Below are 144,179 nucleotides of genomic sequence, written 5' to 3'. Positions count from 1 at the left end.
CAGATAGAGTCTCACTAGGAGTGGGAAAATTAAAATAGACTAAACAAATTGCAGGATCTGCATTGTGGAAAAGAATCTGGAGTGGGAGAGAAAGAAAGAAATTGGTTAGTAAGTAAAGTTGAAATTAGGTGGACTCAGGTTGCTGAAAAGATGCAGGTTCCAAAATAACTCAAGATCACTGAAGAACTATCAGCGTAGGGGTTCCTGAAATAAGGAGAATGCAAGGGATGTATTTTGCCTGGGCCAATACCCAGAGGAAGAATGAATCTGAAGACACAAAAAAGAGCCAGATTTACAGGTACTTTTGGGGAAGAAATGGTGAACTGAAAATGGCTCTGCTAAGGAGAGGACTTAAGATCACCCAAAAGTGCTCCATACAGCTGCTGATCTCCAGATCACCAGACAGTGGTCTCCAGTGGGTTTAGAGCTCTAGGAAATGAGGGAATAGCCACCTTGCTCAACCCACAGCCAGTGCCTTTAAGGACCCTGGGTTCACATCCTTCCTTTCCTAATCACTTTTGGAAATTGCTTGTTTACTGCTTTTCAGATATCTTTTTAAATAATACTTTTATTAAACACTGCATTTAAAAAGATAAAAACTAATCCAAACAAAAGAAAAGAAAAAAAAAGAAAAAATAGAAATTGCAGAAAAGAAAAAAAGAGAAAGAAACAGAAAAGAAAGAAAAAATAAGAATATAGTAAAGAAATATATATATATATATATATTCTATATATATATGACTTCCCCCTTCATCGCAACAAGTATAAACAATTTTATTAACTTATTACCCTCTTTTAAAATACAACAAATTATCTCTTCTTCCCATATCTCATCTCTTATCTATAAACAAATCCTTAAAGCCTTGTTGTTCAGTCCTGGTCAGCCAAAGTCCATTAAGGGTTACCAGAGATAACAACATACCTATTGTAACCTTGATGAAATATAGCAAACTTATATTCCCCCCTTTTTCTTTTAACAATCTTGATCTTTAATCCCTTCAAGTAATGTCCTAGAACTTGATTTCTTTTCATTTTTTCTTTGCCCCTTCTCACAAAATCCTTCAAAACTTTAACAAGCCTCTTTTGTAAATCCAATATAGGGAAGTCATTCAAGTCACTCTTTTGGTTTGTTGTTTGTATATCCCTTTTAATTATTAAGACATCAGCCAGTTTCTTTTGTATGTTCAGTGCAGCACCTTTTTCTATATCATTCTTTTAGCCTGTCATTTTTAAATCTACTTTCAAATCAGCCTCAGTCTTGTCTGATAAAACTTGTTCCTCTTCCAAAGCTTCTTGTTAAAGCTTTGAAGAATTTTGTGAGAAGAGACAAAGAAAAAATGAAAAGAAATTCAAGGGCTGTGACTCCTAAGCTGGAAGAGTGGCTCCAACAGATCCTAGGAACAGGATCAGAGCTCTCCATCTGGAAGAGTGCAGTGCTAGGAACAGCTAAAATACTGTGCAGAACCCTCAAACTCCCACGCCTCTAGTAGAGGACCCAAGACTGAGGAAGACACATACCACCCATAGGGGTGAGAGGGGCTTTATGAGTGTGTGTGTGTGTGTGTGTGTGTGTATTTGTGTGTATATACATACATATATACATATATATGCATACACATACACTCATATATAGATACAGTTACGTATAGTGATTAAATTTAATATGATTATATCAAATAATATTTCATCAAACATCCTTCAATATTTCTAATGAATCAGAAATGGTATTGACCAAATTAGAAAGGATATTGTTTTTGTTTTGGTGTCTGTGATAATCTTTTGGCAAAAAAAAGAAAAATTAAAAAAGGAGAAAAGCTCAACTGAGATTTTCAGTCTTTGAATGAAAAGAAAGCAAACGCCTATAGCTAAGGTATGAGACTCTTGACAGTTAAAGAATCTATGCTTACCAAGTGACGTATTTTATAGGCCAAAATCAATCCTCTGTATCTCTATGATGCATAAATCTCTTCATCCCAAAGGTCACCCATTTTTTAAGCAGTTGAAAAGTATTATATTAGAAGAAGATGAATATTATCTCAATGGTCTTTTTTTCCTCAATACCTATAAGAATATTCTGCTCTTCACTGAGAAGAGTAATCCATTCCACTCAGTTGTTTTTTTTTTGGTATGCTACAGCCTAGTTAATAAAGTCCTCAGGTATCTTCAAGATTAATATCTTTATTGGGCAAAGGCAACATAAGCAACATTTCTCTCATGGAATGGGAAAGTTTTGATCCTCCTAATATGGTGAAACTCCTTGTGTAGCTATAGTTCAGCAATATCTGGAATATTAGTTTCCTTCACTGTACTTCATTAGATGAATGAAAATCCATTAGAAATTTTGCACTGAATAATGCAAGTTCTTACCTACAGAAACCTAGTGCCACAACATTCTTAATGTCTTTATTTCATCATTTAATAAAACTCCCAGCCTGTACTTTTGAAGAGTGGAACATCCTTACCTGTGTACTCTTTAGTTTCTTTTCAATGTTACTTGTATAGCCAAAGTTTTTGAAGGCCATGCAACCAATACCGTTCAACTGAGAAATCCCACTGCAGTCAAAGAAACTGCTTCCTTGATTATTGACCAATAATGAATAAAACAAATCAATAAGAAGAACTGTATACTTGCAAATGTTGTGCAAGGAGAACTTAGTGTTGTATTCTGAAACAGAAGCAGAAATTCAGTTCATTGCCAAGGGCGTTGTGGATATAAAGTTTCATTTTGTTTTGTTTTTGTTTTGTTTTGTTTTTAATTTGGGCTAATACCAAGCTGAGATCTGGCACTTTGTCCCACAATAACTCTTTCACCTTTATCCAAAATCAGTGGCTTCTTATTATGAAGGAATGTGTTCAAGAAATATAGAGTTATTGTCATATAAACAGAGTTGCATTATGGCCATCATAGGTGAATTAACTTCATTATAGTCATTGATGGTTATGGCAGCAGTGTGTTGTTGAGTTGTTTTAAATACTTACCACCATAAATAAATAGGGAAGAATGTTCTTTCCAATGACTAGGCTCAGAAAGGGTTAACTACTAAAAGTTTTCTCTGGGTATCTCACTGTAAAAGAGTTAGTTGGCATCTATCATCTTCTCATGGAAAATAACAAAACATGTTAACATTTGTAATGTGCATGGTCATATTAAACACAGCCTGCATCTAAATCTGACATGAGACTACTCTGAAATTGATGGGCCAATAAGAAATAGATGTAGCCATTAAATTAAATGGCAACTGTATTGTAGTAAGGGCAAACTACCAATAAGCAACTGTTAATATTCCCAGTATTATTCAGCTGATCATTTCCACAACTTATTGCTCACATATGTTAAAGAAAAGTTTTTGCAATAATCGGAAAGGGAAGGGAAGGGAAGGGAAGGGAAGGGAAGGGAAGGAAAGGAAAGGAAAGGAAAGGAAAGGAAAGGAAAGGAAAGGAAAGGAAAGGAAAGGAAAGGAAAGGAAAGGAAAGGAAAGGAAAGGAGGATAGGTGCAAAGAATGGCAAGAAAGAACGTGTTTTATTCCAAAAGGTATACATGTGCATCTTTTGAACTGTAACTAATTTACTTCAAGTCATACAAAGTATATTTTTATTGTCTTCTTGAGCTATTCATTTTTTCCCTGAAATCCTGCATTCACCCTCCCTGCTTTCATGAACAATGGTAAATGGCCTTTGAGACATAACAGAAGTTTGAAATGCTTGCAGTTTTGCAAATCAATCATGTTCACATTAGGCTATCCTGAACCAATGTTGCTCCTTGATGGGAAGATGACACTGCTAAGCATGATCAAGAGTGCATTTTTATAAAGTAAGGATGCTCAACCAAGTTTAAGAGATGCAGCATGCTACGTCTGGCTAGTATTATCTCTGGTTAGTTCTCTATCACTTAGTGTACCATGCAAAACTTGTTTGTTGGGTTAACTCAGTGTATTTTGTGAACCCGGAAGACAGTTTTATTCAATAATCCAACCAACTGTGTCATTTGATAAAGCTGTGCACAATTTGAAAAGGATTCAGAAGAATGCTTCAGTCCTCATAGGAGCCCAGCTCCACTATTCAATCAGCACAATTTTTTCCCCAAGCTTCTGATTGAGCCTGAAAAAAAAATAAAAATATTTTGATGCTTGAAAAATCGCACAGGGTCAAGCAGGAGTATATTTTTTCCAGGCTTGTGTAGAGGCTAAACAAAGGCTATGTGTTTTAATGAATAGCAGAGAAGTGCTGTGCTTACACTTGTGTGAGGACCAAAACATTTATGAACCATGCACAGTCTAATTGTGCGATTAAAGCTACAATGGGCCAGTTTCAGCTGTTCCAGAAGGGTAAGATCTTGCCACTCTAATACCTTTGTAGGCTATCGTTTGGCTTTACAATCAGAATTCTGCCACAGAATGCCCTTGAAGACATAACACAACTTGCATAGTACTAATGTTGCTGATTGCTTCTTTATGGGGATGATCATAATGTCTTATTAAGCCTATTTTAAATAAGCAAAATGGATGCTTCCAAATGTGTTAGAAAGAGTAATGCTCCATATAGCGTGGGGAATAAATCTATAACTCTATCATCTCCAACTCCACCTCTGTCTCCATCTGTCTTTTTAACAGCATTGTAGGAAATGTTGCTGAGAGTACCACGTCCCAGGAAATATTCGTAGGAAGCAGTGTATGGATTAAGACACCACAAATCTGTTGCTTTTGCAGCAAAAGAATAACATGGCCATCTTTGGAAAGAGAAAGACTTATTGTAGGGTAGTGGTTACTGTGTTGGATTAGGAACAAAGACACCCAGTCATGGAAGCTCATTGGAGAAGCTACTTTCACTTGTCTCTTCCAAACAGGGTTTTTTTTTGGGGGGGGGGGAAGGAAGAGGGAACATCATGTATACTGCCTTGAATTTCTGTTACAAAAGGTAGAGTATAAATTTAAGAAGTGTATTGCATTCTTATACTTTTATTTTGCCTTTTTTTTTTCTTGCAAGGAAATGGAACACTGTTAGGGTTTCTTCACTCTGCTTTTTGTTTCTGATGTTACAAAGTGATAAAGGTCAAAAGGAATATTACATCTGTGTTATGAATTTTTCAAATGTTGGTAAAAAGGAAAAGAGTCATGGATCTGGATAATTTAATCTCAAATCAAACCAATTTACTATGAAATAGGCATCAATTAATTGGAAATTCCTTGCTCTGAAAAAGCAAGGACAGTATTAGATAGTGAAAGTCAGCAAATGAATGTGTGGGCTTAATCAGTCCCCTTGTTCTCCATTAGATTGCTTGCACAGATACTGAAAACTACCTAGAAGCTAATTATAGATTGCAACTGCTTACGTAGATCTTTTACATTCTGTGATTCCATTAAAGAATTTGCCTCAATTACACTAAGTAAATACTTTAGGAAGAAGCTTATCATGGCATATTGTAATGCTTCCATTACTTTATGCATCTGAAATCTATAATGTAAAAAGTCAATCAAATTACTGCATATCCCAAATTATGTCATTATGGCACAATATCTTTGAAAGGAAACTAAAGCACATTAATGTTTGTTGAAAGATGTCCACACATTCTTTTTCCAAAGGTGGCCATGTTACTCTTTTGCTGAAAAAGCAACAGATTTGTAGTGTCTTAAATATTAACAGAGTTATTACAGCATAGGATAGGCACTGTGTGGAGTAGTTCATAAACTCAACAGAATTCATGGTCAACCTTGTGTATGTGTATCCACTCTCCCAGATGAATAAGGGGTAGTCATATGAACATTGCACAGTATATTCACTGTTTTTGTTAGGATGGAATGGGTAAATGGAGAGGTGAGATATGAGAAATACCTATAGTTATCATAAATAAAGTGTTTGAATGTCACAAATATTCTTGCCCTGTGTAGCTAGCTAACATATGTAGATTAAGAAAACTTGATTTATGTTCAGTCATTTGTAAATTGTGTTGCAACTTCTAATGAATTCTAACTCTGTTGCTTTTGTTGCAGTTGGCCCTTGTAATTCCTTTCTCAAAGATAGCTATATTAAGGTCAGTGGCACAGTGTCCCAGCAAACAGAAATGGCATCCCATTGATTTTGGAATATTATCATTTCTGATTGCATCTATTGTAAGTGAAACTTTTTCCCAAGTAATATGTGTCATGGAAACAGAAGCACTTTGTTAGATTGGTCTTGCTATTGGATCTTAACATACTGCATATATTATCATCATATTATATAAGCATAGAAGGGGTTCTTTTTGTTCTTGATAAGGCACATAATTGGAGGCAATCTTGGGAATCGTCAATGTTTCCATTTGTTTGAGAGCATTCATTTTCAGCAGTCTATGCCTAGAGTCCAATAACAAGATATAATAAAATACATCATTCAAAGGACATGAAAAATGGAACAGGGTTTAACATCATTTGCATCTATATTTGAACCTAGTAAACAGAGCCTTATCCTCTGCTGAAATGGCTAACAGGGCAATCCTACCTATGTTACCACTGTGATATTGTTGTTGTTACTGCTACTTCACTTATTACTTATTTGTTACTGCACATTCCACCCATATTTAATTCAGAGGGAGTCCTACTGATTTCAATGAAACTAATAACCAGACAGGTTATAAGAAAAAAAGGATATTGAGATAATATGTCCTGATCTCTGCAAGGAAGGGGCTTCCTGTCTTAGCTCTTAAACAGACTTGGGTTTCTTCCCTAGTCCTATTACATTGCTCATTCAAACCACCTACACATACACAGATATGATACTTACAATATCATATCTGCCCAGGATCTCATAAACACTGAGAAGAATTATTTTTAAGCAAATGTGCATTGATTATTTACCTAGCTACCTCTAATTGTATCACAACCTTATAAGTTTTGTAAAGTTTGATTATTTGTTTGTTTACTTATTTACTAGATTTAGAAGCCACCTGATTCCAGAAAGACTCAGGGTGGCTTACACTTCAAATAGGAAAACAATAAAAAAACAACAGAAAAAACTTAAGCATCTGGATAAACTACACAACCAACCACCCAGGGTTCCATGAACATCCTACCCTAAGGCTACTCTGTCTGGGAATAAGTTTTTTAAAGACTTACAGAACATCATCAGGTTGGGAGCTAAGTCAATCTCTGAGGATCAGTTTATGAAGGTAGTTTCCTATAGCCTTACATTCCTACATTTCAAAATTCTGAATACCTTATATCTTTTCATTCTCTGCTTCTTTGAATATGTTCTATCTTTATAGTGTGATGCATTTTTGGTAAAATATTATTCACATTGTTACTTTTACCACTATAACTAGAAGACTTTAACCTTTTGTTTTGCTGTTTTGAAATATTTCCTTTACAAATCTTGGCTTGCCATTCTTAACTGTTGATTGTATGGGGTAAATTATGCAATCATTTACTGATCTAACATATTTCTATATCACATACCTATTTTAAAACAACTCTAACTGTTATACAAGGAAGACAATTAAAGTAAAAGAAGAATTAAAATGCACCCAAATCAAATTATGTCTCCCACACATATTTTAGAAAAATAGTAAGAAGGAATGGGAAAAAATAAGCCTTACTTTACATAGGAAGGGGATGGGTTTTCAATGAAGACTTAAAGAATTTATTTATTTATTTATTTATTTATTTATTATTAAAGCAATTTATATGGCTGCTCAACTCACTCAGGGTGGCTCTGGGCATCTTACAGAAATAAAAACCCCAAGTACAAAACATTACCCCCTCCCACACCCCTGGTGACAACAACACATTCAGACTAGCCATTTGATGGGCTCTATATCAACCTGGGATTCCCAGGCCCACTGGCAAAAACCATGTCTTCAGGGCCTTGCAGAAAAGTATCAAGGTGGGGGCCAGTATTATCTCAGTGGGGAAGATGTTCCACAGGGAGGGAGCTACCGCAGAGAAGGCCTTTTTCTCAGACCCACTAGATGGACCTTCTTAATGGGGGGAGGACTTGTAATATACCCTCTCTTCCTGATCTGTTGGTTGGGCAGATGAAATTGGGAAAAGGCTGTCCTTCAAATAATCTGGTCCCATGCCCTGTAGGGGTTTAAAGGTGATAACTAGTACCTCGAATTGGACCCAGAAGCAAATCAGCAGCCAATGCAGCTCCCACAAAGGAGGTGACACATGTGCAAATCTAGGCTTGCACAAAACCATGCAGGCCACCACATTCTGAACCAACTGAAGCTTCCAGATACTTTTTAAGGGCAGCCCCATGTAGAGCACATTACAGTAATCATGACAGGAGGTGACTAGGGCATGGCTGACTGTGAGCAGGACTTGCTGGTCCAGAAAAGGGTGTAACTGGCGCACAACCTGCAGCTGCACAAAGAGCTTCCTGGCCACAGCTGCCACCTGCTGATCAAGCAGGAATTGTGAGTCCAGGACAACCCCCAGATAATGCACTAGGTCTCTCTGGGGTAGTGCAACCCCTTTCAAGACCAAAGATGGCAATCTTCCATGGACCAAAGAACCCCAAATCCAGAGCCATTCTATCTTGCTAGGTTCAGTTTCAACCCATTGTTCCCCATCCAGACCTTGACAGGCTCCAGGCACTGTGAGAGAGAGGTCATGGCATCACTTAACTCACCATCGGCTGAGATATACAGCTGAGTATCATCAGCATACTGATGATGATATCTCACTCCATGGTGACATCACAGGACTTGGGAATAATATTCTTGAAAATGTGTTTCCAGAGAAGGCACATTTAAACATAACTGCAGATGGCAATCTGCAAATTGAAGCACAAGAAACAGGAGCTCTCTAAGGACCAAAGCAATTGTCCAGATCTGTATCAGGGAGGAAGACTGACCAGAAACTCAAAACTCAAGTTGTTCAGAACTAAATCATTATCCTGTTTCTGCTGCTGATAGGAAGCTAATGCAATTGCTTTGATGATGTTCTAATGTGTACTTGGCCAAGTGTTCCATTCCTTAACCAGATGCAGCTTCTAGATAAGTACAAGGGTATCCCGTATAAGTGTTATAGTAATTCAAATATAACAGTATCAGAACATGAACAAAGCAGTCAGGGTAACAGGCATTCCTGGTTATAGAGGATGACTACAACTCTATCCAGTAGTGATAGAATTCACAGTTCCTACACTCAGGAGCACCAGCCTACATGATTGTGGGCCTTTGTATTTGAGGGCTGAAAGGTGGCCAACTTCAATTTTTAAGAATGACTCATGGGATCATATAATCCAGAAAATTATAGGCTTGTCAGCTTAATTTCTGTTCCAGGGAAAATAGTGGAAATTGCTATTAAGATAGAATTACCAAACATTTAGAGATACAGTCCTTGCTTAAGGATACTCAACATGGCTTCACTAAGGGAAGTTCCTGTCTAGTTATCTACTAAAGTTTTTTGAGGGCATTAATAACTATGTGGATAACAATGAACCAATGGACATCATCTATTTAGATTTTCAAAAAGCCTTTGATAAACTTTCTCATTGAAGACTTTTTTTTATAAGAATTTTATTATATTATATTAAGAATACAATTAAAAACAAAAAAGAGAATACAATAAAGATAGAAAATAGAACTAAAAGAAAAAAGACAAAAACTAAAATAGTGAAGATAGATAGAACGGAAAGTGACTTCCGACTATCTCCCATACAGATATAAATACAAATCTCTTACCACTAGTTAATCCAAATTCACATTATTTCTATCAACACAAACCACCTAATTATTAAAACCCACAATCAACACTTTCATTCCCCCCACAAGCATGTAATCTAAGAAGGGTTGCCATAAGGAGACAAATTTAAAAAACAATATTATCTCTTATTAATACCATTAATTTTGCCATTTAAACCAAGTCCATTAGATAATCCATTCTTCTGCTGTAGGTATTTGTGGGACCTTCCATCTTTCTTGGCTTGTTCGTCTTCCAGATTCATCTATAAAACATCTTATACATTTTAACAATAACATATTCATCATTTATATAAAAACACTTAAACAGTTGCATATAAGTAAATGAATAAGATATAAAGCCTTCTAACTCTATTCTTTTATTTTAAAATTTAATTCACCCTATCTCTTCTTATTTTTCCCAACAAAAGAGGATTTTATCCTTTTTCAAAGTATCTATCAAAACAGCATAATCCTTTCCCTTCCTCGAAATCCTTACTGATATTTCTTTAGGCATAGTTATATCCACGTTTGCAGTATTAAATTTAAAATCAAAGTGTACTTGAAAGACTAACACATCTCTTGATTTAACATATACAATTGCATACTTAGAGTTTATACAAAGAATTTTCTCTATTTCATCCATCATATTTATTAAATTTTCTCTTTTAATCTCAAAATTTTCCCCGTTTAAAGGTTAAAGAACCTTACACAAAGTTCTTTATCTCAGTTCCAGTGGTACAACTTTATCCAACTCTTTTTCCTCTCACTTTCCAACAAGTTAACAAGTGTCATTAACTTTTTTATTTCCTTCTTCCAATTCCTTTTCGATTTTGTCCAGTTTTAGGTCAAGCTTTTTGTTAAGATCAGGAAATCTTAAATCAAATATTTGGTTTAAGTAATGAGTAATGGTTTGTGTGATTTTGAGAGTATATTCTTCAAACATGCCTTTCATCTGGTCAAGTTTACCAAATCCATGCCTTATATACTTTTTGGTGGTCATTATTTCTGTTTCTTGTTCTTTCCACCCTTAGTTAAAAATTAAAGAAAGGAAAAAAGGAATGCTGTTTCTTCCTTTCAATAGTGTCCAATTTAATATTTTTGCTCCCTCTTGTGGCCAAAGGTGATAATTCCCAAATGCAAACGTAACTGGATAGCCACAATAAACAGCAAGATGGGGGAGGGGCAAATCAGCAGCCAATCCCAGCTTAGAAAAATTGACAGATTTTGCTTTCTCACAAACTAGCAACAAGACAAAAGAGGGTTGAATCTGCAGCCAATCATAACTTGTGAAAATCGCCAAACCAAAACTTTCCCACAGCATTTAAGAGTAAATCTCTCTCAATTCCACAAAGAAAAAAAGAAAGAAAAAACTGATATAAAATTCTTCCTTTTTAAAAGCAAAAGTAAAATATAGATAAAAATAGTCCCCTAAAAGCATAGAAAACTTCTTTAAAAACATTAAAACTTCCAGATTGTATGCTCTTATTTCAATCCTTCAAATCCAGTACAACACACTTTAAAAGTCCCAGAAAATAATGAAAGTCCAACCAAGAGAAGAAATATTTCTGTAGTGGAGATTTTTTAAATAACTTTCAAGAAAAGTGATTTTAGAGGCAGGGTGGTCAAAAGTAGTGTCTCTTTAAGATGCTTTAAATGCTGATCCGCCAGCTTCCCAGCTGATTGCTCACCGTTCGTTCGTGATCCGCATTTGATCAATAAGCTGTTGGTGTCTGGAAGACACATGACACGATTCAATAGCTTCCCCTTGCCCGGAGAATGCTTTGTGTCTAGGAAAAAATTCCTGAGACACTGAATTAACCATGTTTAATGCTCCAGCTTCAGAGCATTAAGCCCTCAGCCAGAGGGACCTTCTGCCGTTTTGTCCTCCACCGGAAGTCCCCTCATCAAAGACTTTTCAGTATATTTAACAGTCATGGAATAAAAAGGCAGGTCCTCTTCTGGCTGAGCAACCAGCTAAAAAATAGAAAAAAAGAATAGAAGTAAATGGACATTTCTGATGATGAAGTGATGTAACCAACCCTAACCCTAAAAAGGCCAACATCATGTTAGGGATAATAAAGAAATAGAATTGAAAATAGAGATGCCCATATTATAGTGCCCTTACTGTATATACAGTGGTGCAACCACATCTGGAATATTGTGTGTGGTTCTGGTCACCACACCTTCAAAGGGATATTGTGGAGCTAGAGAAGGTTCAGAGGAAAGCAACTAAGATAATCAACTAAGACAGAGAAGGTTCCCTCGACAAAAGGTTGTAACATTTGGGGCTTTTTAGTCCAGAAAGGATTGAATGAGTTCCTTAAATGATTGAGCTGTATAAAATTATGCATGGTACAGATAAGGTAGACAAGGAGAGGTTATTTTCCCCTTCCCAAAATTCTGGAGCCAGAGATTGCCCAATGAAACTGAATCCTGGAAGAGTCAGGGCAGACCAAAGGAATTTTTTTTACACAGTGCATAATTAAATTTTGGAATTTACTACCACAAGAAGTGGTGCAGGCCACCAGCTTGGCTAGCTTCAAAAAAGGCTTTGACCAATTGGTGGAAGTCATGGGGATCTGAAGGACATCTGCTAGGAGACTAGTAGTCTTCCTTGTGCAGTTGGTTTGCCACTATGAGAACAGAACTGCTGGACTAGCTGAGCCAGGGGTTTGATCCTGAAGGAGACTGCTTCTGTTTGCATGTTTTGATGTAAGGTCTTAATCTTGTACTTTATCCAACTCATGCACAGCTTCCTGGTTTCATATGTTATAGAAATAGATTTTAAGGTTATCAGCATGTTATCTTCACTTTTGTTGACTGGTCATAGCTTCACTGGGGCAAATAGTGACTTGTGATACACCCCAGCATAGCTGCAAGAGTTCCAAGATAGTTACCCATCCCGCTGTCCAAGATTGTTTGGGAGCATAGTGTGATGGAATGGACTTATGAAGGCCATGCTCAGGGAGATAAGCGTGTTCTTAGCCCCCAACAGGAGCATGGGAAGTTCAAGAAGATGAGGCTGGCATCTCCCTAAGGAATTCATGGTGTTGTGGCTGGTTGGCTTGGGAACTAGGATTCAGTCTGGGGAGATTTCTGTCTGGAGGTGGAAACTAATAAACGCAACAGAACTGTATTTGCATTGTCTCATGGAGTTCTTTGGGCTGAACCTGACACATAGAACTACTCTGATATGGTGTCCTTGCCTACCCACTCACACAGATGATGCAGGAGATGACCATAGTTCTACTTCTTCTGTATCTTTCCCACAGAAGGTGACCTATCACACCAACTAAAATGGCTCTGGCCGAAAGTCAACTCTGTACTCAGACTGTTTAGGCTCAGCCATTTCTAACCACATTCCTGACATCAAGAAAGCCTTTATTTATAATCTATGTATAGTGTATGCCTATATGAACATTACAATAGGCATAAATGTTTAGGGCATTTGTCTAGGATACTTAATAGCTAGTAGTGCAATCCCTATTTAACAACCAATATCATAGTTATGATAGATTTTTAGGCTTTTATTCATTCATTTTCCTGTACTGAGGCCAGATCAGAATTGTAATTTATTTGCATTCTGGGAATAAAAGCAGCATGTCATAGAGAAGTGGTCTGAAAAATTGCTAGTCCTATAATCTATATTCCTATATTTATGTCCCTTAGGTAGTTTCACAGCAAAGTATTAGCATTCATGAGAGAGGGAGAGAGAAAAAGAAAAATTCCAGGAAAAAAAAAATCCTTTTTCTTCTTTTCAGTACCCCCAACAGGCAGAAGCACTTGTATGTGTGACACTTCCATATTTTTATTTAAATTGTTGAAAATTTGTAGGAAAAGGATTATAGGAGCTCATATCTTATTATCCATATAGCGTTTTAAGGGCTAAATTAATATAATGTCATATATCTAGACTCTCAATTTTTATTCCGTTTGTTTTATATGCAAAAATTCAATAACCCATGATTAGCATGCTTCATAAATACTGAAGGCAGAATCTTTTAGAATCAAAATTTAAAATATATACACTCTTCCACCACCTAGTGCTTTTCATATGTGCAGGATTACAGCTTTGTAGCCAGCAGATCAATGGCTGTCCTTGTAGGGAATTCTTTAAGTTATAGCTCTAGGACATCTAAGGTAGGAAGATAAAGAAAACATGTTATGAATTCTCTTCAGACCAGATGCATCTGATTGTCTTGAAGAGAGTATCATAGTTGCATGGATGCTAGAATTATATATATAAAAAAAAGAAAGTGTCCTTCTGAAAAGTGGGTACAAAAACTATTAGCAGCCATTTCACATGAGCATCTGTGTAAAATTAGGGGAAAACACATTGTGGAAATTGTGAATATCAATATGTGTCTAGCCCTTGAGGGAGCCTAAAAGAGAGAAGGTTGTTTTTTTTTTTTTAAAGGTTGAAAGAATTCAGATTCAGATTTATAGGACTGAAAGGGGATATTACCTTATATCAGGCTGTATTCCCTATTCTTTCTTTTTGTGAATGTATTTAATGAAATAACCACTCATGCTCCAGAAACTATATGAGAGTTCTCTTCTTCTAACTGGTGTTTCATAGAATGATCACCTGGTTGTGCAACATTGCATAATATTTTAAGTAGGAAGAAGATGAGACTTCTTCCTACTTAAGATGAAGAGTGAACTCTTGCTTAAATCTAAATACTTGCAATGCTGGCATTGAGAACAGACCCAGCTGGCCACTGAAAATGTAAAGTGACACTCCTTTTCCCAAAATTTGTTTGAAATTTGAGGGCCTAACTCCTTTAGGATCATGCTGCTCACGCTCCTTCTCCATAAACGGGAACAAAGTCATAACACTATTTTATATGTTTAAGTTTCATTATAATTCCAAGGAATAGGAGCACAATATCCTGCTACCACAGACTTCCAATAAGTTATATACCAGCTTGAAGAAGATGAGCTCATCAAAAAGACAATGGTTAACATGATATATAGCACCCAGAGGAATATGAAATAGATACATCCTTAATGAAGCCGTAGAAGAAAAGAGGATTGCATGTTCTCTCCTCCCAGTATAAATGTCTTTACTTACAAAAAAAAAAAAAAAAAGAGTTGGATATCTTAAACAGCTGTTGAATGTGGTTGAGAGTACAATGAGACATTTTACAAGGTGATATTATTCAAATAAGAGGTTTTAGCAAATACCAGAATGATTAAAAGAGCTTTCTAGGATAAAAAAAGAACAGGTGAACGCACACTGATTTGGGTATGGACACTTTTGTATCTGTATCAAAATGTGCTAGTGTTCATAGTACAAAGACTAATAAATAAACCTAAATCCAAATTCTGCAATGCACAACACTTTCTTGTTAATCCAACTTTAATATTAGAAGTCTGTCTGCCCCCGCCCCCCTTTTAAATTTTTAATTGCAGTATTTTTTTTTTATTTTTTTTTTTGGTAACCAATCTTACTCAAGTAAAATGTATCTTTGGTGCTGGTTCCAAAATTAATTCTGACTTGACATATTTCTCAGGGTAGTAAGAAGGACACTAGGAAGTATATCCATTGACAGGCTTAATCAATATCTAATTACCAGCAGCATATTACAACAATTCAGCATAGATGAGAACCCGCAGCATTGTTTCTAAGGAAATTCCAAGGGTAAATTCAATAACAGCATGAAGATTACTTTTGCTTCTCATTTGCATGCTAACCCTTTAAGAGTCTTCCTTTTTCCAAATGTTTAAAGCCATAGAAATGTACTATAGAGCCAATCGTTTTAGCAAAGAACTTTTATTTATATGTTGTGTTTGTCTTTTTTTTTTTTTAACCTCATCTCTTTCCAAAATTAATATCGAGGTTTGAAGAGTCCACAAATAAAAGGCTTGGATGGTACATCAGGCTGTTAATTACAAATAAAATATAAAATAAAGTAAAATAAATCTAACACCCAATGGACAGCCAAGAAACAAGGGTCAAGATATTCACCATTCACACACACACACACACACACAAACACTCAGTGATCCAAAATTAAAGTTTGAGATGCTAGAAGCTGTTTAGGGAGCATATTCAAGATGATTCACATTTAGGATCATTCTTCTCTCAAATGTTTTGCTCAAAGTCTTCAAATGGGCTTTTCTAGCAGCCAGATAAACCAATTTTTAACACTTACTTCATAATTTCTCTCCTGTTCAAATTCAGTTTTCCCACTCATTTTCCAAATTTCCTTTTCCATTCTAATCCATTTAACAATTTAGCTGCATATAATGCATGTCAAACATTCATTGTCGGAAAAAAAAAAAACCCTCTTTCCAACCAGACTTAACTTAGTCAGTACCTAGCACTGATTCCCACATATGTTATTGTATGTTAGTCATTTTTTTCCTAGGAGGTACCTCTAGTGTTTACATGCAAATTGTCCACCATACAATATACAACTTAGAAAAATAACATCCTGTTCATATAAGTCTGAAATTTTATTCCTAAGAAGGAACAAGTTTGCTTGCAAATGACATCTAATTCTGTGAAAACAAAGCCAAAGTTTGAAACACATTCTTTCTCAGAAGAATACACATTGAAATCTTTGTACTTATTTCAGTGGTATTTGAAAGGTTTCACTCTCTCAAAAAAGTCACTGAGGCACAATTTTCATTAAACTGTATTAAAAAGAAAAAGGTCACAGGCTTTTGTGGACTTTTAAGATAGTTGATGGGAGATACTACGCTTTGACTTATTGAATCTCCTTTCAGAGTTGACCCTAAGTCAAATCATATGGTCTCTGAAATGGTCTGAATCAAAATCAATCTCATTTCTAAATCACCATACAGAGGTCCAATCCAAATTGGGATCAATGCACACCCTAATTTTTAGGAGTCATATATTTGATCTGTGGATAGAATCATACCTTTAAATTAATAAAGTAGATACCTGCACTCTGCAAAAAAATTATGCTAGCTTGAATATTCCATAGTTCTTGTTATTGTCCTGAAGTATGAAAATAATTATTACATTTTCATAACTATATTCACAGCAACTTCAGCAGTGGCAATGATAACCTTACTATACATGTCCAAAATGTCATTCATTCAATGCACTGGTTTTTCTTTATTTTCATATTAATTAAAGTGTTAAAAGCAGAAAAATAAAGGATGAATTAATGTTGAAGAAGATAGGCAAAAATCCTATAATGATTGTAGTCATAATATTTAAATGTTTATGTATGTTTTTACTTTGTTGTTTTTTGGTTGTTGAAGTCCTAATCTTTATTTATTTCTGAAATGTTTTTCCCTAACTCAGATTTTATTTCTGATTAGCATCTTGAGCTATTCACTTGAACATACATGAACATTTGACATAGTTTAAAAGTATGGTTTTGGGACTGGAAAGCCAGATTCTGTTTTTGTTACCCTAAGGCAGTGTTGTCCAAACTTGGCCACTTTAAGATGAGTGGACTTCAACTCCCAGAATTCCCCAGCCAGCCAACTCCATTCTGGGAGTTGAAGTCCACTCATCTTAAAGTGGCCAAGTTTGGACAACACTGCCCTAAGGGGATTAAATTGTGACATTGATGCAACTAAGTATCAAGTCTTTCCTTTGTCTAATGAGTTCCTGAAATGTTGTCTAATACTGACAATTATTGTTTTATTTCTAACTATACTCAGTGGGTGAGATTCAGATTCAGGCCACAACATAAGCCATCATAAGATAAAGTGGTTTTCTGAAACACTGAACTATTTTCTGGAATTTGAGAATGCAACATATGTCTATGTGCATTCTTAGGGTATACCCGAGGCAGCCAGTTAAACATTTTTGAGATTGTTTGAGTAACTGATTTTTTTTTTTTCTTATAGTCTACGATAGAAATTGTGAGAAGATCCTGTTTGCATACTACATTGAAAAATAGATTTGAATAGCTCCCCCTTTCTCTGACACTTTCAACCCTAATAACCATACACCCCTTCATGATTTCTGGGAGTTGATGACTATTACTCTCAGAACATAAACTCCATGCCTGAGTGAGAGCAGGAATAAACTACTCAAATTAGCCTGTGAATGATAATGAGTTGATAGATGATAAGATTCTGCAAAACTTCCAAATAGTGGTTTGTTTCAGCGGAGCCTTCGGTAAAGCATCTCTTCAAAACTCTTCATGAAGCAAATACCTCCACACTTCTCAAAGTAAAGCAGATGCATTGCTCTGCTTCACAGGGCTCTGAGCTCCTTGTCCAGCACTTCAAGTAGCTGGAAGTGGCTTCTGCACACGTGCAGAGCATACATATAAGTCTCTTCCAGCTCTTTCAGCAGCTATTAAAGTGCTGGATGAGAGACTTGAGATGACGTGAAAAGTCTTGATGAGGAAAATCATTTGCTTCTGCAGCACAGAGTACAGCTGCCTCACACAGGCCTAGTAATTGGTGAGCTGATCTTTGGGGAACTGATTATGCTTCAAGCCTGACTGTTCACTCGCATCCATTATAAATATATAATTTGTGAATACATACATCTTGGAAAAATAATATTGTGAATATATACAGCTTGGAATAATAACTATCGTTAGTCTTTAGTGCCCTCTGTCCTCTAAAGAAAATTGTCCTTGCAGAAAGTCTTTTCTTTTCCAGTTCTTTTTACTGTTTGGGGATGTAAAGAATGACAATGCTGATCCAGACATCTCACTAAATATATTTTTGAATGGAACTTCAGAAAGTATTAGGAATATAGTTTAAGGCCCTAAAGCAGTGTTCCTCAACCTTGGCCACTTGAAGATGTGTGGACTTCAACTCCCAGTCACACAATTTCAAGTGGCCAAGGTTGAGAAACATTGCCCTAAAGCATGAACACTAGAACAAAGGAACAGAGTTATAAACCAGTTCATGACCACTGCATTTCTATTCTTCTTCAGTTTTCTAAAAGAAAAAAGAGACATTTAGTTCACTCTGCATAACATACTATATTGTTTTAACAAGAGATCTAAAATTAATTATGTTTGATCTATCAGCATATAGAAAAATTCTATATAGCTATTTTTATGTGTGCTTCCCTCCCAATCTTCCTCTCTCTCTTTTAAAACCAAAAAAGTCATTTTTACATTCAGCTTGCATGTTTAGTTATAATGCTGTTCTAGATCACAACAATTTATGGGAAATTGAAAAAGCAATTTTCTTGGGATAGCTAGCTATTCTCCCTAATTTTCACCTGCCAGAGCCACTGGTATGAATGTTGACTCAATCAGATAAAATGCAGGCTTTAAAGATGTTTGATTAGCTGCCTGGTTTACATTTAGCTATCCACTTAGCATGTAAACAGCCTATTTTAAACACTTCTCTTCCCGTTTCACTGACAAAGTATAGTAGACACAGTAAGTTAAATCCTACCCTTATATTATTGTATTTCTGCTGTATAGCAGAGAACAAAGTTGACATATTCTGCATCTCTAAACAATTTTCATTTATGAGTTTCAGATGGTTTAATCCTGTTATATTGAAATAAATGGATACTGGCAATAAAAAGAATTCAGTGAGTAGATATAGATAGATATAGATACAATACAGATACAGATACAGATACAGATGATATAGATATAGATATATATTTGCAGAAACATAGCAATGTATTACCATACATTTATTTGGGCAGTGTGCTTCTATACAAGGGATTATATTATGGAATGAGATTAACATATGGAAAAGCAATTTGAATGCAACCTAGATGGCAGTCAGGATCAGTTGAGAGAGCATTAATGTCATGCACAGAGAGATAAAAGGGGAACAACTTGAGGAAAGTGTCTCTACAGAAATATACATACAGAAGACCAACAAACAAAAAAGTATGGGGAACAAGGGAAAAAGGAAAGGAAAAATTATGGAGGAGGCAGATCTTAATCATGCTAGAGGTTTTGGCTAAAGGCAAAAGAGTTGTTACCGAAGCAAGTTTAATGGAAGTCAACTGCTACTTCCAAATATGTGGTGGCATCATAATTATTTAATCCAAAAGTGGAGAGGATCATAATTGGGTGGAAAGTTACAGAAAACTATTGACTTGGTTATTTTTGTCCATACATTCTAGAGTTTCACAACTTTTTCTTGGCTGAGAACTGTACTTGATCTTTGAATTGCATGATAGGGACATCACTCCAAAAAATAAGACTGTAAACAAACAAACAAACAAAAATAGAATTCATTTCAGTTAAAACAAAATACAATTTAACTATAAATATATTATAAGAGAAAGCATAGTTTACGTTTCAGTAATATATTTAATCTCTGCCTCTGCTGACACATTTTATATATACAGTACATTAGAATTTGGAGGGGAAAAAAAAACCTTTGGAAAAGGGCAGAGAATAAAAGCTTCCAGAGGCCAAATATGGGTTTGGGGCCTCTGATCACATTACTCTGATTTTCAAATTTAGTTGAATACGATTTTTAGTGGGGAAAAATTACAGGATATGCATGGAGACAATAGCAGAGATAAATATGAAACCAGATTGTAAATAGGACTTGAAAAAGCACTTCACAAAGCATGCTGGCATGAGCAAAGTGTTACAAACACATTTTCAGAAGGTTAAGTCAGCTTCTTTAAAGGTTATTTCCTTGTTGTCTCCACATGCGTGTATATTGACTTTCCTACCATGGTAGTCCCAATGATGATGTTGGCTGTTCTCAAACCTATATTAAACAGATCATTTTATGAAGGGGTTGTACATCTATCTCCCAAGCATAGTTTAATTGACTTTCCTGCATGTTACAAGTTGTTGGACTAGATGTTCCTTGTGGTACCTCCCAACTCCACGATTCCATGATTTTATGATTCTATGCTATCCAACTACTGCCCAAGGCTGCTTCTTGTTTTTTTTTTTTTTTAGTAATAATTTTATTAAAGGTTATAATTACAACAGTAAAAACGAATACAAACTTTAAAAAAAAAGGATTAAAAAAATACTAGGTGCAGAAAAGAAGGGGAAAAGGGAAAAAGAGAAAGAAAAAAAGACAGAAAAATAAGAATATAGTAAAGAAAAAGAAAAGAAATACCACCTTCATCACAAGTATAAACAATATTAGTAACTTATCACGTTTTCTTAAAATACAACAAATTATCTCTTCATCCCATATCCCATCTCTTATCTATAAAAAAAGTCATAAAGCTTCATCATTTCAGTACTGGTGTCAGCAAAGGTCCACTAAAGGTTATCAGATATAACAATATATCTATTTTAACCTTAATCAGATAAACCAACTTTATACTCCTTCCTTTTACTTCTAAAAATCTTGATCCTTGGTCACTTCCAATAATGTCCTATAAGTTTATTTCTTTTCATTTCTTCTTTGTCCCTTCTCACAAAATTCATCAAAACTTTAACAAGCCTCTTCTGTAAATCCAATATAGGAAAATTATCCAGATCACTCTCTTGGTTTATTGTCTGTATATCCTTTTTAATTATTAAGATATCAGCTGGTTTCTTTTGTGTGTCTACTGTAACATCTTTTTCCTTGTCATTCTTATAGCCTGCAATTTTTAAATCTGCTTTCAGATCAGTCTCAGTCTTGTCTGGTAAAACTTGTTCCTCTTCCATAACATCTTTTAAAAACAGTCTATATATAGAGGCAGACACTCTTAAAATGGGTCCATTGTTCAAAAATATCCATCAATACATCCAGTGTTAAAATATTTTACCTTATTCTGTAATTGTAAGTTAAGTTTGAGTGTTCTTTTCCATTATAATGTTTAGTTCCCTCTAGTTCCCTCTAGTATCCAATTTTTAGAGTCTTTTTTTTTTTTTTTTTAAGAAATTCAAAACAGAAGCATGTTCCCACTGGAAGGATTTTTTCTAATTAATTCCAAAATGTTATTTCAAATTTATCTGGATCCTTAGTCCATTTGTAACTTTCTAAAATCAAAGTTGTAATCACCCTTTTGATGTTTATTCCATTTTTTAAAAAATTCTTAAACTTGTAGTTAAAACTCCTTTCACTAAGGATTGAAGGGATACTCACCTCATACTTGTCAATCCAAAGGTTCTGAATAGCTGAAAAGCAGTTAACAAGCAATTTCCAAAAGTGATTAGAAAAGGAAGTATGCAAGCTTAGTGTTCTTTCAAAAGGGCCGACCGTGGTTTGAGCAAGATGGTTATTCCTTTTTCTCCCAGAGCTCTAAACCTGCCAGAGACCACTGTCTTGCAGTCTTCTCACAAGGAGCAACTGTCTGGAGCACTTGTGGGTGATCGCAAGTCTTCTCCTTTTTCCAGAAAGGAATTATCAAACAGCCAGTCTACTTGCTGGCTCTTCATTCTGCTGCAGTCATCAGCTTGGCTTTTCATGGAGCCATCTTCAGTCCACCATTTCTTCCCCAGAAGTATTCCAAGGCTGCCTCTTTTTAAAGATGCCTATTAATAGTTCTATTACTATTTGCACTGAAAGTGATTTCAACTTTTTTTTTTAAATAACCAGGATGCATTTTAGCCTTAAAAAAAGAGTTAATGGGGTCAACTAAATATTGCATAGTTATTAAAATAATCCTTTCCATAAATCTGGGCTTTCTCTTTTTGAATAACATAATAAGTTCTTTTGTGTCCAATATATGAATTACATGTCATAGGCTTATATTTCATTTCCTTGAGGCTTTAAATAATTACCTCATTATTGCAATGCAAAAGAAGAAATAATTAGAAATAAAATATAATTACTAATGCATTTTCTTTTGTATCCTTTATGTACTTCCAGTATTTCATGGATATCCTCCTGAAAAATAAGAGACTCTGAGATTTTTAAGAAGCAATACACACCTCTTCATACTCTAGGGTAATTTTTCAATTTGATGTGCAGGAATTTAACCTCACAAGCCCTCATTAATGTTAATTGGAGTCAGTGAACTAAACCCCCATGAACTGTTCTGAATATTCACCTTCCTGTCTAATAAACAGAAAATGGCTGCTGTGATACTAGCATTAATGCGTCTTCTCGTTAAAGGATAGACAGGTTTCTGAAATGTATAAAACTTACCTTGTAAGCTATGCACTGGAGAAAAAAATAGCTGAAACAAAACTGTCATTTCAAAATCCTAAATAAAGAGCAGGATTTTTTAAAAATGTGGCAAGGTAAACTAAACAGTAAGAAATGGTATTATGGAAAGGTCATAGGGAAGCAGACAATGGCAAACCACTTCTGAAATCTTGCCAAGGAAACTTCAGGGACTTGTTCAGGCAGTTGCCAGGAGTCAACACTGACTCAAAGGTACAAACCAAACCAAACCAAACCAAACCAGCAAACCAACATATACAGTACCTTAAATTACAGCATTTAGGGATTCCATGGTTTCTAATACTAGGGAGTTAGAGATTGCTTACTCTTCACCTTAAACTTCACCTTAAACTTAAACTCTCATATCCATTAGCTTGTCTTTGTGCTCAAAATATATTATTTACCAATGTACAATGCTTTCTGGTTGTGGAAGAAAGGAAGCAGTTTATGGTAAGATCAATAAATAGTTCTAAATAAAGTTACTAGTGCGTTGGCCCATTGAACCTAATAATTGACAGTGCCTTGCTTACATGGTAAATCAGGCAAAGCAGTTAAAACCATTCATAAGCCCTGGTCTGGATCCAAAGGTTGCCAAATGTAAGGCTTTCCGAAGTGTCATGACAACCCCTAAACAGATTGTAGTTATGGGGTGCAAATTATGATGATAGTAGAAAAACCATTTTTTCTTTTTCTTTTAAATCATTCCCACTATGGTCCACCTCATTCAGGAAGTTTCCCCACTGTATTGCCAACTGTCAAGGCAGTGATCAGGTGCCCAGGCAACTGGTTCTTTTAGTTCTCTTAGATCCAGAGACAGTGAACACTCCAGCTGGTGAGGAGATTTTAAGCTTTATTGTTAAATCTAGCAAACAGATTTAAACAGGAATATAAGAATATACAAAATTAGCAGATAGAATTAAACAGAAGTACAAAAGCATAGTATAAATGCATAACATACTGTCCCAAGCAAGATGATAAAACTCTTTCCCTACTGTTGGGAGTTACCATAAGCTGATAGCGGAGAGACCCCAAGATTGTTTAGATCAGGTTCCTCAACCTTGCTGGCTGGGGAATTCTGGGAGTTGAAGTCCACCTGTCTTAAACTTGCCAAGGTTGAGGAACCCTGGCTTAGATAATACAGCTCCTGGTGCCAAGGCCTGTGTCCATGCTCCAAAACTCAATGGGCAATGCCAGGGTTTTTATCAAAGTGGCATTGCAATCTCATACTCTGTTTCCATGGTACTGAGAAGACCTGGCCTTGACTAGATGTTGCACCTGCTCATCATGTGAATCAAGAGCCTGGAAACTGTATAGATAAGCTAGTGGTCAATCTAAACAATCCTGAGAGTTTTCTCTTCTCCCCCCCCCCCCACTTCTAATTAAACTGAAAAACAAGACAGCTAAACATTAGTATGACTCAGAATGAACTTTCTTAAGATGTGCAGGAGAAGTCAAAATATGTCACCTGAACTCCTCGAAATAACAGTGGTCTTCTGCATTACCACTACACCCACCAACTATAATCCAAGGATAATTTCACAACCCCTCCCCCCAAAAATTCACAGAGACTAATTTCTTTCTCCTTTCTTGCCCCCCCCTCCTCCTCCTCCTCCTCCTCCTCCTCCTCCTCCTCCTCCTCCTCCTCCTTCTTCTTCTTCTTCTTCTTCTTCTTCTTCTTCTTCTTCTTCTTCTTCTTCTTCTTCTTCTTCTTCTTCTTCTTCTTCTTCTTCTTCTTCTTCTTCTTCTTCTTCTTCTTCTTGTAGGGGGTGTTTAAAGGGATGGTAGGAGGAGAATAGTGTTGATCAAGATTTGCACATGCCTGCATTTACTGGTAATACATTTCTCTCTCTCTCTCTCTCTCTCTCTCACACACACACACACACACACACACACATCATTTTTTTCTAAATTCATTTTATTGCAGTACATTATTAATTCTTACATTTTCATATCAGAAAAAAAATAAGTACAATGAATGCCCACAATCCACTAGAATAAAATTAGTATACAAGTTTGTACAAGCTTGCAGAACACAAGAAGAGATGGAGCTGAACATACCCTCCAGGTGAAGTGTGTTCCAAAACATGGAGGCTATCATAGAAAAGGTCTGTCACATACCCCAGGTATCTCTGAAAGTGAGGAGATCCTTAACATTCCCTCTCTAAAGTTGGTTAGGATTGCATGTTGTTATGGACTTTGTTTCACCTATTTTCAAGAGGATGCCTTATTTCAGATATTTCAAAACTATCTCTAGCCGATGCACAATCTTAAAAGCTAAAGTCCCTGGGGAATCTGAAGTGTTTCTTTATATTAATATAAATACATTAATATATTATATTCAATCTATTTCCCCACAGAAATCTGTTATAATGCCTTAATCTCTTAGGTTAGTTCCTTTGAAACAAGCCAGTGATGCTTGTTCAAATGATGCCCGATGCTTAGCAGAGCAAAAATGTCTACCCTTCATGGAGTGTTAATGTCTAATACACAGGAGCAGAATGTAATACTAATCATTTATATCACTTCTAGAGCAGCTGTACTCAGGGGACAAGCAAGTTGCAGCCACAGATATTCCTGGCTCTCTTTCCTGCTTGCTTATTTACTTCAGTAAATGGAAGGATGATTTACAGCTCATCAATGGGCATAAAATTGCTGTATAATAAGGTTATACAAACATATTATTGGTCTACTCTTAGTGTGAAGGTGAAAACAAAGAGACCTTTCTATCTGTGCAAAGGGCAAAAACATACTTGCCAATTTATGAATGGCACATGCACTGAATAAACATGTTTGTTTTTGACATTAGCTCCCATAGAACATGTTAACTCAATAATAACTGTCCATCACAGTCACATTTACTAAAGCTTAGCAGTGTTATTCTCTTTTCCATAAGCTGCCAATTAAGATGAATGACAGTTGGTTCCTCAGTATTTTGTTTTGTTTTATTATCGCATTTTATTCTTTGCTTTAAATATACAGAAAGATGCCAAAAAAAGGGGGGGGGACCAAGATTTTCATCTATAAAAACAGTATGAATCTTTGATAAATGCTTTTACTGTCTTTGCTTTTTTGTTGTTGTTAATATGTCTTACAGTACGTACCATACAAGAAGGTCAAATAAATAGAATAAAAGCCACCCTTCTTCTCTCATAATCCCCCCCAAAAAATAAGTAAAAATGCAGCACAATCAGCCAGCTATAGTTTAAGAACTTGTTAATGAATTGCAAATGACACCTAAAGAAGCTCTGAGTAAGAAAAGGAAAAAAAATGCAAATAGTTAAAGGGGCGCATGGATGTATCCATTAAAATGGAGAAATACATCTGCCCCAGGCCTTAGAACCATCAATTTTCCAAGTCAGATTTCATAAACACCATATATTTCATACTAAATAATTGGTACCAGAGACACAATTCATTCATGTTCTGAAAACGTCTCCCCACAGAAACTCAAACACAGTAGGTCAAACCATTTGTTTTGCAAACCATTTGTTTTGCAGATGTCCTCAATTTGTCTATGCAGTGTACATCTCTTACATTAACAATTCTGTTTATAGTTGGCTGAAGATATTCGATACATACTTATAGGGGCCAAATAATTTTCTTCTAATAGAAGCATTCCAATGTTTCCTGTTCAGTTTATCAAATAGAGGAATATTCTTATAACTACAAAGATGCATTGTGATGGATTGCCATCACTGTCCATTTGTGTCTGGATTTTCTCATGATCAGACTTCTCCAATGAATATAACATTTCAGCATAGTGTATGGTGCAAAGGCCTGCAGAAAGAGATGACCAAACAACCATCCTCCCCATGAACCTTCTTTTTATGGAGACTTCTCCAACCACAATTGTGAAAATTGGTGATAAGCTTTCCTATTATTTTCAGGTAGGAAATATATACATACAGCATATACATATATACATACATACATACATGTGCGTGTGTGTCCCTAACTATTAATAATAAAACCTGACTTATCATATTTAAAATAAATACTCCTCCCCAATTTTCCCAGGTGAAAGGAAAATTTTGACCCCACCCATATATGTGACATAGTTGTGCCCTTTTGGCAACATTGTCCTTGCCTGTTGCAGCTCTCAGCCGCCCTTACAGTTCACTGTACAATCAATTCCTGGATATTATCCCATGTCTTCAATTTCCTCCATTATAATTCCATACTACCGTTATGCTATTGTTTTCTCATTATGTTCTAATTAAGACGAGAACATTTAGAAACACCGAGAGCTGATCTGAAATGTGGCAAAACGTTTACATCTTGGAGAGAGATCCAGACAGATTTAGATGGCACAGAATATATATATATATATATATATATATATATATATATATATATACACATACATACATACATACATACATACACACACACAGTACTGGTGCAATCAAAACCATACAAACTGGATGCAACCAAATATAACATCTACCTCATCCATGGTGCAGAAATGCATTTATAATAGATGATGATGATACACATAAGTAAAACTCCGCAGCAGATCATTATGCATATTTTCCTTCCCTTTAAGTTTTTATAAAGGCTATATAGATCTATAACTTCAAACAGTATCAGTGAGTTGTTTTTATATGTTTTAACCTCTTATAACAGACACCTTTGGCAATGTAAGCTCTACAGGTTCCCATCCGATGAAGCACATGCACTTCTGTGTCTAATAAAGTTACATCTCTCTATGAAGTTAAAAAGTGAAGGAGGAATTTGCTAAGGGGGGTTGTCTTTTGAATCTTCCCAGGAAAGAGGAGCCTGGCTGTGAGGAAGAGGAAGAAAGAATAAGTATGTGAGTTTTCCAGGATTTTAGGATTACTTCTTGAGGCGGTAAGTAATCAATTGTATTCATTACCTGATTTTATTTTAGATGTGCTCAAATCCTTTCCTAATTCCTTTCACAAGTATTTTTCCTGAGGTTCAATTTTCGTTTTGGACTATCTGATGTTCCTTTGTTTACACTTGTATAATTGTTTACCTCTGAGGCTAGCATCCATCCTTATTTTTCTTGGAGTTGTATGTTTTCTAATGGGGTAAATGCTGTTGTAAACAGTTTTGGTGTCAGTTTGTGTCTTGGGGCTTGTAATCAGGTAACTTATCTGAGAAGGCATAGGTCTCTGAAGATTGACTACCACTATCTATAGTCAATTACCCTTGTGAATTTTCAATTAACAGAAATGGGAAAGGCATTTTACTTCTTTGGGGCCATTCTTCTATATCCCTGGTTGGAGAGAAGGAAAAGGGATGGTGGAGCAAATGTTAACGAAAACAGTCATTGAGACATCAGTCCAGGCTGTCATAGATGGGCAAGTGAGGGACACCCTTCTACTTCTGTGTGTGGTGGGAATTAAGAAATGACGAGAGAGAAGGTAAGTTAAAAGTCTACAATCCCAGTCTGTATTAACACCCTGAATATTTCTTTTAGAAAAAAATAAAATAAGCAGAACCAGCTGCATGCCAAATTATAAATGCAATCTGTGGTTAGTTTGATTCAAACTGTGTCCAGAAATGTAGTCATTCTTCTGCATGCACCTGAAACTGCAAACAAGTAAGACTTGTGTTGTTCAACCTTTTTCTCTGTTATTTATATCACAGTTTTGGAAATGTGAAATTACCTCTGGTGATACCCAGCCTTAGATTAACAGTGCGTTTTGTAAGTTATCTTCAAGAAAACAACATTAACACTTGGTGAAGTGCTCGGATTCCCAAAAGCTGTATTATGGCATAGTGATAATATTTCATTTCAACTATATATGCCAGAATGACTATATGGATGTTTACAGATATGAAACATTGACCTAGAAAGCTGATCCAGCTCTAGCAGTGTTTGTGTGAGTGTGTATGTGTGTGTGTGTTTATAAATAAATAAAAATCCCAGGAGAAAGTAAACATCATCCTTCTCAACTCTGTAAACCTAATGGCATAATTCTTTGATAACATCAACATAAGGTTAAGCAAATTTGCTTCTGAGTACTAAATGTCATCTTTCATATCTTGATCTTAGGCATATTGATTTTCATCTAATTTATTTGTCTAGGGAATTCATATTTCATTTTCCAGACTTAGTTTATAGGAACGGAGGGTATATCAAATATTAAAAGAGAATAAAGTCTGTATGTCAAATCAAATGGCTGATAATTAAAATAGATACCAAAGGACATACCCTATTAAGCTATTTATTTATTTTTAAAAATATAAGCATATAACATGATTTCCTAATTGCAACATCTTTAAATTAGGCTGAAAAATAATGTGTATAGTTTCTGCAGAGAATTCTAAATGGCATTTGTATTTTTATTTATTTAATTTTAAACAGCCTCTGGCATTAGATTAATTCTACCACCCAAAAGAAATGAACAATGTTTCCCCAAATAAATAGGGGCAGAATAACACATTCATGCCCACTTTAATTTATCTGCAAGTCAGATAATAACATTTGAGTTACTGAGGCTACAGTGCTACAACGTTCATTTCTTGCTCTGCGTTAATTTTCTTTCTTCTGCAATTTCTACATCTCAGTGGTTTTCACATTGGAAAGCTCACCTTTATTCTATGTACAGCCTTCCCATTTATTCCTTTCTAGCTGCAATTTGAATTTTGAATTTAATATTTATCATTTAAAATTCAAAAGGTAAATTATACAGGCCTTGTGCATCTTGATAAACAAAGAATAAAAAGCTGAATAATTTGGCAAATCTTGCCAATCCTCTGCATATCATTCTATTATATGTCAAGCAACTAGCAAACATTGTCACATATCTGGAATGGAGGTGAGTTGGCTGCAACTGTGGCAAGAGAACTGTTCAGCCTGGCATGTGGAAGAATTGGGGGTGAGAATCACATTGTTCTCTAGAGTGAGAGATGGAGAACAGAGCAGGAGCCTTTCCTGGGGTGTGAAATCAGTGGAAGAGAACCACTCAGCCACAGCACTAAGGTATGGTGTGTGAGGAGCCTTGAGGATGAGTATACTGAAGATTGTAAGTATGTTTTAGTTGTCAAGTAGAAGTGTGGAAGGGGGAACAACCACTCTTACCTTCCAGAGTTTTATTTTGGGGGGGGGGGAGAGAGATTGTTCTGTGAATGCATTGTATATATATTCCAGGATTGCTCCATTTGAAACTTTGTAGGTTGGATGAGATGGTGACATTGACAGCTTTGATTAGAGAAAACACATTGACTAATTTAATGCTAATTGGAAGCCCCTTTTGGACTTTTTGCGAGAAACAGGGGAAAAATGGAATTATGATATATAGATATGATGATTAGCAAAATTAATAGATTATATAAAAACTGATGTCGAGTTATAATCTTAGAGTAAGAGTTTAATATATGTTTTACTTATATCTGCTGTAAAAGAAGTCAGAAGTCATTCTTTTTTGTATTTCTTTTTCTTTCTTTTTTCTGCACTTCTGCTTTCTTTCTCTTTGTTCTCTCTTTTCTTATAGTCTCTTTCTTGATTATCAGTTCTTGTTAGCTTTTATCTTTCTGGTTTTTTTTTAATTTAATAATGTTATTATTTTTTAAAAAATGTTGTAGTTGGGGGATATTAAGCCGGGGGGGGGCTGTATTTGTGGTAGAAATGGGAGAGAAGGGCATTACAGGATATCTGCAGTTCTCTCTCTCTCTCTCTCTCTCTTTCCTTTTAAAAAAAAAAAAATTATTACTTAATTATCAAAATACAAAGAATATGAAATAAAGCAAATACTGGAATGCAGAGGAAGTAGAAAAGAGAAGAAAAAAGCAAGATGATACAAAAAAGATTATGACATTTACATTAGAAAAAGGACACATGGTGAAAAAAGAAAAAAGTGGATTACATGCCCCCCCCTTCCATTCCATTTATATCCCTAACCATAGGCCATAGTTTAGATAATGGAACTTTACACCAAACATTGGTAATTGTTGTTAGCTTTTATTAAAGTCCTACAGACCGTATTTCAGATATCTACAGTGGTGGTTCAGTTTGTGAACCCTTCTGAACTTTTAATATTTCTACATAAATATAACCTAAAATGTAGCGACATATTTGTGTGTGTCTTAAAGATTTAAGATGCAAGGTCAGGGTCTTACCCAAACAAACTCTTTGAAATGCAGCCAGTTCTCATAATCATTGCTGAACAATATTACAACAAATTGTATCCCTTCACAAGCCTCAATAAATTCATTAAATGCCTGTCCCTTTAAATGAAATTTTGGCTCTACCCAAACTATGTTACAATCCACACTTAAGTTCTAATTCCAATTATAATTATTGTTTTATAATTATATGCTTTACCTATTGTTGATTGTAGATGGAGTTATATACCATCTTGTCAGCCCTAAAAGGTAGACCATACTAAGAAACAGATACCACATAGGCCCTAAAGCTATTTTTATTAGAAGAGGCTAGTGTTAATTTTCATGCAGTAACTGATATTAAGATTTGTGGACATTATTTAAAAGACAATGTTTAGATATTAAATGGTTTTAGATCTCAGGATTTTGATGGATTTTGGAAGGGAGGGTGGGAGGGAGGGAGGAAGGGAGGGAGGGAGGGAGGGAGGAAGGAAGGAAGGAAGGAAGGAAGGTTGATTCAACCTTAGAGAGGTTACAAAATTTACTATCCTGCATGAGCCAATGCATCAGAGATAGTTTCCATATTTTCTTCATTATTCAGAAGACACTATGGACAATTTTCAACCATGATGAATTTACTTTTCTACTGTATATTTCAATTCCGTTCTGACATTTTAAATTCCTAGTTATGTGCAATAATTCCAAACCAGTGCCAATTGCTACAGTCAATTTATGGTGACCATATGGAACAACACTATAATGAGCTGAATTGAGAGAGAGAGAGAGAGAGAGAGAGAGATAAGAGAGAGAGATTTATACAGACACATGCAGGTACAATTGGACATACCGTATTATTAAACTTCACTAACATTCTACCATTTAACTTTGTTTTATTAGCAGGCTTGGAACTTCAGTAAGAACATATAGCCCTTGATAACATATATAACAGTACCTGTTGTATAAGCCCTGATCACAAAAATGTAGCCATAAAGCAAAATGATCAAATGTACATGGGGAATAAATTTCAGAATATGTTTTCAGGATATTTGGCAGCTGAAAAAGAGCTGTATCACTAAATACTCTTTGAATAGCTGTAGCAATGTGGGGTTTAGCTGCCAATTATGAAGCTCTAAGAAGCATAGCTAAATATATTTCTTGGAGCATGTTTTCATGCAAAATAGCCTCTTTTAGCTGAAGAAAAGTCTTACATTTCAAATGTGATAGCACAGTTCTTATTCTCAAAGGGTTGAGGAGAAAAATATGAATCGCATAAATAATTGCATCCAGGATGAATGCCAAATACTCTGAGTATAAGTTGCTTATGTTAATTTATATTCTTTCTGCTTGGTACTGTGTTAGCAAACTGGCTAGATCTCACAACCTACAATTCCTTAAAGAATGTTATGACCAAAACCTAAATATTTGAATTACAATGTAGTGACAAAAAAGAAATACATTTCTGATTATTTATCTATGTAGCTAACTAGGTAGCTAGCTGAATTGCCAAGGACTCTGCAAATATCTGTTAAGAATAGGGAGGCTTCTGAAGAAGGAATGTTTTCAAATATTATTTTCTGTAGGACCTGTGGGTAACTTCTCCAGATTCTGTCAAACAGACACACATATACACACATAGAAATAGAACCAAATATATGCTTAGCAATCCTGTAATGCTTAAACTAAGATTGTAAACAGATAATTTCCACCATTCAACAAGGAATATTAACTTACACCACATGAATATTAAATTATATTTACCCAAAGGTAAGATTATCCTGAATTTAAATTTATCTATTGCCTCCCCCCCCAAATAAAGATAATATTTGCAGTGCCTGGCTTCCATACCATCTGTCCAGTAGGATATTCCCCCTTGCTTCCAATAAAGGCACATGTGTATGATAGACACCCACTGACATAGGTAACCATTTGGGATCTGAAACACTTTGGATTCCATCTCTAAATGGCACTTTGGAGCATGCAGGAACAGCTGGGCCATCCTGGGAAAAGATGCAGCTGCTTTTAAAGTATTGTAGACAGGTGTTGCTCAATCCTAATATGATATGTATATTTCCCCATTGGCAAGAGTTCATGCTCCAAGGAGACAGTCTGAAAGAATGCATTTATTAAATTAATTATTAAAAGAAATTTCCATCTATGTCTGTGAGATAGAGTATATAAATTAGAATAGAACAGAGTAGAGTAGAGTAGAGTAGAGTAGAGTAGAGTAGAGTAGAGTAGAGTAGAGTAGAGTAGAGTACAAAACCTTGCATCCCTTCACACTTAAGACACTCAGTTTCAACACATTCAGATAAGCCCCCTTTCCAGAGGAAAAGAGAGAGAAGAATGGAAACAAGATGAGGGAAAGTAGGTGGACTGAGAAAAAAAGAACAGAAATGTTCAAGAGTTATGTGTTTAAATACATGCATGTAGAATGCCCCTCTTCCACAACTGTAAATGATCGTATGTATGTATGTATGCATGTATGTATGTGGTGTATCCAGTGTGCATAGCCCCATCCTGATCACATTTTCTATTCCTAAAACCAATTTAATTGCATACTGGTATCCAGACTTCTTTCCATTTTTTAAAGACATGACAACCAATGCAGAAGCAGAATTTCAGTGAAGTTCTCCTATCTGGGGAGCAGAGTTTTTGAGATTCCTTTTTTGTTGGTAAGTGGTTGAAGGTAGGAGGTGCCTCCATTTTCTCTTTTTATTAAACATCTTTCTAGCACTCTGCAGCATCCTCATCTGTCTTGGATTCTTGATATAAAAAGCACCCATGGGAAGACTTAGCCCATGATTCTTTCCTTGAGCTTTAATTAAAGAAAAGATGGAACCAGTAATGAAAGCATTTAAAATGCTTTTCTCAGAAACAAAATCAGTGATTGCACCGATTTCAGGCACTTGATGGGCAGTCCTTGGTGCATCAATTAAATCATAGGGAGAACAACTTGCTACTCCACCTATGGGATATTTTTAGATTAGAAAGTGCAGGCAGACAATAACAAGGACATTTCTGAAAGGAAAGGAACTCATATCACATACATTTGGTGATCTCAGAATCTTTCTAACCTGATTCTAAAGGACCTTACAAGTGAAATAAGAAGCTGGAAGCATTTTTCATGTGGAATTAAAACTTTTTAGGAAGTTTTAGCATCACACATGATCAATCCTGAACATCCATTTGTATTAGGATATTATATTATATACCTTCAGGCTTTGATCAATCACTGACTATGTTATTAAGCAATGTAAGGATACTGTACAGCACCATCCATGGGGAACAGCCCAAATCAGCAAGATGGCAGAAAGGGAGTTGTGGTGCAAGCCCCGCCCCTTTTAAATGCATGAGACATTAGCAGATATATAAAAGAGGTGGGACTTTTATCATAATGTTTCATTTGCCATCTTGAAAATTTTGGCCACCCCTCTGAGGACCATGCTGTTTACATTTAATAACTATAATAATCCTCACCGTGCATGGTTACTTTTGTGGCATGAGAGATATTTAATTGTGGGGAACTTAAGGTTCCAAATTTCATTTGTGTCATTTGTGGTAGTTGTAAAAACAGTAAATGGACAGTTTGTCCATTTGGAGAAATTGGAGAAATTTGTCCATGGAGAAATTGAAATATGTCCAGAAGAGAGCAAACAAAATGGTGATAGGAAAAAAGAAAGAAAGGAAGGAAGGAAGGAAGGAAGGAAGGAAGGAAGGAAGGAAGGAAGGAAGGAAAGAAAGAAAGAAAGAAAGAAAGAAAGAAAGAAAGAAAGAAAGAAAGAAAGAAAGAAAGAAAAAGAAAGAAAGAAAGAAAGAAAGAAAGAAAGAAAGAAAGAAAGAAAGAAAGAAAGAAAGAAAGAAAGAAAGAAAATGGGAAATGAAAAGGAAAAGGAAAAGGAAAAGGAAAAGGAAAAGGGAGAAAGAAAAAGCAGTAGTTGAGGCATTCATGTTTAGCTTGGAGAAGAGAAGATTTCTGGGAGACATAACAGCTGTGTTCAAATATCTGAGGGCTGTCATACAGAAAACAGGACAGAATTATTCAGAGCTGTTCCATAAGAGAGAACAAAAAAACAATGGATTTAAATTACAAGGAAATAGATTTCAGTTATATATCAGGAAAAAAATCCTAATGGATTTAGAAGGTGGTGGTCTCTTTCACTGGAGGTGTTTAAACAGAGTATTGATGGCAATTTGTCAGGGATATTTTAAGTTGTGGATTCCTGCCCTGGCAGGATTTTAAACTAGATAATTTTTGAAGACATTCTATCATTCCTTCTCTAGCCACTAAGATTTTTTATGTATGGACAATGTACATAATTTTCTCAAAACAAATAAGCCTGTAACACTATCTAAATAAATAAATTGATTTCTGTGTTTGCAGAATCAGATTAGTAACTCAAATGGAACTTAAATAGATAGTCTTTGCTTACCGACTGCTCTTTTAGTGACCATTCAAACTTAAAATGGTGCTGAAAAAGTAGATTTATGACCAGTCCTTGAACTTAAAGCCATTGCAGTGTCCCTGCAGTCACATAATTGCAATTTGAACACTTCACAACCAGCACATATTTACAACAGTCGCAGCATCCCACGATTATGTGACCCACATTTGAACTTTCACAGCTGGCTTCTGAAAAGCAAAGTCAATGGGTAACTCGGCAGTAAGTCGCAAGCTGAGATCACATGATGTTGCATTTAATGACCACAGGTGATTCACTGAACAACTGCAGTGAAACTGACATAGTAAGTCAGGAGCAGTCATGTGTTGTTTCACTTAATGACCACATTGCTTAGTGATGGAGTTGCTTCCAAATTGTGGTAGTTCAGTGAGGACTACCTATAAGCATAAAGGTAATATATTTTTAATATGGGGCAAAAATATGCATGCGGTTCAAAGATTATTTATTTAATTATTTATTTTATATATCACATTTATATAGCTGCCCATCTCACACAAGGTGGCTCTGGGCAGTGTACAACAGTGAAATAAAATAACAAATAGATAAAAGCAATAATTATGGAAGATAAAAAAGTGATTATTAAAATACAACATTATCAAAAAGTTTAAAAAATTTAAATTTTAAAATATACAAACCCCATGGAGAAAGAGAATATTAATCATAGTGTAACCATCTAAGAATGTCTCCGGTTCCCAAAGACCCCCAGGCCTCATGACATAACCAGGTCTTGAGGGACTTCCTAAACAATGGCAAGGAAGGGGCAAGACTAACTTTGGGAGGGAGAATGTTTCACAAGAAGGGAGCCACAGCAGAGAAGCCTCCTGGGAACCACCAAAAGCAAGTCCCTGGCTGATGGAACACATAGCATACCTTCCCTGCCACATCTAATGGGATGGGCTGATATGATCGGGGAGAGGCAGTCCCTCAGATAACTCAGCCCCATGCCATGAAGGGTTTTAAAGGTCAAAACTGCACCTTGAATTGGACTCAGAAGCAAACTGTCAGCCAATGCAGCTTGCAAAGCAGAAATGTAATATGTGCTCTTCTAGGAGGACACATACTATAATTGCCCACGCCTCCACATTCTGCACCAGTTGAAGCTTACAGATATTCTTCAAGAGCAGCCCCATGTAGAGCAAATTATAGTAGTCCAATCTGGAGGTGACTAGGGCATGAGTGACTGTGAGCAAGGCCTCCCGATCCAGGAAGGGGCACAATTGGAGACAACATGAAGCTGTACGAAGGCACAGAAGATAATGTAGGTTAAATTTCTGGACATCTTCCCAGAGACTCAGTTGCTCCTTGAGACTTAGTGAGGTTTTGGAACTTTTTTTAAGCAACTCACTGTACCATAAGGAGTACTTCTGTGCTTCCAAATATCAATGACATTGACTTTCACTTGTCAATCTTGTCAAAAATTCTGTCTTCCATAGCAACTGTAACCAATGCTTCTGTTAACATTCACATCATCATACCATGAAGCCTTTGAGGGGTTTAAGACTTCATCAGATACACTTTTACTCTGTGCTTTATTTTAAGTCAATGTACCAACCTGTGTCCAAAACCTGTAACTTATCATAACTCTAAACATCTACATTAAATTTAACTGCCGAGTTATTGTTCTAAAGAAATACAAGGTAGGATTTCTAGATACAGTGTTACTTATTAAACTTACAATTCAGATTGGTAAAAATTAAAATATATAGCAGCACAAGTTCATTCTCCCCCCCCCCCCCAAAAAAAGTGTTTTCTTTTGTTTTGTCTTGTTTTGTTTTCCTCCTGTTTGTCCCAACCACCACTTGTCTGGTATATCAGATATTCAAAGTGAAGAGTACAGTGAAAAATATAATGTCCCTATTTTTGCAAGCCATCCAGTGCCATTAAAGAAATGGAAAGCATATAATCTTTCTAAATTAATAAATACAGTGGAAGGGAAAAATTCAACAATCTTTAAAGAGGTAACTGTCCAGATCTTATAATGTTCTCAATTGTCTCTATTATATTATCTCAATGTATTATTACATTGTTCTCTGCTATATTAGAAAAAACAATATGAAAAAATAATGTGCTTTCAGGAACATGCTAATCTTTCAAAGTTCCTGCACTCTCATATAATTTCTTTCTGTATCTACCTCAGTATATTCAACATGGCATCACAGAGACACCTACCACATCTGGAATTCAGTTCATGAGAAGGAGATATAAGTGATTTAATGTGAGGTTAATTTAACAGAGGTTAAATTCTGCAAAGTATCATGCATTGGCTATTATTTCAGGAATTACAACTTCTGTCCATCATGTAAAACCATGAATTTCATTGTCTTGCATTTTTAAAATCCTTAATCCCATTCTTTGTGAGCTTCCCAGACAGTCCACTAATATGGACAGTGATACTCCAATGGCATTGAACTATCACTGTCCAATTCCATATGTCATGACATATGGAAGTATTTGCTGTCTTAAGGACTTATCTAAATGGTGATACAAGAAAAATGTAAATGTGATCTAAAGTATAGAAAGACTTGGCTTTCACTCGCTGTCCTCATGACACTTCTTCTGTGACATTCTCTAAGGGCTCTCATTTTACTAATATCCCAATTTCCTAATCATATTCAAATCAGAATTCAAATTCTTAAAAAAATCCCAACAACTCCTAGTTACATTAGTATGTTGCAGATCAATAACTCTTTAAAGTATTTAAATACTACGCGCGGTCATTTGACCAATCAATAATTCTCAATTTAAATACTGCATATGCACAGTGATTTCCCTCAGAACATTGATAGCAGGAAATAATTGCTTGGCTAGTTCAAAGTGAAACAAAAACCCCACACACCCCAAACTCACACCCACATTTCTACTTGACCTTCGGTGGTCCCAGTCTCTAAGGAGCAGTTCACAAAGAGGCTAAAGGCCTTCAGGGAATTAATCTAGCAACTGTCTGCACATAAATGTTTGTCCTCCTGCCGAACAGTGTTTAAAAATTAAATAAAAATGAGAAGATAACAGGGACCAGCATGGTACTTCGATGAGGTAAAGGACTTGTCCCCAGTATGCTATAAGACAGCAAGATATTGCTCACTTCTCAGTGACTTTGCTCATTATTAGTATGTTTGCTGATCTCACAGATTATTCAGTAGTAAACTGAAAACTGTAAGAACTGCAGCCTATAACCTTTTCACTTTAAAAGTAAACAAATGTAGTACCACTTCTAAATATGTACATGTATAGAAATGTGCTATCCATTGCATAGTGTAGTTTTATTGCTTTCTCTGAATTTCTGTCTCTTTCTCTCTTTGTTTTGCATCCTAAGTTCCTGTAAATGTTAGACCCTCTCTCTTAGAAATGACATCTATATGTAAGTTCACTGATAGCATATAGGCCTACTGTTGTAACAAACAAAGAAACAGGAAAATCAAGCACTGAGAACCATAGTATATACATTTTAAAATAAGAGCTTTTCAAAATCTTTATCTGTTAAATGAATTAATTTAACTGTATCCTAAGTTTTAGGTTCTTGTCCTAAACTGTAAAAACATGTTAAATTAGTCAGAAGCCTAGCCGGAAACGTCATTTAATTTTTCAGCCTGTATTTTGGAGACATAGAACACATTATCATAATTTTAATGACAAACTGTTCTCTTATTTCCTCTGCTTGGCTGTTTTTAGTCTCCCATGTACTCTTGACTCTTTCCTTCCCCTTGCTCCTTGAGCATTTTGGCTGTTTCTTTTTCATTTGAAGCTTGCTGTTGATGGCTCAAAAAAATAAGGTGCTGGTGCATCTCCATTGCCTTTTGAGACCATAGAAGAGTGAGTGGAGTAGCTCTTTCCTGAAATTGAGACCTCTAATATGCTGGGCAATCAGTAGGCTTAAAATGGACCATTACAACATGGAGAGGGAACAAGGAAGAACAATTTTGAATCCTCTGATACAAATCTACCTTTTTCCCCCTGGTGTGAGTCTCATCTGAGTTCCTGAACAAGACTAGCCTACAGCTAATATGCATAAAGAAGTTCCACTAATTTATGCCCTATCTATGCAAACCAGCATGGCTTGGAATATGGCATTGCCCTAGTGTCCCATTCCAACCCACCCATGTCCATTTTAAGTGACAACTGTGTATTTTCCCAGCATTATTAACTGAAGAGTGCTTTAACAAACAGTTTTAATTGCAAGGGAGGGAGGGAGGTAGATTGTTAACCAGCCAGCTGAGGTGGAGATAAAGGAGATCAAATATAACTTCAATTACATGGTGGGATTTTGCTTTTTAAAAAAAGATTGCAAATCATGTTTTCTTACCCTGCTTCAGAAGTGGTGATTTCTGACTTGCACCAGTACAAACATGGCCATATGCTTTCTGTGCTGCTGTTTAATTCAATCTAGGCAACAACTGCATTCCAATTGGTCACTGTATAGAGCTTCCAACACATCCCCTCCTTCAGGTCATTGGTTGTTGCCCTCCATGGTCATTGTGAGGATGTCAACATGATGAAGATCTTGTCCACATAAAGTCTTAACCCTGTTATGCTTCGCAAGGCCTGTCTCAGACATTATGTGGGTTCCTTCTATATATATGATATGCACTGCTCTGTGCAATAGTTCACTAGTTCATGCCTGCATATGCAACTATAGTGCAACTAGAGCAGGGCAAATGATAGCTCTTGTACCCGGTTAGAAGGGACTGGTGTACCATGATTTTCCTACCTCCTATCAGTGGACCAGTGAAATGCTGGACTTTCTTTCTTAAAACAAGACAAAACACCAAGCTGGTGAAATCGACAAGAGTTCTGCCAGGTTCCTTTTGTAGCCCAAGTGACAGAAAGAATGGTAAAACCATAGTGTTTTCTCAGTCGGTCCACTGTTGGATGTATTGGATGGAAGGGGTCATGTAAAGGACTATCAACAGAAATAAGATATCCTCAAAGACCCAATAATTGAAAACAAAGTGATTAGCACTTACTTTCCTGCCATGGTTAAAAGAGGCAGAGAAATAGAGTAATTCAGACAGAAAACACCTGGACAACATCACGTTTAACATTGATAAAGAACTGAAACCAAGACAGCAGTTTCTTACCTTGCCTTAATTTCTAACTGCTTGAAATCAGCATAGGGCTGCTATGCAGAAATGATCTAGGATACAGAGCAAGTTTGATATGTCAGCAAGTTTTGATTATACTGGTAACTACAAAAACCTCAATCATGATGCATAACTATTAGTAGAAAGGTTTGATCTATGCTACTCCCACCATTCCAGTTTATGCATGCCTTGTGCATAGTCTACAGGGGTTAGAGGATCGGTGACGGATATTATAGAAGTTTCTGTTGTTGGCCATTCTGTGAATGCCATAGAAAATAGAAAGTTGGGACATATTATTTCACTAAAGTTAATACTATGACCACGAGACTGTAACATTCATGATGGTGACTTTTATAATTCAGTTCTTGGAATGATTGGAGAGAAAAAAAATGCTGACAGATGAACACAATAATATGATTATGTAGAAATGGTCTAAGCATTGCTTCTTTATTCATATGTCCATGAATCATTTAAATTATCCCATATGCTTAAGAGCAGGAAGTACCGGTCAGTGTAACAGCTATTCATCTGCCTATTTTCTATTCCTATCCTATTGTCTCTTCTGCTCACTAGATAAAGCCCAGCGTATCATGTGAATAGGTTTTGTGTCAGGGCTCTTTTGTCTTTGTGGCACTGTTTGAAAGGCAAACCTTTCACCAAATGAAAACTGGCCTTGTCAAGGGCAAAAAAAAAAAAAAAAAAAAAAATCAGATTTCTTTACCTTGAGAAGGACAAAACTAGATATAGCTTCCAATGGAAAGGTCCAATCCATCAAACACAAAAAACTGAGGCAGATATGGAAGAAGCCATCCTTTACCTTGTCACACCGAAGGAGTTGCACAAGATAGTCACACATCTCCATAAATCTTGCCTGCTTGTGCCACAGGGAGTTGCAATATAAAGTTAAATAATCCATCATGACAAAAGAAATGGTTCCTGCTACCATATCAATAACTAGCTATCATGTTTTTTAATTATACACAGACAATGACTTAGTTGTTTTCGTGGAAACAACTCTTCAAATAGAAGCATACATTGGTGAACTTTGTAGTTTATGCCTTGTATTTATCTGCTACTGGAAATAGAAAAGAAAATACTGCATGACTCTCAAGTTCTCAGGAAGTGTTAGCTTATCAGACTAAATGTGAATTCAGACAAAATGTACTCTGATTGTGAAAGTCTGCTAACAAGCACCGATTGAAGTAACAAGGGCTGCAAACAACAGCAGCCACTTATAGATATTTCCTGTATATCACATGGGATCAGGAAGATCAAGCACAGCCAGGAATCCACCAAACTGCAGACAGCCTACCAACAATGTATTATGAGCTTATTTGACAACCTTTCTGCACCTTTTTTGGTCTGCAATAATTAGAAATGCTGCCAAGCGCTTGGAAGCCGTAATATATGTGCTGTGGACAATGGTGATACTCATTCTGCATACCTAAAGAAGACAGGCAAAGAGTTGCAACAAGCTTAATGCAAGCCATGATTTGTCATACGAACTTGTTGATATGTGTGAAACAGTCCAAATTCAATATGAATTGGAGATGTTAATAAGGTTTGAATTTGAGATTTGTATAGAATTTAATCAAAATCAAATTGATTTGATTTGAGCTGCTTCAAGATTCCAGATTTGATCTGAAATAAGATTTACCTCTAGATTATAACAGGGAAATTTCAAAATGCCTGAAGCTGTTTCACTTTTTGGCAGAATGGGAGAAAGAAGCAGGCATGGCTTGCCCTTTTGAGAACTTTAATCTTGCCAAGTTTCAGCTGGATATTTTCAAAAGCCTGATAAGTTTTTTACAATATTCCTTCGGGTGACTCTTTTAAGTAAGAGACAAGAGATAATAAAATGACAGTACAACTACCTCCATATTGTTTAGCAAAGAGTTTATGGAGAAGTTGGCTGAATCAATGCAGAAACAGTCCTCCTCCAATTGAAAAATGAACAATTTCAGAAAGTCTATTTTTAAAAATGCTTATCTTCCCATTTGTTTTTCTGATGTTCCACAGGATCATCAGATCTGACCTCTGATCACTCAGTTTTCTGATATGCCAAGAGAGCTGGCACAGCTGGTTGGCAAACTTGGCCCTTCCTTGAAAGGACACTCGCCCCATCACTGGCAATACATTTGAGTCAGGAGAGTCAGAAGAATCAGGATGGCACAGTAAGAAGCAGTGTGTTATTTGTAGCTTTCCCACTCCACCCTCATTTTTTTAGAACAGTAAAGGTTTGGTCCAGAATCTGTATTAACTAGACAGCCATTCACCTATTGTCAATAAACTTCAACCTGTGCCATTCACACAGAATTGAAAAGTAAAGGCAGTCCTGAGTCCATATTTAGGATGCCAAAAGTGAATTGAGCTCCCTGTTTTATTGATGGATAAGTACAGAAGTGTAACATTCCATTAGCACAAGACAAAGCAAAGTCAAGGCTTATAGTTATGGTCAAGAAGCTACAAACTGAGAGGTAAATTAAGCCCAAAGTAAGGTTAGCCTTGCCATCATAAAAGAGCTTTTATAAACAAAGAGATTAATGAGGCTGTTTGATCATGTTGATTTCAGAGAGTCCATCATAGCATTTAGAATCTTCTCAGTGTTCTCCAGAAAAAGCTGCGACAATCTATATTGTAAGTAAGAATCCCAAAACATTAGAAAAGTCATCGAATCTTCAAAGTGCTTCAATGTGTCCCAATTTTAAAATGTTGCTTTGAAATAAGGCTCCACTTAGATTAGTAGATCTGCTTCAATGGAGTGATTCAGCTGAAGCTTCATCAAATTATATGCCCCATTCAAAACTTCTCATGGCCCTAGAATAGCTGTGAGAATCACATGGAAAGTTGTTGCTGCTGAGATCCTTCATTTTCCATATGTAGCTTATTGAAAGATACAATAAAAAATAAGAACAATAAAAAATAAATTAACTGAATGGCGAGAACAATGCAAGTATGAGATTTGTTTCTATATTATCTTTTATTTAGGAAGGAGTATTTGGGTGATTTAATTTTAGTTTTCTTTTAAAAATTCATCTGCTTTCATCTTCCCTGTTTCCCAAATCTACCGTAAATAAAATATGAACTCTCTGAACTGAAATTCTGAAGCCCATAAAGATCAGATATGTGATAAAAGAGTGCCTTTGCATATTGAAAAGGCTAGATCTGGTTTGTATCTGCCAGGTAATGTGAATGTTAATTCAGGAAAAGAAAGGATAAAATATACGAGAAGGAAAGAAGAAAGGGACCCTAGGCATCAAATTGGATGCCAAGGAAAAAGAGTGAAACTGTTGCAGGTTTGATTGGCTATATCTCTTTACTACAGAGGGAGAATGAAACAGACATCCCTTTGCTATTTTTCAAATAGACTGCATATGGAAATTTCAGTCGTTCATTAAAACAAGAAATTAGAAATACACAGATCAGAAAAATACTACCATTTGTCTGAAATTCATTAACCTTATCTTATAGAAAATTACTATTCCTAAGAATTTTATCCAGCTCCGTAAAAAAATATTATAGATCTTTGTTTATTTAGATACTGGAATATTTAAGTTTCTAAACTACCATTTGGATTTTGGCTCCAAGTTAAACTGGTAGGAAGATGTCTCATTCCATCTGAGGTGGTATGACTGTTGTCTACATCACCAAATCCTAGTCCAAATCTAAAGTTATATCTGTGTGCGCGTCTAGTTACGTTGTGTTACTGCACGCCAGGCTTGATTTTGTAAATAGATTATTTATACGTTGAACACGTGGCACATTCCTTCTTCTGGTAAAGGATACATGCTCATCTTTCCTTTCCTACTCCAAGAGATAATTTCACACTGAAATTTAAAACAGTAAGATAAATATGACCTTCCTGAGTTAAAACAAGCAAGCAAGCAAACAACAGAAGTTAGGGTCTAGGGAAAGTAGAAGACAGACTTCAGCACATTCAAATTCCAAAATTCTCCATTAGACCACTAATATATTTTGAAATATATAGATAATACTTGTTGCTACCCAAGTCCCACTACAGTATTGCAGTAACATAGATATGTTACCACCTGCTAACTTTGCTGCCTTCACTGTCTGTAATAGGCAATGAGTTCACTGGCTGCATTCCACATGCCACATCATCTCCTCTGATTTGCTGCAGCATCATAAAAACTGCTGATAGTTGTGGTACTCCTCTTAAGAGAAAGTGATAAGTTACTAAAATTGTTTATACATATTGTCATGAAGGGGTAAGTCATTTCTGTATATATTTCTTTTCTTTTTTCTTTACTACATTCTGATTTTTCATTCTTTCCTATTTCTTTCCTATTTTCTTTTTTTCCCTGCCCCTTCTGTTTTTCTGTTTTCTTTTGTTCGTATTAGTTTTTTTATTGTTGTAAGTGTAATTTTTAATAAAATTACTATTAAAAAAAACAAACAAACTGCTGATAGTTGTGGCACTCCTATTCAACTCTTCCCCTGCCCTCCCAATCCCAAACAACAGGATATGGCTAGCGATCACCTAGGGATGATGGGCTCCCCTTAGACCAATAGATTCTTAAATATATTGATCTCTATAGGTAAATAGAAAGGAAAGTTGACACTAATTCTGGAACTTGTGCTACAAATCATACAAGTTTCTACTGTCAAATCATTTTGGTTTCTGTTTTCAACTGTATTGTCTTATAACTGCCTTGGAATAATTGAGCAGCGTACTCCATACCTGCCTGCTTCACATTATAGTTTCTTGAATTCTATGAAAACCTGCCTGAATTGGTTGTGGAAGTCTAAGGAATAGTGTGGATGTAGCCCTAAGAGCTTCAAATGAACAAACAAACAAATAACCATTCAGTGTGTGGGATGCTTTGGATATCTAGAAGGGGTGTGTGTGTGTGTGTGCGCATGCCAAAATTATTAGGATTATTTACTATCAAGTAGAAACTGGCAGTTTCCATCCAGTTGGTAATCAAATGAATGTTGCTTATCCAGAAAAACTAAAAAGAGGAACTCTTTGTGGCTGTCTTTCAAAGTGATCACATTACTCCCAAAGCTACAGAATTTTCACACTAGTTAGTTAGCCTAAAGTTCTGAATTTGAAAATCATAATAAAAGTTCATTTCATGCTTGGGATGAACTGTCTAAAACAGGCTAAAATTAAAATGACAGTAAATGCTAGCACTAATATGGCATGCTGTACATGGGAAGCCATGTCCACTGTGGTAGGTAACTCCATTCACACACCTAAGATAAACCAAGTGTAATGTTCTAGTAACAGGAACACATCCAGCACTGTGCAAGCTTAAATGGTTTGTGACGATGTACTGCATTTTTGGATCCTCTAAGAAATTTAAGAAGAGTTATTTCTTAACTCATAGAAAGCATTCTATGTCCCAAATTCAATGGTATTTTGTTTAATATATTTGCATAAATATTCCTTCATGTTTCAGGGTGTGTAATGGAGGATCCATTATGAATGTACAGGAGGCAAAAGATAGTGAATGCTGCATATCCGGTTAGCTTAATATTCTGTTCTCAGATATTTTGATGTGCATTCATTAACACAATTATTATTATGCACTGGAATGCATTCAGTTCAAGAGGAAACAGATTTGGATATCCTCATAAAGCAAGCATGCCACAGCAACTGTGACCTTGTCTGAACAATTTCAGAACCTAATTTAAAAAAAAAGTGGACTTAAAGAATTTTACAACCATGCCAAGTATGCCCTTCTGGTATCAAAGTGCCCCTTTGAGGATTTTTCACTGACTGCCTTGGTATGTTAAAGGAAGAAAATCATTGTCAATTCTCGAAGGAGTGACATTAATTCAAAGACATACTGTTTTGCAGATAGAAAAAAAAAGGATCAAAACTGTGTATGCCATTGCTCAAGTTTCAATCATTCAATGTCAGTAGAGGCCCATCATCCAGATTTTGATGTACCTGAGAGCAGAACTTTGTCCTGTCTCTACAATATTTAGCATCTTAAAATGACAGTGAAAACTGTGGCACATATTACTTTCAGGAGATGAGAGTATTCTAAAACTACTTGTGCGATATAGGGATAATCTGAAATACAATAAGGAAGCTGGAATTCTTCATGCCATTTTGCCAAATGTTTTGAATTTAGAACAATTAGGAAAGGAAGGAGTGCTTGATGACATCCACAAGTAACACCCTTTGACTGGCCCCTCTGAGTTGAAGATAAGTTATGCCCTGCCGTTGCCATCTAAAACTACACTAAACTGTACACAGAAGATGAAGCAAATGGCCTGGATTTCATAAAGTGGATAAAGGTTAATATACAGATAAAACATTTAAAACATGTATATTGAAATGAAGATGCCTAAATACTGCTTGTTGAGAAAGTAGAATAAGGATTTCTCTGCTGTATGGGAACATTTCTCTGATGCCTTCTCACAGAATTATAAAATCTATGCGTTAAAAGAGACCTCACAGAGTGGTTTATCTAGCCCAACACCTCGCGCAGAGCAGAATCTACTAAACCATCACTAACAATTGGCCAAGATCCTATTTTAAAGCCCCTGGTGAATAAGAATTTACCGTGGTTCCAGATAAACTACTCCACTACTTACGAGCTCTTTCCATCACTATTTCCCCCTAAAATTCAGTCTGAACCTCCTTTCTTTTAATATGAATCTATTGGTCCTTGACATGTTCTTTGTTTCAAGAACCAGTCTGTCCTATCATGCAGGCTTCCCCTCTCTGAGATACTTGTAGACTATTATCAATCTCCCCTTAGTCTTCTCTTTTGCAGAGTAAACATGTTCAGCTCCTTTAATAATTCCTAATAGACCCTTTCGTTTCCAGATCTTAATCTTCTTAATCCTTCCTCTTCTTAATCTTCTTAATCTAAATTTCATCTGAACCCATTCCAGTGCCTCTATGTGCTTTTTAAAGTGCAGTGCCCAATCTGTACTCCATATAAACTGGAACTACCACACCTGTGAACTGGACATCATGCTTCTGTTTAATGCAGTCTAAGATTGCATTGACCTTTTTAGTTGCAACCTCCCACTCCAAACTAAAGCCTTTTATGTATACTTTTCTGCAATTGTGTTATTTCCTGTGCAATATTTATATATTTGTTGCAAATGAAACATCTTAGGTTTTCTTTGCTTTGACTTTTTTCGTTTTGTATTTCAAGATCTGCTATGAAGCATCTTGAGTGCAATATATTTGTTGGATTCACAAAATAATGTTAAGCCATAATGTGGTTGTTTGATTTTGCCTTAGTATGGTTCGTAACTATGCTTTATGGCTTAGACTAATTGTGGTTTATTCAACAGATCTTAATTAAAACAAGTAATAGTTTAGCATTATATATGAACCTAGTCACTGAGACAGAAAAATTAGTCAGTATGATTTATTAAGAAAACGCTTCAAAACACAAGAAATTTGCTACACTTTTGAAATCATTTTAATTTGAACTCCATGTTTCTTGAGATATTTTGTCTGGTCAGAACTTTACATTCAGTTATTTACATTATTATTTAATTTTAATCTCACTGAGCTTGTCCTCATGCAAATTCCCATCATAATAGAAATGGAGAAAGGAAGAAGGTTTAAGTCATATCAATCACAGACCAAACAAATTCAGATCTAAAAATAAATAAGCCAGGACAAATGACCAATTGCATCTTATTGTTATATGATACAAAGTTTAACTAGACTCTCAAATATACAAAAACTAGAAGTGGAAATTTGACTCAAATAAGTAAAGTTATTGCAGATTAAGTGTATTTTTCTAAACTTAAAAAAAAACCAACTACAGAAAACTTCTGTTTTCATTTTAAGTACACTTCTCTTAATATATCTTATTCTTCAGCAATTATCCCTACATTTATACTTTATTTTCACTAATATATGAATTTTTTTTAATACTTTCCTAAATTCCCAATTTTTGTATGGTATTCAGGATTGACGAAGTATCTAATAAAATTTCCCCAAAGTGGAAATATTATCATATATCCAGTTCACATATTTGTTCAGAAAATGTTCAGAATGTTCACATTCAGATATGAACCAAATGAATTTTTACTCCATTTCTAACAATCACCTTTGAAATTCTTTGTAAATCCTTCTATAATACAACTTTTGATATTGATAAATTATTTCCCACTGCTTTTCCCACCTAGCTGCTTTTCCCCCAAAAAACATTTATTTAAAGAATTCCTTGCATTGTATTAAAATAAAATATTTACTATATATTCATGCAAGAGATGATGTTATTACTGTGGGAGTGAAAAACAAATCGGCTGTATGAACTCGGAAGCTTCAACTGATCCAGAATGTAGTGGCATGGAGAGTAATGGATATGCCTTTCTATGCCCAAGTGATACCTCTGCTTCATGAGCTGCACTAGTTACCTGTATGCTTTTGGTGTGATTCAAGGTGCTGGTTATAACCTACATGGCATAGGACCTGGTTACTTGAGGGACTGCCTATCTCCTGTGATATTAGCCTGGACAGTTCAATCCAACAGGTTTGGTGTGCTTCAGGTCCCTTCAGTTAAACCAGTGTTGTCCAAACTTGGCCACTTTAAGGTGAGTAGACTTCAACTTCCAGAATTCCCCAGCCAGCCATGCTGACTGGGGAATTCTGGGAGTTGAAGTCCACTCATCTTAAAGTGGCCAAGTTTGGACAACACTTAAACAATGTCATCTATCAGGATCCAGGAAGTGTGCCTTCTCTGTTGCAGTATCTGCACTTTAGAAAGAGGCTCCCTCTGATATCCATGTGGCTTCTACCCTGATGGCATTCTGGAAAGCCTTAAAGACCTGGTGGTACTCCCAGGCCTTGGGTTAAGGTGGTTGGGCCCTGGTCAAATTGTTTGAGGGATTGTTTGTTGTTAGCCAGACTCACCACTGGTTCTTGTTCTTTATTCTTTATTCTTTTCTTATTTATTTTTTGTAATTATTGCATTGTATGGTGTTTTTCTATTCTGTTTGGTTTTATTGTGTACCACTCAGGGTCAGTTCAGAGTCAGTCAGTGCCTAAACTAAATAAATTAAGTTACATGTCCTATCACAGAAGGAGGACTGAGATTGGACTTTAAAATGTGAAATGAGCCCAACTCTCCGTACAGTATCAAATAATGGCTTATTCTCTTGACTTCTTTGTGGCCTAACTTTGTTTCCTGTGGGAATATTTAACAATTCTTTTAAAACTTAATGTAAAGGAGGTCTGGCATGCCTGCCTCACTCAGAAGCACAACACGGATGTGCAAAATATATATCCCAAATAAGATGTACTGTATCCTTGCAATTCTTTTAGTTTGCATCAGGGCTTTGAAGAGACAAGCTGGCTCACTTCAGCCATTTGGTCCATAATTCCATAATGTGAATTGCTTGCTGGAATCTTGAATACTGGTATTCCCTGATCCCTTGCAAATCAGATGAAAGATGAGAGCTGATGTATGGCTTTCTGAGAGTTAGCGAATTGATTTATGGCTATTCTGTTTATTCTATGTTAAAGCCTCATTAGGCAGAGACAAGTGAGTAAATGGTTAACCTCACTTGATCTTCTCTGATTTATTACAGACCTCTCAATATCTATTGTGGAATGTTAATAAACAACAAAAACCTTTCCCCCTTTTTTTGCAATATGCCACAATTCCAGAGAAAGATATTGGAACAAAAAACACCCTAGTATGCTTTGAATCTAAACGGGGGGGATTAGATCCATCTGTTCCATGTTGCAACAGAATACATATGTCTAAATTATCTCAGTCATCCCCACATTGGTATTTCATTCTGATATAGAGCGCAGTCTTTGTTACTTACACCAAAAAGGATTCCTATAGAGAAGAAAGATGATAATTTTCTATAAAAAATCCATCATATCAGAGTTGAATGGACAGGGATGGGACTTAGTTTAAAACAAAATAATAGTATTAGTAAATTAATCATAAGCATTTGTGGTTAATTTAGGACTACCATATCAGAGCTTCAAACATCCCAATGGCTCTAGAAGGCAGCAAATGCCATCTGGAGATCATTAGGATTTCCGTAGCTCTTATATAGTAACCTTAGGTTATTATAGTTATTACATAGTCTTCATTAACAGGTTCTCAGTGTAAATAAGCAGGGTTTTTACTGCAGTTGCCTTGATATTATGACACATTTTCACAAAGCAGGACATCTGAATATTTTACTGTGGCCAGGGAAAGTTGAAAGAGGAAGGCAAGAGGTATGATTACACCGGTTTATCCTATATTTATGGTTCATAGTTTGAAAATACAGTGCATAAAAATAAAGACTGTAATCTGGATAGGTGGGATGAATTAGATGAATTATTGTTTTATCAGAAGAGCATAGAATCTGAGGCAGTGCAATACTTCAGTAGAAGCTGTTATCTAAAGCTCTGAAAAATTCAGGGTGATTCAGAATTAATGTAATTCTAAAATAATAAAATAAAATCTATTTGTATTATTTCAGCTTTTCCTTGGATCTGGCTCAGTTATTATGCATTTCTTGTAGATAAAAACCACCTTTGTCTACCATGAAAAAGCAGCAGGTATGCTAATTACAATACTACAGAATTGCTGCAAAACTGCTCAGAATCAGAAGTGCTAGCAAAAGAATCCTTCCACACAAACCATAGCTGTGGTTGTGGCTGTAAAAGACAGTATAATGCATCATGAACAGTGTAGTTAGGGCATTTGCATGGCTTTGATAATATTGTCAACTACTTCATACAAATATCGGATGACATAAAGAGGCCATGCTCTTTGCAAAATATACCGCCAGCCAAATTCACTTTAAAGGAAGTGGTCACAGTTAGGATGAAGAACTGATAATTGAACCAGGTGGTTATCATGGTCCCTAAGACTCTAATTATTAGTGTTACCAGATCTGGGTTGCAAACAGATTGTATCTTGTCAATTCCATCTAGTGGTCAACTGTGTTTCTGCAGCTTAGATCTGACAGCCCTACTAATTATTTCTAGTAACTGTAAACAGCTGGAGATATAGCTAAAGTATCATTCCCAGCCAATATAGTCAGTGATGAGGGATGCCAGTAATTGTAATTCATCAACATTTAGCAGGCTGTAAGTTCTCCACCTGTATACACAATACAAAGTTATTACATGTTGCCACTGAAAAGATATTATGTATTCATTTTTTTATGATTTATGATGCTTTTATTTTCATACAATTTGTTTATACCTTTTGCCATTGAGGTATTTTATGAGTATACATTGCAAAATTGTATGTTTAACTAATTTAACATAGTGATTGTGTCTTAGGGAAAATGGAGACTTATCATGCAGAAGAGACAGAAGGGTCTGCCAGATGTGCCAGTGGCTGAAGATAGTCAATCAGATATAAAAACTGAAGTTAAATGCATTCTTAGAATATACAACAGATGTACTTTGCTATTACAGTTTGGAACATAATGTGTTTGTTTTGAAATTATTCCAATAGACTCTCCTGGTTGAATTCTGCCATTTTAGTGCCAATCCTTCAGAGTCATCTGCTGCTACTATGTTACTGTTTTTTTCTTACCCCAACCCACTTCTCCATTAAATCTAGACTGGAGTCAGTGGAATTCACAACAATCTGCATTTTCTTTATTGGGAAATAGAGTGATAGTCAACTAAGTTTTCTGATATTAATGGTTAAGCATTTTTTTTCCTTCACAAGTCATAAAAATCCTACCTTTTTAATGAATCCACTCATTAAATCTAATACAGTTCTTATAGTAGATACCTGAAAAAAAGAGAGGGGGACTCTTTAATGAATAGTAGAAAGTGTTGTTGTGAAGTGTGCACATCTGACACTTCTAAATCATTTGAAAGTGTATAGAGCCCTACTTGCATTATCTGTTGCTGGAGTACAAGTAGGGCTCTATATACTGTCCAGGAGCTTACAGTAATCTGGCTGATCAGCTAGCAGAAAGGTGACTTAATACATTCTGAAATGTTGGATCCAAGAGATTTTTCCCTAAAGGGATAAGAGCTCTTCATTTGTACTCAAAGTAACAAGAATCAGGGAGCTCTAGATTTTACTCTGAAGAGAAGTCTTCTGAATCAAGCATAACCCACTGCGATAGTCAAAATATAAGAGACAAAATTCACCACCATGTTCTATGATGTTTAATCAAAACAACCATGAGTGACAGCTAAGAATTAATTGGCCAATCAAGACAGGTGTGCATAGGCAAGTGACATCCAAAGAAAGGGCACCTAATACCAGCCCCTCTGGAAAATGCTACTCACTCTAGAGGAAATGACCAATCTTTTTTCTTCTTCCACACAGCTATATGGATTTAAGGGGTGGTAAGGTATCCTGAAATGTAGATGTGCTATTTTAAATTATTTAAGTGCAGGGTTTAGGTGGATAGATATTTGTAGTATAGATTTTCAGGACAGAAGAACTGAATTTACTAGAGAAAGTGAGCTAAGAACACTATGTGTAATATATAACATACAGAAGAATGTTTAAGCATTCTGAAAATCAGAAAACTCACATGCAGTCTGGTTAGGTACCTCCCTCTTCCCATTGTTGAGGTGACATTAGCTTGCTGCAGACATTTGCCCTTCAGTAGGAATGTTTGCAGGCTAAGTCTGCATGTGTGTGACAACATGCTTTGATTTAGAGGTTCTGGATTATGAAGATCCTAACTCACATGGAAGTCCGTCTGAGTATAATTGTATTCACAAAGGCTTTCCTGCTGAAGACATCGTTTTAAATGAATTAATGCTGCAGAAGAAAGACACTGTTGAATAATGGTGATGGGGACAAGGATGAATCAGAATTCCCATGCAGAGAGCCCCTGGATGGGCCAAAAATGTTAGAGCAGTGTTGTCCAAACTTGGCCACTTTAAGATGAGTGGACTTCAACTCCCAGAATTCCCCAGCCAGCCATGCTGGCTGGGGAATTCTGGGAGTTGAAGTCCACTCATCTTAAAGTGGCCAAGTTTGGACAACACTGTGTTAGAGATTATAATGAAAGGATGGTAGTTAAAACACAGCTTCTGGGTTTTTTTTGTTTTTTTGTTTTTTTGTTTTTTTGGCAAAGTGGTTCATTGTCTAGAATTGCTGAGCTTCATTACAAATAAAAGGAAAAAAATGGGGAAAAACTCTTTTACTAATGACTCTTCAATGATCATTTCCTTGTAATTATATCATAATCTGGTGTTTTATAAACAACAGACAAGGAACATAAAGGTTCTTGGCAGCATCTTCTGCCAATGGCTACACTATATGAAGCTATATTTGATTTGATTAGAAAATAGATTAGAGAACAGATTACATTACAAAACAACGGTTCTGTTTTAATTGAATTTAGCATCTGACTCACTTGGAAAATGCCAAGGAACTCGTGTTTATGTTGGAAATTCAATCCTAAATCCATTCTGTAATTTTACAGTGCACCATAGATGTATAACTATACCCTTTTCCCAACAGCTTCTCAGCAGTTGGGGCTTTAAGGAACTTATTAAAAGAAGCATTTAGGGGAAATTAGGGTGGAAATGACAGAGAAAACACTTCATTATTAGGAATATATATATAGTCTCTGTGTGTATGTATTTGGATTTGAAAGAACAGATATTCCAGAATCTTTAAACTTTTAGATACTTTCACTCCCCCCACCTCCACCCCATTCACTGTTACTGTAAGTAGCTTTACATTTCATTCTGCTGTGGTCACTAGCCATTAAGATATTAAGAGAAGAATATAAGGATTGGGGTTATGTAGCCTTCAGAGTCTAAAGAAAAGTGTATTTCAGAGAGATCAGAAGTAGAAATGAATGTAGCATCTGGCTGAAACTCCTTAAAGCAGTTGTCTCATTTCCTGAGATTGTGCAGTTTCAGCAGGCAACCCCAGGAAAAGATACAGTGCATTTGGAAGGTATTCAGACCCCCTTCACATTTTTCAATTTTGTTATGTTGCAGCCTGATACTACAATCGTTCAAATTCATTTTTTTTCTCATTAATCTACACTCAGTACCCCATAAGACAAAGTGAAAACAGAATTTTAGAAATGTCTGTAAACTTATTAAAACGGAAAAACTGAAATATCACATTGGCATAAGTATTCAGACCCTTTACTCAGTACTTTGTTGAAGCACCTTTGGCAGCAATTACAGCCTCAAGGTTTTTTTTTGGTATGATATGACAAGCTTTGTACACCTGGACTGGAGGATTTTCTGCCGTTCTTCTTTGCAAAGCCTCTCAAGCTCAATCAGGTTGGATGGGGACCATCGGTGGACAGCCATTTTCAGGTCTCTCCAGAGATGTTCAATAGGGTTCAAGTCAGGGCTCTGGCTGGACCACTCTAGGACATTCAGAGTTGTCCCTAAGCCATTCCTGTGTTGTCTTGGCTGTGTGCTTAGGATCATTGTCATCTTGGAAGGTAACCTTCCACCCAGTCTGAGGTCCTGAGCTCTGTGGAACAGGTTTTCATTGAGGATATCTCTGTCCTTTGCTCCATTCAGCTTTCCCTCAACCCCGACCAGTCTCCCAGTCCCTGCTACTGAAAAACACCCCCACAGCATGATGCTGCCACCACCATGCTTCACTGTTGGGATGGTATTGGGCAGGTGTTGAGCGGTGCCTGGTTTCCTCCAGACATAATGTTTAGAATTGAGGCCAAACAGTTCAATCTCAGTTTCATCAGACCAGAGAATCTTGTTCCTCACAGTCAGAGTCTTTAAGGTGCTTTTTTGCAAACTCCAAGCGGGCTTTCATGTGTTTTGCACTGAGGAGAGGCTTCCGTCTAGCCACTCTGCCAGAAAGCCCAGATCGGTGGACGGCTGCAGTGATGGTTATCCTTTTGGAACTTTGTCCCATCTCCACACAGGATCTCTGGAGCTCAGAGTGACCATCGGGTTCTTGGTCACCTCTCTTACTATGGCTCTTCTCCCCCACTTGCTCAGTTTGGCCAGGCAAACAGCTCTTGGAAGAGTTCTGGTTGTGCCAAACGTCTTCCACTTGAGAATTATGGAGGCCACTGTGCTCTTGGGAACCTTCAGTGCAGCAGAATTTTTTTTGTAGCCTTCCCCAGAACTGTGCTTTACAATAATCCTATCTCTGAGCTCTGCAGGCAGTTCCTTTGACCTCATGGCTTTTGCTCTGATACAGTATGCATTGTCAGCTGTGAGACCTTCTATGGAGAGGTGTGTGCCTTTCCAAATCATGTCCAATCAATTTAATTTACCACAGGTGGACTCCAATCAAGGTGTAGAAACAGCTCAGCAATGATCAAGAGAAATGGGAGGCACCTGAGCTGAATTTCAAGTGTTGTTGCAAAGGGTCTGAATACTCATCCCAACGTGATAGTTCAGTTTTTCCTTTTTCATAGATTTACAGACATTTCTAAAATTCTGTTTTCACTTTGTCATTATGGGGTACTGAGTGTAGATTAATGAGAAAAAAATGAATTTGAATGATTGTAGTATCAGGCTGCAACATAACAAAATTGAAAAAAAGTGAAGGGGTCTGAATACTTTCCAAATGCACCATATATTTAAGCAATTGCAACAAGTGCAATGTTCATGCTTTTGCACATTCCAAAGGATTCTTTTTTTTTTAACTTTCAAAACTGAACTGAAGCACACAGCCTTGATAAGGATTATATTTCCATAGCAAATGGTGTCCAACATGGAAACAATAGCATGCAATTTACAATGGCATGTAAGCAAGTAATAAAGAGTTTAGGAAATGCAATACTGGCTTGTTTATTACAAGCCTGGATCTCCACAGGTCCTTGGGATCTGGTTTAGTGCTTTGGCCAGGAGAAGTTAGTGAGAGGATGGGAGTGCCAAAAAGTTGGTTTACTTGCAGTTGGATGAACATCATCTGGCTTTTGTTCCTTTTTTGCCCACCATTTTTTTTTTTTTTTTGGCCTACTAGTGAGTTTGCACACCATTCAGTTATGTCTATTTATTTTGACAGATTACCAATTTATGTACCAATGCCATAATCACAACAAAGATATCACACCAACTGATCATGTCTGCTTAATTTGGCAGTCTCTCTCTTTATCACTGGTGGTTCATTTTCTCACTGGTGGTGGGTAAAAAAGGAACAGGTTGATTCATTCTGTTCTGATGCTGCATTCTCCACTCAGATCAGGTTGCAGCAATAAGAAGAGCAAGGACGGCTATCCTTTTCTTTCTGATTTATTTACTGGGTATATCCTGTAAGTGTAACTGATTTAAGCTTTTCAGCCTGATCTAATCCAACAGCCTTCATTCATCATGCAGATGAAGTGGTAAGTTATTTCAATGGTGGATTTGACTATATTACTTCAGATCACAGGTGGAGGGATTAAAACCAATTTTTTGCAAGTGGAAAGTTTGTATTACTAGAAAAATATTGGTCATTTTTCTCCTGATTTTTTTTTTTTTTTGCATTGAGAGAGTTACAGATGAATGAAAATGATTCAGAAGAAATATTTTAGATGTCACACAAGTACAGAACTTGTGTAGTATGAAAGCAACCTGGTTTTCTCAAGCTCTTGTGGAATCAGGAGAGCCAAAGGATTTCTTGCTTGTAGATCATTTTTTTAAAGGCCCCACAGGTCTATTTTCTAATGATCCTATGCTGCTACAGCAAAAGATCTCCTTGATATATCAATCAATCATGTTTATTATAGTTCTTACGCCACATACAGTCAAAATATCTAATAGTACCAGTATTACATCCTTCTACATGTATGTATGTGTATAGGTGTGTGTATATCAGAAAAACAGTAAATATAATAGGGTGTAAAATAGTTAAGAATAAAAATACTAAAATAGATCAAAATAAAATACTATTGTAAACAATTCCAGACCTAGATAATGGTGTGGCTCTGTTTTGATATAAAGCAAAGGACAGGTTCAGACATTGGTCATAAAGTGTTATGACCATACATTCTTTCCCCATAGCATTTAGTTTGAGGTCTAAAATACAGGATGTAGGAATCTTTTCTTTACATGTTGAAAGCTCAGAGACTGCTACCTTAATGAAATATTATGCCCCATAAATGTGAATCCATATTTCAATATAGATATTTTCAGTGTATATCCATTTTTTTCTAACTTACCCACTGTTCTCCTTGAATATATATTTTATTCTAATTTAAATTAGTAGAAATGAGGGGGAGGGTTATTTTAAACTTCTCAATGGGCACAGTTATATTAAATATGCATGTTAACAGTATGAAACATGTAGGTTTTGAAAATTATGCTACTTTATATTGTTGAACTAAGGTCACTGAATATAAATAACATAAAAATAAAATGGCTCTCATTTAATATCAAGCTTTTTTTTTTTTTTTTTTACTTCAGAAGGCAATACACAAAAGCCAATGATGAGCTGGAATGGGATCGTAAAAATATAGAATGCAAATAAATATCAATTATGTAAATTTAAAAAAAATACTGCTAAAGCAGGTAGCTGTAGAACTTGCAAGATTGATGTCAGCCCAGCTAAGCAGACCAGACCAAGAAAATGACTCCACAAGAAGGCTAAAAGGACATTTATTGAGATTGGCTATAAGAACAGAGTATTGCAAATATGCTTATGCTGTATCTCCTCCTCCTCCTCATTCTTCATAGTTCAGTGAATTAAGGACACATCTCTCTGAGATGCTTCCAAATGTTAGCTGGCTGTTATGGACTCAAAATACATTTTAATGCTTGTCACTTTGGCAATGGACCTTGCATATCTCTGTCAAGGTCACCATCCTTACTCTATACAGGAACAAAATGTTGGGTTTTGGCCTTATCCAACAAGCCTATTCTCTTTCTGAAGTCAAATAAATGTTTTATATCTCTACTAGAGCATGGAATTATAGAACACTTATCTCAAATACAGTATTGTGAGGTCTTTTAGTGGTTATTTATCTGCTAGCTTTATATAGGATTAATGGATTTGCTCAGTTCTTAAACATTGTTCAAACATTCTGATTAGAGCTGGGCACAGCCTAGTGCTGAAAACTAATTGCATTTTGAAATGCTTCAACAATTCTATGGGTGGAAAAAAATGGGGTAATCTGTAAAAGTTCTCTAATAATTCCTCAAGTGCAAGACTCACCCCTAGCAGTGACATTAGCAGAGATGTTTCTACATCCTATCTTTCATCAAATTGAATTGGAATTAGTAGGGGATGAAAGGCAGGGTAATTTATCTATCAAACAATAATTGTCCTGTGAGGTTTGCTTTATTTGAATTCTGGAAGGAATCACATTTTTCAGACTGCTAGTCAGGAATCATGTGATGAAACCAGAACCACAACAACGAGCTGGCTGGCTATTTTATATTATTCTGTGGGTGGAAGGGCTCCATTGGTTTGTAGACAAAGTCAATGTGGGCTATTGCTAGAGCTAGAAGAAAAAAGTTTTAATGATGATTTGTCAGGTTCCCATTCTTCAAAACATTTGTGGGGGGACCTTCAGTAGAAAGAAGAAGTTGACAAGCTGCTTCTGTTCAGAATCAAAATAATTCTGTCCATTTACCGCTGAAAATTATGCTTACAACTTGGATAATGGAAAAAGAATGATATAATTTCTCCAATTGAACATCAACAAACAGAGAAAAGAGGAAACTCACTGATGATTTAAAAATGTAAATATAATAAAAAAAAAATTATCTCATGAGAAAAGCAGAACTGTCAGTTGTAGAGGTAAGCATAGGCACAATATTCAGCTTTCTTTTCTTCTAAATAGAGCAAGCTGAAAATCTAAAAATATAAGTATATGCTGAATGAGCTTTAGGACAATGATTCTGGTCTCTTTTTCCCCCTGGTGGTTTTCATAAAGCATTAAAAGAATAAAGGGTGAGGGGAACAGTTCAATACTCTGCAAAGGTGCAACAAAATTTATATCTGTTCACCTCAGAATTGCTTTACATGCATTACCTAGCCTCCTGGTTTGCTAACAGCTTACAACTCTCAAAAAGCAATTGCAACTGTCTGTTTTAAAGCAATTCAGCTTTACAAAGTCATTCACAGGCAATTTACTGGAGATGGGCAAATGCACCCATTTAAACTCTCACTCTAGAGCCAACCGGAACTGAGACAGAGGAGCTTCTAAAACAGCACCTTTTTAATGATACTTATTTCCTCATAAGTGCATAAATTACAGGTTCATTCCAAATGATATTTCTATAGAGATTACTTAAAATATATAGTAGAAATAGCTAAGGAATCAGATAGGACTATTAAACCATTGAGTGCTTATAGTTCATGTTCCCATGCATAATTCAGCGAGCCGCTGACCCACTCAATTTTTCTTACTAGTGATTCCAGGAGCACACAATCATGTTCACTGGATCAAATGACCCCAGTTTTGGATAAGATTGGAGCCCATGAACTAAAGACAGAAAGTTACTGATATTGCATGGCTGCTTCCAGTGAGAAGGTTTCATCTCATCTCCATTTCATCACATCTCCATTCAATAGGCCGGCAGCTAGAAAAAAGATTTTTTTTTAAAAAAAGGAGAAAATTAAAACAAAAACAAAAGGACTCAAATGCCCTGCCCCTTTGGATACCTTCTTTTCAAGCAACACCTTCTTCCGTCTTATCTAGCTGCCAAGCCAGGACTCCAAAAATAGTTCATGGGGAAAAAATGGATCCTTGCAAGGAAAACAACACCTTTAATGAGAGGAACAAATGACAGTAAAGGAAGCAGTCACAAGCCAAACTAGAAAGGTAAGGTGACCCAAGACAGGAAAAAACAGGGAAGAACACCATATATACTGTAAGAAACTAAGGGAGAAACAGAATGCTAGACCCTTTCTTGTTATCTGCACCAGTAATGCTCTTATTATTGGCAATATGAGCTCAGACATGGAAAACCAGATTGTGGATTCTTCCATGTCAAACATGTGAAGGAGGTATCCAACACTACTTGCCAGTTTCTATGGAGTTAAAGCAAGTCTCTTCTCCACAAATCCTTGCATATGTGGTATTCTGTTGTTATTCTGAGAGCTATTTCAGATGCAGCATGTTCAAACATGTGGGACAGCCAGAAACAGGTAAGGAAGTGCTCATTGTGTCACTCATCTGTGTCCTTCCTAGTAGCAGCTGTGCCATCACATTTCCCCATGTCTTGCATTCCAGGAAATGATTTTACTTTCTCATTGCCAGTGTAGTTTAAGCAATATGACATGAAGCAGATTGTGAGCGTATGACTATGTCAGGATTCAGACCCAGGTATGGGATGGAAACAGCATTGCTCATGCTTTTGGATGATCTCTGGCATGGGTGGGACAGGGGTTGTATATCCATCCTTGCCCTACTTGACCTCTCAGTGGCTTTCGATGCCATCAACCATGGTATCCTTCTGGAACAGCTCAGAGGATTGGGGATAGGTGTTGTGCTGGTTCGCCTCCTTTCTTCAGGGTTGACTCCAGTTGGTGATGATTGGGGAGCAGAGGTCCTGCCCTCAGCCCCTACTATCTGGTCTCTCCTCTGCTTTTTAACATCTACATGAGGCCAATGGGTGAGCTCATCAGTTGCCATGGGGTGAGGTATCATCAGTATGCTGACGATAATTATACATCTCTACCCCTGGTGAATTAAGTGATGCTGTGGACATCTTATCCTGGTGCCTGGAGCCTGTGAAAGTCTGGATGGGGAAAAACAGGCTTCAGCTGTACCCTGGCAAGACTGAGTGGCTCTGGATTTTGGGGCCTACTGATTCTAGGACTATGCCATCTTTGGTGCTGGATGGGATTGCACTGCCCCAGACAGACCCATGCACAATCTGGGGGTCCTCCTAGATTCACAACTCCTGCTTGAAGACCAGGTGGCAGTCATGGCTAAGGAGTCTTTGCACAGCTTCGGGTTGTGTGTCAGTTGCACCTGTTCACAGGAATGCCCTAGTCACCTCCAGATTGGACTATTGTAATGTCCTCTACATGCAGCTGCCCTTGAAGAGTATTCAGAAGCTGCAGCTGGTGCAGAATGCAGTGGTATGGGCAGTTATGTGTTATGCTCCTAGGACAGCACATTTTACACCTCTGCTCCATGAGCTGCATTGGTTGCCAGTTTGCTTCTGGGTCCAATTCAAGGTGCTGGTTTTAACCTTTAAAGTCCTTCATGGCATGGGACTGGGTTATCTGAGGAACTGTCTCTCCCTGATTGTATCAGCCCAGTCCATTAGATCCGGCAGTGAGGACATGCTGCATACCATCTGCCAGGGACCTACATTTGGTGGGTCCCAGGCGGCAAGCCTTCTCTACCATGGTGCCTGCCTTATGGAATATTCTCCCCCCCCCAAAAAAAAACATTAAGTTAGCTCCATCCCTTTTGATGTTCCAGAAGTCCCTCAAGATCTGGCTATGTCACCAGGCCTCAGGGTCCCAGGGAGCTGGAGAACATGTCCAGATGCCTTCACTATTGAGGTGGATGTACTCACTTTTTCTCTGCATGGGGTTTGTATATATTTTAGTTTTAATTAATCTCTACTTTTAATGTTGACTTTTTATATTTTTAAATGCTTCTTTTTATATATGTATTGTTTTTTATTTTATTATTGTACACACTCAGTCACTTCTCATGAGATGGGCGGCTATATAACTTTGTTTAATAAATAATATGGGTTTCTCTATTATCTTACTTTAGGAAGATCTTGTGGTTTTTGTCCCCAGACTCCCTCAGAATCATAATTGCATAATCTTTCGACCTTAATTGTCAGCTCTTCTGTATTCCCTTTGTCAGTGTCATCAGAAACTTCAGGCATGCACAGAGCCCTCTCTTTGGGCCAGCTCCAGCAACAGCCTCCATTCTCTCATCTATCTATCTATCTATCTATCTATCTATCTATCTATCTATCTATCTATCTATCTATCTATCTATCTTGAGCTTGGTGACCTGTTTGAACCACTTTTTCATAACTTTTACATTCTCTATCTGCTATCAGTAGGTCCAGTTGAAAGAATAATAATAATAATAATAATAATAATAATAGTAATAGTAATTCTGTCAACCAGGTCATGCTAATGGTTAATTCATGGATTTTTTGTCTACTTTCTACACCTCTTCATTGATAAGTTTGATGACATAGACTTCAAAGTTCTTTGATATGGATAGGACAGACACCTGCATGGATATTAGGTGCAAGAAGTAGGTGTTCCAATCTGCAATGGTGCTCTGTATGGTTGTGACTGAGGAGTGGAAGTAAGAGATGACAGGAGAACTGTTTTATTTTTAGGAACAACACTGGTGTGATTTTTTTTTTTTTTTTGGTACCTTTGAGTCAGTCTTGTCTCCTGGCAACTACCTGAACAAGTCCCTGCAGTTTTCTTAGCAAGATTTCAAAAGTGTTTTGCCATTGCCTGCTTCCTAGGGCTGAGAGAAAATGACTGGTCCAAGGTCACCCAGTTGGCTTTGTGCCTAAGGCAGGACTAGAACTCAGTTTCCTGGTTTCTAGCCTGGAACCTTAACCACTACACCAAACTTACTCTCCAGGGGTGAATATTAAGACTGTGCAAAGATTCAGTATGGAGATTCAATTAGAAGATGATAGGATCAAATCTCTAAATTGTACCATTCTCTGACTTAGATCAAATTGTGAAATCAAATCAAATTTCAGTCAGAAAACATTCCATCTAATAACAAGATTGACTACTACTATGATGATTCATTAAGAAACAAAATGGAATCTTTATTTTTCTCAAGAGATATGTAATGTTTCAACGTAATCTTCCCAAATAACCCAAGAATTAACAAGAAAGAAAGGTAACTATTTTGGCCCAGTCTGACATAGTGATTGTTTAGTATTAATGATGCTAATTGTATTGCTCTTAGGATTTCTATACTGCCCTTCCACCTGAAAAAGGTACATAGTGTGGCTGAAAACCACAAAGGAAAATGAAATACAGTGTAAGATTTTTAAATGCAGGGTTAAAAATGTAACTAAAATTTGTAAAATCATCAGTACAATAGTATTTTTAAAATTCAGATAAAGTATCTCTTTTATTGGTTTCAATAGCTAAATAGGTGGCAGAATGGGATACAGCTGGCAGCAGTCACAGAAGGAAAATTGCACAGGATGAACAAAAAAAAGGGGGGGGGGAGGAGAGACAAAAATGGCACATCCAGAAATCCTAATTTGCTCGACACTGTTGTACTGTAACTTTTATTCAGAAATCTCTGAAAGAGAAACCTGATGGCAAGGAGAAAAACAAAACAAAAAACACATAATTCTAGTCCAGTTGTAGAAGCAAATGTCTTCAATAAAGTTGCAAAAAATAAAGCAGTCTCTGGGAGTTCTGTCTCTGTGTATCTGTACTGCAAAGCTTCCCCCCACCACCGTACCCAGCAATATTTGTAAATGCATTTTAGTGTACAGCAGAATAAGATCAGATGATTTTAATGTTCAGCTTATACCCTACAATGAAATGTATTTATTTTTCTTTTTACTCTAATTTAGTGATTGGGATTTTCCATCTTTTCTTTTAAAAAAGAGTATTGAAGAACTTAGTTTATTCAACTAGATTACAGGACTGTGGGTTTTTAGCTCAATTTTTAATTCACTTGCAAATGAGTCCCATCATTTCAAATGTTTTCACATCTACACTATGTGCTTGAGGCCTTGTGGCCAGAGTCCATGGAAAGTTAGAATGTTAACTGTGCAATCCTATACTGGTTGTCTTGGAAATAAGCCTGACTATATTCTTAGTATATTATTTTAGGATTGCTGCAACCTTAAGTTCTATTTTTTTTAATGGCCTTTCAATATGATTAAGATGTTAAAAGAAACTAATAAAGACAATTCCTTTCCTTTCCTTTCCTTTCCTTTCCTTTCCTTTCCTTTCCTTTCCTTTCCTTTCCTTTCCTTTCCTTTCCTTTCCTTTCCTTTCCTTTCCTTTCCTTTCCTTTCCTTTCCTTTCCTCCAGCATCAGTTAAAAAATAGTAATACAAACTTTAAAATATCATAAAAACAGTTAACATTTCTAAACCAGTTTAAACTGAGAAGAGCTGTCTAAAGATTAAGGTCCTGTCTCCTTTCCTGAAAGCAGAAACACTGGCTCTGAATGTATTGCATAGCTCAGAGCAATATGAGCAATGTTTTATGACTCATCATTAGTGATTATGAAGTATTATGGCATTCGTTGTCCACATTCAGTAGAAATGAGATGAAATAGCATAACTCTCCTGTTATCATTATTTTCTTATTTATGTATTTATTAGATTTATGCCCCACTTTTCATTCAGAAGCTCAAAGTGGCATACACAACACCCCCTTCCTCTGTTTTCCCCTACAACAATCCTCTGAAGTAAAATTTAGGCTGAGAAAGAGCCAGTGACCCAAAGTCACCCCGTGAACTCCATGGCTGAGGCCTACTTTGAAGTTCTCTCCTCTTTGTATTTGTCCGACACACCTTAAACACTACACCACCCTGATTCTAATCAACACTCATTTCTTTGCATGTATATTAAACTTACCAGTTCAATATATTATTTTTAACCTAAATTATGACTATTATTTATTTCACTACATTTTAATTAGAATTGTAAAATAATTTTCTCTTAAATATAAATAACTAGTCACTAAGAATATTAATAAGATATATTTTCCTCTTTAAATGTATTTTAATGTGCATTCTGGATATAATACTGGAGAAAATAGACTGCCTCTTTGCTCCCAGTCCAGCACCTTAACCCAGGGTTTCCCAATCTGTGAAGTGTACCTTCCTTGGGGAGGTGCAGACAGAGTCCAGGGAAGGTGTGAAGAACCTTTTAGTTATATTGTTACAATAAACTCATCTTTCCCAAAGTTTCATTGTATTTTTTTCATTGTTCATTTATGTTCATTTTGGGGTTTGGATTTTTAGGGGAGGTGTATACATTAAGACTACACTAAAGGAAGAAGCCTGGATTGGTTACAACAAGCCCCACTCCTGTGTCATCCAGCTATTAATTACTTATTTTTAAAAAGTGTTTAGTAGACTATGTAGTTCATTCCTGATTGTTTTGAAATTGCAGCTTTTTACAACCTGCACTTGATTCTGTGCCGTTAATAGCAATTTGCAATTCAAAGAGAAGCTGTTTTCTTAGTTCCCCTTCTCCTAATTGTTTTGAAGAGGAAAAGGTTGTATTCAGATTTGCAATTTGGCTAGATTGGTAATCAAAATACTCTGAAGAGTCACGCTATGCTGCTCGTCTCTAGTAATATTCATACTGATTTTTATTACATCAAAATCAATCTCATTGTAATAAATCTTGGTTCTCCTTTCTGATAATTTCCATAAATTGTGTACATATCAGAAGCTACTTTTGTTTTTATCTATGTTTTTTATGGATTGTCTTGAGCCGCCTAGAGTCATCATATGAGATAGGCAGCCATATAAGTCGAATGAATTAATGAATGAATGGAGATGTGATGGTATAAAGTTTAGGAACCCCTACCCTAACCATTACATCACACTGGGTCACATACATGCTAGCCACTTTCTCATCTAATATTATAGTTCAGAACGCATGGAGAACAAACAGCAGTAGAATTAAGATCTACCATATATGTAACTTTCAGATTATTTCATTTAATACTGTCAATTTATTCATCAAAATGTATTCTATTGAAATGGCACACCTTACCACTTGAGAAAAATTGGATGAGTTATGGCTTCTATTCTATTTTATGGGAATGTCTGAAACTAGCATTTGTATGTATGTGAATGTCTAGCAGATTTCTTTGCCTTCACAATTATTCTCATTGTTTCTTCTCCTTCACAGTTTATTGCTACTTCTGGAGAAACTGTCAGAGATGTTTTGGTTAATCACAATTATCCTATGCATGTAAAATCTAGACAGAATTCAAAGATATACAGTATAATTGTCTCTTATTTATGCAAGTTATGGTACAAAATGTCAGAAGGATTTAGATACTCCAGACACTTCTGCAGAGGTAACATTAAAATGATATCTTTGGGCAGGATTTATGAACTTTTTATCAGACTTGTTTTATAATTGAATTAATAAAGAGGAGAAAAAGAGATATTTTTCCTGAGTCTAATAAACACTGAACATAATACAATTTTGATTAAAAAATACTACTGTGAATTTCATGCTGGTGAAATAGCTAATTATATTTACTGTTTTGTCATGTTTAATGCAAATGATTCATTTAGAAGGAACCATGTGATACTGTTCAGTTATGAACATTTAGCATGCTAAACTTAGCAAGCCTTGATTTCTGTTAAGTGAGCTTAAGATTCTAGTCTTAATTATGTACATGATAAGCAATTTTTGGAGGCTGTTACAAATTCAGAAATTTAATCTGTGGGAACTCTAAAATGAAATGACACAGTTCAGACTTTCAGATCACAGCTGAATTATCTATCAACATTTTAATTTCCGAACGTTAGCAGATTTCTCTGCTCAAAAAATAAATCAAAACATTTAGCGAGAGAAGACATATACAGTAGGCTTCAGTCCTATGGCCCTGTAAGAGCATTCTGACCTTGAAGGAAAAATCCCATGAAAGATATCCTTACCACCTGCCTGCTAGCCTCTCTGCCTGGTTCTTTTTAGCTCCAGGTAACCTGTCCTTAAAAATCCCCAAAGGGTAGTGTGATGAAGATTCGATAAGGCTGAGGAGTTTCCTTTGAACACTCCACTGACAGATTGAAGGTCTAAAGGATACTCAGCACTCCTGTATTTTGCCATGCTCCCAAACTGATTGGAAATTTATTCCCATCCATTGCTTAGAAACAGATAAACCCAACAATCTCTACTGTAAGGTCTGCTCTTAGCGATCAGTATCCAGCATAAAACTAAAATTTTGGGCTGTTCTTGGACTCACTCTTTATCCTGCCTGAGCAGTATGTGGCAGCTGGGGCAAGGAAGTCCTTCACACAAATTCATTTTGAGCCCCTGAAGTTGTACCGGGGTGCCCTTGGATTGTCACCCTTGCAATGTGCTCCACATAGGACTGTCATTTGGAGACTGCAACTGATCCAGAATACGGTGACATGGGCAGTTACGTAACACCTCTGCTTCATGAGCTGCATTGGTTATCAATAGGCTTCTGAGTACAATTCAAAGTGCTAGTTATGACCTATAAAGCTCTTCATGGCATACTCTATGGTTATATGAGGGATGATGTGTCTTCCAGAGTTTCTGGCCATTCTGTGCAATCGGGCCGTGTTGGCATGCTCCAGATCGATCCGTTAAACAGTATTGTCTGTTTGGACCCAGGAAATGGGCCTTATCCGTTCTAATGCCTGCTCTCTGGAACAACATTTTCTGAGAGATACATGTGGCCCCCCCATCCCCACCTTGTTTAAAAAAGTCCTTAAAACTGGTTCTTCTCTCAGGCCTTGGGCTAGAATGGATTGCAGAACCATTGTGTGTGTAAGAGCTGGTGTTTTTTTTTTTTCTTTTCTTTCCAGACTGCTGCTGTTCTTTTGGTTTTATTTTCAAATTGTTTTAATATTGTACACCACCCACAGTCACAAAGGAGTTGCACAATTTTCTAATTTAAACAAATAAATACAAGGAGAATTTAGGATTGCTTTTCTTGAACTGTGTCTTTGACCGAAATTTCGCTGAAATGTTTCTACTTATATATTATTTAAACTGAGTTGGATGCAGGCTTTTAAAAATGTAAATTTATTTATTTATCACATTTATATAGCCGCCCATCTCACACAAAGCAATTCTGGAAATTGAATGGTATGGACTTGTGGGTGGATATATGAGTGAGTAATATAACCAGAAATCTATTGATCAATTCATCCTTCATTAACACATGGTTAATTTGAAATTATTAATGGAAATTTATATTTATCCCATAAAAGATTAGAAACCAAACTGCAGGTAAATTATACATTCTCCCCTGATGAACAACCCTTCATGTAATGTATGCTTTTGAGGAATTACAAACCGAAAACCATTTAATGAATGTTAATATAGTGTTTTGCACTGAGCATGTCTGCATTAGAAGCATGTGATTTATGAAGCATGTTTTATAAGGCAGGTAAATTACACCAATTCATTTAGCAAACTAATTTAGCTGTGTAATTTTAAACAAATATTGACAATGACATTTAGGCATCCGTCCAGTAAAAAGCCATTATTTTTCCAAGCAGTATTTTTTCCCGTCTACTAAAGATTAGGACCTGTAATTAGGTTGCTATCTATCTTCTGAGAGCTGGATGAAATTTACATGGGACTTCCCATCCCAATAAATGTGCAGATTTACCCGGGAAGACACTGAACTTTTGAGTTGCAGCTTGAGGAAAACCCTTCTATCTATGAAATCCAAAGTATTTGCATGGGTGTTCTCTCTCTCCCTGAAATAAATATATACAGTAGGTAGAGAAGGACAAAACATCTGATTGCCTTTTTATCTAGTTTTCTAAATACTCTTGGGAAAGGTAAGCTGGATAGGGAAAGAGCTGTCATAGTAGAAGCATCCATGGTAGAATTAATTCTCTACACTTTTCTTGCTATTCTTTTTACTGGAATACATACATGCATACATACATACATACATACATTCATTAATAAGAAATGAAGGCACTCATAGGAAATACAAAAGCAAAGAAACATTTGCATACAAAAACATCACATGGAAATAGTTTTAAAAAGATGACTGGATATATACATAGGATACTGTACTGTAGATTCCTAGTAGTGTACACCTTTTAGGCTCCCACCCTATACCTCACCACTATGAAACGTATAAGTAGATATTGTATGTATAGGCATTGGGTAATAGTTTTTCTGTGATATGTACAAATATAGGTAAGAATCTTATTCAGCTGATCATAAAGGTTCAAGCATGATGAGGTTACTGATTTTAGTTTGTTTTTGCTAAAATACCTCTACATGAACATATTTAGATAATGCACCTAGCATATAGTTTTTAATGGGGAAAAAAGAGTGATGATGTAATCATATTCTTTCCATTTTATGTCAGAGTAAATCATAGAGGAGAGAGCAAGCAGGGATATAAAGCACTCGGCTAGAGAATCCAAATTATCTCTCTCTCAAATCAAATTGTCAATTTGTAATGAAAACTCTTCAACAAGAAAGCACATTTTTAAAGCGGCCATCAGAGACTGATTTTAGAAGCAGCAGAGTTTAAAATCTTTTGAAACTAGAACTTTTCTGCCAGTTAGAAAGTGAGTGGTGATATTACCACCCAAATGTTCTAAATCAGGACATTTCATTGTCTCAATATGTAGCTTTTTTGATGTAGCCAAATTAGTGTGTGTTGTGTTTGTGTGTGTGTATACACACACACACACATATACACATAGACACAAACATACATATACATACTGTTGTATGTATGTATACTTTGTGTGTGTGTGCATTTTAAAACCATGGTCAAATAATGGCTATCTTGAGTGGAAATACAGAAAAGTGACACTAAATTATTTTAATATTGGGACATTTTAATATAGCTAAGGCATTGTTTTCAGTTAGATGGAAAGATGCAGCAACCAAACCTAAAATTCTGATGGTGAAAATTGCCCATATGACTTTGCCTTTTCCCAGAAATAACCAGTATCACTATAGGTGCAGAAGGAAAAATTTCTAGCTTATTATTTTCCGTGAACATTAAGGTGTATTAGTGCAATATACTGTAGGAATTGTATTTCATTTTCTATGAAACATTGTGTATATGCTGTTATGCAAGAAAGGTGGAAGAGCTGTTTTACTTTACTTAGGGAGTTCTTGGTGGAGGACTTGTTCAGCTCTGGTGCTCAGGATCACGCTGAAGTCTGGCCAAAGCTTAGGAGACCAATAGAAGAGGATATGTGTAGCTCAGGGTTGAACGGTGGAGTCCTTGGGGTTCTCTGAGCTTGGTTGTTTTCTTGCAAATGATTCGTTACCCAGCTAGGTAACCTCTTCAGTGCACTGAAGAGGTTACCTAGCTGGGTAATGAAATATTTGCAGGAAAACAACCAAGCTCAGAGAACCCCTAGGACTCCAAAGCTTAGGATCTCAAAGGGAGCAGATCCCAGCTAAAATGAACAAAGGACAGGAGGTTACACATTTTATTTCAATGTGTTTTTGCAGTATGCGGGAAGCCTGGATTTTTGTTTTTTGCTGAGGATGGCTTGTTCCTTGGCTCTTTCTTCTGAGTACCCTTCTGGCATGGCATATATAATGCTTGCATCCTGTGTATCTGCTTGGCTCCACCATCGGCTGTGAAATACGTATTCGTATTTTGTTTAGCTGAATTCAAACCCGCTGCAAAGCCATAATGCTGGGTGTTGTACAGATATGCATGTGAACAAGAAATGTGTTTGCAGTTTCTAAGTTTCAGACACAACAGATGGACAATAGAAGAGTGTTTGTGCCTAAACCAGTCCTTCATGTGACTTGTAGGAGTAGTAAGATAGTCAGCATTCAATGCACTCTCAGCATGCAACTTGTTTGTAACACGTACAATATGTCACTACTTTGGAGAAAAGTTACCATCCTTTGCTTTGTAGGAGACTTTAATAGTGGATAGAGTTTTGCTTGTTGCTTTGGATAAAATCTCTTAAACATGATTCTCAAGTCTCATTGTTTCAACCATAGATTTTAAATCATTCTTATTTTATGCTGCTGACTTCAGAATGACAGAGCTAATGGTACATTTATAGTCAGATGCAATAACCTAAACTGAGAATTGTTATAATTTGTTCCAGCAGCAGACGCAGGTCCTCATGCTCTGCATTTTAAATTTTTTCTTTATAATCGCTCCGTGTTTCTAGAAAATTCCAACACAAAGCACAGCCTAAATTTAGCAGACTTTCTTATAGTTCATTAAGTGTTTTATACTGGTCACTCTGTTAGTGTTCTTTGCTGAGCCTACTTCAAATTACCATAAAGTCAGAGCAAGAGAAAGTTTAATTCATTATGCAGAAGAAGAAAAAAATCACATCAATTCTAGGAAATGAGGAAGAACAAGAATCAGTTTCACATGGGGGAAAAAAAAAAGAGAAAATCAACATGTTATCACTTCACTTATCCTGCCCCCTGACTACCATTCAATTGTTTTTTAGAGTTAATTGCTTTATAATTATAAAGTGCTTTTGCCTAGAGGCTAGAAACTCTTTATGCTCCTTTGGCCTAGAAATGTTCCCTGATTATTTTTCAGTTTAGTCAACATGATAGAGTCTCCTTATATTCTAGTTCTGAGCTTACACGGAAAGCTAAAAGAAGTGGATTTGTCTCTCTTTAATTGATTTATGACAGAACAACATATACCAGTTGTACACTTAGTAAGGGTACTACACTTGCAGATAATGATTGTTACACATAGGTTTAGTCAAACCTATGGGATACAATTCCTCCATTTACCTTACTTCATCTGGATATTATTCCTTTTCATAGTTTCACTGTTTCATAAGGTGGTGTCTACAGTACCCACTGGATCTGCCTAGTCAGCTTTTCTTTCAGCTGAAGCTCAGATAGGAGCTCTCTGTACATGTAAAGCTGTAGGTATGCTTTGGTCCCTTTTAGGACAAAAATTAATATATCAATCAATAAAGTTTTTAAATAATAAGAGAAAAGGAAAAAAAATATGAGTAAAGGTGAACTAATCTTGTGGAGTGAAGTTAATGAATGTATGCATGTGAATGGAGGTGTAAATTGAATTATGAATGAAAAAGTAAAATATATGACAGCCAGTATGAAATAAAGTCGTTTAGACTGTGGTAACTGTGCATACTTACAGCATAATTACAGTAAGTGGGAATTCATAGATTCATTCATATGTTAGTGAAAAAGGAATTTTATCAAGGGAACAAGTCATTCTGGTAAGTGAATGGATAAATGGAAATGAGACGAGGACAAATTTAATACAAAAAAGTGTGGGAAGGGGGATTGCGCCAGTTAGAGACCCAAGAATGAATAATATGGGTGATTGTTTGGTGTGTAGATGCTTAGAAAGAGAACTGTTTATTTTGAAACAGGGCTATTCATTAGGTAGGTATGGAATCTAAAAATATGATGATTAGATAATTTATAATGAAAAATGAAAGAATTAGTGAAGAGTATGTATGTAATGACAAGTTCTGGCTATTGGATAGCATCAAGAGTGAATCTTGTGAAAAAATGGATATGGAAGAAAAAGAACGAATGAAATTAACAGAAAAGAAAGAAAAGAAAGAAAGAAAGAAAGAAAGAAAAGAAAGAGAGAGAGAGAGAGAGAGAGAAAGAGAAAGAGAAAGAGAAAGAAAGAAAGAAAGAAAGAAAGAAAGAAAGAAAGAAAGAAAGAAAGAAAGAAAGAAAGAAAGAAAGAAAGAAAGAAAGAAAGAAAGAAAGAAAGAAAGAAAGAACATAAGTCCAGGGTGGGTGGGTGGGTGGGTGGGTGAATGAATGAATGAATGAATGAATGAATGAATGAATATTAGAAGTTAGGAAAGGTGATGTGAAAGCTGCCTTGAACAGAGTGAAGAAAAATGTGTTAAGCCATACCATGAAGTTGTTTAGAGATACACTAGTGGGAAGTAAGAGAACAGTGCTTAGATGAAGTGCAAGAAGTTATGGATGAGGGGAAAAAAATGCATTTAAGAGAATGCACATATAATGTTATAAAGACAAAAAGAATAGTAACGAAAGTAGTCAAGGAGAACAAGGAATGTTTAAGATTAAAAGACACAGAGAAAACATAAAGTGATTTTGATGGAAATAATAGTAATAGTAATAATATTAAATCATGATGATGTTTCTGGAGTGAAGAGGGCTAAACAAAGAGCTTCTGTGAGAATGAATGGTAAAAGGATTAAAAGTGATGAAGGTTTGGCATGAAATTGAAGGAAAGGAATGCCAGAAGGAGAATTTTAAAGATTTGTATGGAAACATAGTGATGCATCAAGGAGTAGATAGATAATAGGCACAAGTTATCATTAGGCTTGAATTATGCAACATTTTTCATGATTATGGACTGGAAGGTTCATTGCTAAATGTGATGAGAAAAGTATATGATGGAGGTAAAGCATATGTGAGAATAAATTCAGTGCTTAATGAATGGTTTAACAATGAGCAGAGACTAAGACTAAGATGTGTAATGTCTCCTTGGTTATTTAATGTTGTTACGGATAAATGTATAAAGAATGCTTGTGGTGAGGGAAGAGGACATGAGTTACTGTAATTGGGGACATGAATGTGTGAATACTTCTATATGCAGCTGATGCCACCCCAATGAGTACAATAAATGTCAGATAGATTGTGTGACACAATAAGGAGTATGGATATGAAAACTAATGTATCAAAGATCAAGATAGTTTTCCTTGTGTGGGAAAACCAAGTGAATATTGTATATTATGCATAAATGGCAAAAAGCTGGTGCAGGCAGATGGTTTTGTGTATTTTGATAAAATGTTCACTAAAGATGCCCGAATGGGCCGAGAAATGTGTGAATGGGTTGAGGAGAAGAGACAGACCAGGAAGGAGGAAATCCTTAGAAAGTATTGAGAAGTTAGAAGAAAAAGAGGCAATGTATTAATCAGTGTATGGACATGATAGAAACAAGGATCCTTCGTAAGGATAAACAGGTATGGTGAAGTATAGTGAATGGTGTTGGTAAACTAGATGTCTCCCTCCCAACTTTCCCCCCACATTTTATTTAGTAGTTTTTATTTTTTGCATGCTTTGTATAACATGCTTAAGCGGATATGGAATAATGTAATGGGTATAAATGCATGTAATAACTTTATAGAAAATATATGTATTGCTGTTTCAGTGAATGTCTATGTTCAATGAGCTTCTTAAGATCCAGGGAAACCCCAGCTGATGTCCACTCTCAGCATTAGAAATTTACTGGGTAATGTTGAGCCAGTCACTGTCTCAGCCCAATTTATCCCACATTTGTAATAGCAGAGAAAAATTAGAGAAGGGAATGTTATGTCTGCTTCTTGAGATCCTGGAATAAATATGGGATTTAAATTTAATGAATAAATAATACAATTTGTGTATATGATGAAAGATTAAGGAGAATGAATTAGGGTTGGTTTTCTCATTTATTTTGTATAACCTTGTGTAAAAGAATGATAAAAGAGAAACAGAAGGAACAATTTGGGGACTTACAAAAAAAATCAAATGTTTTATTTCTGGAAAATATCCCCAATGTATTAAGTTGTTGCAAATGTGCATTTAATAATAATCTTAACACTGAATTTATTAACTATATCCTATTCCTTAGTAGACTTGTTATTTCAGTATTTTGAGATTTTCTACTTTTTATTTAGCAGCAGTTCACAATCTTTTCAGACCAAAAAATATTAAATTGGACTATATGTAAATTAATTGTTAATTTAATAGTTACATTAAATCAATTAAAAGGTAATATAATTGTTCCATATATGTTTAATAACTTTGCCCTTCTGTCACATGATAGTTTATCAGCAGCTTTTTAAAGGGGCTTGGGGATTGCTCTTAGTCATTACATGGTTTTGAGGCATTTCCTGAAAGTAACTTAATCAATTATCATCATAGAGATAGGCGGCTCACATGGATCCATATGGTTATTACTAACAAACAGATGTGTAATTAAGTTTAGAAACTGAAAAAAGAAATCAACAGGAAAAACGAATATATGGTTCATGCCATACAAGACAGAACAAAGTGTGCATTCAAAACAAAACATCCTATTCTTATGCCTTTATTTACAGGGGGAAAAAATTCCACATAGAGCCAATCATTGTGCAAAATACATTGAAGATAGGGAATGGTATATCAAATAGATTGATTTTAACATGCCCCTTATGAATCCTGCAAAGATACACTTGTTCATAGACTGGTAAAATCTTCCCATGTAGATCAATAAAACTTATCAAATAATTCTGTCAACTGTGTGATATATTACTCTGAACATCAATATGCACTGAGCTGAGATTTCCACACATTTTTATCATGCCTAGAAATAATCTCACATTCTGAGCTGCCAGCAACATTTTAACATTTAACTGAAAGATGAGTTTACTATAAACTGTTTCTAAAGGGCATCATGGCTTTTTGATATAGTGTGCGCTTCCACAGTAGGCTTGATATGAATGGTGTATAGTTCTCTAAAATGTTCATTGCAACAATCTCAGAGCTGCTATAAATCTGATTTTCAGAAAGGACAAAATATTGCACTTGACCAATCCAAAAATGACTCAATAGCTGGTATGTGAAAGTTCCTACCCATTTCTGGTTCATGTCACTTGCGGGCTTTTACCTTGCATTCCATTCTGTAGGCATATTAATATGTATATCATGCATACATTTATTCTACACTAAACATACATTTAGTCTGCATTTGACAGAGAAGTTTTCACATTCTTTTGTTGGTGTAATTTTGGCTCTATTATGGCTGCATCAGAAAAAGACCCATTCCTAACATGCTCCAAATTGGATGTCCCCACTGCTAACCACAACACATTCAATGAAATTGGATCATTTAATTTTCAAAATGTTTTGGACTACCAAAGAAAAGAGTAACATAACAAAGCAATACAAGAACAAATTTGCCACTGAATGGAAAATGTGAGCAAGGTGGCCATTGCTTCACAAGTATTTCAAAGCTACTGTATGTTGTATATTACTTGCCCAAGAAACAGCACCATTCTAGAAGCAGAATGGACTTTCTCCCTTTGCGTTTCTTGCGAAGGGTTGTCATTGCTCCTGTTTTGAAGCAGTAATTGCAAGGCAATAAAAATTAAAAATGTGCTCAGACTGCTCAGGAAAGGAAAGGAAAGGAAAGGAAAGGAAAGGAAAGGAAAGGAAAGGAAAGGAAAGGAAAGGAAAGGAAAGGAAAGGAAAGGATTTCACAAGAAAATTAACCATGTTGGAAATAAGGAAGATCAAAGTGTCTTTTGCAGGGGGAAAAGAGGATGCATTCTGGACATAGATTCAGAAAAAAAGGAGGCAAAAGAGTGAACCTTGCAATGCTGGAGAAAAAAAATGACTCTTGATTCTTGCTCTTCCCACTGCCATCTATAATCTAAACTATGTCTGCAATCCAACAGCAGCTCTCAAGGGCCCCAGGTAGAGTTCTTTCTCAGACCTAAATGGAGATTCTAGAGAATAAAGTGGAGGAAACCTCTGCACATAAAGCAGAAATTACCATTTTTCTCCAGTATTTAAATGCTAGAGACAAAGAATAGCACTATTTTCATTTCATCTTACAGGTAGTTCTTGTTTAGCAACGATCTTGTTTAGTGACTGTTCACAGTTATGACAATGATAAAAAGTAACTTTATGACCAAACCTCACATTTATGACCTTCACAGTAGAGCAAAGAAAAGTTGAAGTAAGATCAGTCACAGTTTCACTTAGAGGCTGCTTCACTTAATGACTGAGTTACCAGTCCCCATTGTGGTCACTAAATTAAAACTGCCTGTATTTCTGTCAGCAAGGTTGTATGTTTCAGTGAATAGGGAAGATCATATGCTCCCTCCCTGAACAGTAAAATACTTTGCATTTAATTTTTGCCAAGTACACTGCACCATACCTTCTACCACTATGGAGCATCTATTGCACTTTCCTAGTCACTGTGTTGCTGTGCTGTATTAAAACCACTTCTTATTTACATGCCAAGTGAAGCACCACTGAGTGTCAGGAGAATATCTGTAGAACACAGCCATAAGATTGTCATGTATAAAGCACAGGCATGTTTAAACTTGGCCTCTTTCCTGGTTGAGCATTGTTTGGGCAAGCTTGTCTTCATAACTGGAAAGTGAAAATATGGTACATGATGCCTGAATTTCCGCATAGTTAAGTCCCTCTAAATCGCTTTGGTACAGATCGCAAGTGGACCTGAGGTGAATATTAATTCCTTTTCTTTTAATCTGAACATTCTTCCCTTGCTGAGCAGGCATAAAGGAAGCCAAGCTGTATTACTGCAAATCATTGAATAAGTAACACGATTTTCTTTGGTGAACTGAATTTAGTTACTTTCATCCTAGATCATGCAGCATGTATGTTTACTGTATTTCTATGTTAGGTGGATTTCAAAAGGTTACCTGGCTGCACTGGATGTATACCAGGACAAAATGCATCTGTTATACATAATTTGTGTTGGACACCAGCCTTGAAGCAGGGCCAGGGGAGGCTATGGGGCCTAATCTTGCAAGGTTATCTGGAAAGAATTCAGTCCTGTTGAGTCTAAGGAGGTGGAAAGGGTTCTTGTTGCTGTTAGTTCAGCCATCCCCTTCCTGGCTGGTCAAGGCTGCCCAGGAAGGGACATATCATTGGGTCTGGGCAGTAGTTAATTTTTTCTTGAAGGAGAGGGTGGTTCTGCTGGCTTTTAAGGAGGTGATGGTGCATACCCTTCTCAAGGGACCGTCACTTCACCCAACTAGTCCAGACAGTTTTCGTTTAGTTTCCATGTGGAAAAGGTGGTCATGCTGTAGCTTCAAAGGACTCTGGATGAAACAGATTATCTGGAACACTTTCAGTCAGGATTCAGGCTGGGAAATGGGACAGATACAGCACTGATCATGCTCTTGGATGACCTCTGATGGGAGTGGGATGGAGTAGTGCTAGCTCCTCTTGACCGCTCAATGGCTTTCAATACCACAGATCATGGTATCCTTCTGGACCGGCTGTGGAAGTTGGGGATGGGTGGCCCAGTGGTGTGCTGGTTCTTCTCCTTCCCCCAGAGCTCCTTTCAGTTAGTGTTAATAGGAGGAGAGACATCCAGTCCACAGCCCCTAATTTGTGGGGTGCCTCAGGGCTCAGTTCTTTCCCCCCTATGCGTAACATCTACATGAGGCCAGCAGGTGAGGTCATCTGACTGTTTGGGGTGAGGTATCACCAGTATGCTGATGGTACTCAGCTTTATATTTCCACCCCAGGCTGCCTGAGTGATGCTGTGGAAGTCCTGTCCTGGTGTCTAGAGGCTGTGGAGACTGTAATGGGCCACAACAGGCTTCAACTCAACCCAAGCAAAACTGACTGGCTTTAGGTATTTGGACCTTCTGGGTGCCAAGAACTTTTCATTGTTCTTTAAGGTGGCACTGTCTCAGACAGACCCGGTGTGCAATCTGGGGGTCCTCCTGGACTCAGGACTCCTGCTCAAAGAGCAGATGGCAGCCATGGCTAGGAGGGCTTTTGCACACCTTTGGTTTATGCACCAGTTGTGCCTGTTCCTGGATCTTCTCACTGTCATTCATGCCCTCATGACCTCCCATCTGGACCACCACAATAAGCTGTACATGGGGCTGCCATTGAAGAGCATTCAGAAGCTTCAACTGGTGCAGAATGCAGTAGCACAGATAGTAAATGGTGCCAGTTATTTGGCGCATGTAACACTTCTACTCTGTAAGCTACATTGGTTGCCAGTGTGCTTTTGGGTGCAATTCAAGGTGCTGGTTGTCACCTTTAAAACCCTTCATGGCTTGGAACCAGGTTACTTGAGGGACGCTCCCTCCCCAGTTGTTTCTACCCGACCAACCTGCTCAGGCAGGATAGGCATGGTTCAAATCCTGTTAGCTAAGGAATGCTGGTTGGCAGAACCTAGAAGTTGTGCCTTTCCTGCCATAGCACGTGCCTTATGGAACATTCTTCCTCTGGAGATCAGAATGGCCCTGTCCTGCTTAAAGACCTGGTTCTGTGCTGGGCCTGGGGCCCTGAGTATATGCAGGGACCTGTTTCTTGGTTCATTTAGTGATTATGATGGGCGATGCTGTGTGTTTTAATTTTTGTATTATTGTAATTGTTTTTGTTTTCTAAATTTTGTTCACCACCCAGAGCCAGTTGGTGAGATGGGTGGCCATACAAAATGAATGAATGAATGAATGAATGAATGAATGAATGAATGAATGAAATAAAAATAAATAAATAAATAAATAAATAAATAAATAAGTCATTTCAGTTTACTGTGCAATCTTAAATATCCCTATTTCAAAAGCATACCCATTCAGTGGAAGTTCCTCTTAGGGCACTCTGTATAAGACTGACTTTATAGAATGAAGAGTTCTTTAATTCCTTGCTCCTTATTTGCCTTATGAAGAACCATCTACATTTTTCTTTATATTAAGTTTTAGGTAAAATTTGCCAGCACTGGTATTCTCTTAGGACATAACGATCTGTGATTTATGACAGTTGATCAAGAGAGTCATGTTTATGAATAACCAAGACCCAGGGAAACATCTTTGAACTACTGCAAGTCCTAGAGCTTTGAAACAGTTGGGAGAAATCTGCTAGACAGCTTTGCAAAAGACTAGTGAGTTAATTGCAGAGGAAGATGAGGAGAGATACAGTAAGTGCTAAAATCTGGACTATTTGGACATCAACACGTATTTCCAGAGATATCCAGCGAAAAGATTTCTAAAAACATAATTCTATAAAAATACATTTAAAAAGGGAAAATACCTGACAAAGATTTTATTAGACTGGCTTTTTTACAATCCTCTTTCATAATAATAAAATATTCTAATTTCTGTTATATCTGTTTTTCAGTGGTCATTCTTTTCTGCCCTTTCTTACGTTTAATTAGGATAAAATTTCATTTAGTAACATTTCTACTAAACATTCATTCTAGTGAATGTTTTCTACATTTCTACAACATTCAATCTAGTGAATGAATAGAAAAAAATCTCCTTTCTACAGTGATGCAGCGAGTCAAAATGTAATCCATGTGGAACAATAACCTCTTCGTTTATGTTTTTTTATTGTTTTATATCTATAGAAATCTATGGAGTAGATAATTCTAAGTTTTTGAATTAATTCCCCATTCATTTTATCATTATAGTTTGTATGCTTTATTGATAATCTTTTCTCCTTTTTGAACATTCTTATTCAGTTCAAAGAAAAACAAATTGATTTAGATTTTTTCTTCAATGGGAAATAAAGTTGGGTGAGGGCACAGGGCTCTTATTCATCCTATCTTATTAATAAGAGACTTGCTAAAGGGTCAATGTCTTTGTCTTTCTCTATACAATTACCTCTTCAGTAGTCTATAGTCTCTTAGCCTTCTCATATTTTAATTAAATTGCAAGGGAAGACATCATAAGGGAACTCTTACAAGGCTTTGGGGTAAGAGAGAGAGATGTAACAACAACAACAATTCTCAGACTAATAACATTACCCTCCACCCTCTTGTGATAATAAACCAAGCTTAAAACATTAAAAAAGATATTAGGAACAAATTCTAAGTGCCTTGAGAATAAGATAGAGAAACAGAAGAGGTGTTTGTTTTCAGGGGAAAAAATATTTTGTGAAATTGGAGAATAGATTTTGGTACAATAGTATGTGAATTATTTTCATTGCACAATGTTATACATTATCTTGAGGTTTCACTGAAACCTTAAGCCACAACATCTCTGTCCAGATGTGATCAGCAATATATGATTCTGCAATGCACTGACAGGTTTAATATTATTTTAATTATAAATCTTGTTCACTCCTAGACAGAATGCTGTGCTCTTTAGGCAACATAATAATGCTGAGGTTCTGAGACATTGTTAAAGAAGCTAAGTCTTGCTGATGCATCATTAAAAATTGCATAAAATACTGTGTGGAACTGTTAAATGTGCTGACCTAGGCAAAACTAAGTCCCAACCTTTGCTCTCCCTAGCTTGATCCAATCAATACCCAACCCTTTACACAATCTGTTGGAAATAATAAATTACTGCGGGATGACTAGAAATCGACGGCAGCATGGCATCATGCAATCTTAGTACTACTGCCCACAGTTTTACGATGAAACTTATTAAAGCAACTCAGTCATTGACATGTAAGCATGTATTTGCCTGACACAGTTAATGCCATTTTAGAGAGGTTCCAAAGTCCGATTTGGGAAGCCAGTATAACCTGAAAAGCAAACTTATTGAATGAGTTTCCTTGTGTGTTTCAATTTCATTTGGTAATTTGGTCTGCCACATAGAATCTGGAGTCCATCACTCCTTTTCCTCTGACTTAGCTGTTCCAGGAAACATTGTGTAAATTGTCTATCTTTGTGCCTTCATGGAATCTCAATTTCAGACCTCATCTGCCTTGATTCCTAGCTGTTACTCAGCTGAGGTACATAATGATGTATGTGCCTTGACCAGTTCTAAGTGAGTTCACAGGCCTTTATGTCTTTGATTTATAAGATATTGCTTAGTTTATGTTGCTAGAGTGGTCAAACCCCATTGGTCCAATGTTGAAAACTTTCAACAGAAACTTGTACGCCCAGAAATCTAGGATTTGAAAATAGCCAATAATTAAACAGGTAAACTGTTCCAGAACATAGAAACTGTTGTTGGATGTTGTAAAATAGCTTAAATATCTATCTTCTTTTATGCAAAAGCGAATTTGCTGGGTCCATAAAAAGAATGCAGCAAGATTGGCACTACACCACCCATACCCCCCACTCAAAAATAATTATATATCACTTCAGGGTATGGGCTTGAAGATTTCAAGATAAACCTGCAATATCAGTTTTTACTATAGTGTAGTGGAAATTCCTACCTACTCCCCCAACTGCAACTTGCATGTGGAACGGGAAGGTGATATTAATCACCAACTGGTCTTTCCAATCACTGGGAACTTTATGAACTGCAACGATAAAAAAATGATGGCTATTTTAATATAAATCAGCCTTGAATTGTTATTTCTGCTACTTTCCTATAAAATCCACAGCTTCAGTGAAAAGTCTTTGAGCAACTGAAATATAGGATAAGGCTGTAAAATAATTTACTCGTTAGCAGGTTTTACCTTTCTACCATCACAAAATCTATCAATGGTCCAGAATTTGATTTTGAATGTAATAGCGTGGGAAGAGTTTTTATTAATATCCATTGGTTAATTCATTCTCTGTGAATCATAATTAATACCAATGAGTGCATGTCATGTGAACGCTGTGTCCTAGGAGCCCATAAACAGTAAGACACAGGTTTATAACTGATATAAATTCTGCAAGCTCTTTTCTTTGCAATCATCCTCCTAAGCTGTTAAAAGTAAGCATGCAATTAAAGATTCATGAGAATCTTATTCTGTCCTTAATAAGGTTGCAATAAAACTGAAAATTAAGAATTTGGGGGTTGATTTATTCTGCAGTATTGAATGTAATACTTTAAATTAATACATTTAATTTAATTAATTAATTTAATTTAATTACTGGAATATTCAGTCAAATCCCAAGCTGAATTATTGTGCTATACAATTGTTCCCTAAATAACCTGAACTGATCTGCGGCATTCACAAAACCTCATTCACTATGCACTGACACAAGACTTCAATGTTGTATCCTATATTATTCTTTGCAAGGCACTATTCTTTGCTGTTTGGAAGTCATTTTGTAATACCTTTGATGTGTGTTTGAAGCTAGTGCCCTCATTTCCAAATCAATGTACAGTGGGTCCAACACATCACATAGCTTTCCAGATTTCCTTGAAAGGGATACATTTCTACAGTCAAAAATAATATACCAGATGCTATGTGCATAACTTTCCTTTTCCTTTTCCTTTTCCTTTTCCTTTTCCTTTTCCTTTTCCTTTTCCTTTTCCTTTTCCTTTTCCTTCCCCCCTCCCTGCTGCAGATTTTTAAAAGTAAACTGAGTGACAGGCATGCCAGTTTCCAGTGGCTTCATTATTTTTAAGTGTCCTTGGAACTTGCATGGATCAGAGGCATTCTTTAAAAATAAAAAAAAAAATTCCACCTCATTTCCATTATCCCTATGGGGTGTGAGATGGGTGGAAGCAGTTCGAATCTTGTTGTGATATAACTAGCAGGCAGATTTGCTACTCCCTCACTCCCTATTTTTTGTGTTCTTTCTTTGTTATGGACAGAAGTTAATTGCTAAAGTTGGCAGTAGGAAGGAATTTAGTTATTCACATGATCACATTCTGGGTTTTGATGGTTCTATTTGCCTTATGGCACTACTTTTGACCTATTATTTAATAGATTTTATTATTTCTACATGTGGCTACATGTGTCCAAACCATTCGAATAAATCAATTTTTGAAGCAAGCAAAAGTTTCCAAAACCTTTAAAATAAGTATGGAAGTTTAATTTCTTTACAGCCTCAGCTTTAGACTACTACTTAATAATCACATCAATTAACTTTGCATGAGATGGGTGGCTATATGAATATGATAAATAAAATAATAAATTGGTATTAACATTTTAATGTAAATGATGAAGTTATCCTTTTAAAACATTTGTTCCCCAGAAAATCTTTAGTGCCTGTTTATATGGATACTACAGTCAAAGATTCCATTCTATTATGTCTCTTTGTATTATATCTCCTTACCCAGTATCCACATAGTAGAGAAAAGAAATTAAAATAGAAATATAATCATCAGTAAAGTACAGATAAATATATTTGCTATATTCTAGCAGCATAAATATAAGATTACTACTCTCAGAGTTATAGATGGACAAATCAATACAAAAAAGCACACCAAAGTCAAGCATTTTTGTAAAAAAACAAAACAAAACAAGGTGAAACTCGAAAAATTAGAATATCGTGCAAATGTTCATTTATGTCAGTACGGCAACTCAGAAGGTGAAACCAATATATGAGATAGACACATTACATGCAAAGCGAGATATGTCAAGCCTTACTTTGGTATAATTGTGATGATTATGGTGTACAGCTTATGAAAACCCCAAATTCACAATCTCAGAAAATTAGAATAGTGTGAAAAGGTTCAATATTCTAGGCTCAAAGTGTCCCACTCCAATCAGCTAATGAATCCATAACACCTGCAAAGGGTTCCTGAGCCTTTAAATGGTCTCTCAGGCTGGTTCAGTAGGAATCACAAGCATGGGAAAGACTGCTGACCTGACAGTTGTGCAGAAAACCATCATTGACACCCTCCGTAAGAAGGGAAAGCCCCAAAAGGTAATTGCAAAAGAAGTTGGATGTTCCCAAAGTGCTGTATCAAAGCACATCAATAGAAGGTTATGTGGAAGGGGAAAGTGTGGTAGAAAAAGGTGCACAAGCAGCAGGGATGACCGCAGCCTGGAGAGGATTGTCAGGAAAAGGCTCTTCAAAAGTGTTGGGGACTTTCACAAGGAGTGGACTGAGGCTGGAGTTAGTGCATCAAGAGCCACCACACACAGACGGATCCTGGACATGGGCTTCAAATGTCGTATTCCTCTTGTCAAGCTGCTCCTGAACAACAAACAACGTCAGAAGTGTCTTACCTGGGCTACAGAAAAAAAGAACTGGTCTGTTGCCCAGTGGTCCAAAGTCCTCTTTTCTGATGAGAGCAACTTTTGCATCTCATTTGGGAACCAAGGACCCAGAGTCTGGAGGAAGAATGGAGAGGCACACAATGCACGACACTTGAAGTCCAGTGTGAAGTTTCCACAGTCTGTGTTGATTTGGGGAGCCATGTCATCTGCTGGTGTTGGTCCACTGTGCTTCATGAAGTCCAGGGTCAACGCAGCCGTCTACCAGGAGATTTTGGAGCACTTCATGCTTCCTTCCATAGACGAGCTTTATGGGGATGCTGACTTCATTTTCCAGCAGGACTTGGCACCTGCCCACACTGCCAAAAGTACCAAAACCTGGTTCAATGACCATGGGATTACTGTCCTTGGTTGGCCAGCAAACTCGTCTGACCTGAACCCCATAGAGAATCTATGGGGCATTGCCAAGAGAAAGATGAGGGACATGAGACCGAACAATGCAGCGGAGCTGAAGGCCGCTATTGAAGCATCCTGGTCTTCCATAACACCTCAGCAGTGCCACAGGCTGATAGCATCCATGCCATGCCGCATTGCGGCAGTCATTGCTGCAAAAGGGGCCCAAACCAAGCACTGAGTACATATGCATGCTTATACTTTGCAGAGGTCCGATATTGTTCTATTTCCAATCCTTGTGTTATTGATGTCATGTAATATTCTAATTTTCTGAGATTGTGAATTTGGGGTTTTCATAAGCTGTATGCCATAATCATCACAATTATACCAAAGTAAGGCTTGACATATCTCGCTTTGCATGTAATGCGTCTATCTCATATATTGGTTTCACCTTTTGAGTTGCCGTACTGACATAAATGAACATTTGCACGATATTCTAATTTTCAAGTTTCACCTGTACTATACAAAATCAAAATGTGTTCAGCATTGACAATTTTTTTAAAAAAAATAATTCCTTGCTTTCATTTTCATTTTCCCAATTAAATTATGTTGATTGTATTCCTAAAAAGATAGCAGGAACTCTGATACTGAAACTATAACAAAGAGAAAAGTAAAACTTTTCCATTGGGTTGCAAAAATGAACATAATTTAAGAATTATTTTACTTTATCAAGTCTCTCACACTGAGGTGAAAATTGTCTGGGTGGAAATGGGATGATTAAACATTAAAGCCATTTGGAGAAGCAAATAACAGACTGAGCATCAAGAACGGAGCAGAAAGAGTGACACACTTTCAGTACAGCATTTGAGTAAGGTTAGAACTACACATCATCTGTTGCGGCATCTGTGGTCCCATATTTCATCATTCTTAAGTTTGTAAATGCAGTATTAACTCTAGATTTGTGGATTAAAATACTCGGAGATCAAAAATATAAACGCATTTTGTGCAAGCTGTGGGAATTTTTCATGCTTCCATACCTGAAATGAGTACCTTCTGGAACCAAATGGTAAAAGTAAGATTGAATAGGAAGAATGTAGCTCTAAAGGACCAAGAAAAACTGAGGTTTTATTCATGAAGACTAAGTTTTGAATAAGAGCAATTCATTAAGCTATAGGATATGTTTATTGCTTGTAGAGTGTAGAAATTATGATTAATTACAATCTGGTTTCAGTGTTTATTTTTGGATAGAAAGAATGACAGTTCTCCTAAACACAATGAGTCCTTTAGAAAATATCATTCTGTTGTATCACTTGATCACTTGTCTGACTTCAATTTACGCATAATGCGTAAATAATTCAATAAAGCATAATGTTTCATTGGTTTCAGTTTCTCCAGGATGAACTATCTTGGAAGGTGGTACTAGAAGAGTTTTTTTAGGCTAAGATTTCTTTTATGTTTGTGTTCTTGTGATTTTCAACATCTACATAAAACACCGGAGAATATTATTTGGAGGTTTGTGCTGAAGTATCATCAGCTGTCAGGCCTTCAGGGTAGATCAGACTACAAAGTCGACATCATGTAGGCCAATACTACTTTATTATAAAGCTGTAGTAACAGAATATTGCAAGTCTGAATGTGGCTCCCTCCATCCTCCCTTTATCTTTGTGAGAACTAGGGAGGAGCTTCTCTGAGACATTTATGCATACTACATCCTTGCTCCAGACTCAGGCCTCTTTTATCTGGCCATTGCCTTGGCTGTGGCTTTTCCTCCTGTCCTTCAAGGCCATTCCCTCTGCTCTCTACATCAGCACCTAGCTTATTCTGGCCTCTGGCTCTTGTTTATATTCACTGATATAACACTTCAAGAGATAATGCATCCTGAAATGGCAGAGAGTCAAGAACAATTCTACGTTTGTTCTGATTCTGTGGAGAAAGAAACCAGCCATTTGTAAAAGATTAGAGAAGCACAAGCACAAGCTTTCTTCTTCCTTGGCCCTTCTCTCTCTCTCTCTCTCTGTGTATGTGTGGGTTGTATATGAATCAGAAACCTCTTTATGATTTAATTTGCTGCAGCAGAACTATTCAGAGATATTGAAATGCAGGCAGTTACAGTGGATTTAATAGAGAGTATTGATGCCTCTCTCTTGGGAAATCCCGATAGCCCATATTAGACTGCAATAAGGCAATACCGTGTGGAATGCACACCAAACTAACAATGCAATATTCAAGTGTGGAAATGAAGTAGAGAACTGGATACCAGTTATTTAGATTCCATTGCTACAAATACCTTGATTGTCTCATTTATATGTTGGTCATCTCCCCAGAACTGTGTGTCATTTCAAACAGTTAGAAATATTACACCTATTTTGTGCATACCGTTCAGATATGGATTGCCTTATGCAGACAAATATATGGTCATGACAGGTGTTTCTGATTAGATGTAGCCAAATCTGTCATATCTGGCTTCAGGCTACCTCATATTCTAGGGCTTGCTGGTTAACGCCTTTACATTCACAGAAAGGTAAGTATCAGTGGAGACCTCAACTTTGTTCACTATTTCTGTTGTGCTTATGGTGATCTCATAAAATGTACTGCCTCCTCCCATTTTCTCCATAACAACTATACTGTGAAGAAGATTGTGGTGGGAGTGAGTGACTGGGCCAAAGGCACCCAATGAGCTTTTCTGGATTTGAACCTGGGTCTCTCTGATATCAGTTAAACACCTTAACCACCAGACCTCACTGGATCTCAGGGTTAAGAATTTTAACTCTTTTTGTTCTGACTACATTATTTGCAAAAATCATTTTTTTCTTTATTCATATTATATAGTATCTTTCTTTCATTATTTTGCAGCTAAACAGTGACTTCTATATTATAAGTCAAACAAATAGATTAAGGAAAAGTATAAACTGTTAAGAATTTGGAGAAAGGTAAAGGACCACAGAGAACAAAGAGCAAGGTAGATATTAAAGAGCAGCAGAAAAATATAAGCTCTTTCTTGCTCTGTCTCCCATTTAACAGTATTCCAGCAGAAGGGTAACACACAAAAGGCAGAGCAGCAACTTCTATATCCATCCTCAGCATGGGAAAATGTCATGACAGACAGGGTCTGCAGAGCCTATCATGTCATTCCACATACACCCTTCTCGGCTTTGTCCATATGTGGTAGAAAAGCTGCAACAATATTTGAGAGCACCAGAAAATCTACTCAATCTTCAATCCATCTTCAAATCTCTCCAAAGCAATTTAAAAGCATCTGGTTCAATTCAATATGTTAAATTATCTCAGATATTGGAGTAGAAGATTCAGTCAAGCTGGGGTGGGGGGAGGAGGAGGATTGGAATTTTCTTTGAGTCAAATCATTCCTTTGATGTTTCAGACAACGGTATATTCATAAGCAGCCTGCAGGCCAAAGCTGATGTGCTAGAAATACATGACATGCAGGTACATGTCTAGTTTTAAGTTAATAGTAGGTATTGCACTGTAAGCATTTTCCATTTTCTTCTTCCTGTCCTTCTAGCTGTACAAATCATATAAATAATGCCTTCAGCTGCTCAGATCCAACCTTTCTGAAGTCACCCATTTACTATTAAAAGAGCAGAAGGCTTCACTTGTTAAATACTGATTCTCACTTGTCTGCAAGTTATTCAGGCTGTACAGTCTTCTAAGCATGATTCAAACTAGTTAGTTACAAAAAGTGGGAATAAGAATGAATTGGCTAGTTCTTCTTCTACCCCTCCCTATCCTCCGCCACCCTTTATCTGGAGGACAGCAGATAAGAACTTTCTCTATCCATGACACATCTACTAAATATTTTAGAATCATTGCAGATCAGGTTTCTTAAAAATTAACAGAGACCTTCTCAATTTTTTATTGCTTTCATCTGCAAGGCAGATACTCCAAAACCCCATTAACCAAGTACATCTGCCCATCTGGTGACAAGGAGATTGAATCCATTTCTCATGTATTATTATACCGTAAATTTTACAGGGATATAAGGTCTACTAATATTCTGGAACTAATATATACATTACTAGGAAGGCCAGACAACTTCTACATGAATCATCTTCTAGAAGATTCAAATCCCTTAGTAACTTGCTCAGTAGCCAAATTTGGTGTTGCCGTAATGAAAATAGGGCATAACTGGTCCCAGGAATAACCACTTCTGGTTTATTCACCACTTCAGATACAATATGCAGATTCTGCAATTGCGTTAGTGATTTTGTTTTACATGACGTACATTCTTACTATGTAGATTGTAGTATTTTAGAGTTATACTTGTACAGTTTTTGAATACACATTATTATAGTAGCTTATGTTACATTTTTATTACGGAGACTCCTTGCTATGTTTGTTTTTTATTTCATACATTTCATTTGACTAATTTGTTTTCTTTACCTCTATGATACTTGGATATTTTTCTTTAATTTATCTATTATTTTTCTAAAAAATGTGCTATTTTCTCTTGCTTCCATGTGACCATTTCGTCTTTTCTATTTTGATTTATTCCTGTTTTTCTATATTTATTCTCTGGCGGTATGAAAGGTTCAGCAATTTGAAATCACAAAATGCCCACAGGAAGGTCAATGAGGATTCCTTGCTCAGGCTTCACAATTTGTTTTATCAACTACAAATCAGACTTTTCTAGCATGAAGTAATGATTACTTGTAATAAGATGAGGGAAAACACATATTATACTAGAATCTTCATAGAACATATACATTTAAAACAGAGAATAGATATGTTTTAACTGGAGTTACAGAGTTGAGAATTATACACCACTCATAGCTGGTTCTTACTGAACAAACAAATGACTGCTAATGACTACATTTTGTTTACATAGATATCTCCCATCGGCACTAATAGGAACTTCTCCTATAAATAAGTGTTAGAAAAGGCAAAATTTTATGGACCCTGACCAAAGAGAACATTAATTAAATTCCCCATCTCCAATAGCCTTGAGCCTCCTCGGGTTTTCTAATGGCTGCATCTCACCTAACAGAATATTTATCTAATTAATATATCTAATTTGGTCTTTAGTGTGCATTGCTTCGATCTCAGCTATAAAAGAATAGATAGGCCAGCTATTTATAATATTACTTTTGGATTGCTTTAACTAGAGTTCTGCATCAAACCTAAATGAATTCCAAATGGTAATTTGGGTCAATTATAATTCACATAGCTAGAATAGATGGCTTTTACCCATTGTGTTATGAATCAAACTGAAGTTCTGATTTGTCATTCTAGAGCTCCAGCATACGGCAAATGGCAGTGCCACAGCAGCCATACCAGAAAGGATTTTTTAAAAAATGCTAAACACAGGTGGAAGGAAGATAAGTGCAGTCAGAGGCTGATACAAGTGATCCTTGACAGCAAACCACCGTTGCTTATATGGCCATCAGTGGGTGAGGGCAAAGGATGGCAAGTGATGAAATGCATGTTGCAACATCACTGTGGACACTCCCCCCTCCTGAAGTTGTATGCCAGTACTTAAAGGTCAGGACTTGTGTTTATGATGTCACAATGCCCTTTTTTTTTTTTTTTTTTTTCATTTTGCCATCATCTGGCTAGCTGCAGACAACTCAGTGTGGTTGCCCCAATCATGGTATCAAGATCATGTTAGCCAGACATATTAGAAAAGTGTTGGGATGAGTCTCAGTCAAATTTGTGACCATAAATGATTATTTGGAGTTTGGGAAATGCTGCAGAAGGGATCTGAGAATGCAATTGTTGTGATCTGGAGATGAACTTTTTTAAAAAAATTGCAGTATTTTTATGACAGGTAGTATTGAATTCAGAGAAATGGTCTGGTTTGGCAGACATCAGAGTTTCTTTCACCAGACAGGAGGATCAGAAAAGTGTCATGTCACCCACCAAGTTTATGCAGAGGATCATCCTATTTCACTCTCAAGAGATATTGGCAACATGACCTGCACGGTTCCCATAATAGAAAATGAATGTAACTGTCGCACCTCTAGACGACATTAAAAAAAAAGAAAAGAAGAAGCAGCCTTGGAAGAAGGAAAGTATTAATAAAGTGACCTACCTTCATTTTAGTTTTTGAGTCTTAACTATTTTCCTCAGTAAAGGAAACATATACACATATTCTGAAAGGTTTTATTTATTTTTTCCTCCTAGTGAGAATGGAGAACTGTTTTCCCAAGTTTAGTGTGCATAAGATTGCATCTTGAAAGAAGTTAGAAAAAATGTGGGACACAGTTGGAGGCAATTTGTCTTTGAAAGCCTCTGTTCAATTGTGCATGCAAACTATTGCTTTTCATTGTACTTTGAAAAAGAGAAGTGAGGCCAAAATGCTATATTAATTTACACCCCAGGCATACTCATTAAATGCATTGCCTTGTGGTTAAATTACCAATGAACATATTGTATACTTCTCAAAAGCGATTGTGCAACTACTTATATATTTCTAAGTTTTACTTATTAAAATACAAGTAGGGGCAGCGAGCTCATGAGTATACTTCACTATTGATATCCTCCTGTGTTTTGCAAATAATTCACCAATGGGTGTGACTAACAGCTAAATCCTCACACTGTAGGTTGTACTAAAAAAAGAGAATAGTAATTATGGATCAGACTGTATTTTGAAGATAGTGCTGTAAGAGCTACAAGAAAATAAGTTTCTTGTGAGCTGTTGCTTATGTTGTGTATAACTGATCATTTCAGACAGTCTTATTCCACCAGAACATGCTTTTGACTTAAAAAATATTTTTTAAAAAAACAATGTTTTGAAGAACACACACAGAATTTATCCTGAGAAAATGCATGTTGGCTCTTGCTAATTAGCATACATTTAGAAAATTATTACTTAACGCACAGCCAAAGAAAATCTTACAAATGTGATAGATAAATTAGTAAGCACATAAATAACAGATGGGTATTTATTTTGGCTGGTGTGGGTCTTAAGAATTTATTAACTCTTTAAGTCAAGGAGGTTACAAAAGCAACAGCTGCAGCCAATGCAATAATAACGATGACATACAAGAAGATAGAATAGAAATATAATATCTAATTATGGTAAACTTACAGTTAATATAAAATAAAATCAAACCTGAACAGTAGATTTCTATGTGGATGCTACTCCATTATAGGTTCCAGCTCCCATGAAATATATAAAGGTAGAACTCTGCATCATGGGTGACCACAGGGATGTGTGGGAGGGGAGGAAAGCAAGTGACAAAATGTGCCTCATGATGTCATGACACAATCTCTGTCTCTTAGATACTTGCATGTGACATTGCAAGACAAGTAGGAAAGAATGGATCTTGTGTTGTGATGTCACAATACAGGTTTCATCATTTGGGTATCATTATGACTAGTTGCGAACTGCTCTGCCTTTGTAAGATTCTTATATTCTAACTCCCAAGGGCAGTGCTTTGATGGCTAGGAAGTTGAAAGGCAATTGAGTTGAAGCTGATGGTACTATCCTTCTGTCCTTTCTCTCCATGCATTATTCCCAAGGAAAACATTTGCACATTCCTGTAAGGATTGCCTGGGGGAGGAGGGTTTGAAAGATGTACTCGATGCCCAATTCTGAAGCTTCCATTTTTAATACTTTAATCTAACAGTTTATATATGTATGTGTATATAATATATATAATCTGCCAATACAAGTGCCTAATATAGAAGGAATATCTATAGGCAGTCACAAAGTAGACTAAAAGATAAATCCTGAGGGAATTGCTTCCCTGGATGAAGCCAATGATTTATTTAGCACAGAACCTGAATTCTAAAATTTCTTTGTAAATCGTTCTATGGAGGAAGAATAAAAGGCCAGCAAATAAACTAACTTTCTAAAAAGGATCAATGTAATGAATGTTATTAATGTTAGGGAAAGCTGACAGGCAGGAAATCACTTCAAACAGAAAGGGAGTATAATGGATAGGGCATTTTATTGAGATTTAGATAAAAGGAGTACTAGTCTGATCTTAGATTTTAATGTTAAGATTGCTTATGTGGGTTATAGCTGGAATTATTCATATTGATGTGATTATATTGTTTATTGAACTAATGTTATTTAAGAGTTTATTTTATTTTATTAGTTGGGGAGAAGCAAGGAATTAATTTTCATCAGTGACTGACTAGGCTGAATGTAAGTTTCCATTTCTTTAATCTCAGATGCAGGATCCAAGAAAGGAGATGCTCTTAATATTGGGATATTCATTTGATATGCCAAATAACCTGGAATGAGTACAAACTATCCTAATGAATGATCTTATTCTGGGGACATCTCAAAATAGTTGCCAGAAGAGTAAGGAATAATTATTTTCTCCTTATCTCTTACATAATCCCTCGCCAGTTGTTCTATAGTGTGGGAATAGTGTTCTATAGTCTGGGAAGAGACCTTGAGGCTGTCCACGCAAGTGCTACAAAGATCCTGTGAAGGAAACCCTATGCCACTGTGACATCCAGCCAAGGGAACTAGAAGCTGCGGCTGCTGACAGAACCCGCTGGTGAGCCCTGTGCTATGAACGCTTCACCAGCTTTGAAGATGGGTGCCACCAAAAACTGATAGAAAACTGTGAGCAGCGTCACAGAATAACACCCACAGTTACTACAACAATGGACTTCCAGTGCCCTCATTGTGCTAAACTGTGCTTCCAGATTGGGACTGCAGAGCCACCTCTCTGTCCACAGATGAACTGCACAACAGTGTGTCTTCTTTGAACCTGAAGGACTACTGATACAGTATATCTACGCAGTGAATTACACATATTTTATATTGCCTTAGTTTGTCAAGCTGGCTCTCTTCTGAAAAACAGATTAGAGAAACAGATGGTAGAAAACATGAAATGAGTATTTTACAAGTGGAATGCACAGGAATGAAATTTGAAAATTTGGAATCTGAGAACATAATCAAGGAGGCAAGTTCTATCAGTTTATGAAAGAAATCAAAGATGGCTCTAAACTAATTTGCAATGTCGTTAATAATTTCCATCTACTTTTATTAAAATTAAAGTGATGTACATTTATCTGTGCAGGGAAAAATATCCTATTTTCTTGAGTCTGAAATACCCAATACCCTTGCTTTTCTTAGAGCTGTTCATGTTTTGTAAATTCAGCTAGCTGATTTTTAATGTAATGCAGTGCCCTTGTGGAGGAATGTCAGTGAGGCAAGAATGCTTTTAATTTTTTTATAGTTAGTTGAGTGAGAGAAGATGCCAGTGTGTTACCATCCACAGCTAACTGCCTTATAAGATTTTCTCAATAGTTTCTGTTATTATATTTGAACATATGACAAGAAGTCTTTTTCAAAATTGTGGAATGCCATTCTACAATTAAGAGAGGTTTTCCCTCTCAATATTTTGGAAAGGAGTAAAGGTGTGTCTCTTTAATTTGGCTGCTTAAAGTCCTTTGTAGGTTTTAATTCTGCAATATTTTTTCAATTATTTGTGTTGCTTGCCTTTTAATTTTTATTGTATAACTCATTTATGGTATTTGTTAAGTATATACAGTACTGTGCAAAAGTTTTAGGCAGGTGCGAAAAAATGCTGTAAAGTAAGAATGCTTTCAAAAATACATATTGTAATTGTTTATGTTTATCAATTTACCAAATGCAAAGTGAGCAAACAGAAGAGAAATCCAAATCAAATCAATATTTGGTGTGACCACCCTTTGCCTTCAAAACAGCATCAATTCTTCTAGGTACACTTGTACACAGCTTTTGAAGGAACTCAACAGTTCCAGACATCTTGGATAACTAACCACAGATCTCCTGTGGATGTAGGCTGCCTCAAATCCTTCTGTCTCTTCATGTCATCCCAGACAGACTTGATGATGTTGAGATCAGTGCACTGCGGGGGCCTAACCATCACTTCCAGGACTCCTTCTTTACGATGAAGATAGTAGTTCTTAATGACATTGGCTGTATGTTTGGGATCATTGTCCTGCTGCAGAATAAATTTGGGGCCAATCACACACCTCCCTGATGGTATGGCATGATGGATAAGTATCTGCCTGTATTTCTCAGCATTCAGGACACCATTGATCCTGACCAAATCTCCAACTCTATTTGCAGAAATGCAGCCCCAAACTTGCAAGGTACCTCCACCATGCTTCACTGTTGCCTGCAGGCACTCATTCTTATACTGCTCTCCAGCCCTTCGGCAAACAAACTGCCTCCTGCTACAGCCAAATATTTCGAATTTTGACTCATCAGTCCAGAGCACCTGCTGCCATTTTTCTGCACCCCAGTTCCTATGTTTTCATGCATAGTTGAGTCGCTTAGCCTTGTGTCCATGTCAAAGGTATGGCTTTTTGGCCACAATTCTTCCATGAAGGCCATTTCTGGCCAGACTCCTCTGGGCAGTAGATGGGTGTACCTGGGTCCCACTGGTTTTCACTGTGATGGCACTGCTGGACATCTTCCAATGTCAAAGGGAAGTAAGCATGATCTGTCTTTCATCTGCTGCATTAAGTTTCCTTGGTCGACCACTGCACCTACGGACCTCAACGTTGCCCATTTCTTTGTGCTTCTTCAAAAGATCTTGAACAACACATCTTGAAACCCCAGTCTGCTTTGAAATTTTTGCCTGGGAGAGACCTTGCTGATGCAGTCTAACTACCTTGCGTCTTGTTTCTGTGCTCAGTCTTGCTATGGTGTATGACCTGTGACATGAAGCTGTCTTCCACAACCTCACCTTAGTACCAGAGTTTGGCTGTTCCTCACTCACTTTGAGTCCTCCTACACAGCTGTTTCTGTTTCAGTTAATGACTGTGTTTCAACCTACATATGAAATTGATGATCATTAGCACCTGCCTGGTATACTTGGTTAATCATACACATGACTCTAATCCTACAAGATCGCTGACTTTGTGCAAGTGTACAAAGTGTGCAAGTGTAAGAATTGATGCTCATTTGAAGCCAAAGGGTAATCACACCAAATATTGATTTGATTTAGATGTTTCTTCTGTTCGCTCACTTTGCATTTTGTAAATTGATAAACATAAACAATTGCAATATATATTTTTGAATATATATTTTTGAAAGCATTCTTACTTTACAGCATTTTTTCACACCTGCCTAAAATTTTTGCACAGTACTGTAAATGTTATAAAAGAAAAATTCAAAATGATGGCATTCATAGAGAAATGCAATCAAAATAAATACATATAATTCAGATTGATCCAGTAAGCATCTATTGATAGATAGTGGGGAAATATATATTTGAGAGCAGAGATATGTATCTACGTTCTGTAACGCTGCCTCATTTAATTATGAAATGGAACTGGAGCTATCTATTTGCAGCTGATAACATACTTTGCTTTGCAGTCTCCTAGAGTATGTAAGGAAGAGTACACCAAACAATGAAAAGCCATTATTCTCTTAGTCTGAGTATGCTGCAATCAACAAATTTCTGTATCCTAAAAATTAACCTAATGGAGTTTGTCTGAACTCAGAAATTAAACAGAATTGTACTTGGATGGGAGAAGTCTATCAGGGAATACCAGGCAATGGTAGACTAGGCAATGGGAAATCACTTCCATACCGTTTCCAAGAAAACTTTATGGAAATGTTCATGAAGTCACCAGAGTGAACTCAACAAAAACATCCATGAAAACTAAGAATTAAGGAGTGGTAGTGAGAAAAATAGGAAGAACTCTGGAAAGTCTATTTTGACATGAATACATTTTTTAGCATCCTTTCTATTCTGTCTTCTTTCTCTATGCTAATTATTTTTGTAGGTGGGACTAAGCACAGGAAGACACGTTTTGGGTACATTTGTAAAGAGTAGCATTGGATAACTTGGGCTGCGGATACCTGAAACCTGGAAAGACAAAGCAACATACTCATATCAGTAAGAGCAATAGGAAATGGTCCTTGGGAAAGCTCCAAACAGATTTTCATGGCCGAGAATCAGAATAACAGAAAGATAATACCTCTCACACCCTAAAATCAACTGAAGCCTTATATTTATTTGGTTCATTTGGCCCCAGATTTCATTTGACCCAGCCTTGCTATCCTTCAAGAAGGCGTTAAACACCTGGCTTTTCAAACATGTAGACGTCAGAGCAACTTGATCCTACCAGCTCAATGAAGAGTGTTTGGAATATTGATTGTATATTTCCGATATGATAGTATTGATCCTGTATTTTATCATGTATTTTATGATGTTTTTAACTTTGTGCACTGCCTTGAATCATGTTGATTTGGTGGCAACATCATCATCCTACCTAGGATCTACCTTGTGGTCCAGAATGGTAAAAAGTTATTGCTTGGTTTTGTGTCTCAGATATCTGTGACTCTGGGGAGATTTAGATTCTGCTGTAGAGCATCCTCTGAACCTGAGCATGATAACAAGGAAGGTTCTTAAACTTGTTTGGAGGTTCTGGCAAGGAACACGTACCCTTGACCCAAGAAAAGTACACTGCTATTTGGGGTGGTCATCCTCTTCCACCAAGTGTGTAGCTTTGAGAGGGATGCACATGGAACAATGAGGAGGAAGGGGACACTCAACTTGCTAGCTCTATCAGTCAAATCACCACTGGCAATCAATGGTATGAAAGATGATACAGCCAGATCCCCTCGGAAGGATGGTCTTAAATAGGAATCTGACTGAACTTCCATTCATGCTGCATGGTTTAAAGGCTACTCATTATGTCATTGAGCCACTATTTGTATGAGTAGCCCTTTATTCTACAAAATGTTGGTACTTGTGATGGACTGGAATAGTGGAGGCCAGAATCGGGGAGTGAAGAATGCTCTTTCATCTCCCGAAGCGAGGGGAAGAGATAAGAGGATGAGACTGGCACCTCCCTGAGGAATGCAGGCTATGTTTACTGACGGACCCTGGGAACTGGTTCCAGTCTGGGAAGATTCTTGATAGAGGTTGTAGCTAATAAACCTTGCTGGATTGAATCTGCATGGTCTCCTGGAGTTCCCTGGGCTAAACCTGACAGTATTTTTTTTTTTTTTTGGTTGTAATTATTCTATATGATTTTTATGGTAATCCAGAAAGTACTATTCTGGAGTCATGATAATAGTCCTTTGTTCTTTCAAAAACTTTTTGAATTCTCCCTGTATTCCTTTTATAATAAACTATATTTATGCAGTCACCTTTTATTATTTTTCTATGCATTTCTCCTATGAAGAATTCAACAACAGTTTCATGTTTTTGACTTTTGATAATTAAATGCTCTCCAATTTCCTTATTTTAGGTGAATATCCAAGGTATATTTATGTAACACTCTGCTGCATCTTGGGAATGATTTCATGAGTAGCTGCAGGCAGGTGTTTTTAATGTATTCACAGTCTTGGTACAAATTTATTGAAACAACTTATTGAGAAAAAGTAGCAAATTAAAATTGAAAATAAACACTACTTCTTGACTTGAAAGCAGACCATGTGAACAAAGTGTCAGTTGTCATCTCTCCCATTTTTCAGATCACTGCATCTAGGATAAATTTAGCTAACCTACTATTTCAGCCAAAGTATGACATGCTATAGCAGAGATGCTAAGCCCCTTGATGGGTGCTGTGATTGTGAACTTCTGTTTGCTGGCTTTTGACAAATGTTTAATCAAGCTCTCTGGCTACCTTTGAGAGAAAAAAGAAATAAAACAAAGCATGTTGAGCTTAGTTTTGAGTCAACACATCATTTCAAAAATTAATACTTTCTGATATAAATGGAATTTTGTGCATTTATATTTAGTAAAGGTAGACATTTCATGCTGAACAAAAAACAATGTTTTCAGTTAAAGAACTAATCCATAACTGAAATAAAAAGAACCCATGGAGTGGACATATACTAATATCCTTCAAATGCTACCTTAGTGGACAGATACTAATATTGTCCCAAATGTCTACAATTAAATATTCCCCATTCATCTTGACTTGGTACCATGTGAGCTCTATCACATAAATGTGCTTGGTGTTCTGTTATGTTGACAGAAGGTGACATGAGGGCTCCATTTCTTATGCTAAGAAATGTTGTATAAGGTAGGAGAGGCAACATGAACCCATCATATACCACCTGAAATTATCACTCTGTAGTATTCTCCGCCCTTACAAAGGCTACAGCCAAAGACCACTTATCAGTCTTGAAAGGTATGGTGAAACTGCTCACATCTGATGGTGAGTGTGAGGTTTGTTTGTTTTTTTTAATGGCTTTTAAAATGCTTCTAAATGAGGCAGGGCAAGTTTTCCCCTCTTATCCTATCATTTACTGAGTGTCTTCTGAATACAAAAATTATTCCTGCTACTAACAGCAACAACAACAACCATCACTAATTGCATAGCAACAACTTTGCTTCCTGTTTATCTGAATGACAATATTGTCAAGGTTTGGCAATCTTCTCTACAGCTGATCTGAACTTCAGCTATATTCACACACAGACATAAAACTATATCCTTTTTAAAATACGAGAGTCAAACTGGAAAAAAAATACTCATGTTTACAATATTTACATAGTCAAGTGTTCTAATTCCATGGTGAACCAGTCCATATTACCCAGTATGGGTAAGAAGGTCTCATATGACAGGTATGGGGAACGTACATTTAGAACATTTTAGAAACTGGGCATGACCGTTTCTCTCTCTCTCTTTTTAATTTCAGAATGGGGTAAATTAGCTCTGGTATATTTTGGGACTCTGGACCTTTCTCTCAAAATCCTACCTTGATGGTACTTTGCCTAAAGTCTTATAAATATTGTCCAACTTTAACACTCATCATCCCTGGGTTTGGGCCCTGTGTTATGGGAATTGACTGAAGTTCCCATCATACTTTAACATTTATAAAGCACTGACCTTTATTGACTCCTGTTGTATAGCCTGCTCTTATAAAGTCTCCTTCCTATATGCACAAGTTACAGGGAGGTTATTTCCCCTGGTATTATCCATTTGATGGACTCTGCCCTTTGTCTCATTGGCATCTCATGTTTGATGACTACCAGAAGTTGAAGAGAATTTCACCTGCTTGGCTCCACGATCCTTTCCTCAACTAGCTTGCAGCCTCATAGATGATGGCTGAAAGGTGACATTGGAAAAGGCTAAAGGTGTGAAGAAATACAGCCTGAAAAGTTCTCTCATCACATTTCATGTTATTTATATTATTGACTCTCCGTTGGAATACTGCAATGGCACTGTGGTAACATTAGTAGACAGCTCTGAAACTTCCTCAAGGTTATGAACTGGGATAAAAGATATTTCTAAATAAATCTGCTACCAGTGTGAACAAAACTGAGCCATTCTGTCTGAAATAGTTTTAGCGTTACAAGACTACATTAATCATGTTATGTCAGAAAAGATGTATAGTACTTCTATTACAAGTTAGATTTATAAAATCGTTAATTTCAACGCAAGGCAGAGTTGACTGTAAGTCCGGTCTCATCTATGCAAGTTAGAAAGGCAAGAAAGCAAGCAAGCAGTATATTGCAATACAAACCCTTAACAAACTCTGGATCATTTTCAATTATTATATATACATCAGAAAAGGAATAAAAATAAAATGCTAAGAAAATAAAATATAATAGTTCTATTATTTTTTATTCATGCATATTTTCCCAGAACAACAAAAATGTGAACATCGTTTTGGATTATGAACAGTTCTCCAACAATGCATGAAAGATAAATGCATGACCTTAAGGAGTAGAACTGAGTAAAATAGGGATAGTTCTGCTGTTAGTTTGCTTGCAATATCTGTCATTGATTGATTGTCCTTCTGTATATCTTTGGGGAAAAATCAATGTTTTCCTTTAAGAAAGGCCGCCTTTGGAGAAAAGAGAAGACATGCACTGAATATTTTCCTACTTTATATCTGTGTCTAATGGCTAACGCCGGCAATGACAATTCAACATTGGCTTTTTTGTGAAAAGGACAGCATAGCTTTCAAATTGGAAATCTGGTCATTGTTTTAGAAGAGCTTTCAAATCACACTAGGGTGTGTGAAGGGCTTTGGAATTTCTTCCATAAAGCCAAAGCTTTGTTTCAAAGATTGCATTTCAATTAATATGCTCTGGAATTTAATTTCTCTAGGGACTTTCATTCTAGCTCAATAACACATTTATATTTAAAAAGTAGTTCCATACTGAAATCACTGTAAAAGTAGAAATTACACTGAGAATATCATAGAGAAACAAGAAATAAATCTCAGAAATGGCCATCTATGTGTTATGGGAAATTAGGCCAAGCCAAATATTTTCAACAGAGGTCCTAAGTAAACCTTGCAGACATAAGATATCGGTATGAAAAGAAAGTTGAACTTGTAGGTTCTTTGCTTGACATCTCAGATTTTAAGCTTCTTTATAGGAAATCTCTGCTGTTATCTTCTGCATTACATGCAACAAGCCAGACATAATGTCCACATAAAAAGGAAGATCATCCATATATAAAAGGCAGGAGGCCTATATGAAGACATCTTCTTTAAGTTTTCAAATAGCGTAAAGGTTTTGAAAATAAAAAGGGTAAAAGAGAGTGACAAGTCCAGTGGAGATTTTCAAAATGTGTAAAAATGAAGGGCATTGAAAATGCACAATGCATCCTGGACCTCTATCCCAGGCTCCTTGTATTTACTCAGAAGGTCTGAAGTGGAAATTGAATCAAATTCAGCTAAAGACAATCACAGAACTCTGCATGAATGGGAATTTTCTTCTTATAAGGATTTCTGAACATGTAGAGCTTGGCAATGATAGACATCTGAACACAATTACAAGTTTTAGTGCTATCCTCCATATTGTATTTTCAAACATCTGAACAAGCCAACTCTGTATCTTGAACCTAGAATTCCATTTAAAATCAAAATCTGAAGTACATCCAAAAGCCTAATTACAATTTATGCATACAATCTAAATTGTTTTATAAGCTGATCTGGCCACAAAATCTAGATAAGCCCTAGATGGGACGTACACACACACACACACACACACACAGAGAGAGAGAGAGATAAATACATAGATACAAACACCCAGTACTGCTATCTAGTGGTCAGCCAGATGTCTGGACCCAGATCCAGTACTCTAAGATCAAACATTTATAGATGTTATGAAAGAGACCAAAAAATAATGCACAGTACTTCATGAATCCCATGTGCTTTTTTTTTATTCTGCAGGAAATTAATTTTTGCTATCCTCATAAATAGAGACCAAAAATAGCATCTGCAATGAAATGCTTTCATAATCATATCAGTGCTTACATGAAGAAAGATAAGTAAATCACTGTTTTTCATTTTGTACGTAAGATAAACTTCTTATTTGAACTATTTCAAATGGCTGAAGGGTAACTACACAGACATGTATGACTGTTATATGGGAAGTTACTTCCTGTCATTGAAGCATAATTAAAACACATATATTTTGTGTACAAAACATGCAAGGTCCCTTATTTCACAATATGCATATTTCATGCTTCAACTTGAAAATCAAAATAATTTTTTGGGTTAATATTATCAGATACATCATAGATAAAGCATGGCAATAACAGAACGGAGTATTTCCAACATGAAAGTAAAGATGTCTAAATATGCTATCCTCCAATTGTATAACTATTGAAGAGGATATGCTTTATGTGCAAATAAATCAGCTATTTCCTTTGCAGTGGAATGGCCCAGATTTGCTACTATAAAGGGCAGGCATCCAAAAAAAAAAGGTTAATAAAATAAAAAATATTTTTAACAGGTAGAAAATATATTAATCACTTCTGGATATTACCTTTGAGGATCTGAAAATGTTTAGATTAAAGAGTATGTAAGAGATTAAGAAGGCAAGTTAATTCAACCAAGAAAAATAGGCAGTACCTCTTCCACAGAGCTAGTCTTCCTTCCTTCCTTCCTTCCTTCCTTCCTTCCTTCCTTCCTTCCTTCCTTCCTTCAAAAGTTTCAGTGAGAGCAATAGGAAGTTGTGGTTCATTCCATTTCCCATTCCCATGGAACACTACCCATGGATAGCTGCTACATGTTGTGCAGCTGTACAAGAGGGGCCATCCTGACTGTAGATTTTCTTTTCTCACTTTCTTTTTTTTAATTGGCTGGGGAATGTGCATTTGCTAGATGTTTTTGAGTGACAGCCTCTGTCAACTCCAATTTGCGTATCTGAATAGCAAAGAGTGCCTGGAGTTGTCCTTCAACAACTTCTCGAGAAGCATACTCTGTTATATCTTAAGATGTAGCCATATTGTAACTCTGTACAGTTAACTCTGGGCAGTAGACTGATATTCTTACCTGTTACTATTATTCTTACCTATTAATATCTGATATTAATGCCAGAACTATATTTGTTTACACACTGCATGCTCTTACAGATTTGCTTCAATTGCTTTTAATCAACCATATTAATTTGGAAAAAAATCACATTTGAGATAGCTCTCTATTTTGAGCCTAATGATATGGCAGTGAGGAAATCACGTAGCTCTCATTTCAAAATGAACACAAGCTGTTTTTTTCAGTTTACATCTCTATCCAGCCTATTCAATTTCTGTATCTTTTATCTGTTAAAGGTTGGATTTTGTTTGCCCGCAAACCTTTCATCAAGTCCACTGTCTTGGAAGAGCTCGTAAATGATCATGGTGATATATTCTGCCAATCAGTTTCTGAAACAGAAAGAAATGTAGACAGATACTTATCTTGCAGCCTTGCCAAAATACTTCTAGATAAGATATTGGTCATTTTAACTTAGCCCAGTGACTTTCTAGTCTTCAGGGTAAATGGAAACAGGGCTTCGGCCACAATTGGAAAAGTTAAATCGTGTGTCAATTAACCTATTATATATCCTTTAGAATACTCCTGAATATTGATGTACTGTAGCCTGGTTTTCACTGCATTGCAGAAAGTTGGCTACAATGAACAATGTTGGAAATGTGTTCAGTTAAAAGGTCTCTGAAATTACTGGCAGTAAAAAAGAGAAGGAAGCTCAACATAATTACACAATGCCAGTTCATGATTCTATCTTTCATTAACTTTTTCTGCTTATCATGGGTATTTCAACCATTTGGACTGAAAATGTAACATCTTAAAGCATTATTCCACAAATGCTTCATAAAAATCATTTTCCTTTTTTATTACTTGGAAGTGATATCTGTATAATTTATTATTAAGTATAGAAATAACTTTCCTTGTATTCTGGTGGCAGGGAATGGGGGAAGGCCATTTGGGGATTATGAATGAATCACCCATTCCAGTTCATAGCTGAGAAGGAAGGCCTTATGTGGTGGGGAAAAAAAAAATCAGAAGTTTTCAATAGTTTGAGGCTTACAAAATAGCTGTAATATAGGCTTGCTTTTTTGAATACTTGTCACAGGGAGTATGACAATCATAAACAAACCCATTTACTATAAGGTAAACTTATATCTGGCTCAAAACATGGACTCAAAAGTGTTCATCAATGGTACCTCATTGAATGTGAAAGAGATATCAAATGAGGTGCCAGAAAGTTAAGTCCAGTTCAAAGGCCTCTCCTTCTCAATAATTTCATTGATGATTTGGTTAAAGAGCTGGAGGAATTCTTTGCGGTATCCTTTTGATCTTTTTGTGCTATGGGGCCCGGGTTCTGATTGGTTAGATTTTCTACTCTTTGATATATCTTGTTTTCATTTTCATTCTTTTTTTAACTATAAGCCACTCAAAGTCGTTGTAGAGTTGGGCAGCCTCGAAATTGAAATATTATATTATTGAACTGAATTGAACTTTCACAATTTGCTGGTGAAACAAAATTGGGCAGAATAGCTAACACCCTGGAGGAGAGAATTACCTTAATCGTTTGGAGAAATGGACCAAAAGTTACAGAATGGAATTTATCAGAGACACACGCAAAGTTCTTAACTGGGGAAACAAAAATAGAGGATGCCTTGTTGGTGTAGGTACTTGCAAAACAACAACAACAACGACAACCTTGGAATACTTGTCACTTGCTAATCGAATATGAGCTAGCTGTCTAATCTACCTGCAAAGAAGGCAAATGTCTCCACATCTTGGGAAATAATCACCCTTTTCTATTCTGTTTGGGTCAAGTCCCACCAAGCCCTGGATAACACATTTTTGAGGGATTCAGAAAAATTGAGTATGTTCAGAGAAGGGCCACAGCAAGGGTATTAGAAACTAAATTCTAAGCAAGAAGGGAGAGTGAAGATGAATCAAAGGAGCTGATATGTTTAGGGAAAAGAGAACCAAAGGATAACCAAATACCTGAAAAGATGTCATGTGGAAGGTCAAAACCTGTTGCCTTTTGTTCCAGAAGGTGGGCATAGAACAATAGATTTAAGGTACATGAAAGGAGACTTTGCATGAACATTAAAATAAATTTCCTAACACTAAGGATAGTTTGATGGTGAAACCAATTATCCAGAGACATGATGAGCCATTAGTTGGATCTGTTCAGGTGGAAACTGAGCAGCCATCTCCCAGAGAGAATTTAATTTAGATTCTTGCTTTGAACAGGAGGTTGGGCTTTGTGATCTAAATCAACCCTTCCAGGTTTATGATGCTATGAAGACATTCTGTATCTAATTCCCCAGATGTTCTCTCTGTCTCCTGATCTTACCTTTGTCTCCCCCATGCCCCTAGGAGAGTGGGTATACTTTCAACCAAAACACTTCTTATTATGGTTGGTCGCACAGTCAGCCAGATGTTTAGACTGGATTTGACATTTTTATCCATCTATCAAGTCCTTCCTGAGGACCTGGGATAGGCAGATGTTGTTGTTTGATGGTATTCAACGTATCATCGCAGGATATAAGCTGTTCCAAGTAAAGCTGCCTTTTGCAGTTGACTGATGATGATTTTGTAAATGCCGAGGGTCTTCAAGTGGTGCTCCAGATGTTTTGGGTTTGCACCTAAGATGTCTATAACTATTGGTACTATCTTTGCTTTCTTTTAGTAGGATAGTCATCCTACTTCTACTTGCAGATCTTTGTATTTTGTGATTTTCTCCAGTTCTTTCTCAGCTATTCTGCTGTCTCCAGGTATTGCAATGTCCACTATCCAGACATTTTGTCTTTCTTATCAACAGTTGTTGTTGTTGTTGTTGCTATTATTATTCCCAAATATATTTAAAGGGTATACACACATACTCAACCATACAAAAGGTCAGACTAGTCAGAAAGGCCTCGGATGTCCATAATCACCATGTTTGCTATCCCTGTCCAAGATGATGATAACATCTACCCTTATTGCCAGCGTTCCCTTCCCTTGATTTTATTTCTTTTTGTCTATTGTGCCATTTTATCCCCGAACTCAACATATGAACTCTCCTCTACAATTAGAAATATTGTAAATGGGATGGCATCCAGTTCTTTTATTTCATCCGAAGACAAATAACACAATTTCAGTGTCGAGGCAATGCTTCATAACCACCAGATGCAACTTACCCTTCTTTTTGGAGTCATAGCTGAAAGGTTTCTGAAAGAGGAAATAGCTTTGCTGAAATGTTGGTGAAACTTGTTCTCCCCAGGCTATGTGCCCTAGCTGGATTCTAATCAAACATTAGAGTGTCAGTGGCTGTAGCAAATTAGCTGGTATGTATCAAAAGTGTGACCTTTTAGTCCTGCAAGAGAGCATGCATAGGTGTTAGTGGCTTCCCATTGACTGCATCTAAGCCATCCTGTTTCTTCCTGGCCATGCTGTTATATTGTCCATGCACTGGGATCTGAAAGTGCAACGAGGATTCCTGCTAAATATGTGTAGGCTGTCCTTGTAATCCGATACTCACTGGAAGAGCCAAACACATTTGCTAGGCTTTCTCGCTGGGGATATTACTGCATAATGCTTGGACAGCCCTAGATGGGAGCCAACAGATGACGATGGTAAGGAGGAAGTTCCAGCGATATCATTAAATGTGTGCAATCTCTCTCTCTTTGTCTTTCTCTCCGTACAGTCTAAATCACACAACTAATGATGGAAGGGAACTTTGTTTGCTATTCCCTTGGAACTACATGCTCATTATTCACTTCAATGTGCTAATTTGGATTCCAGGCCATGATCCAAGGAATCTCAATGCAGCAGCTTGGATGAAGAGTGGAGGGGAGACTGCCTGAGAACTCTATATATGCAGGTGATGTTTTAAACTATAATGCATTCAGAAATCTTTTATCAAAGATATTATCATTTTTTTCCTTGATGTAAGTTGCAACACAATTGTTCCCACAGCAATTTAATTCTGTGAATATCTTTCCTTTTTTTGTAAGAGGAACCCGTGGAGTTCTGAAAGTACACTGTGATATTTCATATTCACTGATGCAGCTTAGTAATAGTTGCCCCTATTTATAAACCATACACTACACATATATTTTGCAAGACTTACATTTTAAAATAGCAGTATTTCATTCAAAAAAAAAAAGGGGGGGGGGGAATAGCAGAGATAGGAACCCCTACAGTCTTCTTTCAATATTATTAGAAAAAAACTCCTGTCAATTCTAGGGCCCCCTTGCATGTCACAAAGATTAAATTATAGCATTTTGCTGTTATATTGCTACTTATCCATACTGAGCAATTTTGTTTTGTTCATTTCATGCATTTGGGACACAAGTTATCTTACTCCTCCACGTTTGACTTCCAGCAGTTGTTTTTAACATGCTTCACGCTGGTAGTCAAAATTAGCAAGGTGCTCACCATGTCACATCGTGTTGGATAAGTAATGCAGGGACATAAAATAAACTGATCTACCAACTCCATCCTCAGTTACAGAAACTTACTGGGTGACTCTGAGCCAGTCATCCTCTCTCAGAGCAGCCTACCTCAAAGGGCTGTTGGGGAAGACTGGGGAAGAGAGAGTGCTACTATGCTACCTTGATTGAAAGGTGGGATGGAAATTTTGTAACAACAACATTTTCAAGTGGTCAAAATCTGCAAGGTGGTGGGCATGAGACCACAATGCCAGGTTGAAAGGAACTAGTCCTTTCAACCAACACGTCCAACCATTCTTATGGGCAGAAGTCCAAATTAAAACTTTTTAGATGTCTGTCTGTCTGTCTATTTTATTTTTATTTATTTATATGTCAAATTTATATCACTGCCCAACTCCCGCACAAGGAGGGACTCTGGATGGTTCACAACAAAACAATTTAAAATCAATAAAAACATAAATAATACAAATATACAATACAAGTATTAAATACAATAAAATCCAAGAGATGGTGATATTATTTCAGCCTCTGACCAGATAATATTGGTCAAAGGTAAGACTAGGGAACCAGCCAACCCCAAAACTGACTATTCCCATCCCCACCCCATGTGTAATGGCAGAACCAGGTCTTCAGTTTTTTTCTACCCTTGGTTTGAAGATATTTAGTGAATGGGAGCATACTGACTGCTTTACTGGGAGCCTATTCAATTGCTTTATTGTTAGGAAGTTTCTCTGTTTTATCAGCATCTGCCTTCTTTCACTCAGGAACAAAAGAGTACCAGTCTTGATATTCTTCAATGTGATATTTTTTTCAGGTATTTGAAGAGTTATTGCCATTCCCATCACTACCACCATAATACCATTGACTTTTCTCAAGGGTAAATGTACTGGCTCCTTCAATCTTTTTCATAAGATTTATTTTCAAGTCCTCAACATCCTTGTGCCTTCTTCAAAACTATTCCAATTTCTCTGACTCCTTCCCGAAACTGGACCAAAGAAGAAATTATACTTCTGTTGATGCTAAGACTATTTTTTCTAAAACTATTTTTTTTCCCAAACAAATCCATACATTCATATTCAGTTGGAATATGAACTAGTGGAAAACAATGTAGCTCCTGGTCACTAATATGCTACCACATCAGGGGCATTCACAGGGGAAGTAAAGGGGTGGGGGGAGGCTAATGACAACACGTGCCATGATATTGCAACTCAAACTCTGCCCCTTTTGCATCTGCAAGTCATGTCACTATGGAAGTAACAACAAGCACCATAATGCATAAGTTACCATTTTGGCATCATTGTGACTACTTGTGAATGCCTGTGGAAGGAACGTACAGTAACAGCAAGCCTCCATAACTGATGCAACTATTCCTGATCTACAGTCTTTTTACAAAATAAAAACTCATTTTAAAGTAAGGATAATCAATTTTCTAGAAAGAAAGAGAGGAAGCATATTTTCCAGAAAATAAGAACAGTACATTAATCATTATGTATCTACCTTTAGATGTTTTCTTCCCACCTAATCTAAGCATGCAGACAAGATTCCAATTATACTGTCATTGGGTCTTATCTTCTTTAATAACCATGTCTGTGACCACTTTATGATCTTATGGACCTTGTCAAGTTGAATTAGGCTTCCCTGTAAAATTATCTGGTTAATTTGCTTATCCAGTAAAATCTTTCCAAAGGAAATGAAGCTGTTTGTGTCCTGTGCAAAATCTTTCCATTTCTCCCCAATGGACAGATGTGTCTGTCCCAATGTTTGAAATCTGAACAATGTCCTACTCCTTTATTGGTATTTCTTAAAAAAAAACTAGCCAAGAACATTTAAAACACTTTTTGGGTTAGGTGCACAAGTCAGGAATTCTTATAGCATGTAATAGCCTCTCATTTTGACCTCCCTATCCATCAGTATGCTCTGCACATAATCAAATAAAGAAATATACTATGACAGACACTAACAAGTACATTTATGAAGCACATATTTACTGCTGGCCTTTTTCTGCTTTTATCCATTTGTGCTTCCATCCTCTTATAATAACGATGGCATGATATGTTAGGCATAATTTTATGTGCTGAATGGACACAGAGAGCTAATCCAACATAAACAATTTGTATGAGTGCTGTCAGTTAAATCTTTTCCTTCTGATGTATTAGGGGAATATGCCTTTCTTTTGTTATTGTATGTCAAGCATATTGAGATTCTGATTTATCCTTTTTTTAATAGTAATTTTCTTAAAAATTACAACTACAATGATAACAAATGAATACTTAGAAGAAAGAAAAAGAAAAGAAAAAATAGAAGGAAGAAAAGAAAAAGAAATAGAAAAGAAATAGAAAAGAAAGAAAAAAATAATATGGTAAAGAAAAAGTGTATGTGTATACACACACACACACACACACACACACACTTGTGATGACCGATCTATCTATCTATCTATCTATCTATCTATCTATCTATCTATCTATCAATGAATAAAGAAGTGACTTCATCACAAGTATAAACAGTTTAGTAACTTACCACCTTCTCTTAAAATACAACAAATGATCTCCTCTTCCCATATCTCATATCTTATCTATAAATAAATCCTTAAAGCCTTGTTGTTCAGGCCTGGTCAGCAAAAGTTCACTAACGGTTACCAGAGATATCAACATATTTATTTTAACCTTGATCAAATAAACCAACTTTAGATTCCTTCATTTTACTTTTAACAATCTTGATCTTTAGTCCCTTCCAATAATGTCCTAGCAATTGATTTCTTTTCATGTTTTCTTTGTCCCTTCTCAGAAAATTTTCTTCAAAGCTTTAACAATTCTCTTTTGTAAATCCAATATGGGAAGATTATCCAGGTCACTCTCTTGGTTTGTTATTTGTATATCCCTTTTAATTATTAAGACATTAGCTGGTTTCTTTTGTATGTCCAGTGTAGCATTTTTTTGCATATCATTCTTGTAGCTTGTCATTTTAAAATCCACTTTCAGATCAGTTTTAGTCTTGTCCAGTAAAACTTGCTCCTCTTCCATAACATCTTTTAAACACAGTCTATCTATAGAAGCAGACACTCTTAAAATTAATTTCAGGTCCATTATTCAAAAATATCTTTCAATGTGTTAAATGTTAAAATATTTTGCTCCATTCTATATTAGTAAGTCTAATTTAAGTGTTCTTCTCCTTTAATTGTAAACTTTAGTTCCTTCTAGTTCCCTCTAGTCTCCAACCTTCAAAGTCCCATCATATCTTTTTTTTTTTAAAAAAGAATTCAAAACAAAAGTATTTTCCCATTGGAAGGATGCTTATAACTGATTCCAAAATCTTATTTCAAATCAATCTGGACCCTTAGTCCATTGGTAACTTTCTAAAATCAAAGTTTTAATTACCCTTTTGCTGTTTTTTCCAGAAAAAAAAAAAGTCCTTAAACTTGTATTTAAAACTTCTTTCACTAAGGATTGAAGGAAACTCCCCCGTGTTGTAAAACATGTCGATATTAGGAAGCTTAACAGCTGAAAAGCAGTTAACAAGCAATTTCTGAAAGTGATTAGAAAAGGAAGTATGCAAACCCAGTGTCCTTAAAGGTGCCAATGGTGGGTTGAGCAAGATAGCTATTGCCTCATATCTCGGACTCTAAATCCTCTGGAGACTGCTGTCTTGCAGTATCCTTGTGAGGAGCAATTGTATGAAGCACTTGTAGGCAATCTCAAATCCTCTCCTTGTCCAGAGAGGAATTACAAGGAGTCAGTGTACTTGCCGGCTCTTCATTCTGCCATGCTTGAAGTAAAGCCATCTTCAGTTTGCCATTTCTTCCCAGGAAGTCCAGATTCCAATTTATCCTGTCACTGTAATAGCACACATGATTGGGTTATTTCAATATTCTATTCAGCTATATTTAGAACAATGAGCTTTATTGCAAGATTGATTTGCAGAAAAACTTAAGTGGCATATACCTGGCAAACTTAACAATTGTTTTGTGATATTCTTGATAGTGCTAAAATATATACTTTATACTCTGTACTGACACACATTGTATAAAAATACCAGTCCACAGAGGAATTAAGAATATATTACCAAGGGTAATAGGTCAGAATTTAATATACAAGCTTTGATCTTTGCACATTTCAGACTGATGTCAAAAACAGAGTGCTTTAAAATTACTTTGATAATCTGATTACATTTCAATTATAGTGCTAATGACATAGTCAAGGAGTAATGTCTTGAAATTTGCTAACAATTTTAATAGGAAGAGTCAGTTTTGTGTAGTGGCAAAGGTGCTAGACTAGAAACAAGGAGACTGTGAGTTCTAGGCCTGAAAACCAGCTTGGTGATTTTGGGCCAGTCATTCTCACCTCCCAGGGTGTTGTGGAGAGAAAATAGGAGGTAGAGCCCTTATGTATGTATGTCACCTTGAGGTGACCGAAAATAAAAGGAAGATAAAAATTCAATAAAGAAATATATTCATTAGTTTTGATATTTTCAGTCTTGTGATAGGCTTATTCTGCCTGTCTTCAGAGATGCAACATGGGGAAGGTGCCATGATCTGTAGCATTCATGAATAAGGAATTTAGAACTCAATTTAATCTTTCCCCAAACTTTAAAAGCCCAAACCTTGAGCATACTTTGTCCAAGATGACAAATATCTTGGCAGTGGACCACTCCGTCTCAAGAAAATGTATTTATTGGGTCCTTTTCCTTTATCTCTCTCTCTCTGTAATAAATATAATAGAAGTAATAAATATGTGTATATAGACAATGGAAAAAGCTAGTCTGTAGAACAAGGACTCTAATGTCTCAAGCTCCATGAATGACCTTTGCTTATAGTGCTGCTAAGAACTACATTACTTAGTCAACTGCTGTTCTTATCATTTTCTCCATATTCACTGGTGATGAAAAAGCATAACTTCCTTTTTCTCCATATTCTTTTATCCCACTCTCTTTGTAGCTGCTCTTTTTCACTTGGCTTCCAACAACAAGGCCAGTTTTATTCTGGAATGCAAGTTTCATGGTATGAGTAAGCAGCAACAGTTTCTCTAGACTTATTGGTGCTTGAGCTTAGCACAGCTGGGTGGTCTTGATGTAGCTGATTCTTTTCAGCCTTGAAAGCATATCACGAGAGAGGGAGAAGTATCAAAATGTTGGCAGAATGCTAGAGTTCATTTTACCTACACTTCTGCCAATTTCCATTTGAAGCAATGAGGTTATCAGCTAACTTAATCGCAACAACAGCATGGGTAACAAGAATAGGAATCGTTGGATCTTGGATGTGTCTTTCAGTCTTTAATGTCATGTGCTTGCTAAATCAAAAAGAGGAAGTTTGAATAGGACTAACTCAGGCTTTAAATAGGTATTGCAAATAACATGTACGTGGTACCTATTAGTAATCAGATTGCAGCACTGGGCTAATTTAACACCTAGCAATATAGCCTTCAAATTATTTTATTCCATTAATACCACAGAAGCAAACTAACTGACTTCACAACAATACACGCAAAGTATAACTGAAAATAATTTATCAAAATATCTAGCACTAATTAGTATCCAACAGACTCTATCAGGAAATTAAAAAAAAAAAAAGTAGAGTTCATCTATTCACATATTTGGGGTCAGATTTCATTACTGAAATATTAATCTAGTTTTTAAACTTAATATTTAGTTTGAAGCCTTGTGAATTGTGTAGGGCTGCCTTTATGGGACATCTGTTATGTTTAATAAAGAAATAACATGGTTTAAATGCAGTTATAAGACAGACATAGGGAATTGACTCTATCACAGCTGCCATTGAAAGTTCACCAAAATAAAATACAAAATACATTTTGGAGAATTTTCCTCAGATGAAACATCTGAGGAATTTTAAAAAGAACCCGGTTTATAAGATTGCGAAACACTTTATGAAAAAAGCCATAGTCTTAAAAAAGGGTTTTTGCAGTCTGTTTCCTGAAGGAGGTTTTTGTTTTAATATCTTAATGTTAATTAAGGTTCGTGGTGCTGATTTGCATTATCCGGCCTATTTTATATCTCGCTGTAATGAAAATGTGTATGTGTGTGTGCGCGTGTGCACAGTACACACCGCAACATTAGAGAAGTGCATTCATTTAACCATTTGACTAAAAAATTAAAATGAAATGCAATGAAGGGGACGATTTTGTTTCCTTTATTATGAAACAAACCATTATTGCTTCTTTGTATCCCATCATCGGTAGAGGAAATAATAAACATTGGATAGGAGAATTCTGTCTTCTTTCAAACAATCACATGCTGAGTTTTTGGCTCTTAAAATTGACCAGCTTTAGAATATGATTCATTGAGTTATGTAGAGTTTGACTCTGGCATTAAATAGTCATTCCTAATAGATGCCTTGACCTGACAGAAAAGGTTTTAATATCGCACAGTATTATTTTCCGAATGTTATAACTACTTGTTACTAGATTCAAAAAATGTTCTGCGCACATAATAAATGCTGCGCTAATTAGTGATCAACCATATGATATGTTAGGGTGACACTATAACATAAATACTTGGCTAAATGATTAATAGTTTTCAAAGGTTCATAAATTTCTTGATTATGTTGTTCCCCGTTGTGTACTGACATTGACTTAATCATATTGATTTTGTTTCAGCCATAGGCTACTCTTTGGGGATTGGAATTAATAGCCTTTTAAGTGTACATGCTAGCATATATTGAATTAGTTAAACTAACATATTTCTTCAACTGTTAGTCAGGGGTATAAAATCTTCAACTGGAATAAATACAGATGGAATAGTGAAACTCCAGCTTAGAGGAATCAGCGCATAGGAAATGCATATGGATGAGCTCCCTCAGGAGATGTCCTTCTCAATTACCATTGGAGGAGATGGTCACTTGTTTCAACAGTGAGATGAATCACTCTCATCCAGCAAGCATGGAATATGCCAGCGGAAAGAGAAGCTAATAATTGGTATTCACCAATTTGTAGGTCCTTGCTTTGCAAATTATTACTACAGCTTTTAAAGCAGAAGTTGTCGGCCTTTCAAGATAGGCCAGGTCAGGAATCAGATAATGCAAGGATTACAGCAATGCTAGAGGGTAGAATCTTGAAAGCTTGCCAGGGTTTCTCTCTGCCCTTTCCAATACCAAACAGAGTCAAGGTGAGGTCATGTTTGAGTTTCTTTCTTAGGTCTTCTCCCTTCCCAAGTCTAAGCTGTCTATTACCTTGCCTTGACTGTTCCTGTATACCTTGTTCAAGGTTATTTACACACTCCTGTACAGAAGTGCCACTCTAACTGTGTAGGCAATATATCTGTAAGAGGTTTGGGGAAGAGTGGTTTCTAGCTGTATAGTTAATGTTCGATGAAAATTTTTACTAGATAGATATAGATAATTTTGATTATAATCACTGACCAGAAAATTAAGCAATCAGCTTTATAAGAAGAATAAAAGAACAAAGCACAGCAAGCCATGACATAGGAAAAAAAGTATACGCCTTATCTAGAAAGGACAATAAAAATGCCTTAAGTCTAAAACATTTCTAAGATATCAGCAGGAGTGCACGTGATGCTATGCACAAATAGCAGGATATTAAATTAATGAATAAAAATACCTTAAGAGTAAAATGCTGAAATTCTGCCTATTGAATCGTAGACCATTGAGTGAACACATAAAGACATGACTATGTGTGTATGTAAATTGATACAAGTAAAATCGTATATTGGTCAGTAACAGACAAGGTATGACAGGAAATAAAACCTAGATGCAATGTAAGAAGCTGAAAAGAACAAATAAAAATGTAATCAGAACATTAAGAAACTAGTTTCCTACATTGGGCAATGGCATCTAAGAGAGATTTTTGCAACTCTACTGGTGATGTTAGGGTTCTGACAGGAAGGAACAAATGAGATTGTCCTCAAGGCAAAAGGCATCTGTTGGCAGATGAAAGTATAAGGATAGAGTGTAAGTTACGATAAAAACGGCATTGAAAGAGCATGAGCTAGGGTGTCAGTTTCCTCCAGAGCATAGGGACGCATCTGGTCTGCAAAAGGAATGTTACTGTATCTTCCCTCCAATAATGCAGAAGACAAGACATTAAGGTGAGTTAAAGAGAAAACTCTGAAGTGTGATGGGCAGGTGACGTTGAAGAAATATTTTGCTGGTATGAAAGGTTACCTACTTATATACTGCCTAATATGCAGTGAGCTAATATGACCTGCTCTACCTTAAAAACTACAGATAGTTCTTGGTTAATGATGGTAATTGGGACCAGGAACTTGATCACTAAGCGACACAGTTGTAAAGCACAGCATCACGCGACCATGCTGACTTATGACAGCAACTCCAGTTGCAGTCATTAAGTGAATCCTATGTGATTGTTAGGTGTGATGTCATGTGATCACCATTTGTGACCTCCTGCTGGTTTCTCCACTGACTTTGCTTGTTGGAAGCTGGCTGTGAAGGTCACAAATGGTGATAAAATGTCTATGGTATACTGAGACCATTGTAATTGAGAGCCAGTTGCCAAGCACCTAAATCACAATCATGTGACTGTGGGGATGGTGTGACAGCTGCAATTTCAAGGACCAGGTGTAAGTCTCCTTGTTCAGTGCCATCAAAACTCCAAATGGTCACTGAATGAATGGTTGTTAACCAAGGACTACTGGTATGTCAAACACTTGCTGCCAGACTCACTTTCAGTTCTGGAAGCTCCAGAGCTGGGAAGCCATTTCTTGAAAAACCACATTGATGTAAGTCATTCTGGACTCTTCCCCTCCAAGAAGAGGGAAAATTAACCAAAAAAAAAAAAAAAATCATGGCAGCCAGGGGATTAGTGGAAAGGTAAATTTAAGTCAAAAGTAAAGCTGGGATAAACAATCCCTGCAATCCAAGGAAATCAGCCCAGTTTCTGGGCAAAGTGCTGCATTTGGAACCCAGTAAGGCACTCCAAATAGCACTCTTAAGACTTTGGACTGCACTGTATCTTGAGATTTTAGGTTGTTGTATGTGCATACCTGTGAGCCATATATAATTTGGAAAAGATATTTAGCTTTACGTAGTTTTATGTCAGTGGGTATATTCTTACTTCCACTGGTATAAAAGAAGCCTAGTGTAACCTTAGCACTATTATTGGCCTTATCAGAGCTAGAGTTGATTTGTTCTCTCCAGATTCCTGAGTGTTGAAATACTATGCTGAGATATTTAAAACATAAAACTCGGTTTACCATATTATCATTTATCTGTCATTGATGTTTAAGATGTCTATAGAGAGTAAAGAGAATGGCCTTGAAGGAGAGAGCAGAAAACTGTTACCAAAGAGGTGAAAAGGAAAACATAGATTTAGTCCAAGATATGTAGAAAGTGTGTGCAAATATCTCAGACACCTCCCTAAATCACATAGTTATAAAAGAAAGAGGACGGGGAACACAATCAGACTTGTGTGACTTTGTTACTATAGCCAGTCTAAATAAAAGTAATTTTCAGTCTTCTGTGCAGTTATTTCTTGTTACCCCTCATATGGCTGATAATGTCTCAGTCCCTTTAAGAAGACTATAATTTTGTTTTTGAGTAGTAAATTATAAGGAATTCTTCTCTACAGTGATCAGCTAGGGCCTGTGGACTTCTTCTAAGATCAACCCAAGTGTGAGAGAGAATGGCTACATCATCTGTATAAAAGGAGTATGGACAGCTGTCTGTTGTTAAGCATAGGGAAATGGAATTCCATTTTAAAGAGGTGACCATTTAGTTTACATATATATTAAAAAGAGGAGGGCAGGATGCAGTCCAGTTTCACTGCTTCTTGGATGGGAATACCGGCACCATTATTGCTGTTTCTAATTTGTGTGATAGGGATATCATACAGCATCCTGATTAGGCAGAGTAACCTCCAATCTATACATTATTATGTAGAGCCAATAGGGAATGGTCTTGAAGGACAGGAGGAAGACCCACTACCAAGGTAACAGTCAGACAAGCAGACCTTTTAGCCCAGGCCAATTAGTTTAAGTAAGTGTCTCAGACAGGCTCCTCTCTAATTCACAGAAAGTTGAGGGGGAAACACATTCAGACTCGCAATATTCTGTTACTATAGCTGTTACAATAAAAGTAGTCCTAACCTATATGGTATTGGATTCTTAGTCTAGTCTACCTTATAGGACTGACAGATTAGACAATTTCCACCAGAGTCTATCTCTTGGTATACAATCAAATACTGATTGTAGTTCAGTAAAGATGACATAAAGGGAGAGGGTGTGTGTGCATGTGTCTATTTCTCTGCCAAAAACTGCAGGATAATACATTGATCCATGCTTGACTGCCTCACTCCCACAAGGCTGCTTGTTCACCAGCAAGAAATGTTCTAACCAATCAAGAGGCTTATGAAATAAGAAGTGTGAGTATAATCACCTGGGACTTCCAAGAAGACTAATCAGATGATAATTGGATGGATGGCTTTTACTAGGGCTACCATATCTTGCTCTGCAAAAATCCAGAAGGTCATAAGATAGCAGCAAAAAACTGCAGAAAATCTAAATTTCTGTTGCCAATGAATGGTCGTTCTTTTTTTTTTTTTTTGCACCCCAGATGTGGTAACCTTATTTGTGCTGGTTTATATTCAAAATAATAGCATACGAACAACCGCACAATAATAGCAAAAGTGATCAAATTTTGGACAGAAGTCTGCAATAGCATTGAGACCTGCCAGAAGGATGACCGGTTTGATCAAAAAGTAGGAAAAGCAACAAGGCTTACAACAGCAACAACAACAACGACCAGAACAACAGACATGTTTATTGTTTTTTTTTATTTTTGTTGCACGCTGCCCAGAGTCACTTCTTGTGAGATGAGTGGCCATATAAATTTGATAAATAAATAAACAAATAAATAGTGTATTTTAGCAGCTCATCTCACAGGTCTCTACATTTTTTCCCTCCCTTCCTGGGTTTAGCAAGTTATAGCAGCCAATTCATAAATGAAATAATGGTTCTGCTTGAAAACATTGTCCAGTTACCAAGTACTTAGTCTGAAAATTATTGTTTAATGTACATCTATTAAATACAAAGCAATAAAAGCTACAAGAGACTTGTAACCATGGTAGCACTATTATTATTAGACAAGACAGGATCTATAACATAGAAAATATTATTTATTTGGGGAAATAACTGATGCTGGGGGGGAGGATATTTAGAACAAACTGAAATACGTAAGTCTGGTAGTTGTCCCCTTGCTGGCTCAGAAACAACAGGAAATGTTTATCAAGCTATTCAACCTGGGCCCTAATCTACTTGATGCTTGACCACCTTTTGGTACTGCAGTTTCAGGCAATTAAAAAAAAAAAAGATACTTACTCAGAATTTAGTATGCCTTTATGAAAGATAGAAGAGCTACAGTGGATTGGAAGTTACATGGTATGAAGTATGATAGAGCTATACCATATGATACAATGTGATTTTATGAAAGAGGAAGCACAGACAAAATAAGCGAGGCTTGAAAATATCATAAGAACCAAAATAAAGAAGAATCTAACTCATGGAGTTGGAAATAACTGTTTTGCTATTGAATACAATACATTGTACAGTGCAGTAATCTCTGAAAATTGGCTGTCTAATCTTTGCATGAACACATCTTGCAAAGGGGAGCCCACCACTTTTCTGGGTGATTAATTGGATCCATTGTTGGAAGTTTTTGCAAATGTTTATCCAGTGCCTGCTTCCTCTAACTTAAAATCATTCTCTCTCTCTCTCTCTCTCCCCCCCTCCCCCTCAAGAATAGGTCTTGTCCCTCTTCAGTGTGACATCCTATCTGATATCGGAAGAGTTCTAATTATTTAGACACCTTCACAAAATATCAGCTGTAAATTAGTGGAAATGTTACAGGTGATATATAGAAGTTTAATTAGTTGTAATTGGATGTAATGAATAGTGGAAATTAAGGCTGAATATAAGGAAACATTTTCAGAGTAGAATCTATTAGAATGAGCAATAGCTTCCTCAATGGTTATTAAAGGAAATGAAAGGAGTCATTTAAAAGCAACCGTGAACAAAGTGAATGAGCTAGATAACAATGCTAAAAACTTAATGTCAGCAGTAGAGGAACATAAATAATATTGTTTATGATGCAATTTTTAACACATGCAGGTGTTCAAATGCATCCTTGCCAACCAGATAATCAGTAACTGAAATCTTTATGCTAATCTAGAGAAAATGATTATCTCAGAGAGGGTTACATAACTTTCTCAGGCCTTATTATATGTCAATATTAGTTAAAATTAAATATATTTATTTTAATTTTTCTTCAGTTTATTGTTTATGAAATAATTTTCTCTCTTGTCTCATTAATATTGTAGTTTCTGAACAACTTTGAATGTCTTGGTTGAAATTTTTATGAAGCCCATGCAGTCCTGGGTCTTAGATGGTCCACTTCTCATCAGTGGCATTGATAGGTAGCTCATAAATATGTGGCCCTTGCCACAAAAATTACAGCTTGAAGGAAATAGGTGACTAGCTTCTCAGTTGATCATTATGTGTACTGTGTAGGAATGATATCATAATGTTATGTGAGTACGGTGTATGTGAAATGGATGTTTGTGAGAGCGTAGGTATTTCAGTCAACTACCTGTTTGCAATCCTGAGGGCCATTCACAGTTATGAGATGGTGGAAGTTTAAATCAGAAGCCATTCTGCTTTTCTGCTTCTTTAAAAAAAAACATGGAATGCATGTAGTGGTATTATTTCCTGCCCCTCTGCTCAATAAAGCAGATCAGTTGCAGAATTAGAATGTAGCATGTAGCCTAGGGAAGCAGTCTACTCTGTGCTGGGGTAGTGTTTATCTGGACTGGGATCCTTGTATCTCTATCTACAAAAGAAAAATTGGATGAATACAATCTGCAGTTACGTGGAAACTGTACTAGACTGGGCATCTATCTGAAAGTGAAAGCAAAACATTAAATCCTTTTATTGCCACCTGTAACCACCTTTGATACCACCATCATCCTTACACTAACGTCCTAGCCTGTGCTTACTTGTGAACTGAATAAAAGAACTGAAAAAGCTGTAAAATCTGAAGTTTAGTCTTCTGACTATAATCTCAGATCTAAAAACATACAGGTATATGCTAGGATCAATGTCTTATAGGGAATTTGAGAACAAAGTTGTCTTCATCAAGTTTTAAAATGTTATATGAAGCACAAAGAATTTTTTAAATACAAAAATAAGTCCTCTGTTAATAATGTATATAACAGTACTCAAGTGATTAAAAATTCTCAGCAAAAGCCTTATTTAATTATGAGAAGTAAATTAGAATTCTACAAGAAAGCAGTTGTAGCATATAGATTAAGGAAAGTAATACAGCTATACAGATTCAGGAGTAGGGCGTATCTAACCTTAGCCGTATAATTTCTAGTTATGCCACTTCTTCTTTTAAACTTTTTTTTTTCTTATTCATTTTCTAGAATGGTAGACAATGCCTCTCTCTCCACCCTTCTACTGTATTTGAAAACTGTCCAGCTGAAACCTTCATTAAAATTTTATACATTTTCTTCAGAAAAACAGCCAATAAATACTACATCTGTAAATCAACAGTAACAGTTCTATTTGAAGGTCATATATTGCTATGTTACATTCCCACTAAGGGAAATGCCAATGCACGGAACAGTACAATGTAATCAAGATTAGGCTAGCCCAGTGTTGTCCAAACTTGGCCACTTTAAGATGAGTGGACTTCAACTCCCAGAATTCCCCAGCCAGCCATGCTAGCTGGGGAATTCTGGGAGTTGAAGTCCACTCATCTTAAAGTGGCCAAGTTTGGACAACACTGGGCTAGATCCTTAGACCTGAAATGCTAACAGGTCTTCCATTATTTGAATGGATAAGGAGCAGCAAAATGATAGTTATTTAATTCAGGATTTAATGCTAGGGAAAGAGATTGTGGAAATTTCTGCCTCAAGTGTTATATCCAGTACCTTGAATTTGGCACCAGGAATGGGAAAAGATTTGCCAATCCCAAATGATGAAATTAAGAAAAAAGTTAATTCGGGATCTTCTGATTGACAGAATGATGCATTTTAGTTTTCCCAGAGATGGAAGAAAAGACTGGCCTGGGGGGAAATTTAGCTTCATTTGAACTGTAAATATTTCTTCCTTGTCATTTGAATAATTTAGTGCCACCTATACAGTCTTTGACTTTTAATCACTAAGAAGAATTTACTATTGATGAGAGAAGAGAAAAGATTTAGAGTACTATTTTTTTTCAGGTAGTGGGAGTGAAACAAGGAAACCAAGAATATAGGTTATGTTTGGACAAAGTTTGGCAGTGAAGACAAATAGCACTGAGTGCTCCCCCCTTGCCAAGGTGCATAAGAACATAACACACAACACTAGGTTTTCCACTGAGTGAAAGCAGAAAAGGTGAATATCAGCGACTTTCCTTTTAATATTAATGTGTTGGCTCTGCACCAGATCTGTAATTCATACTTGAGTTTCATCAGCAAAAGGAAAATAATGTTATAAAAATAAATTTGGTACATGGCAGAACGCCTGAATAGAGGTGGTATTCTTTGTTCTAAGCATGTAAAACCAGCCCACAATATTCTGAATTTCCATGAACACAGTACTTTATTATTTCTACCTTGCTCTTAGGACCTCTAGGATTTTGTTTATTTGTTCATGGCAAATGAAACTGAATTTTTTAATGATAATTTCTAGACCTTCAGAAGTTCAACTGGTATTTCAATTTTTACACTATTATGTATAGTTAACTTCAGAGATTAATTTGAGCAATGACCAGATCAGTCAATCAATGAACCCTGATTCATTAATTGTGTGGGGACACAAGAAAAGTCTTTGGGAACATTTAGCAATGTCCTGCTGTATGTGGACTAGGATGGCACTATGGGAGGGGAGAAGGAAATGGCAGTTTGTAGGGGCTATTCTGTCCTTCCAGCCCTAATCTTGGGCCATTCCACTTTGGGTTGCTGTATAGTTGTTACTGGAGGAGCAGATTTCAGCTGACGTACTTGCACACATCCTTTTGTGTAATACAGTATGGGGTGAGTGAAACAATATTGAAACTTTCTTGGTCTGTCTCCTTTGGCTTTGTAGTCATCGTGCAGTGGAACCACAAGAACCAATATTCCTGGCCAAAGGTTTTAAAGCTGCTCTTCTCATATAAGGCTTGAGAGATAATGGAGGGAATCAAAGAAAGATAGTCCATGTACATTCGGCTTAGGGAAAGAGGAAAAAACTGACAAGGAATAATTCTTGACAGTAGCAGCAGTTTTTGAGTTCATGAAGGTTCCCAGTCAAGCTGCCCTCAATTATAACTGTTCTCCACTGCCCAAACCCTTACCTTTTCCAGGTTGAATCTTCTGCAGTATCCCCAGGGAATAACTGAATTGCTACTATTATTATTACTATTATTATTTTTACCTAGATTTATGCTCCATCTTTTCTCAAGGAATGCAAGATGGCTTATGATAGCTTCAGTTTATCCTCATCATAACAACCATAGGAACTAGTTGGACTGAGACCGGCCAAAGGCACCTGGTGAGTTTTCATGGCTAAAGGGAGACTTGAACTTGGGGGTCCCTAGTCCTAGTCTATCACACTGGGCTCATAGGACAGAGTTTATATGTTGGTCCAGCCTTCTAATGACATTATTCAATCCATTAAAGCAGTGGTGTTAAAAGATCTGATTCTAGGTCCCAATCCTATTCCCCACCTGTAATTAAATATTGCTGCTTCTACTATTACTACTAACTAACTAGCTAGCTAACTAACTAACTAAATAAATAAATAAATGGATTTTTAGAGGAATATACTGACACTGATACTTGATATGGAACAAAAATTATGACATGATGTACTTTTCTTTCTCTATTCACAAATACACACACACACACACACACACACACACACCCCTGCATAAATGTATATGTTTTGTTTATTATTTTGTTTGTATACTGCAATTCAAAACTAAATTTTCCAAGTATAACTTATATTAGTACACACAAAATGCATATATCAAATAAATATGCATCTCAAACCACACCTTTCTATAGAAGAATAGCTTTCAAAAAGTAGAGTTTGGAAAAGCACCTACAAAAATATATATTAGAAAAAATGTACATGAAAGGCACAAAGATGCTTTTATTGAAATTCTTATTGTCCTTTTCCTATGAAAAGTAGAAACTGTCATCATTAAGATGAGAAAAAAATTGCCCATTTCTACTTCAATCAGCCCTGTTTTTCCCTTCAGAATTATTTTGTTCACATCCAAACCAAGTGGGTTATCCAGTCTAAGTATTATCCATGATATTTTTTTCATCAAATCTCCTACATCATGTTTCCTCTAGTGGAGAACCTATAAAGGATTCTAGAAGGAGGAGGAGGGGGAGGAAAATCAGTATTTTATTTGCAATGCATTTATGAAGATCTGGAACACTGAATTCCATCTGGACCCAAGGAACTGCTTCTAGTATATTAATTACACGAATAGACTGAAAAATAGGTTATGCAATCATTTACGCGTGCTCTTAATCTGTCACAACTTCCTGCCCGAATTTCTACAATTGTTCCATTTCCTTATGAAGGCACATGACATGCATATAATCCAGAGCCACTTAGCTCAAATTCAGGGCAATCTTGTCCTGAGGCATCCTCAGCAATGGTCCCTATCTAAAATATAACCAGCATGAAAACACCACAAACAGCTTAAAAAGTATGTCTAGGACAGCATATGTAACACTATTTCAGGATCTATTGAACTTGGATTTTACTACTTTGTGTTCATGTTTGAAGAAATCAAGTTGTTTTTTTTTTCCTAGTGCTTGCATGTGATATATGAAAATTAACAACTCAGTATATATTATAAGTAAACAAAGTCTTAAACAATGAAAACTGCATTCATATGCAGATTTATCTGGAGTAAAGCCTATTAAACTCAGTGAGGCTTACTCCTGAGTACCTGTAAATTGACTTAGGCAGTAAGGCAATGGTGAGGAACATGGGCCCTGTTAGCAGTGCCTGTTGGGAGTTGCAGTTCTGCAACATCTGGAAGATCCTATGTTCTCTGTCTCAGTTGAAAGGGAAACCTTTTACAGAAGGATCATCCAGAAGTTATGATTTAGATCAGTATTACCAATGCTTTTGATAGGAATACACAGTGGGGCAATTCTCAAAGCCTCACATATTGAAGAGACATTGGGTCAGCATTTAAGATAATCAGATGGACTGATATTTTTTAAGTCAGTATTTCTAATCAGTTAAAAAGCAAACTCGATGGTTATATCAATTTGTTTTTGTTTTCTCATACTTTTTTATTGGATAGTTCACTTTACTTTTTAAAATGAAATTTCTCTTATTTTTTCAATTAAAAAAGCCTCAAAGGAGGATCCTAGATCAATATAATTCCTCCCCCCCCTTTTTTTTTTGAGGGATCCATTAAATTCAGTATTCCAATAATTGGGGATTTATGGAGAAAAACTAAAATAATTCAGGGTAAGAATTAACAAAGAACATTCAAGGTATGCAAAGTGCTTTGCTGAGGTACATCTAAAGTGCTGGAAAGATTTATTAAATACGTGAGAATGGGTATGGTATTTCAATATTATTCATATAAAATTCAACATATGGTTAGTTTTCAGGCAGAATATAGTCATCAAATAATAGCTTTAGACTGGATTGAAGGTATAATTCCACCCTTTCAGTTCTGCTGTTTATAGCATCTATAATATTCTTGGGACGGAGTTGATGTGTCTGCAGGTGAATGAAGCTGGGAAAAAAGCATGCTGTACATAATCAAGGGCACTCTTTTTCTGTGAGAATGGGTTGTTTTATGACTGTATGTAGTCATGGAGGCCTTGAGAAGCATATTTCACAGATTTCTTCCTAAACTTAATTTTACTTGTGAAGTGTTCTTTGTGAATCAGTGAATAAACAACAAAGAGGATGTTCAAATTAGTCTGTGGAGTTGTTGGTGTGTGTGTGTGTGTGTGTGTCTGTGTGTCTGTGGAGCCAGAGAGAGAGAGAAAGAAAGGAGAGAAGTCTTTTGCAGCTGGAAGTAGTCTAAGAGTTATTTCTGTATGATTATGCTGATTTTGAAGATCATCTCTAAGTATCATTGAAATAAGTGGGACTTCCATCCTGACAGTGTCATATCAGGCTGAGGAGGCCAAGCCTGTATGAAGCGTACTCCCTCAGTCACTCTAGTACCCCAGGATAAGTGTGTGGAAGATTGAAGTATTCATTTAGGAATGCAAGAGATATTTCTTCAAAATGAATTACATTAAAAAAAAATAATTAAAGAATGCCTCAGACCTCGAAATATAGACTCTTATATGCCTATTCAAATATTATCTTCTATGTGCCTTTTATGTTTTCTGCTTCCTTCTTATTAGCTTCGGGTTAGAACTCTGGCTTACATTTATGTAAAACATTGCATTTTTCTTCTGGTTTACCTTGGGTTCTTTGAAGGAAATAAAGTCATTAATCCCATTTTTTCCACAACTTTAATATAATATTTAACAGCAAACTTGTTATACGTTAATTAATTGCCCTAAGATAATGTTAGTAAATATATTGCATAGATTCCATTCAAGAGACAATTGGTTTTTACCAATGGGATGTACTTACCATTTAACTTTGGTTTTACTCCTTTTCCCAGAAAGCTAACCAAACTGTTGTTATATTCTAAAATGATATTTATTTCCTCTTCTACAAATAAACATCCTTTTTCCTATCCCTGTATCCCCATGTTTATATTCAAATTAGTGGCTTAATGCCAATGTGGGTAGTAAAGGACAGCATGGTGTTTGTCATACAATGGGCCTGGAGGGAAACAGATCCAACATGTGGAGGTGGGGCTATCAGTTCTGCCTGAATGACAAATGCAGGACCTTTGGAACAGACACCCTTTAAAAAAAAAAAAAAGTTGATGGTAAGATTGTCCTCTCTGCAGTTCAGTGGGAAGGCTGAAAGTTATTAACTCATGTCTACTTGAGAAACAGATAAAAACTTTGGTTTCATCTGCATATGAAAGGACTTGGCCCATATAAGTGGACAATGTTCCTTTCTTGATACAGCAATTACCAAGCAGGTAAGGTAAATGTTAAATAAAGTTGGGGCCAAGATGCATCCCTGTTTCAACCCATTTTAAAGTGGATTTCCCCACAGGGCTGCATCTTCCTTAGGATAGCCTTTGCTGGCACCTTTTATCCTTAAATATTAAAGAAACAGAGCCACAAGATTTAGGCCACATAAATTCAGTACAGAGATTCTGAAAACTCTCCTTGTAGCCATCTAGTGGCTATTTTGATTTTGCAATTCAGATCTAGTAGGCCTATTTCCATATGTACCGGAACCTTCTATCCTGGAGGGTCTCTGTTATGTCTAAAGACCCTCCATTTGCAGCTGTCTTCATCTGTTTCTTCTCTGTTCCTACCTTCTTTCCATAATGGCTCACAAACATTCTGGAAAAACTAAAACATTACATTTAGTAATACAATTTTACTCATGTATTAGGTGATATCTGAGGGGATGTAGCCGCATGTGTTAAATCAAAGTAGCATAAGGTCCAACAGAGCAGTCTCTCCTTTGGTGAGCCATAACAGTAACTTAACATTCTTCATATCAGTTTTTGACAGTCAAGCTGTTTATATTTCCTTCCATTGCAGGGGAGAGAGATGCTGGGCAAGCCTTCTCCTGACAGAAACAAAATAAAACAAAACAAAACACCGAACCAGGAACAAGGCCTGAATTACTCCTACTGAACATACCTGGTAGCATTCGCTTGGCAACATACACACTGCAGTACGCTGACAATAAAACAGCATGCCTTCTGAGAACCTTTCAGCTATTGCCTTTTGCTTTCCTGCACTCACCTTGCCAATATTAGGAACTTACACTTACTATGTCTCTATAAATATCCATTACTAGTTTCTGCAGATTAGCTCAGAAATACCTGGGTAGTATAAAATAGCCTTGGAGTGAAGATCCATCATCTTACCTAATTTCTTGCAGTTGCCCCAAACTGTGTGCACAACTTCTGCTAAAAAACAGCTAAGAAACCTACAGAATTGTTATGGCTTTCCTGCCATTCACTTCAGTGATATTGAAATAGAAAATGTCCAACCATGCCTACCCTTGTTGACGTTTCCTACAAAGTGGTACCTCCTTAATTCTTCTCCATTTTCTTGTACGTATTTAATTAGAAGTAGGACAAGTAGGAATAAATGGAACCTGGCCAATGATCAGATAGAATGAAGTAGTTGCCTAAAGCAGATGACGATTTGGAACAGTGGTCCTGGCAGTCCTATTGGCTGTTCCCCTTGCAATGATATGCTTTAGAGCCAGCATTTATTGCCAGCCTGAACTGGCTAGCTTTTTCATCTAGTCACTTTCTGCCAGGCAGTGATAGAGGAAATGGCCTGGGGTTGGGCTAACAGACAGAGAAACAGCCAGCTCAGGCTATATACTCTAGCAGTGATCACATTAATGTGACAGTGTTGCTGTACACATCTAAGGCAGTGGCCAGGTAGAACACTGAGAGCACTGCCTAGGTACCTGCTGTTCTTCCCACTACTAATTCAATTATTTCCCTCTTTAGATTCTATGTGTCACTGTTTGTGTCTGTCAACCAAATAATAAAAGTCAGATTTATACCAAGCTCTAGTTTTTTCTAGTCACTGAATTTTAAACTATGTGTGTAGTAAGTTTTTCTAAAACACCACGCATGTGCTTTTGGAAGATGATGGGGCCAAGTGAAAAGATACTTTTCAGTTTCATAATAGAGACTGTGTAGTCATCTAAATGCTCAGAGATCAAGCAATACATCCTCAATAGCCCTTATCAAAGATAATTTCTGCAGTTGGCAATTCTGTTTTACCTATTTCAGGGAAAAAACAAAACAAAAATATGTTGGCCTTTCTATCAAGACTAAGCATCTATTTCCAGACTACAGGTTTTCCTGTGTTGCTTTGGAGAAGAATTTCTAAAGACCGGATTATTCATAAAAAAAATGAAAATACAATAGCATTCCAACTGAACTTTTGGGAGACCATCATTTAATGCAATCAGTTAATAAACAAATATATATATGGCCTGTCCAATATATTTTGCTACAAAAGGCACAAGCCACAACTTTGGCATTTTTTAAAATACTGTTGCACTGTTCAAAACTAGTTTCTACAGATCTTACCCTTACCCCCCCCACCCCATAGTAAAAATTGAAGCAGGTTGTATCATTCATACACAACCCTATGCCATAATGTTCCTGTTCAATTAGAAGACTTAATGAGTCAGATGTGGTTAGTGTGTCATATGGACATTCTAACCTTGTTAATAAGCTTCTACAGCATACTGAGTTGTGGGTTGTTTTGACCCAAATGAGCTTCAAATTGTGTGGGGAAGAGGGGCTATCTAATTTTCCTTATCAAACAGTCATGCAAACTATTTCCTGGAGGAATAGCTATTATTTCCTACTTTGAGCCTTGAATGTTGTTGTCTCCTTGAGTTCCTTCGTTAAATTGCAACCTGAAAGGATGGGGTGAGTTGGGGGAGAGCAGTGGCGTACTCTTCTTTCCTTACATTCAACAGGTTGCAACCTCTCATTATATTTTCTCCTGCCAGTTATTAGCTCAGTATTTATTCCCAGGACATGCTCTGCTCTTCACTCTCATCCATGTCCCTGACATATCTGATTGCACCATGCTACAGCTAATGAAACTAGCAAACTGAAGCAACTTCTTCCTCATTAGAACCCTAACTCTCATCCAGTGCTCATACATGAAGTTCATAAAGTCTTAGAAGACACCTCCCCACCCCACCTTCAGCCTCCTTTGGGAGGAATTAAAAAATGGTTGCAGTTTAATTGACCCTGTTACCAAACAACATGTATTGCTGTCACATGAGATGAATCTTGACCAGGGGAGAGGAATGATTTGGTGAGCAAACATGCAAAGATGGTGGTGTCAATCTAGCCCTTGGGTTTGTAAATCATGTTTTAAGGATTATTTTGTACAACTCGGGATTGTATCAGCACCATGCTTACTACTGCTGTTTCCGAAGGCCACGAAAGGAGCAGCAATGGAAGTCTGGCATCAGGGCCAAGGGAAACAAAATGTTCATCCCCTTTTTGTGATTTTTTTAAAAGATTAAAGAATGTTTTATTGGATCTTTAGAAAAATAAAAACATTAAACAAATCTCACACTGCCATAATTAGCTGGTTTTCCCTCAGCTGTCAATATGTGATGGGAAAAGAGTTCCAAGGCCATAAGAACAGGCTATGTGTGTGAGGTGCACAGCACGATTATCTACCCTTGGTTATTGGATTAGCACATTGACTGATTTAGGGGGCCATTATTGAAACAACCCCACTTTAGTGTGATGTGAAAACTATTCTCTATATGTAATAAAGAACAAGAGTTGGAGACAGATAGTAGGCAAGGTCATAAGACTGATTTATAAACTTTAGGGCTATTTATTTTTATTTTTATTTATTTTTAAGACTGAGGGAATTCCAACCTGGATTCAAGCTTTAACTAGTAGTCTTCACACAAGGCTGAACATTTGTAGCCTACCAGATGTTTTGGACTGCAACAGCCACTGTTTCTCTAGGATGGATGAGAATTGTAATTGAACAATATATGGAAGAACATAGTTTGTTCAGCCCTACCTCAGTTGTACAGAAAGTACAGAGAGGATGGTTTCATACAATTCATTCATCCTGAATCCCAGATTAATAAACTAAAGTGCTGTAGTCACATGATATACTATGCACCAATGAATAAGCCATATAATTATGGTGTGATATGATGGCTTTGTTCACATAATGTGTTAAAACAATGACTGGGTTCCTATAAATTCCTATAACCTCCTTCCAAACCTTAAAGCCTAGTCTTACATGTTGTGGTCGTCTAGCCATCAAGTAGTTAACTTCAAGGCATCCTGTGTAGAAAACAAATTGAGGAATTAGGAACCAAAAATTCCAGAACTAGACACACAGCCATCAACAAAAACTAAAGCAAGCTGAACAAAGCTATTGAACTAGAGTTTTGTCTAACATATCTCCTAACCTGTGATGATATTCTTCTGAAAAACTACTAGCAGATTTTTTTTAAGATCACCCATTGATAATTCTGTTCGAGTGCATTAATTTTTAAAATACTGCCTACCCAGACCCTAGAGACAATTAAAGTAAACTTCAGTGAGAAAATATGACAAAATTCAATAACCTTATATCCTTTGATTCCACCACCCCTAACCCCCCAGAACACCAACAGCAATAACAACCACAAACGTCTGAATTAGCTTAAGGCATAAAATGCTGTGATTTTATTTAAAGAAGACCTTGGGTGATATTCTATCATAACACTTCCAGAGGTGCCAGGGCAATTTTGGACCAGTTAACGTGACTGTGACAAACAGAAGAATTTAGATACCATTTAAAAATAATAAAAAATGCATATTAAGTGTGCCACCTTGGTGAAAGAATGGAAAACTGCAGCTGGTTAGAAAATTGCCTTTCACAAGAGTAAAAGGAAAATGCAGGCGAGAGGATTATCATAGAGCCTCAATGAATCTGAACAAATAGTAAAAAAAAAAAAAAAAAAACAGAAAGCTGTACTGCTGAACAATTTACATTTTTACCGAATATAAATCCAATATTGCACAGCTGCACACATTTAATTGCACACTGAGTATCTGAATACAGAGTGTTCTGGTTCCTGGTGGGGATTAAAAAAACTCATTCATTTCCAACTTACAACTATTCCACTATATCTGCGCTGTACGTATCTGAACAAGCACTTGATGGGAGCTAAGAGATATAGAAAACCTAAACTCCTTGCTGACATCTAGTGGTACCCCATATATTACAGTCCAGAAATAGTAACTCTGGATTCAAATTTTTTTTTTAAAAAAAATGATGTGCCATCAAGTCATTGATACACACACACACACAAAGTAAAACTCCACAGCAGAAAAATCACAAAACCAGCCATTAGCAGAACCAGGAAAGAGGTTCCATCACACACCCAGGGCCCCAAAACAAAGCAAAAACTCAACTGCCTCTTCTGAAAGCTCTTCTTTTCTTGAGCTCCCCTTTTATACACCATTTTCTCTTGAAAGAAGAGGTGAGGAACCACAGATATTCCTGAACTACAGTTCCTAATATCCCTCATCATTAGCCTTGTTAGTTGAAGTAGCTGTCAACAATGTGTGAGGCATAAAATATTACTTCACCATTTGCTTTAACTCATGAAAATCCATAAGATAGCTGGCATAGCTCATTTTCCTCACTGCTGCAAGGAAACTCTGCAGCAGAGAAGTCCTGTGGACTACCTCACTCACAAGGAGCCCCACTGAAGATAGCGCTATACTGTAGAGATGCCAGTTGAATTATTCAAAAGAATCCCAACAATTGCCTATTACTGTCCAAAGACCAAGCAAGTTTGTTGGGTATCATGTGATTTCCTGAATGCCAAGATGAGTATGTATACTGCCGTACTCTTGTCAACTCTCACTGTCATTTCTTTCAGCAAAATAATTAAATTACTGATGCATGACCCTCTTTTAATTCATCAGAACTGACAATTTTTAACCACAGGAATCCTGACCAAATATGTCTCTTCCGTGGCCCTAGTCAATTTGTAATTTGGTTAGCAATTACAAAACCACATAGTTGTCTTCTTTCTCTCATTCTCATCACTCTGCAGCTTCATCTACGGCTTTTACAGAGTTTTTTGCTGTTCCAGTCCCGACTCCTGGGCTATGTTGCAGACAGGATGGAGCTTTCCAGAACGTAGTATATATTGAGGGAAAGCAATCTGAAATATTTAGATGCAGACAATTATAGGGGGAATAAGTAACAGCTCTATACACATCTTTTTGTCTTCGCACCTCTCCATGGGGCATGATGCTGTTACGGTTCCTCGTGGATTAAACTGAAAGAATATCTTCCACTACTTCAATATTTTTCAGTAAATGTTTTTATTTATTTGTACAAAACAAACATGTGAGAGTGAATGGGTCAAAAAGAAAAGGAAGACCCAGAAAGTCATGGCTGGATGCTGTTGCAGAGACCCTCAGCAAGAGAGGTGAGAAATTTAAAGAACAAAAGGCAAGGTATGAAGCAGGATATTGACATGGTAGAAACAAGGATAAGTTACAAGGGCCAAAAGTCACAGAGAGTAAACAGTGCTGGTGTAAACTAGAATAAACTGTATTTCCTTCCCTTATTTCACAACTTTAATTTCTTTGGATACTATTTTTATTCTTCTTCTATTTTTTGCATAATGTGGCTTACCTTTAAAGGGAAGAGAATGGCGGATATGTATGTATGCCTGTATATAAAATATTTATAGCACATTCAGTCTCTGGAGGAACTTGTGACAGTTTACAATTCATTTAGAGATACCTAAAGAAAACAATAAAACCAAATAACACAGTAGTTAAAACACACAATCTTCAAGACAAGAATAAACAAGAATCCCATGCAGAGAGGCAATTAAAGGACAAAAAGTACAGTTAGCCTAAGACCCAAATCTAAGAATAAAAATCTAATTTTCTGATACTGCTGAAAAACAGGGCAACTATTTCTTGCTGATTTTCCTGATTTTATTCCTGATTTTCAGCAGGAAACTAAACAAAATAAAAGACTTTTAAAACACTTTTCAGAAAAGAAAAAAGGAAAAAAAATCCTGCAAATCCTGCTTACAAATGAGTTAGAATATTTATCTCTGCCAAGTCAGCCTGGTGCTGTCAGTACATCTTTGCACAGCCCACTGAGGCCTTTGATCACCACAAAATTAATAATAAAAACATGTGTCCCCAGACATAAAAAAGATAGAGCACGCCTGCCAGAAGCCCATGTAGGGTAGCCAAGAAGGAGATAATATGTCTTCCCTCAGTCCTCTCAGGATTAAGTAGTGCACTGTGTGTCTTGAATTAGCTCATAATCAGACACTGTCAGTATAATCATTAGTAGCATGCAATATACCGTGCCAATAATCTTACGCGGTGATGGCACCAGGATGATCACTCTTACAACCTTGCTGCAGCATAATATACTGATGGTTTTAAAGGACAGTTGGGCTTCTTATATAAAATCGTTTGAAGATAACTATGTCATGTTTTTGTTGGTTTGTTTTACAAAAGTGAGTAGACATAGGAGTACAGACTCTCTCCCTCCCTGTCTCTCTCACACACAGACGCACACACATTTATTTTGTCTATACTCTAGAAAACTCTAGGAGAATTTACACATTTAAAGACTAGCAATTGTATTATAGTGTAAGCTTTCAAGAACTTCACTAGAGGTAGTATTTTCTGACTTACTATTTTTCTATAGTCCCTGCCCCTCCCTCCCTCCCTCCCTCCCTCCCTCTTTTATACATCAAATGGAAGTAAATCAATGGTTCTATCAAGAGTGTGATTCAGGGCATTTAGTGCTAGGAAGATGGAGTCACTTACATAGCTATTATCTGCAGCCCAGTTGTATTTGTTTGTTTTACATGGAGCTTTTTCAGCTGAAGCATAGAGTACCACCCACATGCAGAGATTCCAAAATATGTTCTATTCAATTCAGTAGCATTTACTCCCAGGTGGATTTATATAGGATGCAGCTTCTACATATGCTTATCTACAGCTGTAGTATATTATACTGTATAGGACAAGGGTAGTAAGTAAATATGACCAGTGTTAAATCAAAATGAGCAACTGCAGTTTAGTTAGAATCTGACACCAATGATGTTTTACAATCACTATTAGGTTTACGTTCAGAGAAATTAGATAGCAATCTCTATGAACTTTTCCAGTGGAAGAAATAATATGATCCAACAATTTATCTAGAGAAGGCTTCATCTGAGTGATGACAGTAGCACTGGTACTGAAGGGCACCAATGGGAGAAGCTCCTTTGTGATGACTGCTCCAGAATTTAATTTAACTAATGTATGAGAAACAGTGGAAGTTAGAGGGCTTCCAGGTGAGGAATGGCAAGCTAAGACGTCTCCGAATGAGTGGAGATGGTGACTGCAGCTAAGACTAAAGGACCAGCGAGTAGACACAGAACCTCTCAGGATAAGGAGAGGATGGGAGATTGCCCACTTGTGCTCCAGACAGCTGCTCCTTGCAGGGAGATTGCAGGACAGTGGTTTCCCATGAGTTTGAGCACTGGGAGATAAAGAGAACTATCATGCTGTCAACTGTGGACCAATCTTTTAAAGGACACCAAGTTCACTAACTCACTTCCTAATCACTTACAGAAATTACCTATTCAACTATCTTAAGAAGATTAGAAACTTTCAAATGACTTTTGAAGCCCGTACTTTTGATATGAAGACATATACATATAATTTAGATTCTTGTTATTAAGTCCTCTTCTTTTTATTTTTGCCTGTTATTGATCTCTATCTTTCTCCCTCTTTCTGATTTTATATATTTTTGTCCCATTTTTCCAGTTAACTTTTTAGGTGTTTGCTGATGTTTAATCAATAAATATCAAGTCATATTTGCTGGCTAAACTTGCTTTGACCTGGATATAGGTATTGTAAGTCCTCAACTTACAATGGCAATTGGGACTGGAATTTCCATTGCTAAGTGATGCAGACATAAAGCACAACTGCATCCCTTAGTGATGGCAATCCCTGCAGTCCAGGTGGCCATCATTAACCAAATCCCATTGTTATTAGGTAAGGCAATTTCCTGCTGGCTTCCCACAAGCAAAGTCAGTGGCAAGCTGGTAGGAAGCTGTGATTCCCAAGCCAACAGGCAGGTAAGTGGCTCCTGCTGGGTGGGGGAGGGAGTGAGGGAGATGTGGGGAATGTGGGGGAGGAACTGCGAGGGTCAGGCAGGGTGTATGAGAGTGCAAGGGGTTGCATGAGAGAAGTAGTGCAGGTTGGGGAGGGTGTGTGAGGGTGTGGCACAGGTCTGGGAGGGTGCACAAGAGTGCAACAAGGGTTGGGGGAACTGTGCAAGGGTGTGGTGTGGGTCATGGAGGATGAGTGAGGATGCAAGGAGGTGCATCTTTTTCAAATCTAGGATTAGCTTAACTTCAAATATACCATATTTTTCCGACAATAAGATGCCCCCATGTACAAGACAACCCCCACTTTTCCAACCCAAAATTAAGAAATCAATATTTTAAAGATAGTGTAGAACACATTTTTATTTAGTAATTAGTTAACATTTACCTGATACACTCGGTGGGAGGAGGTCCAAACCGTCTCTCTGCAGCTCTATTTCCATGCTCTTTTGCATAACTGATTGCATTCAATCACAAGTGAAACTGCCGATAGCTTGTCTCTGCAAACAGCCTTCCTCTAATTGGTTTGTTCAGCATCAGCTGACATCAGTTACATCAGGCTCGTGATTGGAGGAAGTCTGTTTGGGAGACAAGCTATTTCACTCGTGATTGGAGGCTAGCAATAGGAGGAAGCCTCTCTGCAGAAACAAAGTATGGGCAGTTTTGCAACCGCGCGATTCTCGGCTGACATCCTTGAATAAGACGCCCTTCAATTTTTAGGGTAAGGATTTTAGAAAAAAGTATTGTCTTATAGTCGGAAAAATACAGTAGTTTGTTCTATGTTAATTTTTTCTCAAAGGTATATATCATGGATGGATTAACACTCTCCACCAATGACACACTCCTTAGTAAAGCATAACAGAGGCCATTTTAATTTAAACTATAGTTAGGCTGTATGTTTGTGTGTGTGAAAGACAAGTTACATACTTGTCTCTTCTCACTACAGGAGTGGTGTTTTCCTAGAATCAGTGGGTCTACCAGGCCATTGGATCTGTTGCCTATCCCAGGGCACCGTAAAACCAAGTTGCAGTTTCTCTGGGCCACTTTCAGTTGTTGAAATTGAGAAGAGATGGGAGGGGGGAAGAAAAGTGTTCTAAAATTAGCCCATAGATAGATAGATAGATAGATAGATAAATCTTGCTTGCTTGCAGCTGCTTCACTGTGTAAAAACAAGAACAGAGCAGAATGTATTTCTTTGTGCTGAGGTGAAAGGAAAGCAGTGAAATCCATTTTTCTAGATGTGACCAGAAAATGGCATTTTATAGTATACCACTGAAGATTTGTTGCATATACTGTGTAAAGATTTACCAAATATTTCCCAAACATGGACAGTAAGGATTTTGGATGAAAAATATGCCAGGTTTTGGAATAACAATTCACTTTTTAAAAACCTTTTAAAAACCTTTTTAAAAAAACTTTTGGGATAAGTACTCTTAAGCCAGAAATTGATTAATTCTGTTCCTGCACCTACAGAAATGCTGATACCATCCTTCTGAACAAAATGACAATTATCTCCCATGGTTTTAGTTTTGTTGTACACTGCCCAGAGTCACTTGTTTTGTGAGATGGGCAGCTATATAAATTTGACAAACAAACAAACAAACAGTCTTAAATAAATTAAGGATTGGAACTGTGGTTCTGTGTTATTCTGATATGTCCATCTAGGTACCAGTTAAAAACAAAGTACCTGAATTGGAATGTCTTGATCTACATCACTATACTGATGGTTGATAGTCATAGCTTTGCCTGTAGTTTTGGGCACATTTAAATATGATTGGATGGTTCTCTTCTGATTTGGCTTGTACACCCTTGATTTCTGGGAAGTGTTGTGAGAATCAATAATGTTTACTGTCACTTGCATATTGACTATGCAGCCATCATTTCAGGCAAATGTTTCAAAGAATTTTTCCAAAGATCTTAGCATTCCAGGTACTGGGAGCAACTTCTTTCCTTGTTATCCTCAGTCTAGCTATTGGCCCAGTCCCTGATTTCATTTGTCTAACCATTTTCATGTGGTTTGAAAAAGCTTCTGTGGCAGACTGTTTTTAAGCTTAGTTCAAGTTCATATGTTAATGTGTTCTGCACTGTTTGATTAGAGATTCTAGTATCTAAAATAATGCTTCCATCTTAAGCTATTGTTGCACTGACATTGTAGAAGCAGACTCAGAACTTGGGGGTATCTTAACTAGTATAACATGTTATGCATATGTCTGTCTCTGAAGATGGCCTGAAAACTACAGCTGAGGCCAAATGTGGCAGCAAGGATGCTAGCAGGTGAGAACTGGTATTCTGGTATAACACCAATTCTCCAGGCGCTGAGTTGGTTACCAATTAACTCCTGAGTCCAATTCACAGTACTGATTATCGCTTTTAAAGCCCTGTTTTGCTTGGCTTCACATTATCCTGTTCTGGCAGGAAGGAGTTACATAGGGTCCTCTCCCGATGAGAGATCAAAGCAGCATGGAGCATTGACAATCCTTCTCTGGAGCAACCTGCCCTGCTTTGGAACATGACAATTACTGTTACAGTGATAAGCTTTGGCACCCTCTTTACTAACTTTTCAGTCATCAAAATGGTTACTTCAGCAGGCCTTTGGTGACTGATTGCTAAAGCTGATAGATGGTTCATTTGAGAAAACCTTCCTTCGTTCCTGTTATATATGTATGATTTTTAATTTCTAAACTGCCCATAGTCTTGGGAGCCAAAAATTATAAAAATGTTTGTAAACAAGTAGACAGGAAAAAAAAAAAAACCCTCAACAAGCATAAAAAATATTCGAGAACATCATCTATTTATACTGAGCCTTTCCCTTCTCTTTGTGCTTAATATAGCATTATACTTATCATGTTGTTTAAAGGGTAAGTTATCTGTGTGTAAGATATCTAGTAAGCATTTAGAGAGGGTATATCCAGTTTAGTTCTGTTTAATCCTGTTGTTATCAAATTTTAGACTTTCAAACCATCAGGGATAGGCAATGTGGTAGCCTCCAGATATTTTGGAAACTTTTGACCTGTAACAAGGGAGGGTGAAACAGATGATACTGTTGTGCCACATCCTATATAAAATCTTTAAGTGATGTACTGAAGAGAAAATACTTAATAAAAATGTATGTGTGTGTGTTCTTTACATATAAAAATATGAGAGTAAGAGGGAAAGAAAGAGGAAATATGAAAGGGACGAGAGAAAGGAAAACAAAAGCAAAAAACCCCACAAAACCCAAGTCATCCAAGACTGATATACAGGCACTGGTAACAGTAGCCCCCCTGTCCCTCCCCCCCCCCCCAATTTCATTGAGAAAGCATTCCATGGGGCTAGAATTCTACTTGAAAACATCTGCAGTTCCCGGCACAGAGAGTAGCATCTTTTGCAGTGAATAACCAGATCTCTCTCTCTCAGAATTGGGGAATTATATCGACAAACTTCCAGGATACAGTAGATTGCCAATCCCTGAGAAGAATCAATGGCTTCCTAAAGGTTGCTGGGAAAAAAAGAAATGAGAGAAGAAATATTCTTAGAACATGCAAGAAAATTCCCATGGTTGAATATAGTCTTGACTATCATACCGATTATCCACTCTTCTTCAACATTTGCAACGTATCTCAGTTTTCCTTCAAAATATGTATCTCTCAAGTACTGTGATATAAATTAAAGTATAAAATGCTTTAAAATGAGAGCCAAAAGTGTGAGCCACATATTAGAGCCAAAATGTGAGCCACTTATTAGAAGAAAGAATGCTCCCAAATGTGTATATTAGTGAGCATTTTTACACTGATGAAGAAATGTGATAACCAAACTCAAGATTGGAAAAATCAAAGCAGAGAGAAATTGATAGATTGTTCATCTTTAGTTAGTGCTTGTCACTGAGGAAAGCATAAGAGACTTAATTATTTAAATTTGGATTTTATGAAATCAGAAAGAGTTGTTGCTTTTAGCTAATTCTCTTTCAACCTTTGTTCACAGAATAATTAATCCAATTACTCTCTTGTTTTAATTTTAAAGAAGAGTTGGAGACAACATGTGTTAGAAGGAGGTTATTCAATAAAATTGCGTTGATTAAAATGGCCAAGGGCAAATTCAGAGCTAGACAGCCAGATTAGTAAAGTGGAAGAAGGTGACTTATTTTAGATGAAATGCAGCTTCACTACTTGACTTGTCATCTTTTGCAGAGAATACTTCTGAAAAAGGCATTAAAGAGATTAAAAGAAAAAAAAAGGACTGTATAATAATGGGTAGACTTGCCTATGGTGCCAGTTAATTAGCAGCCAATTAATTATTATTAAACCCTTTCTAAAGCAGGTTCCACCTATGATCCAAGTACAATGTTACAATATATAGCACAATTAAGAGTATTTTTTTTTCCTGTGAAAAACCAGAATTTTAGAAAATTATTGAAAAGGAATGGAAAGTAGTCAAGTTGTTATAATGTACGACTAAAATCCATGGAGTTTACTGGATAACCTTGGGCCATTTCTCAGCTAATCTATTTTATACTGTTGCTGGGATGATAAAATGGTGAGGGAGAACCATACCCACTGCCTCACATTCCTTAAAGGAAAATTAGATGGTAGGAATAAGAATTATTCTTCCAGTCTGAATTTAACTTAGCACATTATAAGAATATTAGGTCTAGCTTTGTGATTGGTACAGATATGCAGAAGTGAAGAAGTAATATAGGGGATTAGCAATGAGATGATAGTCATTTCTCCATTAGTAAATTCATCCTTTAAGCTTATTTTTAAGCATAGTTCTACAAAATTTATATTTTACTAGAATGTTAATTGTGGTTTCTATCAGTTAAAATGCCTATTTAGCTTTGCAGTTTTCTGATTTAAATCTATTTGAATATATTTATTAGTAATTAATTCTAATATTTCTTTCCCATTGTTCTTGCTTTTATTTATTGTCTAGTCAGCTGCTTACATAATACAGTGGTACCTCAGGATACGAACTTAATCCGTTCCGTGACTCTGGGCGTATCCTGAGTTGGTCGTAACCCGAAGGAAATTTCCCCATAGGGTTCAATGTAAATCCGGTTAATCCGTTCCGCCCTCCGAATTTGGTCACACCCCGAAGCAAATTTTCCCATAAGTTTCAATGTAATTACCGTTAATCCGTTCTGGCGTCCGCAGACCATGCATCAAGGGCGGGAAAACGGCCGGGCGTGGCGCGGCGTGAAAACGGCCAAGCGCGGTGTGGTGCGGCGCGAAAATGGCCGGGCATGGTGTGGCGCGGTGTGAAAACGGCTGGGTGCGGCGCGGCACAAAAACGGCCAGGCGCTGCGCAGTGCGGCAGAAAAATGGCCGCGGACCACGTGACACGGGTGGAAAAATGGCCGTGGACCACGTGTCGGGGGGAAAATGACCGTACCCCGAGATGGAGTTTGCACATCGAGGTAAATTTTTACGGCTGGATCTGGTCGTAACCCGAAAAGTTCGTTAGTAGAGGCGTTCGTATCCCGAGGTACCACTGTATTTGCACTGAGCGAGCTATATCCCCATAGACTTATTTTGATTGTAAGTTTCTCTTTGCATGCTTCTGTTGTGCCATAAATGTTAAAGGGAGAACAATTCTTTCTTTAACATAGTGTTCTGGATATACTTAATTCAAGAAAACTTTGAAAGTAGACCATTTCTAATTTCCCAAGGACTAGAGGAATGAATATACACACACACACACACACACTCTCTCTCTCTCACACACACACATACATGGCTTATGAACCAGATTTAGCCTCTTAATTCACACCTGCTTTAATATATATTTCTCAATGATCTATAGAACAGACACCTATGCAGAGACACATGATTTATTTTTGGTTTAAAAATTATTAGGCATCAGTATATGACAATAGGTCTTCTATCTTAATTTAAAGCAAAATCAATATTAGAGAAAGGAAAGGAAAGAAACTAAAAATTATCAAGTTTTCCAATGTAGTATAATAATCTGCAAGAAATTTGTCTCAAGGATTGTTCAAGCGTGAATGCACAGTGAATGGAGTCATAAAAAACTAGTACTAAGTTGAAAAGGGAATGAAAGCCTGAAGCAAATCTCCTAAACGATAAACTTACTCCCAAGTAAGTTGCATACAACTGCAGTCTAATTTGTACTCAACTATTTCTTTATCTTATATTCTCTAATAGAATATGGAATTGTGTCATTATTTTTATATCAACCCTGTGTGTAGAAGAAACAAGGGAATAGATTTTGCAGAAGATTGTCCAGTGTGATTTAGTTGAGAAAGAATTTGAAGCAATATTTTCTTAATCCAAGTGTACTGTTTCTTTTATTACACATGAGAACTGTACTTTAAAGGAATGTTTTTAATCTGATTAAGCTTTTTTGCGGGGGGGGGGGGGGGGAGGAACCTTTATCAGGGATACTAACCTTTGAGGTGCTGGGTCAGAATGGAGAAATACTTCCATTAAATGGCCAGCTGAATGGAATTTGACCACTTCAGACTTTTCATTTAACAGCCGGGATGAAGAAACTTCATGGTGGACTAGAGCTGCTTTGCACAGGCCTTTGTACATTTAGGCCAGTGTTGCTCAACGTCAGCTACTTTAAGATGTGTGGACTTCAACTCCCAGGATTCCCCAGAATGTAGCATTCACAGGGTATCTTAGTGAGATGTTTTGTACAATGGATGTAACAGTGGGGTGAGGTAACGATACTATTATTTTTAGAAGACAGAATATCATATCCCTTTAGAACTTCAGCTGACATTTCTGCTACAAAAGTCACATACATTACACAAGCACAGGAACTTTTTCCTGTTCTTTCAGCAGCTGCCTAGAAATACTGGAAGTTACAGGCCATGTTGTTTTAAATAGATGCATACTATCACTAAGTGACGAGACGTATTATCACTCCAATGCATGTAGCACAACCCATAGAATGCTGGCCTAGAATCAGAAAGGACCATTTTAGTCATTGGGCACAACCCCTTGCAACAGTACAAGAATCTAAAATATCCCCAAAATATGACAACCAGTCCTCTACATGAAGAAATTTAGCAAAAGAGGTGCATCACCCCTCTTGCTAATTGATTCCACTACTGAATAGTTATTGCTGTTAACAATTTAATATTAGTTAGATTTTCTAAACAGCTAACCAGTTCCATTTTCCTGTATGTAGACCATTATTCTGCACCCTGCCTCTTGGAATTGATAGAGAACAGAATTGACCCTTCTTTGTATGAGATGCTTTGAATTACTTGGGTAGTGCTATTATGTTCTTCTACACATGTCTTTTTCAAGGTAATATAGATTCCAGTACCTTCATCAACCTTGTCCTCTCAAGGTTTGCTCAGAAGTGGCTACTGCTCAGTTCCTGCCAAAAGCAGAAAGGACCTACCTGGAGGCTTCCTTTAAGTCAGTGTTGTCCAAACTTGGCCACTTTAAGATGAGTGGACTTCAACTCCCAGAAATCCCCAGCCAGCCATGCTGGCTGGGGAATTCTAGGAGTTGAAGTCCACTCATCTTAAAGTGGCCAAGTTTGGACAACACTGCTTTAAGTGAACAAGAGATGTGTCAACACAAAGCACATGGATATGTGACTATAGCATTGTCCACTGTATCCATAACTATGAAACCAAACACCTGTGAGGATCTCATATTAGCCTAGGGCATGAGTTTTATATCATGCAGCTAGATTGCTGGAGCTTAGATGGGCTGAGGTAGAATCTGGATGTGGGAGCTCTTGGCTCGAATACACTTCCGTTGTAGTCATTCACTGGAAAATAATAAATTAGGTAAGTACAGTGGCCAAAATATTAGGTGCTCTCACAAGTCAGTTATTCCAGAGATGACACATTCAGTGAATAACTAAAAAGGCTGAGCCTAAATAAAGCTCAGTAAGACTGTGAGTGGGTTGGTGCCATCCAGTGAGAACAAAACAGCATAATACCCAAGAGCTGAGAAGTGTCTTATTTGTCTGTAACCTCTTTTAGCTCCTCTTCCTTCCTCATACACAGTATTTGGAACTGCCAAACCAACAAATATCCTACCTGGATTCCAGGGCTGATTAAAAAACATTAGGCAAAGTCAATAGGATTTGAGACAAGAATTGCCACCAAATTTGTTCATAGTGAACTTTTGGGGAATGAGTGCATCCAAAAATTTCATTACATTATTTCCCCCAATTTTCCCAACTGCAGGATCATTTTTACTTTTTTCACATCTGTTTGCAAGTTCACCCAGAAATGGGGGGGGGGGGGAGAGATGTGTATTTTTCTGCATATTTTACTACACATTTTAAATCCATTCTCCAAACGTGCATTTTTTAAAAGCAAATTTGTGAACTTAACCTAATTTATGTAGTTTTCTGCACTTGCTTTGAGCTATGAATCACACAACATAATAAAATGTCATGGAAACTCATGAATAATTTTCTACCAGCTTTTGCGTATCTTAAAATGTCTCCATTGCTCATTTTGCATTTAGGTTTACATCGGTTTGGAAGGTATGCATTGTGTAAGTTTGAATACAAGTTTGGCCTCATCTAATTTCTTTATACCCATTTATGAAGCAAATTGGAGAGTCTTAGTTTTGATAAAATAAAGACATTTGACTTAAAGGGGAATCATTTCCAGAACATTCCTCCCATCTCTATCTTATAGGCTGTTCATGTACTTTTTTTTTTTTTTTTGCATTATAAAGACATTATTGTTGAGGGACAGAGAAAATTAGTTTGTATGTTTATTTCTTTTAAATGCAGGCTGTACAAAGAAACCAGAGTTTATCATATTTATGAAAAATATTTAAATAATTAAAATCATAGCAGGGGACACCAATAAATAGCAGAACTGCAGTCACCAGAGATGATTAGAATCCAAAGAACAGGCTGCAAACATGTCATTATGCATGTTGGAGATGGGCGCAAGAATTTTACTCAAGCATCTTTTCTTGAGTAAGATAGTAGAGAACTAAAAGAGAATGTGTTGGCCTAAATTTAAGATCCTAGGAAGTATGTATGTATGTGTGTGTGTATGTATACACACACACATACATGCACAAACATCTTTTGGACATATTCTATCCATAGAAGCAGAAATCATAGCTGACATTACTAATACTGTAGCTACTGATTTCTGGCCCCATTCTTTGAAAATTTGGAGTATTTAGGTTAGAATAGGGATTTATAAAGTAAACATTTTATGTCATTTTGTAAATCTGGAGTATGGCCAAAAACCAAAGGCAAGT

General features: G+C 36.6%; 1 long non-coding RNA gene across 2 annotated transcripts; it reads left to right on the top strand.

Annotated features, from left to right (window-relative positions):
* The first annotated feature begins 29,426 nt into the window (after positions 1-29,426).
* LOC148215160 (uncharacterized) lies at positions 29,427-127,746 on the top strand. 2 transcript variants are annotated; one of them, XR_015796730.1, is made up of 4 exons: positions 29,427-29,616; positions 106,482-106,658; positions 122,636-122,724; positions 126,852-127,746. It is a non-coding gene; the product is annotated as an uncharacterized LOC148215160 (long non-coding RNA). The 2 variants fall into 2 exon arrangements; XR_015796731.1 differs by having other exon boundaries at positions 29,578-29,659; positions 106,580-106,658.
* Positions 127,747-144,179: the final 16,433 nt, after the last annotated feature.

The sequence above is a fragment of the Python bivittatus genome, unplaced genomic scaffold (genome assembly GCF_059951505.1).
Source record: "Python bivittatus isolate LINGU-HERP-01145 unplaced genomic scaffold, Pbiv_v1 ctg000350_np1212, whole genome shotgun sequence".
In the NCBI taxonomy this organism is placed as follows: Eukaryota; Metazoa; Chordata; class Lepidosauria; order Squamata; family Pythonidae; genus Python; species Python bivittatus.
The sequence above is the reverse complement of the archived record's forward strand: the minus strand, read 5'-3'. Positions and strand labels throughout refer to the sequence as shown.